The following is a 144179-nucleotide window of genomic DNA, read 5'->3' as shown; positions in this document are numbered from 1 at the left end:
AAACTGGACGCAATACTCCAGATTTGGCCTCACCAGTGCCGAATAGAGGGGAATAATCACTTCCCTCACTCTCCTGTCAATGCTCATACTAATACAGCCCAATATGCTGTTAGCCTTCTTGGCAACAAGGGCACACTGCTGACCCACATCCAGCTTCTCATCCACTGTAATTCCCAGGTCCTTTTCTGCAGAACTCCTGCTTAGCCAGTTGGTCCCCAGCCTGTAGCAGTGCATGGGATTCTTCTGTCCTACGTGCAGGACTCTGCACTTGTCCTTGCTGAACCTCATCAGATTTCTTTTGGCCCAATCCTCCAATTTGTCTAGGTCACTCTGGACCCTATCCCTAACCTCCTGCATATCTACCTCTCCCCCCACCTTAGTGTCAGCTGTGAACTTGCTGAGGGTGCAATCCATCCCTTCATCCATATCATTAAAGAAAATGTTGAACAAAACCAGCCGCGGGACCGACCCCAGGGCTACTCTTCTTGATACTGGCTGTCAACTAGACATCAAGCCATTTAGTACTTCAGCTTTTTCCACATCATCTGTCACTAGGTTGCCTCCCCCATTCATTAAGGGCCCCACACTTTCCCTGACTTTTTTCTTGTGGTTAACATACTTGTAGAAACCCTTCTTTTACCCTTCACATCCCTTGCTAGTGCTACTCCAGTTGTGTTTTGGCCTTCCTGATTACACCCCAGCATGCTTGAGCAATATTTTTGTACTCCTCCCTAGTCATCTGAACAAGTTTCCATTTCTTGTAAGCTTCCTTTTTGTGTTTAAGCTCACCGAAGATTTCACTGTTAAGCCAAGCTGGTCGCCTGCCATATTTGTTATTCTTTCTCCACATCAGGATGATTTGTTCCTGTGCCTCCAATAAGGCTTCTGAAGAATGTTTCTGAAGAAACATACCTAAAAGTGTAATCTAGGCTAAATCTTGGTCTTCCAATGTGACCCAGATAACTTCCCGTTCAGACTGCAGAGCGGCAGTGGAGCTCTTCATAGGGCTGAAGTAATCCCTGTGACTGCTGAGCCCTGCCCCAACGGGACAGTGGGGTAAATGGCTGGTTAGTCTATTAAGTTACAGATTCACTGAGCCCATCTCTGCTCCTCTTTCCTTCCTCCAACTTCCCATGCACAGTTATGTTGTTCAGGGGCTTCCACACCTAACTTGTACATTGCCTCCACCTATCAGCAGCTTCTGTGAGTGGTTCCGGCAACCAGAAATAGTTGAGATGTAGGAAAACCCTGGGCATTATCCTCTCCTCTGTGAACATCCTTGGAATGCTCCTTACACCAGGGACTGCTGCATGGGATGGTATAGGACTGTCAGCATTGGCCTTATGCCTGCCAGGGACTCTCCCTATATTAGGGTTATTCCCAGAGCAGCACCTATTGATATTTTACAGCTCCCTTATGCTGGCAGAGCTGGTGTAAAGAAGCAATGGGGCACACTTGAATCAGGTCCTTTGTGCCTAATAAGTTTCTCTCTTTATGGTCAATCTTTACCCTATTGTTGATATGGGTCCTTCACACAGCAACAGAACATGCTTGTTTTTAAAATAGGAAAATATGATTATCAAACCACAAATATGGACAAGGAACTTAGTAGTGCTTTAAATTTATAACTAATTTTAAGAAATGACTAGAAATTTTTGGGATTCAGTTTAAGATCATGATCATAGATCATTTTAATTAAAATTACATGTATTTACAAGGTTTAGCTAATTGCATTCTACAACTGTGTCATTATTCAAGTATAGTATGTGTATATTTCTGCAATACAAAAGTGACTCAGACAGTCAAAGTTCATGCTAGTTTAGCTATACAGGTCATAGAATATTAGGGTTGGAAGGGACCTCAAGAAATCATCTAGTCCAACCCCCTGCTCAAAGCAGGACCAATCCCCAAATGGCCCCCTCAAGGATTGAACTCACAACCCTGGGTTTAGCAGGCCAATGCTCAAACCACTGAGCTATCCCTCCCCCCTCAGCTACTTTTGAAAATTCAAAAACATTAAATAGGATGCAAGGAATATCAATACACTAAGTCTAACACAATGGAATTGACTGTAATGCACATCTGTATGTTTGTAAAATTCCATTCACAGATTCACACAAGTGTGTGTGTCTTTTATTGCATATAGTGGGTTATTTTCCTTTGCCCTTATCACTTTTCCCTATGAAATCTCATGTTAATCTGAGGGAGTTGTACTTGCTTCCCAAATCTCTAACATTGGCCACAATATAATCTTTGAGTGGCAAATTCATATTTTACTTTCCTTTTGGTGCCACGCCTAATTTTTGGCTGATTTCCAGCAGCTTCTCGTCTGGACTGCTATGGCATTTGCTTTTGGGAAACGGTGAAAAACAATGAATACAGCTACAACTGACCAGAGAATCAGAAACATTTGGAGTAATAAAAAGATTTGTGACAGAGTTTTGCAGTTGCAAACCAGCCTAACAGCTAACTGGCTTCATTCTCATCAACAGGTATCGCTAGCTTCCTTTGGAATAGAGAGTGGGCATTTAGGAACACTGATATTATTGTCCTCCCTTCTCAGACAAAGTATAAACAGAAACTGGAAAACAAATGAACATTTTAAAGTCTGATAGAATTGAACATATTATGAAATCTACATTTATGGTGACTCAGAGATCATCTGATAAACATTTAACAAGAGGAACTCTCTTTCCTTTCCAACCTAATTTCTTTATGTAATTCTTTTTCAAAGAGATAGGCACACTCTTTGTGTCCCTTCATTCTGAGCCTTGTCCTGAGAGAGAAGCCTGGTCTACACTAGGCGTTTAAACCGGTTTTAGGAGCGCAAAACCGATTTAATGCCACAACCGTCCACACTAGGAGGCACCATATATCGATTTTAATGGCTCTTTAAACCGGTTTCTGTACTCCTCCCTAACGAGAGGAGTAACGCTAGTATCGGTATTAAAATATCGGATTAGGGTTAGTGTGGACGCTGATCGACGGCATTGGCCTCCGGGAGCTATCCCACAGTGCACCAGTGACCGCTCTGGACAGCATTCTGAACTCGGATGCACTGGCCAGGTAGACAGGAAAAGCCCCGCGAACTTTTGAAATTCATTTCCTGCTTCCCCAGCGTGGAGATCTCATCTCATCAGCACAGGTGACCACGCACAGCTCATCAGCACAGTTAACAATGCAGTCTCCTGAGAATCGTAAAAGAGCCCCAGCATGGACTGCACGGGAGGTACTGGATCTGATCGCTATCTGGGGAGAGGATTCAGTGCTAACAGAACTGCGTTCCAAAAGACGAAATGAAAAAGTATTTGAAAGAATTTCTAAGGCTATGACGGATAAAGGCCACAGCCGGGACTCAGTGCAGTGCAGAGTGAAAGTTAAGGAGCTCAGACAAGCCTACCAGAAAACCAAAGAAGCAAACGGAAGGTCCGGGGCAGGTCGAAAAACATGCCGCTTCTATGCTGAGCTGCATGCAATTTTAGGGGGCTGCGCCACAAGTACCCCACCCCTGATCGTGGATTCCGAGGTGGGGGTTGTAATCTCTTCCATGGCTGAGGATTATGCAGACGGGGAAGATGAAGATGAAGAAGAGGAGGAAGACCTAGCAGAGAGCACACAGCACTCCGTGAGCCCCAGCAGCCAGGAGCTTTTTATCACCCTGACGGAATTACCGTCCTCCCAGCCCTCACAAGCCACTATCCCAGACAATGACGCCATGGAAGGGAGCTCTGGTGAGTGTACCTTTGCAAATAGCAAACATTTTCTTTTAAGCAAGCCTTTTTTAATGATTGATTTGCCCTGAGGACTTGGGATGCATTCGCAGACAGTATAGTTACTTAGAAAAGTTTGTTAACATGTCCGGGGATTGAGAGGAAATCCTCCAGGGACATCTCGATGAAGCGCTCCTGTAGGTACTCCAGAAGCCTTTGCAGAAGGTTTCTGGGCAAGGCAGCCTTGTTCCGCCCACCGTGGTAGGACACTTTACCACGCCATGCATGTAGCAAGTAATCAGGTATCATTGCGTGGCAAAGCATAGCAGCGTATGGTCCCGGTGACTGCTGGCATTCAAGAAGCATCCGTTCTTTATCTTGTTCTGTTATCCTCAGCAAAGTGATATCGTTCAGGATAACCTGGTTAAAAATCAGGAATTTAAGTAAGGGGGGTGGCCATTTTTCTACTGGGTTCCTGGACTGCATCAGCTTAAAAAAAAAACTTTCCTGCACGTAGCGAAGCGGGGGGAGAGGAGGAGTGAAATGCCGATGATCTTTTCTGTGTTTGGTCACCGGCGATCTTCCCCAAGCTACCAGCCACGCAGTGGGTGGGGGGTGGTGAGGTTGTTGATTAGCAGGGAGCTAGCGTGGTATTAGCCATGCGTTGGGGGGGAGGGGTAAATCAATACAGAAGCCGAAAGACAGTGGCTTACCATGGCCGCATGCAAGCTGAATTCTGATGCCTGGACCTGTGTCTGTGAGATCTGTAATCCCAGAGCTGCAGGCACTCACTATTAAGATGAAAAATGCGACCTTGTAGGGAAATCACATGTGCTAGGTGAATACTGCTTTTCACTGTGAAAGAGTATAACCATTGTTCTGTAAAATGTATCTTTCTAAATATTTATCTCCCTCATGCAGCTGCAAATTTTTCAACCATCCCTCCTCCATCCCAAAGGCTAGCACAGATAAGGCGGAGGAAAAAGAAGACGCGAGATGAGATGTTCTCGGATATTATGGAAGTTACGCGCAATGAAAGAGCTCATCTGAATGAGTGGAAGGACGTGGTTTCAAATTACAGGAAAGAGGCCAGTGAACGTGAGGACAGGAGGGATGAACGTGAGGACAGGAGGGACAACCGAGATGAGAGGTGGCGGCAGGAAGACCGGCAGGAAAATCAGCGGTGGCGGCAGGAAGATCAGCGGTGGCGGGATGCAACTCTGGGGCTGCTGCGTGATCAAACTGACATGCTCCGGCGTCTTGTGGAGCTTCAGGAACGGCAGCAGGATCACAGAGTGCCGCTGCAGCCCCTGTATAACCACCCTCAACCCTCACCATGTTCCACATCCTCCTCACCCAGACGTGTAAGAACGAGTGGGGGGAGGCTCCGTGCACCCGCCCACTCCACCCCCGTGGACAGCCCAACCAGAAGGATGTCGTTACTGTGAATTTTTTTTTAATGGCCTTCTCCATCCCTCCTATCCTCCTCCCAAACCACACCCTTACTTCTCTCCCTCTTTTTATAATGAATCAATAAAGAATTCATGCTTTTTAAATGAGAGTGACTTTATTTGCATAAGTAAGCTGTACTCGAAGGGGGTGGGGGAGTTGCTTACAGGGACTGAGTCAATCAAGGGGGTTGGGTGTTCATCAACAAACACAGCAGTCACACTGTACCCTGGCCATTGATGAAGCTCGTTTTCAAAGCTTCTCTGATGCGCACCGCTTCCTGGTGTGCTCTTCTAATCTCCCTGGTGTCTGGCTGCGCGTAATCAGTGGCCAGGTGATTTGCCTCAGCCTCCCACCCCGCCATAAAGGTCTCCCCCTTACTCTCACAGAGATTGTGGAGAATACAGCAAGCAGTAATAACATAGGGGACATTGGTTTGGCTGAGGTCTGAGCGAGTCAGTAATGTCCGCCAGCGCGCCTTTAAACGGCCAAATGCACATTCCACCACCATTCTGCACTTGCTCAGCCTGTAATTGAACAGCTCCTGACCACTGTCCAGGCTGCCTGTGTATGGCTTCATGAGCCATGGCATCAAGGGGTAGGCTGGGTCCCCCAGGATAACGACAGGCATTTCAACATCCCCAACTGTTATTTTCTGGTCTGGGAAGTAATTCCCTTGCTGCAGCCGTTTAAACAGAGTAGTGCTTCTGAAGACGCGAGCGTCATGAACCCTCCCTGGCCATCCCACGTGGATGTTTGTGAAACGTCCCTTGTGATCTACCAGTGCTTGCAGCACCATTGAAAAGTACCCCTTGCGGTTTACGTACTGGGTGCCCTGGCGCTGCGGTGCCAAGATAGGGATATGGGTTCCATCTATCGCCCCCCCACAGTTAGGGAATCCCATTGCAGCAAAGCCATCCACTATGGCCTGCACGTTTCCCAGAGTCACAACCTTTCGTAGCAGCAGCTTAGTGATTGCTTTGGCTACTTGCATCACAGCAGCCCCCCCAGTAGATTTTCCAACTCCAAATTGATTCCCGACTGACCGGTAGCTGTCTGGCGTTGCAAGCTTCCACAGGGCTATCGCCACTCGCTTCTCTACTGTGAGGGCTGCTCTCATCTTGGTATTATGGCGTGTCAGGGCAGGGGCAAGCAAGTCACAAAGTTCCATGAAAGTGCCCTTACGCATGCGAAAGTTTCGCAGCCACTGGGAATCGTCCCACACCTGCAACACAATGCGGTCCCACCAGTCAGTGCTTGTTTCCCGGGCCCAAAATCGGCGTTCAATGGATAGAATCTGCCCCATTACCATCAGGATCTCCAAAGCGCAGGGGCCCGCGGTTTGAGAGAATTCTGTGTCTACGTCCTCATCACTGTCATCGCCGCGCTGCCGTATCCGCCTCCTCCTCGCCTCGGATTGAAGGTCCTGGTTCACCATAGACTGCACGAGAGTGCGCGAGGTATTTAAAACATTCACGATTGCGGTATGGAGCTGAGCAGGGTCCATGCTTGCTGTGCTATGGCGTCTGCACAGTTCACCAAGCAAAAAAAGGCGCGAAACGGTTGTCTGCTGCTCAGGGAGGGAGGGGTGAGGCTGTACCCAGAACCACCCGCGACAATGATTTTTGCCCCATCAGGCACTGGGATCTCAACCCGGAAATGCCAAGGGGCGGGGGAGGCTGCGGGAACTATGGGATAGCTACGGGATAGCTACCCACAGTGCAACGCTTCAGAAATCGACGCTAGCCTCGGACCATGGACGCACACCACCGATTTAATGTGTTTAGTGTGGCCGCGCGCACTCGATTTTATAAAATCTGTTTTACAAAAGCAAATTTTATGCAAATTCGGAATAGTCCCGTAGTGTAGACGTACCCAGAGTGACTGGTGATAAATCTAAGTCTCTTTTTCTCCATTCTTCTTTTCTGAGCTGGTCAGCTTTTTTCAAGTTAGCTGATAATCCTTTTCAATCATTTGATTGCTGGATACTGAAAAATTAAACGGAAATGTTTCTGATATATTTAACAAAATATCACCCCACAGACAAAATAAATTACCAACTAAAGATCTCCACATATGTAGGTCACCATGCTGAGGTAAGGTTGCAAATCCCATTCACATGAGGTAATATTGTTCATTTGCTTTAAGTTTACCAACCTCTTGAACTAATGTGTTTCAAGGTAAACACATTTCAGATGCACAGCCAATAAATAGCTCTGCAAGATCTGAAGGTTACAACATACTCAATTATCAGAGGGGTAGACTAACACCTACAAGATCTTCACCAAGCATTCTCAAAACTACGATACCCGCATGATGAAATAAGGAAACAAATCAACAGAGCCAGAAGCCTGTACCCAGAAGCCTCCTGCTGCAAGACAAGCCCAAGAAACAAACCAACAGAACTCCACTGGCCATCACCTACAGTCCTCAGCTTAAACCTTTCCAATGCATCATCAGTGATCTACAGCCCATCTTGGACAATGATCCCTCACTTTCACAGACCTTGGGAGGCAGGCCAGTCCTCGCCCACAGACAACCCGCCAACCTTAAGCATATTCTCACCAGCAACCACACAACGCACCATAACAACTCTAACTCGGGAACCAATCTATGCAACAAACCTCGATGCCAACTCTGCCCACATATCTACACCAGCGACACCATCACAGGACCTAACCAGATCAGCCACACCATCACCGGTTCATTCACCTGCACGTCCACCCATGTAATATATGCCATCATATGCCAGCAATGCACCTCTGCTATGTACATCGGCCAAACTGGACAGTCTCTAAGGAAAAGGATAAATGGACACAAATCAGATATTAGGAATGGCAATATACAAAAACCTGTAGGAGAACACTTCAACCTCCCTGGCCACACAACAGCAGATCTTAAAGTGGCCATCCTGCAGCAAAAAAATATCAGGACCAGACTTCAAAGAGAAACTGCTGAGCTTCAGTTCATTTGCAAACTTGACACCATCAGCTCAGGATTAAACAAAGACTGTGAATGGCTAGCCAATTACAAAAGTAGTTTCTCCTCCCCTGGTGTTCACACCTCAACTGCTAGAAGAGGGCCTCACCCTCCCTGATTGAACTAACCTCGTTATCTCCAGACTGATTCTTGCCTGCATATTTATACCTGCCTCTGAAAATTTCCATTACATGCATCTGACGAATTGGGTATTCACCCACAAAAGCTTATGCTCCAATACATCTGTTAGTTTATAAGGTGCCACAGGACTCTTTGTTGCTTGCAACATACTTAATGAATTTCAGCAGCATGTGTTTTCTTGGATCTTGCCATTCCTCAAACAAACTAGCAATTTTCTCAGAACCATGCGGCTTTAATCTGGTAACATATGTATATCACCTTCAAGAAGAATAGCCAGAGAAAGATTGTACTCATGTAGTAAGTACTTTGGAGCACTGGCTATCTTTTTGTTAGATGTGTGTTCAGTGAATAACAATCTTGATTGGAGCCTCCAGGTGCTACCACAATACAAATTGTTATTAATATTAGTGATCTCACAGGGTAGATGCATCAAGACTTTGAATGGTGCATAGACAGGAGTGCATTATTTCCATCATCTCCAGGAAGTGTAGTTATTTGCTCCCATTACTTCACTCACAAGCCTTTCATCCCTTATTCCTCAAATCAGAGGGCTTTGTGGCCATGCCCTCTGCCTTCTTGCAATGTGGGTGTTACATGTAGATCTCGGATTCTCGGCATGATTTGCATCAGCTGTCTAAATGGCTCTCTGGCAGGTTATTTGGTTTGGCTTCCTTTGCAATGACTTGCATGAAAGGGAACTCATGGCTCTAAATACAGGAATATATCAACATCCAACAATAATGAGTTTTAATTGTATTTGAAAGATATTTTTCTAAATTGATATATAAATTCATTACTGTTTAATTGCAAGTCGTATTTTAAAGTAATTTAACTAATACAGTATTGTTAGTCATTGCTGGTCGTTGTACTCATTTTAATTACAGTGTTTATAAATAAAGATCTACCCAACAGCCTGTCTAAATGCTTTCATAATAATTGGACTGAGAAGAATGTGCAGTTAATAGTTATACAACATAATGTTAGGGCAGGATCCCCAAATCATCTAACAAATCCGTGGGCAAGGCCCTGAATCCAAGCTTTGCTTAGGGAAAGGAAAAATAAAATAAAAGCAAGGACCATATCTCCACCTCATTTAATTTGGCAGAGCTTCCTTGACTCCAAAAGAGTGATATTGGTTTACATTGGTTGAGGATTTGGCTCTAAGTTTCTACTCCAAATATGAATTGGACATAAAGCCATTACGGGGGACTGGAAGGGGGGGGAACATAGGTGGCAGGTTCGTATAATTTTTGGTGGTGCCCAAAATGGTGGTACCCCCCCGCCCCCGCTCCCGCCCTGTAAGCCAATATAAAATGAAGCTACAACGCGTCAGCACCACAAGATTACAAGAGTCAATTAAAAACGGAAAGTCAGAAGCAGCACTTGCCTGCTTCAATATACGGTATTATATTTTGTTGCACCTGTTGTGACAAAGTGGGAATGTTCTTAATGTTTTCTCTGAATATTGTGTGGGTGCCTCAGTTTCCCCTGCAAGGTGCCAATTGAAGGTGTTGGGGACAAAGAGATCAGGTGGCCTCCTTGTCCAGAAGAGACACAAAGGCTAGAGGAAGGAGTGTCAGTTTGGCGCTGGCTGGGGAAATGGGGAGAGGCCCAGAACTTGGGTCTAGGCTCCCCACCCTCCAAGATGGACCTGACTGAGGGGGTCCTGTTTTCTGTACCTACAAGCTCTGTTTTAGACTGTGATCCTGTTGTCTAATAAACCTTCTGTTTTACCAGCTGTCTGAGAGTCACGTCTGACTGCAGAGTTGGGGGACAGGGACCTCTGCTTGCCCCAGGACCTGCCTGGGCACACTGACTGTGGAAAGTGCACAGTGTGGAAGGGCAAGCTGAATGCTCCGAGGACAGACCCAGGAAGGTGTAAGCTTCTTGCCCTGCAGACAGTATGCTCCAAGAGAGGAGGCTCCCCCAGAGTCCTGACTGGCTTTGTATGGAGTAGTTCCAAAGCATCCCAGCATCCCCTTCCACACCATGTGCTTCCCGGAAGTCCGCACAGGCATTGACACTCTCTCCTCTGGCCTTTGTCTCTTTTCCAAGCATTAGGAGGCCACCTGATCTCTTTGTTCTCCAACACCTTCAGTTGGCACCTTGCAGGACAGTGGCCCAGGCCATCAGTTGCCTGGAGACAGGGTTTCGGCCATTCTCTGTGCAGACAGCATCACACTGGCACTCTAGGGCTCTACAACAGTCACACACCCTTATCCCACCATCTAGATCCTTGAGAAATGCATAGGGGAAACTGAGGCACCCACACTGTATTCAGAGAAAACATTAAGAACATTCCCACTTTGTAACACCTGTATACTTTAAAGGGTGTAAAATAATCAAGTATTGTGCTAAACACAATGATACTCCAAACTGACCACCAAATTTAAGTTGCACATTTTCCCCCTCAAGTGAGGGCTCTGGGGTGGGGCTGGGGATGAGGGGTTCACAGTGCAGGAGGGTGCTCAGGGTTGGGATGCTGGGGGCGCAGGCTCTGGGGTGGGGCAGGGATGGGGATAAGGAACTTGGGATGCAGACAGGCTTCACCAGGGCTAGGGTCAGAGAGGACTCCCCCTCCTTACTGGCAGCAGCAAGCTCCAGGGGAAGGACCCCTCTTCTCCTCCCCCTTCTCCCTGCAGCACACTCACTTTGAACCACGGTCACTGCACATGCTCCTAGGGACTCTCTCAGGTCCAGAAAGCCCATTCGCCTCCCCTATGGTGGGTACCGGGGGGGGAGGGGTTGCCATCACGTGTGGCCTCCCCTGCTGCTGCCCCTCACCATAGCCTCACTGGGGATGGGGGATGGGACTGCCCCTTGCCCAGCATGGGGTAGGAGTGGGGACTGCAGGGTGGTGGCTGGGGTGGGGGGGTAGGGTGTCACAAAATTCACCCAAGCTCCAGCTGCTCAGGTCTAGGAAGCTCCCCTCCTCCATCTCCCCTGTGGTGGGTGGGTGCTGGGGAGCGGGGGGGGGGGGCGGTGAAACTGCCAGCACATGTGGCTTCCTTCCTCCCCTGCTGCAGCCTGCTGCCCCTCACCCTTGTCTCACTGGGGATGGGGCTGCCCCTTGCCCAGCATTGGGCAGGAGTGGGGGCTGCAGGGGGAGGGGGTGGATCACAGGGTCAAACCTCACCGAAGCCCCAGCAGCTGCTCAGGTAAGTGAGGTCCACTCCAGATGTCCATCTCCTGGCCGGAAGTCCCCTTGGCATCTCCTCCATGTGGGTGCAGGGGGGAGAGAGCTCCCAAGCATGTGTGTGCCTCCCCTACCCCCTTCCTCTCTCCCTCTTCCCCTCCCCCGGTGCTCCAAGAGGCTGCCGGCCGCTGATCTCTATAGCCTTAGGCAGAAGCAGCACAAGCAAGGGAGAGAGGCACCGTCTGTTTTCTTTCAGGCAGGGAAGCTCCAAGGCGGGGGAGGGCCCGCTCCAGGCAGGGCCAGGGGAAAAACCCAGCTCCAAATATTGGTGGAGCACAGCCCTCAGCCTTGAATATTCCTGGTGCTCGAGCACCTTGAGCCCATATAACCTGCCGCCCCTGGGGAGGAGGTGGAGAGATACTGTGTTGCTTATATTAATCATGATCTAGCTCTTCACTAAACAGCTCACTAAAAAAATTACCTGAAACTTCCACAGCTTTTCAAATCTGATGTACCAAGCATCTCAGGGCCTGTCTACACTATGGCGACTATATGAGCATAGTTACTTCCACCGTAATCTACCCCTCAAATACTCCTTTTGAGTAAGTGTCACTTTGTTTGCCTGGTTTCCACCTAAAACCTTGAACTGGAAACAACATCCCCATATGTAATAGACAGCCATTTCCCCCCAAACCTATAGAACTCTCTGTCCCTTGTAAGCCTCTTGGGCTTTTTTTTTTTTTAGGGTCCACTTACAGCTGAAAACATCTTCAGTCGAAAGTCATCTGCTATCCATGCTTAGATACCATGGTGATAGGTACCGTAGAAAAAAATAAAATAAATTGATTTGGCTCCCTGCCTAGGTCTGCATGGATGAGCTTTCTACACCAGACTTCTGTCTTCTGAGGGCTTCCAAGTGAAAGCATATTCCTCCACTAAGTATCATCATCAGCAGGTTCCTTAAAGGCTCTACCATGTCCTTCTGCTGCTGTTACTGTACAATGGCCACTTTACCTCAATCTAAGAATGTAAACATCTCAGACTTCAGCTCCTGAGTGGCAGTGTTGCTTAAGGGTTATATTGACAGATTGGGAATCAGGACTCCTTCTCATTCTGCCAGTGACTCAATGCGGAATTTTAGATGAGTTACTTATGGCCTTATTTTCAGAAGCGACAAGCACCCACACTTCCCATTGTAATTACTTCTCAATCTTTCTCTGATTCAGTTTACAATGGGTATAATAAGATGATGACCAACTATCTCAAAGGGGTATTGTAAATCTTAAATATTCACCAAGCACTATGAAACAGTTGGATTAAAAGTAGTCTAAAGATACTATGGGCTGGATCCAAAGCCCAGTGAAGTCATTGGCAGTCTTTCAGTTGACTTCACTGGTCTGTGGCTCACACCCTATGTTTTTAACAACTTTAAAGCATCAAGTTATATTTGGTATATACAGAATCAAATATTGTTTCCATTCAGTATAGCAACGAACCTTTTGAAATGCAATAAAAGTATTATTTAAAAAGAACCCTAATTCCATTTAAACCAAAGAATGTGTCTGTTTTTCCAGATCAGAAAATTAACTACAACCATCAGCTTTCAAGTGGCTCAAAATTTTTAAAGACAAACATAAAATGAAGCAGCAATGAAATAATTTTAAGTGCTGTGGAATATACTAATATAAGAAATTAAAGAATGATTGCTTAAAAAAACAAATACTCTGCTTACAATAACAAAGAAAATCACTGTAATGCAAAATGAAAAGAACAGAAAGCAAGTAGAACATGCCATTAATGGAGTCCTTCATTATCTAGGATAGTCTTTAATAGAGGAACTTGCATGTGCCATTGCTGTTATCTTACCATAAGCAGTATTCACACACTGTAAAAATCGGTGTCTTCATTTTCTGCTTGAAAAGATCATTGTAAACAAAAAACGTGCCAGGGAGTGTCATGCTGATTTATTGGCAATTAAATCTGCAGGATTTCTGCACTCCCTTCCAAACAAAGTATCTCTGGGTAATTCAGCCTGGTAGATTACAGAGTGAGCTATCTGCTAGACTACACGAGTCTTTCTGTTTGTGCCAACAGAAACAATTGACTGGGTTTTATTTAGAAAATAACTGCCATTTTCTTTTAGCATACTTGTATCTTCCACAGTTTTAAGGAGATGAGAAAGTTTTTTCTTTATTCAGTGTAACAATACAAATTCTTACCAAATAGTAAAATTGTATTTTTACTCACTCCATTGTTCAGGGTGGAATCTCTGCAGATAAACTTCCTTTGGACTAAGTGTACATAGACAACAGTGCTAAGCATGAAGACCAGATACATTTCTAAAGCAGATATTGTATGCTTCAGTCCCTTTTACATTTATCCATTCCTGATAAATATTTTGGTGAGACACTACCAAACTAGGATTCTTAGGCCTGGGGAACACTTAATAGCTTTGCTGGAGTAGCAGGGGCAGCTCTAGCTTTTTTGCCGCCCCAAGCATGGCAGCCAGGCTGCCTTCAGCGGCTTGCCTGCGGGAGGTTCCCGGTCCCGTGGATTCAGCGGCACGCCTGCGGGAGGTCCCCGGTCCCGCGGCTTCGGTGTACCTGCCGCCGAATTGCCTCCAAATCCACAGGACCGGCGGACCTCCCAAAGGCAAGCCGCCGAAGGCAGCCTGACTGCCTCCCCTGCAGGGACTGACAGGCCTCCTCCCACAGCTTGCCGCCCCAGCTTGGAGCGCTGGTGCCTGGAGCCGCCATTGTGGAGTAGGTACATTGGGTAGGAGCATAGGCGGCAGGTTCGTATAATTTTTGGTGGGGCCCAAAATGGTGGTTCCCCCCCCCCCCCGCTCTCACCCTGTAAGCTGATATAAAATGAAGCTACAATGCGTCAGCACCACAAGATTACAAGGGTCAATTAAAAGTGGAAAGTCAGAAGCAGCACTTGCCTATTAATACCTAATATACGGTATTAAATTTTGTTGCACCTGTTGTGACAAAGTGGGAATGTTCTTAATGTTTTCTCTGAATACTGTGTGGGTGCCTCAGTTTCCCCTGCAAAGTGCCAACTGACGGTGTTGGGGACAAAGAGATCAGGTGGCCTCCTTGTCCGGAAGAGACACAAAGGCCAGATGAGGAAGTGTCAGTTTGGAGCTGGCTGGGCAAATCAGGAGAGGCCCAGAACTTGGGTCTGGGCTCCCCACCCACCAAGATGGACCTGACTGAGGGGTCCTGTTTTCTGTACTTACAAGCTCTGTTTTAGACTGTATCCCTGTCATCTAATAAACCTTCTGTTTTACTGTCTGGCTGAGAGTTACATCTGACTGCGGAGTTGGGGTGCAGGGACCTCTGGTTGCCCCAGGACCTGCCTGGGCAGACTCGCTGCGGAAAGTGCACAGTGTGGAAGGGCATGCTGAATGCTCCGAGGTCAGACCCAGGAAGGTGTAAGCTTCTTGCCCTGGAGACAGTATGCTCAGAGAGGAGGCTCCCCCAGAGTCCTGACTGGCTTTGTATGGAGTTGTTCCAAAGCATCCCAGCATCCCCTTCCACACCATGCACTTCCCGGAAGTCTGCACAGGCACTGACACTCCCTCCTCTGGCCTTTGTCTCTTTTCCAAGCATTAGGAGGCCACCTGATCTCCTTGTTCTCCAAAACCTTCAGTTGGCACCTTGCAGGAGAGTGGCCCAGGCCATCAGTTGCCTGGAGGCAGGGTTGCAGCCATTCTCTGTGCAGATGGCATCACACTGGCCCTCTAGGGCTTTACAACAATCACACCCCCTTATCCCACCATCTAGAGCCTTAAGAAATGCATTGGGGAAACTGAGGCACACAGACAGTATTTAGAGAAAACACCTGTATACGACCAGTTACATACTTTGAAGGGTGTAAAATAATCAAATATTGTGCTAAATACAATGATACTCCAAACACCTTCAGTTGGCACCTTGCAGGAGAGTGGCCCAGGCCATCAGTTGCCTGGAGACAGGGTGTCAGCCATTCTCTGTGCAGACAGCATCACACTGGCCCTCTAGGGCTTTACAACAATCACACCCCCTTATCCCACCATCTAGAGCCTTAAGAAATGCATTGGGGAAACTGAGGCACACAGACAGTATTTAGAGAAAACACCTGCATACGACCAGTTACATACTTTGAAGGGTGTAAAATAATCAAATATTGTGCTAAATACAATGATACTCTAAACTGACCACCAAATTTAAGTTGCATGTTTTTCCCCTCAGGTGAGGGTTCTGGGGTGGGGCTGGGGATGAGGGCTTCACAGTGCAGGAGCGTGCTCGGTGCTGGGGGTGCAGGCTTTGGGGTGAGGCAGGGCTGAGGATGAGGAACTTGGGGTGCAGACAGGCTGCCCCAGGGCTAGGGCCAGAGAGGACTCCCCATCACCACCACTGGCAGCAGCAAGCTCCAGGGGAGGGACCCCTCCTGCCCCCCACGGCACACACACTCTGCACATGCTCCTAGAGCCCCTCTCAGGTCCAGAAAGCTCACTCCCCTCCCCTATGATGGGTACTGGGGGGGGGCACAGGTGGCCTTCCATGTTGCTGCCCCTCACCATAACTTCACTGTGGATGGGGGATGGGGCTGCCCCTTGCCCAGCATGGGGCAGAAGTGGGGTAGGCAGGGTGGTGGCTGGCTATGGGACGGGGGAGCAGGGTGTCATAAAATTCACCCAAGCCCCAGCTGCTCAGGTCTAGGAAGCCTCCCTCTCCCATCCCTCCTGTAGCGGGTGGGTTGGTGGGTGCTGGGGGAGGGGGCATTACCTTCACATGTGGCTTTCTGCCTCCCCTGTGCAGCCTGCTGTGCCTCACTGGGGGTAGGAGTAGGGGCTGGGACTGGGGCTGGGGCAGGGGGGGAATCATAGGGTCAAACACTCAAACATAATAAAAAATCATAGGTCAAACACTCACGGAAGCCCCAGCAGCTCCTAAGGTGAATGATGTCTATCTCCTGGCCCGTTTGTGTCTCCTCCAGGTAGGGGCAGGAGAGGGGAGGCCCCCTTCACTCCTCTCCCCTCCCCTCCCCTCCCCCTCCTGAGTGCTTCAGAAGTAGTTAGCAATGCATTCCTCTTATGCTAATGTTGCAGCCCTTAGAGAGAGAGACGCGCTGTGCGCTCTCTTTACATTCAGGCAGGGAATCTCCGGGGAGGGGGAAAAATCTAGCTCCAAATATTGGTGGAGCAGAGCCCCTGATTATGAATATTCCTGGGGCTTTAGCTCCAAGAGCCCATATAAGTTGGCGCCCATGGGTAGGAGTATGAAAAAAAAATCACACTGACATAACTCTGTCAGCAAAAGTATAGTGTAGACATAGTTATACAAACAAAATAGTCTTTTTGGGTACATCTTATTATGTTCATGGAATTGGTATATAAACTATACCAGCAAAAGCTCTTTTTGCTAGGATAGCTGCATGTCTGCTAAAGCTGTTTTCCGATACTGGTGGCACGTCTACACTGGCAGAGTTACAGCGCCTGCAATTACAGCGCCGCTCAGAGAGCGTTGAAGGGAAACTGCTGTTGTATGTTCATACTGTCAGCTGCCTGCACAATAGCATGTTCACACTTGCGGCACTTGCAGTGTATTTGGAGTGGTGCATTCTGGGCAGCCATTTCACAGAGCATCTCTTTCTCTTCTGCCTTGTGGGAAGGCAGAGGGGGTCGCGGGGCATCCTGGGTCCTGTCCCAATGACCCGTGATGGATTGCTTCGTATTCCGGAAATCCCTGTGCTTCCATCTGCATTTGGCACCACCTTTCAACGGTTTGTGTACTGTGTGCTCTGCCTCTTCGGTTTGCAGGAATGGATCCCGCACTGTTGACCAATATGCTGCTCGCTCTGACTAACACATCACGGGTGTCAGTGGAGTTATTCCTTAAACTATAAAGGTAAGAGGAGAGTGACATTGATCTCACCATGCATAGTAGCTACAACACGAGATTGCTTGTGGCATTCACGGACGTGCTGACCACAGTGGAATGCCACTTTTGGGCTTGGAAAACAAGCACTGAGTGGTGGGATCACATGCACATCTGGGATGACGGGCAGTGGCTGCAGAACTTTCGGATGAGGAAAGCCACATTCATGGAACAGTGTGATGAGCTCGCCCCAGCACTGAATGAGAGCTGCCCTGTTGTTGGAGAAGCGCGTGGTCATTGTACGATGGAAGCAGGGCCGGCTCTAGACCCCAGCGCGCCAAGCAGGCGCGTGGGGCAGCATTTTCCCAGGAGGGCGGCAGGCAGGTCCAGCGGACCTTCCGCAGTCATACCCGCGGGAGGTCCACCGGAGCCGCCGGACCAGCGGACCTCCCGCAGGCATGACTGCGGACGGTTCCCTGGTCCCATGGCTCGGGTGGACCTCCCGCAGGCATGCCTGTGGAAGCTCCACTGGAGCCACGGGACCGGCGCCCGGCAGCGCGCCCCTTGTGGCATGCCGCCCTGCTTGGGGCGGCCGGATTACTAGAGCCGCCCCTGGGTGGAAGCTGGCTACTCCAGACTGCTACCAATCGGTCACTAACCAGTTCGGAGTGGGAAAGTCGACCATTGGACTTATGTTGATGGAAGTGTGCAGGACCATTAATTGCATCCTGCTCTGAAAGACTGTGGGTCTGGGCAACATGCAAGACATTGTGGATGGCTTTGCACAAATGGCCTTTCTTAATTGTGGAGGGGCGATAGATGGCACATATATTCCAATTCTGGCACCAGACCACCTAGCCACCAAGTACATTAATCGCAAGGGGTATTTCTCAATGGTTCTCCAGGTGCTTGTGTATCACTGTGGGCGTTTCACAGACATTAACGCAGGCTGGTCCGGAAAGGTGCAGGATGCATGCATCTTTCGGAACACTGGCTTGTTCAGGAAGCTGCAAGCTGGGACTTACCAGACTAGAAGATCACCGCAAGGGAAGTTGAAATGCCCATTGTGATCCTGGGAGACCCCACCTACCCCTTAATGCTGTGGCTTATGAAGTCATACACAGGGCAACTTGACAGCAGCAAGGAGCTATTCAACAAAAGGCTGAGCAATGCAGAATGACTGTTGAGTGTGCTTTTGGCCATTTAAAAGCTCACTGGTGATGCCTCTGTGGGAAGCTGGACCTGGCTGATGACAATATTCCTATGCTGTACACTCCATAATATTTGTGAAGGGGAGGGTGAAAGCTTCACTCAGGGCTGGACCACAGAGGCTCAGCGCCTGGAGGCTGAGTTTGAACAACCAGAGACCAGGGCTATTAGAGAGGCACAGCGTGGGGCCATAAGGATCAGGGATGCCTTGAGGCAGCAATCTGAAGCTGAAAGCCACTAATGTTTCTTGCTATGCTTGGGATTTCAGTGATTGTAATGCTAGGAGGTGATTGGTGCACATGATGCAAGAAGGGGCCTTAACATTATTGTATGTTGCTTTGCATTGCTCATTTTGCTTTCAATTAATAGAATAAAAATTGCTTTCAAACCAACACAATTATTTTATTAAAAGACAACAACTGGAGGAGGGAGTCAAATAAAAAAATACATCAGCAGGGGGGAAGGGAAGGTCCCAGGAGAAGGAGGTGAGGTCCCAGGACAGCTAAAGATTTGTGTATGTCCAGGGATCATATCCAACCTTCTCCTTTGGAGTACAATGCAGCAGGTACTGTACTTCAGCAAGGCCAAACTTCAGAGGGATGGATGTTGAGTGCAGTGGGTAGTGGGAGTCCACAGTGCTGGACTGTGAGGAGGGAAGAGTGGAATGCTGCAGCAGATACTGGAGCCAGGAGGTTGATAGGAGTGTGTTGATGGTGTCTGGGGGGCTCATGGGAAAGAGTTTTGTGACAGCAGCCGCAGGGGAGGGTGAGCGTGGAGCTGCTCAGTTTGAAGAGTTAGTATCCCCTGGAGCGTGTCCACTTGGTGCTCCATAATGTTTAAGAGCCGCGCCGTGGCTTCATTCTGGTATGCTGCATTCTCCTTTCGGTCCCTCTTCTTGCTGTCCTGCCACTCCTTCAATTCCTGTTTCTCAGCGGTGGAGTGCATTGTAACCTCATGCAGAAAGTCCTCCTTAGTTCTTCTTGGCGCTTTCTAATTCTGCGCAGCTGTTCCGCTGCCGATAACAAAAAGGGAGGCTGGGCTTCCAAGGTCATCTCTATGAAGTTTAAACACAACATTTTACAGAAGCAGTATTGTTTGCAACACAGATAACACTGATTCAATGCTTTAAAACACAGCCAATACTCACACACCTGTCACTAACTGGCTGACCCCAGGCAAGCGCACATGAGCCACAAGACCCCCAAAATGGTGAGTAGTCGCAGGGGCAGGGTAAATCACTCTTCCTGGACCCTGCTGTACACTGGGCATGTGGCTCCTGGGGACAACCAGCACTGTCCCCACACTTTCCACAGGATGCCAGGGCTGGTGCAAGGATATTTTGCACCCTAGGCAAAACTTCCACCTTGCGCCCTCCTTTCCCTGCCCCTCCCCCCGGAGCATTGCTTATTATAAACTTTCAAAAATGAATACAGTGGAGTCACATCTTACGCGGGGGTTAGGTTCTAAGGTCAGTGTGTAAGAGGAAAATCGCATATAGTGAAAATTACCATAAAGTACAGCACACACAGTATACACTAGAACAGGGGTCAACCTACGGCACGCGTGCCAAAGGTGGCACACAAGCCAATTTTTTTTTAATGGCAGGCTGTGGGTCCCAGCCACCACTGAGTCCGCTGCTGGTCTGGGGTTCTGTCTGCCAGTTCCTGCCAGCCGGGGTCCCGGCCGCCGGCCCCTCTTAGCCCACTCAGCCCACTGCCAGCCAGGGTCCCAGCCGCCGGCCCCGCTCAGCCTACTCAGAACGTCTACCCTGGCCGTTGGAAGGCTGAGTGGAGCCGCCGGCTGGGACCCCGGCTGGCAGCAGGATGAGCGGGCTTAGTGAACAGAACCCCAGGCCAGCAGTGGGCTCAGCAGCGGCCAGGACCCGCAGCCTGCCATTAAAAAAAAATTGGCTCGTGTGCCACCTTTGGCACATGTGCTGTAGGTTGAGGATCCCTGTTCTGTGTGTACTGTACTTTATGGTAATTTTCACTGTACACGATTTTCCTCTTACGCACTGACCTTAGAACCTAACTCCCACATAAGGTGTAAAACCACTGTAGTAAAAAAAAAATTGGGGCACCGCTTTTTGGTGTCCCCAAATCTTGGCACCCTAGGCGGCCGCCTAGTTCACCTAGTGGTTACACTGGCCCTGGATGTGATCATTATGAGGGTGAGCAGGGAATCAAGGGATGGTCTTCTCCAAGCCTGAGGCTTCCGCCCTGGCCCCTATGCTGCTCGCCTATGGTCGTTCCCCCCCACCCTCGCCCTGTGATGGCGCAGTGGCACCATTAATGGGGAAAGAAACAAAGCCGCTCTGCCGAAAAACTTGTGGAAGCGGATTGCCCAGTATCTCCACAAGAGTTTCTTGGAGATCTCTGAGGGAGATTCCTGTGAAGTGAGGGAGTCAATCAACAGCCTATTCCACTGCTCAGACTAGGTATACAGTGAGAGGTAAGCCTGGTTTTTCAACCCTCCTGCCCTCTTACCCCCAACAACAGCGATTCCCAAAAACAGCCTCCTCTCCTGTTTGCACCTCACCAATCTCTGACAGTTGTGACTGGCTAGGCTCCTCCGGGGTAGAAAAGAGCTCCTGGCTGCATGCATCTCTGGCCTCCAAGTCATCCTCTGCCTCTGGGTCCCTTTCCCCCTCCACATCCTCGTCCAAGATTGCCTCATAGACTCATAGACTTTAAGGTCAGAAGGGACCATTATGATCATCTAGTCTGACCTCCTGCACAATGCAGCCCACAGAATCTCACTCACCCACTCCTGTAACAAACCCCTAACCTATGTCTGAGTTATTGAAGTCCTTAAATTGTGGTTTAAAGACCTCAATGTGCAGAGAATCCTCCAGCAAGTGACCCATACCCCATGTTGCAGAGGAAGGCAAAAAACCTCCAGGGCCTTCCTGATTCCAAATATGGTGATCAGTTAAACCCTGAGCATGTGGGCAAAACTCACCAGCCAGCACCCAGGAAAGAATTCTCTGTAGTAACTCAGATCCCACCCTATCTAACATCACATCATAGACCACTGGGCATATTTACCTGCTAATAATCAATATTAAATCATCAGTCTCCTCCTGGATTGTTCCACTCTCGACTGGCATGTGAGCCAATGAAGTATCCACAGGAGCCTTCGCAGTGGAGGTGGAGTCACCACCGAGTATAGTGTCCAGCTCTTTGTAGAACTGGCAGCTTGTGGGTGCAGGTTGTCTCACGCACAGCTCCTTCACTTTGACCCTGCACTGCAATGTGCCTGGGTCATGGCCCCTTTCTGTCATGCATTGTGAAATCTGACCATAGGTATCATAATTCCTACTGCTAGAGCGCAGCTGGGACTGGACAGCCTCCTCTCCCCAAATGCTGATGAGGTCCAGCAGCTTGGCATTGCCCCAAGCAGGGGATTGCCTGGTGCATGGAGCAGGCATGGCCATCTGGAAAGATGCGCGGAGACCACTGCATGCATCATCAAGCAAACAGGAAGGGGACTTTCAAATTTCCAAAGGAATTTATGGGGTGGGGATGACAGTTGGTCACCTGAGGGCAGGGCAGTAGAGTTCAAACCAATGACCAGAGAGGTGAGAACAGGCATTGTGGGGCACCTCCCAGAGGCCAATCGCAGCATTGTAATTGCCATGGTGTCTACACTGGCACCGCAGCTCTGTAGCCCCGGTGCAGAAAGCTGTACACTGCTCGTTGGGGTGGTTTTTTTAAAGCGCTACAACTGCACAGTTTCTGTGCACTAAGTGGCTAGGCAGTGTGTACACCTCGGGAGTTACAGTGCAGAAAGCTGTTTTACTGCGCAGAAACTTGCCAGCGTAGATAGGGCCTGGCAAACTCTTTCTAAAAGCTATCTACACACTTCTAAATGTCTTTTAGTGTAGCGACCTAAAATTAGCATAGTACTTTATTATGTGTTTTAGATCACAGATATCTAATACGTGGTGACAATGAGAGCTACAGGCAACTAAACAACACAGGACAGTTTCCCATTCAGTGTAGTGAGTTCAGTTCTATGTTTGAGAGGAACCCAAGATTTTAATGTAATTGATAACACTGCTCTGCTACCTATCCGAGCTCCCTAGTAGTGTGGCCAGGATGACCCTGTCTGACCCGGATCAACCCTTAAGGCATATTCCATGGAATGACTGGAGCATCTTGAAAAGGTAATGTAGCCTAAGGCATAGGAGTTGTGCTGGGGTCAAGGCTGAGTGTGGGAGGGAGCAAGTTGTGGGCAGAAGGGAAGTCTCCATAGAGATGAGAGCGTCAGATTCTGTGCTGCACCTCTCGTGAGGAGCAGCGTGAAATCTGCCAACAGAGGATTTAGGTGAAAACTGCCCTGGGAACAGCATTCAAAGAGTTGAATGCAAAGCTTAGTGCATGCTTCTCTCAGATGAATGGAGAAGTTGTAACAAAGTGGCATTTGGCGGGACACTACTGAGAGTATCATTTCAGGACAAATTGCTTAGAGCAGGGCAGTTACAGCCCTAGGCTGGGGTTCCTTCACTACTGAGGCACACCAAACCAGCCAAACAGAGAGGACTTTGGTTTTACCCCACTGGCTAACCAGAAGTCATACAAGCAATTCCTTCAGACACTCCAGTTTCACAGTATCACCACCAGCGCCACTCCTTATGGGGATGAAGGGTTATGACAACCAATACCTCAGTAAAAGAAAAAAAGGTTCTCCTGATCCCAAAGGACCAAGCCCCAGACCAGATCAACCCACAACCCAGTTAGATCTTACCCACAAATCACGCTGTTGCCAGTCCTTTAGAATCTAAAATCTAAAGGTTTATTCATAAAAAGAAAGAAATATAGATGTAATGATGCTGGTTCTGGCAGGACCCAACCGAGAGTGCCAATTCAGGACAAATTGCTTAAAACAGGGCAGTCACAGCCCAAGGCTGGGGTTTTTCCACCTCTAAGGCAAACCAAACCAGCCAGACAAAGAGGACTTTGGTCTCACTCCACTGGCTAACCACAAGTCACACAAGTAATTCCCTTAGACACACCAGTTTCCCAGTATCACCATCAGTGCCACTCGTTATGGGGACAAATGGTTATGAAAACCAATACCCCAGTAAAAGAAAAAAAAGGTTCTCTCGATCCCAAAGAACCAAGCCCCAGACCCAGGTCAATATGCAGATCAGATCTTACCCACAAATCACGCTATTGCCAATCCTTTAGAATCTAAAATCTAAAGGTTTGTTCATAAAAGGAAAAAGATATAGATGAGAGCTAGAATTGGTTAAATGGAATCAATTACATACAGTAATGGCAAAGTCTTGGTTCAGGCTTGTAGCAGTGATAGAATAAACTGCAGGTTCAAATCAAGTCTCTGGAGTACAGTACATCCACAGCTGAGATGGGTCATTCAGTCCTTTGTGTAGAGCTTCCTTGTAGCAAAGTCCCTCCAGAGGTAAGAAGAAGGATTGAAGACAAGATGGAGATGAGGCATCAGCTTTTTATAGTCTTTTCCAGGTGTAAGAACATCTCTTTGTTCTTACTGTGGAAAATTACTGCAAAATGGAGTCTGGAGTCACATGGGCAAATTCCTGCATACTTTGCTGAGTTACAAGGTGTATCTGCCTTCTCTCAATGGGTCAACTGTATAGCTGATGGTCCTTAATGGGCCATCAAGCAGGCTAGGCAGAGCTAACACCAACTTGTCTGGGATGTCACCCAGAAGCAGAGCATAAGTTTGAAATACAGACAGTATAGAGCCAATATTCATAACTTCAACTACAAAAATGTTACACACATATAAATACCATAATTATAACCAGCAAACCATAACCGTGTCTTACATACCTTATTTGACACCCTTTATACGAGATTTGGTGCCACTACAGGATTTTGGTTGCAACCATATTCTATATGGTCCCAGATTATGTCAATAATGTCACAATAGATGAGAGCTAAAATTGGTTAAATGGAATCAATTACATACAGTAATGGCAAAGTTCTTGGTTTGGGCTTGTAGCAGTCATGGAATAAACTGCAGGTTCAAATCAAGTCTCTGGAGTACATCCACAGCTTGCATGGGTCATTCAGTCCTTTGTTCAGAGCTTCAGTTGGTAGCAAAGTTCCTCCAGAGGTAAGAAGCAGGACTGAAGACAAAATGGAAAAGATGCAGCTGCCTTTTATAGTCTCTTGCCATGCAGCCTGTGCTTCCTTTGTTCCAAACACAAGATGCCCAGAACATGGCTTCAAAGCCTTAGAGTCCTCTATGTAGGCATGCCCCTGCACCATGCTAAGGTGTATCTACCCTCTCTCAATGGGTCAGTTGTATAGCTGATGGTCTTTAATGGGCCATCAAGCAGGCCAGGCAGTGCTGATGCCAAACTGTCTGGGGTGTCACCCAGAAGCATAGCCCAAGTTTGAAATACAGACAGAATAGAACCAATATTTATAACTTTAAATACAAAAATGATACATGCATACATAGCATAGTCATAACCAGCAAATCATAACCTTTTCATAGATACCTTACTTGACCTCCTTTGTACAAGATTTGGTGCCCCTATAGGACCCTGGTTGCAACAATGATTTATACAGTTACAGTTCATGTCAATAACATCACAGAAGTGTAAATTGAATATTTATTGTGGGGCATGGTCACAAAAATGCAGGTATTGTACAGAAAATTCTGAGTAAAAATATAAATTGTAAGTGTACAGGAGGAAGGACGTAAGCATAGATATGAGGATGAGCACAGGAATGGAGATTATCAGGCAAGAAACTTTTCAGGGCAAAGACGGTATATCAGTATGTGTTTGGACAGCACCTAGCAGCACAATGGGGACCTGATCTCTCAGCTGCAGACTCTGTGCACAGAAGGGGCAAAGGCATGTATATCAATGTATGTATTGGTGCACCAGATATAGATAGGAACTAGCACAGAAAGTGCATGTATATCATTACTGGAGATGGGACAGAGCAAATTAAGCAGCAGGATAATTGCAGCAGAAAATTAGTCCCAGAAGAGATACACTGCAAGCTCTTCCTTTTGGCTTTATCTGTGGTAATGAAAAAGATCACACACATGCCACGTACATAGCAGTAGAGAGCAAACCAGTAGATGTACAGAGACACAAATTGCAAGCAGAGCATTACCTTTGACAACTAGATACGCAGACACATTAACTTGGAGAACGAGTTCACTTTGAAGTTGTCACTTTTCAAAGCATTTAGCAATGAACAGAATTACAAATCTAAGGTGCCACTTGCAGTAAAGAGCCTAAGAAAGCAGGTGTCCAAACACCTAGTGGTTGGTGGATAAGCATTTTTCTGAGTATAAATAGGGATGCCCAGCACTGCCTTTCCTCTCCTTGACACAAGAGTGAAGGTTGAGCACAATCCTCAGAATATGCAATGGGCATACCAATTTGTTTATAGCCTGCTTATTGGTGCCGTGGGATTGCAAGGGTCTGTGTAACCAAACTGTTTCTGAGTAGCAGCCGTGTTAGTCTCACCCCCACTTGGAGCTGTTGGGTTCCAATGTGGGGACCTGCCTTGGTTTCCCTCTAAACTAAAATCCTAGTTTAGATCTAGTAAAAGCTGCCACCACCCAATCAGGAACGTGGATTGGGACACAGTCCTTCCCCAAAATCCTTGGGGATCCCAAGAGCCCCAAATCCATGGAGTTCTTATACCTAGGAGAAATAAACCATTCCCCCCTGCTTCCTCCCCCCTCCCTTTTCCTAGGAGAGATACCGGGATTTAACTACAGAGGGATACCTCCCCCTCCCCTTTCCCTGGGAATCCACCCAAGGAAAGACCAACCAAGTCCTTAATAGAAAAGAATTTATTAAAGAATAAAAAGAAAGTCACTGTCTCTGTAACCAAGATGGAACAATACAGGGTCTAAACTATAAACCTGGAGAGCATTCCCCCTCCCCCTTTCTTTCTCAGTAAAAGCAAAGTAACAGCAAACAGGAATAAAGAATTTCCTTTAGCAAACACACAATTGCAAATGTAGAAATCAAATTATAAGACTAATCCGCCTTTCTAATTAATACTCACTATTGAATAGTAGAAACTACTCCAGGAGAACTTGGAGACATGACTGGCCTCTCTTAGATCCAAAAAGAGAACGAACACTTACACAAAGAACACAGACAAAGGCTTCCCTCCACAGAGATTTGAAATTATCTTGTTTCTGATTGGTCCTCTGGTCAGGTGGTCATCAGGTACTGCATGTTAACCCTTTACAGGTAAAAGAGACCTGAACCCTTAACTATCTGTTTATGACACGCCCCCCAAATCGCAGACAGTGGGGGACCCACACTGGCGGTGATTTCCTTCTAGAACTTTAAAATAAACAGATTAACAAAACACATGCATTATTACATATACTACTAAGTATGTAAACAACAAGGTATTTGACATTGAAGAACACTTTTTATGCATTTGACCGGACATACATGGCAACGTCCTTGCCCATCCCCTCCCAGTGGAAGGACTTTTCCAACCTGTCCTTGGTTCTGTTCACCCCAGAATGACCACTAGGATGTCATGGCCCAATCTTAAGAGCTTGTACCGGTACTTAGTGGGAACTACCAACTGTTTTTGAGGATGCTGGCCTTTCTGGTGTCCACCAGAAAGAATCTTGTTATATAAAAGTTCTTGTTTTACAACAAACTGGGATCGGGTAGAAGAGCTGAGAGGCGGTGGGTTGCTCCGTGCCGCCCCCCAAGCTGTCTTAAGGCTGTTATTGGCTTCCTGTTCAGTCTGGAACTGTTCCCTTGAGGCTGGAGACACCAGTTCCTCCGTAGACTGTGGACTTGGGCTGGGTCCCTCTGGAAGCGATGTAGGTGATGAGGTTGTTTCGGTTGACTGTGAACCGCTCTCCGCTGGTGCACAAGGTGATATTTCTGTGTGTCTTAACCTGAATTATTTACTTTTCTTAAACATTTTCAGATGGTATAGTTATGACAAGGGTGTGAAGAGAGGTATTATTGTGATGAAAACCTGATTATGATACAAAGTAGAAAGATTAAATATTAAAATCAGTACAGGGTATTCTCCCAGGTCCTTTCTAATTTCACCCTTCTGCCATCAAATTATCCCCATATTGCTACAAGTGATTCAGTTCTTGCAATGGTAGCAATAGCATAGACAGTGCACTCATCACTGGTGGTTTTACCACCAAGGAGTGATTAAAAACACAGGCACCACAGGACAACACCAGTGTTCCCATCATTGGTATTAGTAATGGAGCTGAATTACTGGTAGCACTGAAGTGGAATTTTGGGTCAAAAAGGCAAATGTGGACAGAACCTCAGTGATTAAGAGTAGAGCTGGTTAGAAAAAAGTAAGAATATTTTGTGACAATTTTCAAAAGAAATTAAAATGTTTTATTTCAATTGAAATTTTCTGTAATTTTTTTGTTTCAGTTACAAATTTAAAAATGTAATGGAATTTGTATTTAAATTGCTTTGGTGGGGGGAAAACACTTTAAAAAAACTTTCTTCTATCTTTTTCCAGTGGGAAAAAAGTAGAATGTGAAAGAAGTTTTTTTCCTTCTGAAATCAAATATTTATTAAAAAGGTTTAAATGGAAAATTTGTGAATGGCTAAAGTTAAAAGGTCAGAACTGAAATGTATTCAAGCAACAAGTAGGTGAGTACTGTTCAGATAGTTGGTGGTCCAGACTGGAGCCCTAACTGAAACTGAATTCAAATGGATATTGAATTTGTAATTGAATTCAAATGGGTTTCCTTTAGTGTTGCAGAGTGGCTGACAAAAGGGTGGTCAACACATCCTGATTCAAATAGCCAAACAATACTCAGTATTGAGAACAAAAGACCATATGTGATAGGGAAGCAGGGGTGGCTCTAGCTTTTTTTCTGCCCCAAGCACAGCAGTCAGGCAGCTTTCAGCGGCTTGCCTGTGAGAGGTCCCTGGTCCCGCGGCTTCGGCGTACCAGCCGCCGAAGGCTGCCTGACTGCTGCCCTCGCAGGGATCGGCAGGGCGCCCCCCTGCGGCTTGCTGCCCCAGGCACGTGCTTGGAGCGCTGGTACCTGGAGTCGCCACTATAGGGAAGGTGTGGCTTTGGGCTGATTGGAAGACCTTTTATCACAACATAGTCATGTGTCAAACATGTTTATGCACCACCATGCCTTCCTCTATGCTATGAAGCTCTGAGCAGCCATCCCATAGTGCCTTGGCAGGGGGAGAGTGCCTGGAGGACATTCACACAGAACGGCATTAGCATGATGTGGGAATTTTCCTAATGCTCTCTATATTGCCACAGTTGTTACCAGCAGAAGTGCTCAAGCTTTAGCTCCTTGACCTAACGGCAAGGGCAACAGAGTGTTTTTTGAGGGAGTTCTCAGCTTTGGAACTACTCCTCCCTTGATCTGATATAATCCAGGTTTGTTGGCATGCTTGGGTTAAAGCCTATTTACTTGAGCCTTGGGGGACGGCAGGGCGTGATGGTTACCAATGTTTGTGGGAAGGGGAATGGCAAAGTGGTTGTTGCATTTGCCAGTGAGTTAGCTGCTAGTTTTAGTTTTGGTTAATTGTTTTTGGTGTCAAAGGTGACGACAGTGTTAGTTATTTTTAATAAAATATTAATTAATTAATAAATAATAAATAATTATAATTAAATGTAAGTGCATTTCCCTTACCTACCTGGGGGAGGAGAAGCCACGGAAAAGTTGACTGAAGCAGCAAACCAGGGAAAAACGAATCATAATGTATTTAGCAAGTGATAATCAGGGCCAACTCTAGGCATGAGGAAAACAGGATACTGGAAGTCTGGACCTTCAGTTTGGTGCAAACTCTGCAGCTCACAAGTCAACTCTATTTATGAATCTGGTTCTGTTCCATGAGTGTGGGGAAGAAATCTCTGTGTGTTGCTGCCAGGTGGACAAAGACCTCAGTGCTGCTAGATCTGACCTCTCTTCCCAGAAGGGATGTTCTGTGGATCATTAAGACTGGCCAAACCACAGAAAAAAATACATACAATAGAACCTCAGGAATGGAGGTTATTTGTAACTTTGAAATGTTTGTAACTCTGAACAAAACATTATGGCTGTTCTTTCAAAAGTTTACAACTGAACATTGACTTAATACAGTTTTGAAACTTTACTATGCAGAAGAAAGATGCTGCTTTCCCTTTATTTTTTTAGTAGTTTATGTTTAACACAGTACTATACTGTATTTGCTTTTTTTTTTTTTTTGGTCTCTGCTGCTGCCTGATTGCATACTTCTGGTTCCAAATGACATGTGTGATTGACTGATCAGTTCGTAACTCTGAGGTTCTACTGTAGAGGAACTATTTCCTGACTAGTAAATTATTTAACATTAAAAATAGAAACAGCTAATGAGGAATGAGAGAATTTCCTGGTATTCTCTCCTACAACTACATTACTGTCCTTCGCTCAGATAAGTGACTGCAATGCATCAGAGGCCAAGTGTCCCTCCGCAATAAGGGAAACCTTAGGGAGGGGATGGGACACTTTCCTACCGAGGAATGGCGGGGATTGGAAATGCAAAATCTCTCCCTGTTCCTCACAACTAGTTTCCCAGATCCTATTATGATGTTGTAAAACTGCAAGTGTACACAGCACTGTAAACCATGTTAAACAAATAACAAAGTTCCTGCCCTAAAGAGCTTAAAGCTAAAGGCATGAGTGAACACAAAGCAGTACAACACAAAACAAACACAGTGGCCTGTGGTCTTTACAGCTGGAAACCTTATTATCTCTCAAGACGGATAAAAAATAAGTAAAACAGATTTCGTCTCTTTGGAAATGGAGCATTCACTCTGCCAAAAATATGTACTTCACAAAACAAAACAAACCACAAGTAACTAAGTTGCTAGCCTATAGTTGGGTGCCTGGGGAACGTAAGACTGCTGAAGGGTTGGGGGACAGGGGAGAAGCAAGACTTAAAGTGGGTGTAATTTTCTGGATTTGCTGCTGTCCTACTCCTTTACAGGAAAATCCTATAATTCTTTATATAAAATTATATATTTTCTGTGTATTTTCCAGACCATATTAAGAATAAAGATTTATATCACTATTATAGAATTTTATAGGATGGCCCAGAAAGCCTAAGAGAAATGGTGTATTCTACCAGCTTTTGAGAGTAACTTCTATAGGCCCCTATTACATTTTTATAAGAACACTGTTGGTTTCATCCCTTTTAAATTCTACAGGACTTTTCCAGAAAGGGATATCTCTGTGATTGTCCCTGTTTGGTCAGGGCCACACATGTGCAGAAGGATGGCTGGCTGTGTGTTCCCCAAATCAGTTCCAGGGCCCACACTAGTTTCACACTGTAGGGCAACCTTTCAACACAAGGTCATGGTGCTGCCACACCATCTTTCAATGGATGGGTTTGAGTGACTTTGGTACAAAGGCAGTCTCAGTTCAATATAAATGGAGGGAGGGAGATGGGGGATCACAGTCCTCATGACCATAGTCTAAGCCTCAGGCAGAAGGTCAGGAGCTGCAGAAATGTCTGTAGTGACTGACCGCAGGAGCCTCCTTCCTCCCCCATAGAACAACGGAACCCCCAGTCAGAGACACACACAATGAACTTGGCAGGGAAGGGAAGTCACCCCCTTCCCCTTTGCAATGAACTACTCACAAGCTATTCTCCACCCCCCCCCCCCTCCACAGCAATGGACTCGTCTCCTGTATATGACAGCAGGAGGGGAGGGGGCCAGCCCACTTGGACAGGGGGAGGAGAAGGCTGTGTGGTAAGTATAGGAAGGGGAGGAGGGGTTAGTGGCTTGGGTGCCGTGTTGCTATGGGGAGACCGAAAGACTAGAGGGTGGTGTTGCTGCTGCGCAGGGAGAGAGGGAGCAGCAGCTGCTGCTGATCCCTGACACATCCCCCTACGGGCCTGCTGCCATATTGTGTCCACTTTCCACTAGCCGCACAGCTTCATGACTCCTGTGAGTATGGACCCCATTATTAACTGTGGTGGTGGGGGGAGATTTTTCCTCCAACCCCCCCAGCAGAGAGATTCCCAGCTTATTCCCAGCGTGTGTTTTATTTTAGAATATCTGAATCTACAAAGAACATACATGTGGTTAAAGGATGAGCGTTTCCTGCTCTGAGAGGTGGCAGCACTGGGGGGAGGGGGATCACTGCCGCCTCTCAGAGGTGGGATGTATAAAGGGGGTTTGTTAATTGGGGCTGGAATGAAATTGTGATTCAAAATAACAAACGTGGGCTGGGGGAGGAGGTTTAACAGGGGCAGGTGGGTTGTGGATTGGGGTTTGTCCCGCTCACCCTGCCGCACAGGGGACAGCCTGGCTCTGGTTAAAAGTGCTTTAATAAATATGGAGGGTGAGGAAGCAGTTTGCTCAGGGGGCTGGTGCCTCTGGAGAGCTCGGGTGTGACTCGTGAGGGGAAGGAGCCTTGTTTTGTTTTCGCAGTCAGGTCTGGGAAGAGGCTGGGGGGCCGCGTGTGTGTGATGAGAGGGAGAAGGGCTGCTCGGCGGCGGGCGTGAGTGAGCACACATGGATAACGCGCAGAGAGGGAGAGGATAAATGATGGAAGAGGCGAGGAAGCTTATGCTGACGACTTGGGGCTGCCTGGGTCGGTGTTCCGCATGGGTCGCTTCCAGAGAGGCTGTATAAGGTCCGGAACCCCCAAGCCCGCCCTAAGACAAAGCATGTGCCGAGATCGCCCTCCGCGTTTGCCATGAGAGGGGGCCGCTCTGGCAGCCCCCCCCCCCCTCCCAGCACTGAGGACGCTAGCCAGGAGTGCAGATCTGAAGTCGGCGCTGAGTGACTCCTGCGCAGCCCCCACAGTACAATTATCCCTCCAGAGAAGGGAGACTTGCCGTAAACTGACCCCCCCCCCCAAGAGGGGATGCTCTCCTCCCTGTTGGAGAGTGAGGTTGACAGCTGGGCTGAGTCCTGCAACTCTCTTACTGCTGTTGGACTGGCTCTTCCTTCCCAATATGCCCCTGTTTTCCTGTGGGAGGAGGGGGGAGGCTCTCTAAGGAGCATGTGGCCGGGAGACGGTGGTGCGCCTAGAACAGCACCCACCGCAGTTCCTTGTAAGTTCCTTTCCTGCCTGAGCCAGCCCGGTGAGGAGAGGAGGTGTTAGTCCTCTTGCCCTTAAAAACATAACCATTCCCAGACCCCAACTGCAGGAAGGGCCTCTGGCGACCCCACTCCACTCCGCGCGGCTCCATTACCAAAGGCAGCAGCTGATGCGTGCAAAGTGAGTTTCACACACCACCACCCCCCCGGATCATGTGCGTTTAGTTCATTGATCTCCCCCATTTTGGTTGGGATTGTGACAGCCACGTGGCCAGCAGAGCTGAGCCCAGCCCAGCAAGTCATAGGCATTTCTGGGCGTGTGTGTGTCTGTAACAACCGCGACAAAGAGCCAGCCCATGAGCTCCAGAGAAAGGGAGATCGCCTCCCAGTCTGCTGCTGCCGCCGCTGCCCAGCTGCTGCTGCACGGCAGTTTAGCCGTTGTTCTCGGTGTCTTCTTTCTCTTGTGCTCTTGGGTGAAGTACTTGGCTCACTGTTGAGATCTTTGCAGTGGGCTTCCTTCTGCCCAATCCCCCTTTTCCACTAGGATTTTTTTTTCCTGGATGTGATGTTCTCAAACTTTTGAGATACCTAAAAACGGATTTCTTTTTGTCAGGGTTTTCAGATGTTTCTCTTAATCTGTGTTTAGGTATATAAAGGGGCTTTAAAAGCAGTATTGTGTATGTGTATATATATGTACACAAATTGTGTGCATGCATTTGTATGTGTTTATGGTAATACTATTTGCATTGGTTGTTGTAATGAAAATGTTAGCCACCGTTTCTTAAATTAACCCAGAAAACTGACTGGCAGTTGATCAGCTTGACATGTTCTTCTGTGTTTTGTACCCCATTGGATATGCTTTGAGGCACATTATGAATCATACAGTAGTAGTAAGATGGATTTCAGTTTTTCTTAATCCTCAGCTTTTCAACAGAGATAAATTAACACTGTTTATATTAAATTAAGGGTTTTACTAAAAACAAAATGAAAAAAATATACCCCCATTTTACTGCACTGTGATGTATCCTGCTTTTTGGTGAGCATGGGAAAATCCTCTAGCAGAAGTGGGTTGGTTAAGGCAATGGTGCAGCTATGTTTAAAAAAATATATAGAGAGGAGAGGGAACCAGGAAAAAGAATTAACTAGTCCTGTACTGAGGAAGACATAGATAGGAGAGAGCAAAAATAAATTAATAAATTGGTGAGTGAGGAGAACATGCCCTCAGCATCCCATCTGAGCCATAACATTGGGGGTTGTAGACTGTGAGTCAGAGATTTTACACTGAATGATTTTGATGGTGTAGGAAAAAAATTAACATTGCAATTGTGATCTTTGTTCTGGTTCAAATTATATGATGATGGAAAGTTCTGCTTTGCTCCTAAAACTATATATGCAAACTTAAGAGAGTATGGATTTTTTTTATAGCCAGTAGTGAGTAGGAAACTTTTCCTTGGTGTCTGGTTGTAAGTTACTTACAAATTTCTGCAAAACTGAAATCTAATTAACAGCTAGCAGTGCTAAATTATATTTTATTTTATGGCTGTGAAGACAACCTGATTATGAACTGGTACAGTGCTGTGTAATTGAATCAGCAGACAGAATGGCTTGAGAGGTGTGAACTTCCCCTGTTCTTCTCAGGGGTAGTTAACTTGCATTCTCTGGGCCTGAATATATACTCTACCCTGATTCTGCAACCTGCTGGGGATACTAGTTGGTGGCTCCTCCATGGAGCTGAAAGCATGGGTGTTTGCCTGGTGCAGTTAACAATTTCCCCCAACACCTGTCCCTTTTGGGGCACGAGAGAGACCTTGGCACACATCTGTGTAGGGTTCATCAGATTGTAGCCCCTCCTTTTCATCATCTAGTACCTGTGGGAGGGATAGCTTAGTGGTTTGAGCATTGGCCTACTAAACCCATGTTGTGAGTTCAATCCTTGAGGGGGCCACTTAGGGATCTGGGGCAAAAAAATCTAGTACTTGGTCTTGTTAGTGAAGGTAGGGGGCTGGACTCAATGACCTTTTAAGGTCCCTTCCAGTTCTAGGAGATAGGTATATCTCCAATTATTATTATCTTACTGAAGTTCTGGCTGCAATTTTCCCCGTACCTCCTGATCTGCGCACACTCTATCTGTAGCCTCCACAATCATGGGACATCCTCGTCAACTTTCTCTTGGCACTGGCCAAGGTGGCTATCCATCGCTCCAGATGTAGGAAGCTAGGTGGTGTGCTCTGTGACTTTGGGGCCTATTCCTGGTCCCTTATCTGAGCATACTTCTGGCAGAATTCCTCTGGGCAGTGTCCACTGACTTCCTAGACACCTTTGAGTAGTGGGAACTGTTGGGGGATTCTCTGCTTGGTGTCCCCCCTCTGGATCCCTGATTTTCAACCTCACTCCCGCTCCCATTTTTTTTTCATCTGTTGTCGCCAGCAATCAGTTGTAGCCTGGGCTTAACTGATGGTGTGGGCTTTTAATTATGGGCTGGCATAGAACTGCCTGTCCCAGTAATTCAAATAGTACTGCAGCTCCCACTGGTGCTACTACTTGTGCAACCCTAGTGGTAGCACTAGGGGGAAATTCCTTACCTCCCTGCTCCCTGCAAAAAACAAAAACCTTAGTGCAAGCACAGTTATTGTACCCCTCCACACTAGTAATGCAGTTGTATTAGGGGACTTGGTTACAAAACAGCTATCCCAAATGTAGCTAAAGCATGGTTTGGTCTAAACCAAACCATGCTTTGATGTGTCAGAGGATAGATATACAGTAGTTGAGCCCCCCAGCATATTTTCACTGTACCCCATAGCTACTCCTCAAAAATGCTGTGTATTTGAAATTTCTGGGACATGTCAACCATTCCCTGCACTCACTTTGAATGCTGGCAGTGAGCTTATCTTCTGGCCAGTGTCTGACTGGGTGACTTTTCAAGAGTTGACCATGGGCCTGTGATAGCTTAAAAACATTGAGAGCAAGTTTTATAGGACTTTCAAAAACTCCCTTTCCTACTTTCAAGAAAGAAGCATGATTTATTAAACTCCTATTGCTTCAGAGTATCAGCCACTGTTAACACATCTGAAGGTCTACAAGTGAAAGTAGACAAATGAGAGCCATTGCACTGAGCTCTGCTTCTCAGTGAAATAGTGTTCCAAACAAACAAAAAAAAGAAACCTAGGAGTTCAGAGAAAGTGGGTGATACACAAGTAGTCAGCTGGGGAAGAGCAATGTCATGCATGAAATGATTACAAGTAGATAGACTTTAAATCATTTTCCCTTGTGGGACCCAATTATCTGCAATTGGAGATGCTTTTATCCTGCAGGTGAGAATGGAGCCCTTAATAATTATCAGTAAGTCCCAAAAGAAGCTTGCCGAAATAGATACATACACAAAGTATTTAATTTATTTTAAACAGTTTCTCTTTACCCCAGACCCAAAAGGAAAGAGACAGAGATAGTCTGAGGTTTCATTGCACACAGATGAGAGAGGAAAAAATGTTGGAAAAGCTTTCAGAATTGTTCTTCCCACTTTCTCTTGACTTGTACTCTCTCTCTCTGTCTCCCCAGGGATTGTAAGTTCCTTCCACACAGTGGGCCTGATTCTCCACTGCCTTGCATCAGGGTGGATTTGATTTAAATCATGATTTAAATCACTAGTCAGGAAGACTCGATTTAATCATGGATTAAAAGTGCATCCTTGTTGGTTTTTATAACCTTAATACTTATTCTTCACAACTCAGGCCTGGTCTACACAGGGGGTTGGGGGTGGGGGAATTGATCTAAGTTACGCAACTTCAGATACGTTGTAGCGAGGCAGCCTGGCTCCTAGCCGCACCTGAGAGAGTCGAGCCAGAACAGATGCCGAAGTGGGCGGAGCCACTGCCACCTGTTCCCGCCCCCCAGAAGTCAAGGGGCGGGACAGGAAGTATAAAAGCCCAGCCACAGCACTCAGTTGACTGCTGGCTGCTGGAGAAGCCAGACGCTGGTGCCCGAGCTCCCGCTGGGCCGAGCCTGCCCCGTGCTCGCTACCCTGAGGAGGGCTGGCCGAGCCTGCCCCGTGCTCGCCACCCCGAGGAGGACTGGCTGGGCCTTCCCCACGCCCGGTACCCAGAGGAGCTGCCTGAGCTTCCCCGCGCCCGGTACCCTGAGGAGCCCATGGTGTGGGACACTGCGGAAGATGCTGGGGATGCACAGGTACCAATGGAGGGGGAGATTGGAAGTGGTACGGGGGTAGCCGACCCTAGTCTGGCTGCAGCAGACCCCGAGCCAATGTCAGTGTGTTGCGGCCAGGATCCCCACTGACACAGCAGCAGACTGACTGCCGCTGTTAGGGCCCCGGGCTGGGACGCAGTGGAGTGGGTGGGCCTGCGTCCCCCCCTGCCACCCCACTCACGGGTGGCAGGCGCCCCCTCATCCCCAACGCTCAGGCATAGGAGCCTGGACTTACCTTAGTGTCTGCTCAGCCCCTGCCTAAGGGCCTGAGCCCTGAACTGCTTGCTGCCCCGCCCTGCCCAAGGGCCTGGGCTTATGTACTGAACTGTTTGTCTGCTCAGCCCCTGCCTAAGGGCCTGAGCCCTGAACTGCTTGCTGCCCCGCCCTGCCCAAGGGCCTGGGCCTATATATTAACTGTTTGCTCAGCCCCTGCCTGAGAACTGGAACTCTGCCTGAAAGTAGTTTTTCTTCCCGCCCGGACTGAGGGCCTGGGGTTAGATACTGGACTGATTATTTGCTCAGCCCCTACCTGAAGGTCTGAGCCTGGAACTGTAGGGCTGTCGCCCGCCCTGAGTTAGGGCCCGGGCTAATTAGATTGTTTGTTCACTCGGCCCCGGCCTGCGGGCCGGAGCCCTACCTTACCGTTGGTGCCCCGCCCGGAGCTAGGGCCCGGGCTAAAGAGACTGATTTCTGGCTCAGCCCACCTGAGGTCCTGAGCCCCCCTGACTGTTCTTTGCCCTCTCAGACTACACCGCCGATAGCAGACTCGTGTAGCGAGGCGGCCTGGCTCCCAGCCACGCCTGAGAGGGTCGAGCCCCACCACCGGACGCTTACATACGTGAATAACGTAGCTGAAGTCAACGTACTTAGATCGACTTACCGCGCGGTGAGTTGACTGCTGCCACTCCCCCGTCGACTCTGCCTGCACCTCTCGTGGCAGTCGAGATGGGAGAGTGCTTGGGGATCTATTTATTGCGATAAATCGACCTCTGCTGGATCAATAGCTGCCCGCCGATCCGGCGGGTAGGGTAGACACACCCTCAGAGATAGATGTAGGTTTCATTTTTAGAAGGTACACACTATACATTTTGTAAGTGATTTATTTTGAGAACTTTTCAGTTTAGTTTTACAGCTATATCAGAAAATGAATGATTGGTTATTTCATTTACCAAAGGTAATTGAAGCAGATAGTTCACCCCACAATGACTTCATAAATATCTCCAGTTCAACAGGTTAATCATAAACATTTGGAGGATTTTCTTGCCATGCTGTATTAGGAGGAGAACATCACCAGACAGACATTTAAATTGTTTTATTTAACTAAAACAACAGCGTTCTGAATTCTGGATTTTTTTCTTCACAGCAAACATAATATTTTAACAAAACAAGCATATGAATTTTTTATTTTAGTTAAATATTCAAGTTTTTCAAAATCAGGTTTGTTTTTGTTAATATTGTTTTTAACTAAAATAGTTTAATTAAATTTAAAAACAAAAACAAAAATTAAATCGACTATATCAGCCAGGTCAACATGAGAAACTTAAAATATTGTCTTCTTTCTACATTGTCAGAAGAAGCTACTGCTGTTAATAGTGAGATTATCAATTCAACAGTCTCTGAATCCAAGTGCTTAAGTCACTTCCACCAGTTCACTGGTGTGACTTTCTTTAAAACATCATCAACAAACATATATTTATTGAATGGTTCTTATTTCCAAACTGGGTCTTTTTTATGGCCTCCTGCCATTATAGATTTTCCCTTCTAGTGACAGAATGGTATGGTAGATCTCAAATCAATGAAGGCTACACTCAGAAAGACCTCAAGACTTCTGGAATATGCTGCTCAAACAGTTTCATTTTTGTTTCTGCTGCCTGTCCCTCCCTTCTCACCTTTATTTCTAGGCTTCTTCTCCTTGTCCAGATCAATTCCGCCCCCAACAACAGTCTATTCCTGGAACTTTTTGAAACTTTTCACTTTTAGAGAGAGGTAAGGGATTGACTCTGTGTACACAAATTTGCAGAAGGACAATAGGTTTGAAGTCTGTTATTTCTCACCTCTATATATTATTTATTTAAAAACATTTTTGCTGTTAACAAAAAAGCATGTTATCTCTGGAGACACAAATCCACAGTTTGAGAACAGCAGAACTAAGCATCTCTGATGGTATCTTCTAGACTGAGCACTGAGTCCCATTGGGTAGATAGAAAGATTAACCTAAATGATCTATACAGAAGCCCCTGGAACACCACAAAATTGGGTCCCTAATCCATGAACTATTGAAACTCATTTACAAAACTGTTCTTAAACATTACATGGATATATTGTCTTATACTATAGAATTAGAATGTATAATCCCTATTCTATGAGGAGATATCTTTGAGCTATAATGTATCGTAATTAAAACTATCTTTAGATAGGTTTTTCCCCTCAAAATGCATTTTATCAAAAAATCAGCTTTAAATAAAAAAAATCATTGATTTTTATCCACCCTGCCTTGCATCCTATCTAATCATTTTACACATGTGAAGAATGGATGTTTAAATGCTATTGAATCAGAATGACAGGGCTTGATTCTCCACTTAAGCAGGTGCAAATCAAGAATAATGCCATTGGAGTTACACTGTGATGTAATGATATGATATCAGTGATATGTAAGATACATATGATATTAACATTTCTGGTTTTGTTTAGTAGCTTAATCTGATTTAAAAACCACACTTAGACATAAAGAGGAAACTCCTTTGTGCCTGAACTAGTTTATAATACTGTTTGGCCAATACGGATAGGGACAAATGTTGTTTTTTAAAGTATCAGAGGGGTAGCTGTGTTAGTCTGGTTCTGTAAAAGCAGCAAAGAATCCTGTGGCACCTTATAGACTAACAGACGTTTTGCAGCATGAGCTTTCGTGGGTGAATACCCACTTCTTCAGATGCAAGACATCTGAAGAAGTGGGTATTCACTTGCATCTGAAGAAGTGGGTATTCACCCACGAAAGCTCATGCTGCAAAACGTCTGTTAGTCTATAAGGTGCCACAGGATTCTTTGCTGCTTTTTAAAGTGTTCAAGACTAAGCCCTGTTGACTTGCATCTTATCAAGTATGCTAGTACAAAAAGAGTGTAAAATGCTACCATTAGAATAATTGCATTTTATACTCATGTAGTCATTTACAGCAGTGCAAAGTAAGGTGCAGGGCAACAAAGAATTGGGCCATGGTCTCTGGCTTTGGTAGGGAACTGCAGTGGTATTGACAATACAGAGCACTAGTGTAGAAGAGATTTCTGCAGCTGCAACTGTTTTTAATGTGGTAATGTTTAGACTTACCCATGGGCAACTGTGCCAGACTAGGGTGCTCAGACCTAGTCTATATTAGAAAAGTTGCACTGGTTTAACTAATTTTTTTTAAACTGTAGGGTTGGAAGGGACCTCAGAAGGTCATCTAGTCCAGCTCCTTGCTCAAAGCAGGACTAATCCCCAGACAGATTTTTACCCTAGTTCTCCAAATGGCCCTTTCAAGGATTGAACTCACAGGCCTGGGTTTAGCAGGCCAATGCTCAAACCACTGAGCTATCCCTCCCCCAATTTTAAATCAACCTAGCTCAACCAGTGCAAATCCCTAATAATACAGAGGCAGTGAAATTAAACTGATTTAAGCAAGGGTTAGCTTGCAATTTACAGGCACAAGATAAACTGATTTAAACCATTTTAACTTCGACTTATGTGTATCTACATCTGGGGTTTACACCAGTCTAACTAGATCAATATATTTACACTGGGTGCAGCTTTTCTAATGTAGAAATGCTCATTGTCTTGCTACTACTGGTCGAGCAAGGAGGGGAATTTTCACAAAAAATCCGTGGTGTACTAGTCTCTGTTCTTTCATGACCCAGCTTTAATATTTAAAAACATTGACATATATTTGCTTGGCTGAACATGCACAGGTGTACTAGCAGGGATTATTCTATTGCTTTGATTGCTCATCTCTAGTGAGAGCATTTAGAAATCTCTGATAAGACTTGTGGATGGTTTGTGCATGTGATAGGTGAAAGAAGGACAAGAGACTACTTTCTTGCTGCACAGCGTACTTGGAGTGTGGGAGTTCTGAGTATCCTCTAGCTTTTCCCACTCTTACACAAATGAGAGGCTTTTGTTTTTTTGCTTTTTATTTTATATTACATTTGAGCTTCCTAGAAACGTCTCAATTTTCCCCCGCTTTTTAATACAATTCTAAACTTAGCCCTAAAATTACACCTCACAGTTTCCAAACACTTTATAAACACAGAGCCTGATTCATGGTAGGTGCTGAGCATCCTTAGCTCCCACTGGAACTATTGGGAGTGAAGGATACTGAGCACAGTTGACTTATTGGCAAGGCTGTAAGAATGTTTTTTGATTTGTTTTTTGGTTCAAAAGTTGCAACAACTGTTTGCTGAGATTGTGGTTTTGGTGCGGTCGGTTCAACCTGGATTATGGGGTTGTAACACAACTCAAATTTGGCCGGACTGTGCCTCCATCATGATAGGCAGGTGTATGTAGAGGTGCCCTCAAAGCAGAAGTGTAGTATAGTTGTAGGGTGGGGAGCCCCTCAGGACAGAGGGATGAGGGGTGCAGGTGTGTGTGGGGAGGTGCAGGACCTAAACTCTTGTTTTGAAAATCCAAGAGAGGCAGCCCTCTCATGTGTTGTGGTATACAGGCCTTTCGTCCCCCAGAAATAAAGATTATCAGCTTTATGGGTACAGCAGTGTGTATTCCTTGCTTACATAATTTATATTAGCTTTTAGCATTAGTGTAAGTTTCATCCATTTTATTTCATTTGCTGTACAGGTCTGGGACAGTTGTTAATCCATGTGGTAGTGTGTATATGTTAGTATAAAATGATATTGTAATTAACTGTCTTGTGTTTCCATTTTTGAGTTAGTGCTTGGTGAGCATATTAACATAGATCTGCTTTGTGTGCTCCCTGCTTGACAGTTAATAAAATGGTGTTGTGTAACCAGGGCCGGCTCTAGCTTTTCTGCCGCCCCAGGCAGAAAAGAAGAGCGCAGCCCCCCCCTCCCCGAGCGGCGCCGACCGCAGCCCGAGCCTCCGCCCCCCGAGCAGCGCAGCGCCGCCCTAGCCCCACCCCCCAGGGAGGCGGCCCGCAGCTGGCTACCGGTTGGTCTGGAGGGTGGGGGGTGGCCGCTGCCCGCAGGAGAGCAGCGCGAACAAGCTGAGGAGCGGCCCCTCCTCTGCAGCTGGGGCAGGGCCGCGCTACCAGCTCCGCCTGGGGGAGGGGGGGGAGGGGGTTTGCTTACCTTGGAAAGGCAGGAGCCGGTAGCGCAGCCCTTCCCCGGCTGCAGAGGAGGGGCCGCTTCTCGGAGAGCACCGGCGGGGACACGGGGAGGAGAAGCGGCCCCTCCTCTGCAGCCCGGGCAGGGCTGCGCTACCGGCTCCCGCCTTTCCGCGGTAAGCAACCCCCCCCGGCGGAGCCGGTAGCGCGGCCCGGCCCGGGCTGCAGAGGAGGGGCCGCTTCTCCTCCGCTTGTCCCCGCCGGTGCACTCCGAGAAGCGGCCCCTCCTCTGCAGCCGGGGCAGGGCCGCGCTACCAGCTCCGCCTGGGGGGGAGGGGAGGGGGGTTGCTTACCTTGGAAAGGCAGGAGCCGGTAGCGCAGCCCTTCCCCGGCTGCAGAGGAGGGGCCGCTTCTTGGTGTGCACCCGCGGGGACAAGCCGAGGAGCGGCCTCTCCTCTGCAGCCGGGGAAGAGCTCCCGCCGCTCTTCCGGTAAGTGGGCACATACACGCCCGTCATTTCGCCGCCCCCTAAATTTCGCCGCCCTAGGCACCTGCTTGTTTAGCTGGTGCCTAGAGCCGCCCCTGTGTGTAACTTCCTGTGCAGAAATTGTATTGTGCTTTTTTCACTTAGTGAATCATATAGCATATCTGCCAGTCTTTACAGTTTGTACGGAAGTATGCACTTGTATAAATTCTGTCCATAGCCAGGCTTCACAAATTATGAATTTTTATTTTTGAATGGTCACACAAAGCTTCCCTGTATCAAGAGAGAGATCCACAAGGAAAGCAAGAAGCATCTAAGTGACTTTTTTCATTTAGAAGTGGACATTTACATATTATTTATATCCCTATATTACAATGCATCCACTTCCCATCATATTTTCAATTTTGCATTGTGGATGTGATCATACTGTCTAACACAGTACAATATATGTCAGGGGTTCTCAACCTTTTTCTTTCTGAGGCCCACCCAACATGGTATAAAAACTCTATGGCCCACCTGTGCCAGAACAATTGTTTTTCTCCATATAAAAGCCAGGGCCGGCATTAAGGGGTAGCAAGCAGGGCAGTTGCCCAGGGGACCACACCACGCAAACTAAGTTGCTCAGGCTTCAGCCGTTGGGGTTCGGGGCCGCGGGCTGCAGTCTTGCGCAGCGGGGCTTTGACTTTCTGCCCTAGGCTCTAGTGAGTTTAATGCTGGCCATGCTCGGCGGATCCCGTGAAACCTGCTCGTGGCCCCTCAGGGGGCCCTGGATCCCTGGTTGAGAACCACTGATAAATCAGACACTTCTCATCACATACGTCTTTATCACATTAGGTAAAAGTGTATAGTGGTATTCCAGGGTATGGACAAAGTATAATTTAAGTCAAGTGAGATTTCCATGTGGTAGGGTAGCAGATTACTCACTACAAAAAAAATTGCTGCCTGGTGTCCAATGGTGTCCTTATAACTTTTGGAAAAAACAAGGAGGAGTACTTGTGACACCTTAGAGACTAACAAATTTATTTGGGCATAAGCTTTCGTGGGCTTCATCAGATGTGGAAAATACAGAAGTGGAAAATACAATAGGTAGGTAGATAGATAGATATATACACACACACAGAGTACATGAAAAGATGGGGTTTGTCTTACCAATTCTAATGAGACAATTCAATTAAAGTGGGCTGTTATCAGCAGAAGGAAAAATAATTTTTGTAGTGGTAATCAGGGTGGCCCATTTCAAACACTTGACAAGAAGGTGTGAGTAACAGTAGGGGAAAATTAGTTTTTAGTTGGGGAATGACCCATCCATTCCCAGTCTTTATTCAGGCCTAATTTGATGGTGTCCAGTTTGTAAATTAATTCTAGTTCTGCAGTTTCTTGTTGGAGTCTGTTTTTGAAGTTTTTGTTGTTGTTGCCACTTTTAAGTCTGTAATTGGGTGTCCAGGGAGGTTGAAGTGTTCTCCGACTGATTTTTTAATGTTATAATTCTTGACGTCTGATTTGTGTCCATTTATTCTTTTTTTCCTCTATGCAAAAGAATAAACGGACATCAAGTTATTTTTTGTCAAGGTCCAAATTTCTTGGTCAAGATATAGTCAAGGTCCAGACTTCAGAGAAAATAATACTAAAACCAATAATGATGATAATAAGTAAATAAAAAGATTTCAGGGTCTATTCAAAACTGTCAGTCCAGATTTGGCCCGCGGTCCGCCTATTGACTTATTAGCTGAAGTGTCTTTAACATGATTTTAATTTGGGTCCATGAGGGGCCTAAGGATTCTTAATTCCTATGATTAGCCTTTTCAGCAGGCTTTGACAATTGTTATCCTGCTTTAAGTGGTGTTGAACTTGGTTTGCCCACATTAGCGGGACAGGTCAACACAGTTCAAAATGCCTTTCAGCAGCATCATTGACTATGCTTTGATTTTAAATTGGAAATACTGTTTAATCCATTAACAGTGTTGCCTCTGGTTATATCAAGAGTTGCTTCTTGATCCTTGTACTGTCAGATATCTATGCTCACACATTACTTTCTGTGATTCCACCGTTGCATTTGATGCTGCCTTGCTACTATGTTCTTGCTGTGGTGGACCCTAAAGTGTATAACTTGATCTGTCCTCCCAAAAAACATAATCTTTTGTACCTTCCCACTGTAGCACCTCTAAGCTTTGTTTTATCAAAATTATTTTTAGTGCATTCCTCATATTTACTACCTAACTTTAGTTGCCTATTTAAAATGTGGGGCCTTCATTTGTTGTTGTGATTGCAGTTTAGCAGGATGGTATTTTATTATGTTGTTTGTTTTGAATGCTATTATACAGCAGCCAAAGTGATTTTAGGATACTTTCTAAAGAAAATTCAGTGATTTAAAACCCATACCTAGTGAGATTAGAGTGCAGCAGCAGCTGGTGAGGGCAAGCAAGCCTGTTGCCAAACAGCATTGATAGCCTCTACCACAGACACAATCTCTGGGTCAGTTTGGCCAAAAATAGTCAGAATGGTTATAGGCAGCTTTTCATTACACCTCTACCCCGATATAATGCGGTCCGATATAACAGGAATTTGGATATAACACGGTAAAATAGCACTCCGAGGGACGGGGCTGCTTTACCTCATTATATCCGAATTTGTGTTACTGCAAGCGGTTCCTCAGCACCCTCCTGTTACTTGTTGCAGCCCTCCCCGGGGCCCCCCCACCCCACCCCAGCTTACCTCCGCTCCGCCTCCTCCTACGAGCACGCTGCAGCTCCGCTTCTCCTCCCTCCCAGGCTTGCTGCACCAATCAGCTGTTTGGCGCGGCAAGCCTGGGAGGGAGGAGAAGCAGAGCTGCAGCGTGCTCGTGAGAGGAGGTGGAGGCGGAGTGGAGATGAGCTGGGGCAAGGGGGCTGCAGCAAGTAAGGGGGAGGGGCTCAGAGGAACCTGGGCAAGCCTGGGAGGGAGGGAGAGTGGAGAAGCAGAGCTGCGGCGCACTCATGGAAGGAGGTGGAGCGGAGGTGAGTTGGGGCGGTGGGGAGTCCTGGGGAGGGATGCAGGAAATAACGGGTGGGTGCAGAGGAACCGCTCCCTGCTCCAGATCATCTCCGCCTCCTTACCTGAGCACGCTGCCACCGCTCTGCTTCTCCCCACCCCCCACCCTCTTCCAGGCTTGCAGGGCCAAACAGCTGATTGGCATGGCAAGCCTGGAAGGGAGGGAGAAGCGGAGCGGTCGTGGTGCGCTTAGGGAGGAGGTAGAGGCAGAGCGGAGGTGAGCTGGGGAGGGGAGCGGTTCCTCTCCCTACTCCAATATAGCACAGTCTCACCTATAACGCGGTGAGATTTTTTGGCTCCTGAGGACCACGTTATATTGGGGTAGAGGTGTATTTTTAGAGTTTTTTAATCCAAATACAAACTATATTCTTCCTTTCTGCTTTGGTATCTTTTTACCATGTTGTATGAGAAGTATTGGATATCATTTTGTATTTACATAGTTTAGCTTGATTAATGCAAATGCTTTTCTCTTTGCTTTGAGAATACTGTATTTACTATATCTAACTTTCATTCTAAGTCGAGATAGAGTAACTATGTAAGGCTTCATCTCCCATTTTACCCAGAATGTAGTGGCACTGGTGGAACTGTTTCCTCTAATAAATAAATTGGTTTATTATTTTACTAAGTTTTGACTGGCATAGCTATTCTGGAGTAGTTTTCCCCATGTGGAGACACTGTTCTGGAATAATTACTCCACTCCCAAAGTGGAGTAATTATTCTGGAATTAAATCACTTTTATTTTGGAATAGATGTCCACATGGAGGAGTTATTCCAGAATAGCTATTCTGGTGAACTTCTTGCATGTAGGCAAGGCCTAAGCAAAATTACAATCTGAAATCAAGAAAACTTAAACTATTAGCTGCATGAACATTCTATTGGTGCCAAGCAAAACAAAACAAAAAAAGGTGATTTTTTCTCTAACATCAGCACCATTTCACTTTAATCATGGTTTTCTAGGTCTGTTGACCTACATTAATATATTTCTGATGTATACTTTGTTATGTTGTATGCATGTGACACAGAGGTCCATTGGTGATTCAGTACTGTCAGCAACTCTTGTGAGGCTTGACTTATTCATCACATCTAAATACTATTGCCATAATCTGTATCTAAAAGGTGTGATGTAAGATATTATTAGAAAACTAATTAATCAATATTCTTCTGTAATGTATGTATGGGGTGTGTACAATGCTATGCATATGTGCTAAAATTACGTTCTCAAAATGTGTTTGGCAAGCAATGTATGAGCACAGTCTGCCTTTGACAAAGCAATGTGTATTTGTTTGGCTGACCAATCTGGTAGTTAGGCAGTGGCAATGAAGGCACATTTACAAGGTAAGCAAAGCTGTCAGCCTAGCAAGTAGGGGAGGTTGCGTCTTAGCTATAAAAAAGGGAGTCTGAACCTCAAATAATTAACTGATTGTACACAGTATTACTGTATTATAAAAGTACATCAAGTAAGGTCTTTTATGAAAGCTGATGACACACTGGTGATCAACATCATTGTAAAATGCATGTGTAAACACTATGTGAGGAATTATGAATATTCAGTGATAGGCATTAAAGCAAAGGTTGTCAATTATTTTTTTGTCAAAGTCCAAATTTTCTCATCAAGGTATACTCAAGGTCCAGACTCCAGAGAAAATAATAGAGCAATTAACAATAATAAGTAAATAAAAAGATTTTGGGTCCATTCAAAAGCATCTGCCAGTCTGGATTTGGCCTGTGGTCCACCTATTGACTACTCTGCCTTAAAGTCTGTGAATGAAGGGTATTTAAATCAGGCACATTAGAGGGAGTTAGTAAACAGGTTTTCTCCCAGACAGGAGGGAAGGTAGTTGTCTACCTGTCTCCAATGAAATTAAGCAAGGAGTGACCTGAAACAATGGAATTTCTATTTACATATGAATCAGCAGGGAGATGGGATGTCCAGGGGGAAAGAAAGAACAGCTTGAGATTATCTTGAGTCTGGGGACAAGTTTTGGAAGAAAGAGAGAAGATGCTATCTTGGCATCCATCACTTGAGGGAGTGAAGAGGCCAGAGCTCTTGAGATGAATTCTTCAGCGAAGGTGGTTGAAATCTCTGGAAATTGATTATAGATGAGACATGAGAAACGTGCTTAGGCAGAGATAGTAACTGTCTGAAATTAAGTTTTAGTCTTAGAAGTGTATTCCTTCTTTTGTTTGTTCGTAACAAGGGACATACTGGTTAGCTGGCTGGCTGTTGGTGTCCAGGCTGAGAGCCACAACAACAGAGCATTCGAGGCACCCGAGGTTACAGAGCAGGCAGTGACACAATGATTTACTGGTCTAGATTGCACCCCCAGAACATGACAATGGCTACATTACCATTGTGTGCCATAGAAATCAGTCTGTGGTAGAGCAAAGTTTTAGACAGATAAACAGTGTTCTTGACACTTACATTGGTAGTAATACTGTGTGCTAGGAAAAATACTAGCTTGAATCAAAATATGTCTAAGGATGTATCAATACTAGTGATATAAGCGCTGTTGTCTGTTTTTAGCTGTTTTCTATTTATGCAACTTTCAAAGTGCAGTCTGAAACTGAATGAAGTATAAAATTTAGTTCAAAGAATTTGTAAAAGAGAAATCCAAACATATATCCTGTCTTGGCACTAGAGGTGTTTGGAATGCTGTGATAAAAATGTAACTACAGGAAGACCACAAAGGATAGGAAGAAAAATTATCCATGAGTAGCAGTAATTTGAAAATGGAAATCTGTACAAGCTTTGTGACTTCAGTAAGCTATATTTGTAATACCGTAGTTTTTTCTGATATTGTTAAAGTGCTACTTAAAAAAATTACTCTCACTGCAAGGTCATTTCAGATAAAATTAGAGCTTCATGTTTTCAGATAAGGTTCAAGTGGAGTTCTGGTATCTTTATGTTTAAAAAGGCTTACAAGCTGTAAGCAAAAGAGATAGTATTACATTTTGTAACATTAGGCAACTGTTATTGCTACAGTTCAGCTGAAATATCAACAAAAGAATGTTTAGTATTTTGAGGCTATCCTGGAGAACAATGTATGACAGGGATATCTTGGAAATGAAATTAACACTATTTTTTTTTCAGTGCAATGCACTCAGGTGGCACAGTTACATAACTATATCTGACTCCCATATTTTAGTTTTTATTCATTTACCGTGGGACATGTGTAATTTAATAAAAAGTGACTATTGTATCTTTTCAAATGTCTTTTTCTATGTTACAAAAGTCTCAAAATTATTTGTTTTTATAGTAATTTAGTTTTAATTGCTTGCTGTTTATGGTGTTTGCTTACTCTGCCTTTTTAGTTTCACTGTTCAATCTGATAGTCCATGTCACTTTTCATTCCAATCAGTTACATTTTCAGGTTCTAATGCACATGGAGCCTGATCCAAAACTAACTGAAGTGTGTGGGAAAACTCCTGTTGACTTCAGTAGGTTTTGAATAAGGCTAGGGGCAGTTTTAAAATAAATGGCCCTGATCCTGCAATTCGTGTGCTGCTTCACTATGATGCTTACCCGCACATAAAAAATTACAGGATTGGGCCAATGTTTGCAGCTGAAATGTTGTCAGGGAATGTTTATTTAAAATACCAGTTTCATGGACATTATTGTTTTGTCTTTTAAATCATGAAAACATTTATATTTTGTTTTGATTTTGTAAAAATAAACTTACAAAACCTAAATCTTGGGCTAAATTTGAGCTGCCCGTGTCCCTGTAAGGTCTCTCTTCTTTCTGATGCAGAATTTTGTAATCATTTCATGCATCCCTCCTGATACTGGTTCTCTTTCAATTTTGTGCTCAGTTTCAATTTTACATCAAGGAGTGGAAAAAGACTGGGAAGAGACATTAAAAATGATAGAAATTTGAAAATATTTTAGTGAATAACTGAAAACCTTTATTTTATATAACACCCAGTAAAATATGGGAAGAAAGAGTTCCTCCCCATATACGTGAGTCAGAAATTAATATTGCAGAGGTTTAGCTCAATAATAGGGAGACATTCAAGGCCCCTCACCTTGTCTGACTTCTAAAACATATTACAAACTGATTTTAATAAATTGTATCTCCATCTTCAAAGTATCTGGTATGCCTTTTTATTTAAAAAGAAAATATCAGTTTTGTTTCTGTATGCTGTTCAATTAGAACAATTATTTGGACCTTTTGTTTTTTGTAATGTGTTTTGCTGAAGAGTGCAGCTGCATACATTTTTCATTTGGAGACAACGGATCAGTCACATGCCTGGGGTGCCTAAATCTATTACCAAGAGGTAGTTTTATCCCTAGGAGACCATAATGCCTTAGTTTTCTTGGATACATGACATCATATAGCACTGTAATCAAATATAGGCCTTCTGCAGTGCATTTGGGATTTAAATCTGAGCTCAGTCTGAACAGCAGCTCTTGTGAGATGCACAATACATTGTGTAGACAAAGGAAAAGGGGAGGGGAGAAGGAAATCAAATTAATTAAATAAATAACACCACCACCCCAGTGTCAGGCTCTTGAAATACATTGGTCAGATGAATGCATTGTTTTAACTTTTCCAGCTTTTAAAAATAATGTTTTACATAGCTAGGCAGAGAGATTTTTTTTTGACAATATCTTCCTTCATTACAAATAGATAGTTCTAATTGAGTTTGTCCTCTGCTATTTGCATGTATTTCCAAGTATAGGGCTTGTGAGTAGTTTCACTTATTCCTACAAGGGCTGGTCTACACACAGTTTTTCTACTGCTTTAAGGATAGCTATTTGAAACCAGGATAGTTAAAGCAGTTACAACCTTTTGTGTGGACAAGTTATACCAATAAATTTAGGGGAATAAGCAATAATAGTATAAAGATGTCTTACACTGGTGTAATTGCTTCTGTGCTAAGGGTTATACTGATTTATCTTGCATCCGATGAAGTGGGTATTCACCCACGAAAGCTCATGCTCCAATACGTCTGTTAGTCTATAAGGTGCCACAGGACTCTTTGCTGCTTTTACTGATGTATCTATTAAGGTAAAAACATAAAATAAAAAATCACACCCCCTCACCAAAAAACTGCATAGACCATGCCTAGGAATAGTTGTATAAGTTAGGCTTCATGCACTCTTCAGCTATAAATGAGTCCAGGGCATGGTTAAAACGCTGCTGTCCTCTGACACAGTTACAACATAGTTGAAATTCTAGCCTATATGGGACTGAACTATATCCTCATTAGGCTAAAGCCTTGGATGATATACATTAGAATTTTTAACTTTCAGGGGACAGCTGTATTGTAACCAAGTCTCTTGACTCATTTATATTAGTAGTATACATGGGGCCTTACTCGCATCAGTAGTTCCATGGGAACAAGTGGGTATATTCACATGAGTAAAGGTTTCCCTGCCCTTGGGTGTAAATATTCTTTTTTATATTAAAAAGGATAGCAAAGAGTACAAGCGTTATCAGACACCTTGAACGCTGGGATAGCTGCCCATAATGCACCACTCCCAACACCGCTGCAAATGTGGCCACACGGCAGCGCTGGTAGCTGTCAATGTGGCCACACTCCAGCGCTTTACCTACACAGCTGTACGAAGACAGCTGTAACTCCCAGCGCTGTACACCTGCAAGTGTAACCAAGCCCTGAACCTTTTCTAGTGCCAGTATATCTTTTTTGAGATGAGGAGACCACATCTGTACTCAGTATTCGAGATGTGGGCGTACCATCGATTTATATAAGGGCAATAATGTATTCTCAGTCTTATTCTCTATCACCTTTTTAATGATTCCTAACATCCTGTTTGCTTTTTTGACCACCTCTGCACACTGCGTGGACATCTTCAGAGAATTATCCACGATGACTGCAAGATCTTTTTCCTGACTTGTTGTAGCTAAATTAGCCCCCATCATATTGTATGTATAGTTGGGGTTATTTTTTCAATGTGCATTACTTTACATTTATCCACATTAAATTTCATTTGCCATTTTGTTGCCCAGTCACATAGTTTTGTGAGATCTTTTTGAAGTTCGTCAGAGTCTGCTTTGGTCTTAACTATCTTGAGCAGTTTAGTATCATCTGCAAACTTTGCCACCTCACTGTTTACCCCTTTCTCCAGATCATTTATGAATAAGTTGAATAGGATTGGTCCGAGGACTGACCCTTGGGGAACACCACTAGTTACCCCTCTCCATTCTGAGAATTTGCCATTAATTCCTACCCTTTGTTCCCTGTCTTTTAACTAGTTCTCAATCCATGAAAGGACCTTCCCTTTTATCCCATGACAGCTTAATTTACGTAAGAGCCTTTGGTGAGGGACCTTGTCAAAGGCTTTCTGGAAATCTAAGTACACTATGTCCACCGGATCCCCCTTGTCCACATGTTTGTTGACCCCTTCAAAGAACTCTAATAGATTAGTAAGACATGATTTCCCTTTACAGAAACCATGTTGACTATTGCTCAACAGTTTGTTTTTCTGTGTGTCTGACAATTTTATTCTTAACTATTGTTTCGACTAATTTGCCCGGTACCGACATTAGACTTGCTGGTCTGTAATTGCTGGGATCACCTCTAGAGCCCTTTTTAAATATTGGTGTTACATTAGCTAACTTCCAGTCATTGGGTACAGAAGCCGATTTAAAGGACGGGTTACAAACCTTAGTTAATAGTTCCACAACTTCACATTTGAGTTCTTTCAGAACTCTTGGGTGAATGCCATCTGGTCCCTGTGATTTGTTACTGTTAAGTTTATCAATTTAATTCCAAAACCTCCTCTAGTGACACTTCAGTCTGTGACAGTTCCTTAGATTTGTCACCTACAAAAGCCGGCTCAGGTTTGGGAATCTCCCTAACATCTTCAGCCGTGAAGACTGAAGCAAAGAATCCATTTACTTTCTCTGCAATGACTTTATCGTCTTTAAGCGCTCCTTTTGTATCTCGATCATCAAGGGGCCTCACTGGTTGTTTAGCAGGCATCCTGCTTCTGATGTACTTAAAAAACATTTTGTTATTACCTTTGGAGTTTTTGGCTAGCCATTCTTCAAACTCCTCTTTGGCTTTTCTTATTACATTCTTGCACTTAATTTGCTTCACCAGGATTTGACTTTCACTTTTTAAAGGAAGTCTTTTTATCTCTCACTGCTTCTTTTACATGGTTGTTAAGCCACGGTGGCTCTTTTTTGGTTCTTTTACTGTGTTTTTTAATTTGGGGCATACATTGAAGTTGGGCCTCTATTATGGTGTCTTTAAAAGCGCCCATGCAGCTTGCAGGGATTTACTTTAGTCACTGTACTTTTTAACTTCTGTTTAACTAACCCCCTCATTTTTGCATAGTTCCCCCTTTTGTAATTAAATGCCACAGTGTTGGGCTGTTGAGATGTTCTTCCCACCACAGGGATGTTGAATGCTATTGTATTATGGTCACTATTTCCAATTGGTCCTGTTATAGTTACCTCTTCGACCAGCTCCTGCGCTCCACTCAGGACTAAATCTAGAGTTGCTTCTCCCCTTGTGGGTTCCCGTACCAGCTGCTCCATGAAGCAGTCATTTAAAGTATCAATAAATTTTGTCTCTGCATTTTGTCCTGAAGTGAAATGTTCCCAGTCAATATGGGGATAGTTGAAATCCCCCACTATTATTGAGTTCTTAATTTTGATAGCCTCTCTAATTTCCCTTAGCATTTCATCATCACTATCACTGTCCTGGTCAGGTGGTCGATAATAGATCCCTAATGTTATATTCTTATTAGAGCATGAAATTACTATCCATAGAGATTCTATGGAACATGTGGATTCACTTAAGATTTTTACTTCATTTGATTCTACATTTTCTTTCACATATAGTGCCACCCCACCCCCCACGACCTGTTCTGTCCTTCCAATATATTTTGTACCCCGGAATGATTGTGTCCCATTGATTGCTCTCAGTCCACCAGGTTTCTGTGATGCCTATTATATCAATATCCTCCTTTATCACAAGGCACTCTAGTTCACCCATCTTATTATTTAGACTTCTAGCATTTGTGTACAAGCACTTTAAAAACTTGTCACTGTTTGTCTGCCTTTTTCTGATGTGTCAATCTTTTTTATGTGAATGTTTATCGTCTGATCTGGCCCTTACATTATCCTCTTCCATCCTCTGCTCCTGACTATAACCTGGAGATTCTCTATCATCAGACTCTCCCCTAAGAGAAGTCTCTGTCCGATCCACATGCTCCTCTGCAGCGTCGGCTTTCCCCCATCTCCTAGTTTAAAAACTGCTGTACAACCTTTTTAATGTTTAGTGCCAGCAGTCTGGTTCCACTTTGGTTTAGGTGGAACCCATCTCTCCTGTGTAGGCTTCCCCATCCCAAAAGTTTCCCCAGTTCCTAATGAATGTAAACCCCTCCTCTCTACACCATCATCTCACCCACGCATTGAGACTCTGGAGCTCTGCCTGCCTACCTGGCCCTGCATGTGGAACTGGGAGCATTTCTGAGAATGCCACCATAGAGGTCCTGGATTTCAGTCTCTTCCCTAGCAGCCTAAATTTGGCCTCCAGGACATCTCTCCTACCCTTCCCTATGTCATTGGTACCTACATGTACCACGACCACCGGCTCCTCCCCAGCACTACATATAAGTCTGTCTAGATGCCTCGAGAGATCCGCAACCTTCGCACCAGGCAGGCAAGTCACCATACGGTTCTCTTGGTCATCACAAACCCAGCTATCTACGTTTCTAATGATCAAATTTCCCATTACTAACACCTGCCTTTTCCTAGAAACTGGAGTTCCCTCCCCTGGAGAGGTAACCTCAGTGCGAGAGGCAACCCCCGCACCATCTGGAAGGAGGGTCACAACTATGGGAAGGTTTCCCTTTGCCCCCGTTGACTGCTCTGCTTCTCTGGGCATTTCATCCTCCTCAACAGCACAGGGGCTGTCTGATCGGAGGTGGGACAATTCTATGGTGTCCTGGAAAGCCTCATCAACATACCTCTTTGCCTCCCTTAGCTCCTCCAGTTCCGCCACCCTGGCCTCCAAAGTCCGTACGTGGTCTCTGAGGGCCAGGAGCTCTTTGCACCAAATGCACACATATACCACCCGCCCACAGGGCAGGTAATCATACATGCTGTACTCAGTGCAATAAACTGGATAGCTCCCACTCTGCAGCCATTTGTCTGTCCCCACAATAGCTTGTGCTTTAACATGAGATATTTTGGGTGGGATTTTCAAAGGCCCAAATCCTATTGAATTTCAGTGGGATTTGTGTGCCTAATGTCTTTAGACTTTATTCACAATTGTTAAAATATAAAAACTGTACTAAAAGAGGAAACATGGTATGGCATGACTGACAGCATCCATGTGGCAGGACCAATACAGAGGAGTCAGTGTGAGCTGTTGAGTTAACAGGGGGTCTAGGGATGCACAGCTGATCAGATGTGTTGTGGAGTTTTTTTTGTTTGTTTAGAAGAAGGCAGATTGAATTGGTGCTGCTTTCAGGTCTGGAATTATCACCGTGGGAATTGTAGTAAATTTCTGGGCTTCAAAATGCCAAGCAGAGAGGTCAGATAAGTGGCTGCCATCTGTCATCTTCCTCCTTTGGTAAGAGGGGAAGAAGAGGGATGGCAGCAGGAAGGAGAAATGGAGTGTGTCTCATCAGTTGAGCAGGTGCATACTACTTTAATAGGGTTGCCAACTTTATACTCACACAAAACTGAACACCTTTGCTCCATCCCTCCTCCGAGGCCCCGCCTCCCGCTCACTCCATCCTCCCTCTGTCGCTCCCCCCACCCTCACTCACTTGCTAATTTTCATCAGGCTAGCTTAGCAGGTTGGGCTGTGGGAGGGGGCTCCGGGCTGGGGCTGAGGGGTTCGGAATGTGGGAGGGGGCTCTGGGCTGGGGCTGGAGTGTGAGGGTGTGTGAGGGCTCTGGATGGGGGTGCAGGATCTGGGATGAGGCTGGGGATGAAGGGTTCAGGGTGTATGAGGATGGTCCGGGCTGGGACAGAGGGGGTTCGGAGAGCGGGAGGGGGATCAGGTTTGGGGCAGGATGTTCGGTTGTGGGGTGAGAACTCCAGCTAGGGATATGGGCTCTGGGGTGGGACTGGGGGGTGCAGGCTCCAGGCAATGCTTGCCTAAGGCAGCTTCCGGAAGCAGCTGCATGCCCCCTCTCCAGTTCCTACATGGAGGCACGGCCATGTCCGCAAATGCCACCCCTGCAGTGCCCATTGGCGGGGGACGCTTGGGGCAGGGGTAGTGTGCCCCTATGTCTAGGAGCCGGAGGGGGGACATGCTGCTGCTTCCAGGAGCTGCGTGGAGCCATGCAGGCAGGGAGCCTGTCTTAGCCACGCTATACTGTCAACCGCACTTTTAACGGCCTGGTGAGCAGTGCTGACCAGAGCCTCCAGGGTCCCTTTTTGACCGGGTTTTTGCACAGAATTAATGTTCACCACAGAATTGTATTTTTTCCTGCAGAATTTGTGATCCCCCCCCCCCCCCAGCACTCCCGCCCACTGTAAGCCCCGGCCAGCTGAGGCTCCTGCCAACAGTTGTCCTGTTCACTTTAGTGACCCGTTTAGCCACCAAAACCTTAGAGAGTATGACACTGGTGCTTCAGAGCATAAACCACATCTGTAGCCGTTACAGTCTTTCGCTTGGCATGTTCAGTGTAAGTGACAGCATTGCTGATCACGTTCTCCAAGAACACCTTCAGCACTCCACAGGTTAGTTTGTAGATCAACCCCGAAATACGCTTCACCCACCTACGTCGAGCCAAGCAACGAATAGCTGGCTTGGTTATACCCTGGATGTTATCTGGAAGCACTTTACAATGGCGCTTGGCACCTCCCTTTCTCAAGCCTTCACCACCCTTACCGCAACCAGACATGGTGAAATCACACAAACAGTTGTCAGCGGGAGCCCCAGCCACCCAGGGCTGTCAGCAGGAGTGTGATTTATATTGAGTTATTTTGAAAAATAAAATATGCAGAATTTTGCAGGATTTTAAAATATTGTGTGCAGAATTCCCCCAGGAGTAGTAATTATAACTTTGTCTAAAACAGGATGCTTTTCCTAAACATTTTCTACTGTTGCTATGACCAATTCAGCTCTGATGGAAGCATTAGTGTGAACAAAATATTGTTGACCACCTGTTAAGCTGTCTACACTAGCCCCTCCACTAGTGGAGCTGAAGCACTGATGGCAACAGTTTAGCAAAAAATCCTAATGCAGAAACGGCTACAGTGTGTGTAAAACCTGTCTTGTAGTGATGTTCCAACTAGCAGTATTCTACCATTTGCAATTATTTTCTCTTCTTGAACTGTCATTTCCTTTAGTGCAGCATTCCTAGTAAGAAAACACTCCTCTTCCCCCACCCCCCGACAAAAAACAACTTCATTAACTTACATCTGAGATTGCTGTAAGTCATGTATACAAAATACATTAGAGCAGAAACATATTTTAAGTGTTAAAAATCTTGGAAATGACCAATTAGGGTAGTTTACTAAATATTCTGTTACATTCCAGTTTATATGTTCAGTTACTAGCTGAGTGGTGCCCATATTGAAAGAGTTAATAAGTATGTCTTGTGGTTGTTGGAGAGTGTATGGTGGATGACTTGTCAGCATGTCATTAACTGAATGTATGAACAGTAAGAGTTGTAGAACGATGATGTAAATTAATTTGATTGGTCACTTCTGTTCTTTCAAATTGTCACATGATATGCACACCCCATCCTCCTTTGGGGGGGGGTTGGGGTTGTGATATAACTGTAGTTAGTCTGGGGGAGAGGGATAGCTCAGTAGTTTGAGCATTGGCCTGCTAAACCCAGGGTTGTGAGTTCAATCCTTGAGGGGACCACTTAGGGATCTGGGGCAAAAATTGGTCCTGCTAGTGAAGGCAGGGGGCTGGACTCAATGACCTTTCAAGGTCCCTTCCAGTTCTAGGAGATTGGTATATCTCCAATTATTACCTTATTACCTACCAGCCTGTCCTCAGGCTGAAAGCAGCATGGCCCAGGGGTCAAAGTCAATATGGCAGCTCTCGGGTACAGGGCTGCGCAGCCTAATGGCCAGAGTCAACACAGCTGCCCTTATGTTCAGGGCTGCATGGCCTAGTGGCTGGATTCAGGGAAGTGGGCTGTCACCTAGGGGTGGGTAGTGGCTGGGGTAGGGGGACCAGGACTCTCCCTCTCCATGGGGTCCCAGCCCAGGGCCCTCTTGGAGACAGATGTGGTCGCCACCCAGTCAGCAGCGAATCCTACCGTAACACGCTGACCTTGCTCGGGTGGGAGATACCACTTTCTCTGCCCCGCCTCCCTGGGCCACTTCCTAACGTGTTTCCTGAGGTAGCAGTCCATACATTGTCAGTGTCCCTGGGTTCCCTAGTGGGGATAGCACCCTGGAAGTCTGACTCCCAGCAGTTGACTGAAGGTAGCAGGTCTCCAGTCTGGTCCCAGGGTTCTCTGGCTCCCACAGTCAGTGGCTGTAACAGCTCCTCCACCAAGCATCTTCTCTCCTGGGTGGTCAGGCTAGAATGAGCTGGGCTGCTCCCTTTTATTATGAGGCAGCATATGGAGCATTCCCAGGATGGTCTGAGGGGCGGGAATTCTGCCACCCATAGTGTGGGGTTAACCCTCTCTTGCCCAGTGCAGGGTATGCACACCCAGTCACACAGATGCATACCATAGATCGTGTCAGGCGCTATCCAGCCCCTAGCTTGGTCTGTACAACAGGGGTGAAGATGGTGTCATGTCAGCTGTACAGCAGCAGTAATTCCCACAGGTTATATGGCCTTCTGTGTTTTGGGGGATGAAGAGCAAAAAAGGGGAGACAGGAAAGTTCATTTTAATGAGCTTTCCTTCCTTGAGTATCCTCACAATTCATCACAGCTAATCTCTGTTTAGAGAAATGGTGGGCTTTGTGGGATTGCAAGCCTTTCCTATAGAAAGGAAGTATCAGCTGCCTTTCTAGGCTTTTGCTACAGCAGCCCATAATGTGCTGAATTAAGCCCTAGAATATTCTGTTTTGTGGAGAAGAAAAATAATTACAAACCATTGTTACTTAAAGAACGTCAGTTATTTGGAGTTGAGAATAGAACTCCAGGAACACCAATTATCTACAGGAAATCACCAAACCTCTCAGCTAAAGAAACCTGTCCTTTCTGTCTTAGGTGTCATTTTAATCCTGTCTACCTTACATTAGTGTGCTCAGAGTTATTACAGTGGAGTTTAAATATAATTATATTTAAAATAACTTTTTATATACCATGCTTCTTATAATTTACCAAGTATTTAAATAATACTTGATACAGAATTTAATTAAAGCCCTTGTAGAGTACAGCCTCGAAAGTTATAGGTCTGTGACTTTATTGGGCCATAATAGGTGAGTTTACAAGTATTCTTCACAGTTCCTGAAAAATAAGAATGTTTGAAGTTATATTTTATTTTAAATGTTTAGGATAGTTCCTTATACATTTTAATGACATTTGGCGAACGCTTAATAACACATAAACCAATAAGTCTTTAACACCACAATGCTTACTTGATTGTAAGAGCCAGTTTAGCTAAATTAACATTTTCCTTCAATTCCTGCCTTTGAAAAGGCTGCATGAGAGTCCATGCTAAATTCGCACTAGTAAACTGAGATCACTGATTCACTTTCTCTAAAATGGATAATCGCAACCTAAATTTGAATGTTACTTTTTTGTCTCCTGTTTAAATGGGTTGACCAGTAAGTGACCATAATACATAGCTGAGCAGTGTGAACTAGAGCAGTGCTTCTCAAGCTATCTGATGTGGGGGACCGGCAATTTTTTTTTTCCAGTGTGCCAGGAACTGGTGCCATATTATTATCCTATTGGATGCTCTTATGAGGAAACTCGCTGTGGACTGGCAGCCGATGGCTTGTGGATCAGCACTGGTCCGCGGACCATCACTTTGAAAAGCACTGAACTAGAGCACAATTGGGTGGAAAGGAATGGAACAAGGAAATGAAAATTGCTTATCATGAGGAAAATTGTAAAACCCACATTGTATTAGTTTGTGTTTTTTTAGTTTTTAAAGAACTAGTTTAGAATTAATAGTGTTCTAGTTTTAAGAAAGCATGGAAAAATTGAATAATAGATCTATAAGTTTTTATTTTTCTCAGGTATGTTTAAATCGGTCCTCAGCAATGCACTGATTATTAACATAAATCTGCCATGAGATTTGCGGGCTTTTTGATTGGGAAGAATTATTTAGTTTTTCAGTAAAGTTGTTTTTGACCAGCTATACCAAGTAAGGTTGCATGATTTTTGAATGACTGAGTTAGTTAACAATCCCAGTCACTGCACATACAGAGAAAATGAAAAACTGGTTTCCAGCTGTAGCAATGGTAACTTTAGATGTGTTTTTTTGTTGTTGTTTTTAATCCTGAGGTCAGATTAATTTATTTTTGCTACTATGCACACTCCTAAAAGGTTTGTGCACATTTTAAAGATTCCACTACATTTAAAGATTCCACCACTTTCTAGGTCCTGAACAGTAAGCTCTTGAATGTACAGTGTTCGGCAAAAATTAGTCAGTAGCTCTGATCATGTTCTTAAATGGCAGTAGTTAAAGTGCGGCATTTCTGTCTGAAATGCTACTTCTCCTTCCTTATATTTTACTTTATGAATATTTAACTGGTTTACAGTCAAACTGTCAGGCTAGTTCAACAGGAGGAGCAGGCAAACTTTTTGGCCTGAGGGCCACATTGGGTTTTGTAAATTGTATGGCGGGCAGGTTAGGGGAGGGGGTCGTGGCCTGGCCCCCACCTCCTATCTGCCGCCCCTGGGACTCCTGCCCTATCCAACCCCCCCTGTTCCCTGACGGCTCCTCTGGGACCCCTGACCAATCCACACACCCTCGCTCCCTGGACCCCCGCCGCCCCACCCAACCCCTCCTCTCTTTCCTGATGGCCCCCCCAGGACCCCTGCCCCATCCAACCACTCCTTCTGCCCCCAGAACCCCTGCCCTTGACTGCTTCCCACCCCCCCATCCAACCCTCTTCTCCTTCCTGACTGCCCTCCCCGGGACCCCTGCCCCCATTCAACCCCCTGTTCCTCCCCCACCCCCTGACCACATTTTTCCTTTGCTGTAGCAAATCTAACCCCTTGAAGTGGCCTCTAGGTTGATGGAATAATTCTTCTGTTGATCTAATGGTATCTATACTGAGGGTCAGGTCAGTTTAGCTATGTTTATCAGGGGTGTGAATTTTTCACAACCCAGAGTGACATAGCTAGGGGCATGTCTACACTACATAGCTAGGGGCATGTCTACACTACAAAATTAGGTCGAAATTATTTAAGCCGACATTTAGCCTCCAATTTTACAAAGTCAATGCTGCCTGTCCCCACTATGCACATTCTGTTGGCGGCGCACATCCTCACTACCATGGCTAGCATCGACTCAGCTATCCCACAGTTCCTGCTGCCAGTTGGAATTCTGAGTAGGCTCCCAATGCCTGATGGTGCAAGAACATTTTTGTAGGTTGTTTTGGGTACATATCATCAGCATCCCATGATGCACTTGCCTCCTCCCTCCTTCTGGCCCTGAAAGCAACGGCAAACAATCATTTTCGCGCCTAGGCCGGGGTTACTCATGCAGACGCCACAGCACAGCAAGCATGGACCCCGCTCAGCTGTACACTGTTGTGAGCGTCGCATACACCTTGCACATCATCCTGCAGTATTTGCAGAGTCTAGCCAGGAGCTGTGCGGAAGAATGTGATGCCACACTAATAGCCGTGCTGGAAGCCATGGAATGGAGCAATTTGCACATGCTGGCAGCGGCAGCTGGGCTTGATGACACAGTGGAACGCCACTTCTGGGCCCGGGAAACAAGCACAGAATGGTGGGACCGCATAGTTATGCAGGTATGGGATGAGGAGCAGTGGCTGCATAACGTTCGAATGCGTAAGGCCACTTCCGTGGAACTTTGCAAATTGCTTTCCTGAGCGCTGAAGCACAAAAATACCAAAACGAGACCCGCTCTGACAGTTGAGAAGCGAGTGGCAATAGCCCTGTGGAAGCTTGCAACTCCAGATCAGTTGGGAATCAGTTTGGAGTGTGTAAATCTACCGTGGGGGCTGCTGTAATCCAAGTAGCCAGGGTAATCAATTCACTTCTGCTAAGAAGGGTAGTGGCTCTGGGAAATGTGCAGGACATAGTGGATGGCTTTGCTGCGATGGGGTTCCCTAACTGTGGTGGGGCGATAGACATAACGCACATCCCTATCTTGGCATCAGACCACCTTGCCAAAGAGTACATAAACTGCAAGGGGTACTTCTCAATGGTGTTGCAAGCGCTATTGGATCACAAGAGCCATTTCACCGACATCAACATGGGATGATCAGGAAAGGTACTTGTTATGTGCATCTTTAGGAATTCCAGTCTCTTCAGCAAGCTGCAAGAAGGAACTTTCTTCCCAGACCAGAAAATTACCGTTGGTGATGTTGAAATGCCAATAGTTATCCTTGCTCTCGTGGCTCATGAAGCCGTACACAGGCAGCCTGGATAGCAGTAAGGAGCAGTTCAACCATAGGCTGAGCAAGTGCAGAATGGTGGTAGAATGTGCCTTTGGATGTTTAAAGGGGCAGTGGTGCAGTTTACTCACTAGGTTAGACCTCAGCAAAAGCAATATTCCTATTGTTGCTGCTGCTTGCTGTGTGCTCCATAGTATCTGTGAAAGTAAGGGGGAAAAGTTTCTGGTGGGGTGGCGGGTGGAGGCAGATTGCCTGGCAGCCCATTTTGAGCAGCCAGACACCAGGGCAATAAGAGCAGCACATTGAGGCACATTGCATCTCCGAGAGGCTTTGAAAACCAGTTTCATGAATGATCTAACGCTGATGTGACAGTTCCGTGTGGTGTTCCTTACCAAGCTACCCCCTTTTTTTTGCATGTACTGCCCTGTAAACTAAACCCCCACCAACCACAGTGTGCAGTGAATAAAGAGCCTTTTGTCCTCAATTCATGCATTTTTATTTTGCTAACAAACACTGAACAGAGACAGCAATGAATAGCAAAGATAACCCACGTCTAAGGGCCTGATACCACAGGGGAGGAGGGGTAAGGACATGTAGCTTACTACAATTGCACTGTCTAGCAGTCAAAGCTGTGGGAATGAGAGCTTTCTGCTCCATGAACCATCCCCTGGAATTGAGTTCAAGGGATAATGGAGTTTTCCCCCCTGCATTCTAGGATGTCTGGGGAAGAAGGAAATGGAACTTGGTGAGGAGGGCAGCTGGGTCATCATTGGGTGCAGCGGGACTCTAATGTCTAGCTGCCTTTCCTGCGCCTCAACATGTCTGTTTGCTCCCCCATAAGCTGCAGCATCTCCTCTTGCATGTTACGCTCTTGTCCCCTGCATGCTTTCCTGCTCTCTTGGTCGGTGTGCATGCTCTCCAACAGTGTAAGCCTCCATGAATTCATCTGGGCTCTGTCAGTCTCGGAGGAATGCATCAAATCACAGGAGATGTCTTCCCATGTCCGCTTTTCTGCCTTCTAATGTGGGACAGCCTTTGTGCTGGTGTGGACGAAGCACCCACAGACAATGTTGCAGCTGCAAGGAAAAACATACATTGTTGAAAACACTAGGTTAACTCTTGCAATGAATGAAACACCTCCCAGCAGTAAATACATTCCCTGAGGCACATGGCCACATTTTGTCTTCTAAAAGAAGCACCTACCAGTAAGGTACAACACACGGCAGAGCCCTGGGCAGCAGATTTCGGTTTGCAGGCAGGCATGGTAAGCACACAAGAAAGGATAGGTGCTGTGTGGGCACACCCAGGGACATTTTTTGTTGGGGAAACTCTTGGCACATAAACAGGCTTTTCTGGGGAGCACTCTTTGCATGGTTGGACTGGCTGCCACTGTATCCCAATTGTTTAGCTCCAATTAAACATTAACCACAATTGCATTTAACCCCTGTAGTGTGATTACAAGTGTGCACTCAGCAGAGGTGCCTTCCCTGCCATCATAGTCCCGCAACAGTAGGTCCTGGGAGGGGATTGGCTCCAGAGTTAGGAAAAGTCCTGACTGTCGGGGAGAATGGATCCTCCACTTGCCTGCTGTGCATTCTCTTCCTCCTCCTCTTCCTCATCAACAATGTCCTCCTCGTTGTTGCCTGTGGCCGCCCGGGTCCTCTCGGAGGTATCCATGGAGAGTGTTGAGGTACTGGTGGGGTCCTCGCCTAGAATCACATGCAGCGGCTCATAGAAGCGGCATGTATGTGGCTCAGAACCAGATCGACTGTTCGCCTCCCTTGTCTTCTGGTGCGCTTGTCTGAGCGCTTTTATTTTCACACGGCACTGCTGTGTGTCCGTGATGTAGCCTTTGTCCCCCCATGCCCTGTGGATTTTGGCATAGATGTCAGTGTTTCTTCTGCTGGTTCGGAGCTCTGCCTGCACAGACTCTTCTCCCCACACAGCAATCAGATCCAGTGTTTCCTGTATACTCCATGCTGGAGCGCGTTTGCAGCCCTGGGTGGGCATGGTCAGCTGTGGTGGTTGAGCTCTCCACGCTGATCAAACAGGAAATGAAATTCAAAAGTTTCTGAGGCTTTTCCTGTGTACCTGGCTGAAGTGCAGTGGAGCTGAAAGCACTGTCCAGAGCGGTCACATTGGAGCACTCCTGGAGGCCAAACCCATCAAATTACACAGTGTTGTATCTACACTACCCCTAATTCAACCCTGGAAGCTCGACTCTAGCGCTACTCCTCTTGCCAAGGTAGAGTACAGGCATCGATTTTACAAGCCCTTTAGGGCTCGGTAGTGTAGAAATGCACATTACAAATTCAAGCTAACGCAGGAAATGTTGATCTAATGCTGTAGTGTAGCCCAGGCCTAGGTCAGCTAAGTTTTAGGTATAGACCAGGCCTATGTTTGAGTCAGTCTCTTGTACCTTGTGCTGGAAGCGTTGCAGCAGGAAGTAGATTTAGTCTGTAGAAAAGTCTGTGTGTGAGACTAACAGTGGAGACTGAACCAGTGGGGTAAAGCCATTTTGGTTACCAGTGTTGCAGTGTGTCCATACTGTAAGGATGTTTTAGTTGCAGTTTTGGCCCATGCCCATACTTACACTGTACTACTGCCCTTTGAGTACCTATGACACAGCAAAACCAGCATAGCTTCCTGAAGCAGTGACTTCTGGGAGATCTTGAAAGCCTTCTTTAGACCTTTTCTCCCACAATTGCCCTGAGTTCTAACTCCCAGAATTCTCTCAGTACTGGTGCCTTTTCATAGATTCATATACTCTAGGACTGGAAGGGACCTCGAGAGGTCATCGAGTCCAGTCCCCTGCCCTCATGGCAGGACCAAATACTGTCTAGACCATCGCTGATAGACATTTATCTAACCTACTCTTAAATATCTCCAGAGATGGAGATTCCACAACCTCCCTAGGCAATTTATTCCAGTGTTTAACTACCCTGACAGTTAGGAACTTTTTCCTAATGTCCAACCTAAATCTCCCTTGCTGCAGTTTAAGCCCATTGCTTCTTGTTCTATCATTAGAGGCTAAGGTGAACAAGTTTTTCTCCCTCCTCCTGATGACACCCTTTTAGATACCCGAAAACTGCTATCATGTCCCCTCTCAGTCTTGTCTTTTCCAAACTAAATAAACCCAATTCTTTCAGCCTTCCTTCATAGGTCATGTTCTCAAGACCTTTAATCATTCTTGTTGCTCTTCTGTGGACCCTCTCCAATTTCTCCACATCTTTCTTGAAATGCGGTGCCCAGAACTGGACACAATACTCCAGTTGGGGCCTAACCAGCGCAGAGTAGAGCGGAAGAATGACTTCTCATGTCTTGCTCACAACACACCTGTTAATACATCCCAGAATCATGTTTGCTTTTTTTGCAACAGTATCACACTGTTGACTCATATTTAGCTTGTGGTCCACTATGACCCCTAGATCCCTTTCTGCCATACTCCTTCCTAGACAGTCTCTTCCCATTCTGTATGTGTGAAACTGATTGTTCCTTCCTAAGTGGAGCACTTTGCATTTGTCTTTATTAAACTTCATCCGGTTTACCTCAGACCATTTCTCCAATTTGTCCAGATCATTTTGAATTATGAACCTGTCCTCCAAAGCAGTTGCAATCCCTCCCAGTTTGGTATCGTCTGCAAACTTAATAAGCGTACTTTCTATTTCCTAGCCCTCGTCTCAAAGTAGAAGCTGGGGTGAATTCACTGTTCTTGCCCTTTAGGGAGAGGGTTTCTGTTGAAACTTTTGGAAAGCTGTTACAAACCTACTTAAGAAAAAAATCTCAAATTTCTAGAATTTACTATGAAACCATTTTAAAAGTTTCTAGTTTCCAGTACTTTCAAAAGGGAAATCTGACTCTCTGTCCTAATTTGAGTTGTATTGGATCTCTGCTGGGAAGTATTTTTACAATGCAAAGAGAGCTTCAGTTGCTGAGTGGAGATCCTGAAATAGTGACAGCTATTTCTTAAACTCCTTTGAAAATTCCTTTTTCATTTCACATAATTTTGAATTGGGAATCCTGGGAACTTGATCCATTTTCCAGCTCAGTCACAGTAAGTCCCCTAAAGGGGTGCCCTTGCGGTTCATAAGTGTACAGAGAATTGCAAAGAAAAAATATATTTTGTGTAACTTGTCCTGTAAGTTCCAAATACCATGTTCCAGCCTTTGAGTTTGTCAGCAAGAAGAGTTCTCCAGTGATATTATAAAATAGTTCAGTCAGCGTTCCCAGTTATTTACAATTCATAGCAAGCCTTCTGCTTTTCCTCTAAATGTCTAACTTACAATTGAATCACTTTGTAAACTAAGTAAAATAGCATCCTAACTGAAGTAAAACCAGAGAAACTAAATATCTTTGTATTCAATTCAATAGTACTTGTTGGCATGACAAGCTATGCAAGCATTGCAATGTATAGAAACCTTGGATCCATCAAAAGTATTAGTGATACACTAAGGATAGTCTGTTCCTTATTTGGTGGCAGGTTGCTATATAATGTAATGGGTATATCTACTTTATTTTTCTTTTCTGTTAGGGTCTGTAACGGGTCGGACTCACCCCTGCAGCGCCTCCTGCTGGTGACTCCGGGGAATTAGCTTGGTTTCCAGCACGGAGCACCCTGTGCAGGCCAGTGATCTGCCTGTTCTCTGGCCCCGAGTCCCTCCCTGGACCCTGGTGCCCTTTTACATGGGGTGCTGCCCCCCCAGCAGTAACCCCTTTCTCTCAGGGTCTCCCCTCCTCAGGGAACCCCCACCCTCTATCCCCACCTTGCCTCAGCGTATGGCTACTGCCAATCATTGTCTAGCCCCACGTCCTGGTATCAGCCCAGTCATCACTGGCAAGGAGGGTTTGGACCTGCTGCTTTGGCCTACCCCTGGGCTGCCTCTGCAACCCCCAGTACCTGTTAGCCCTCTGCTAGGTGGCAGCCTGGGGCTTTCCAGGCTGGAGCTCCCCAGCTCCTCTGCCTTTCCCCAGCCCTGCTCCACTCAGGTACCCAGTGTAGCTCCCTGCAGCCAGGCCCATCTCCCTCTGAATGCAGAGAGAGACTGTCTGCTTAGGCTTCTGGCTCACAGCCTCTTATAGGGGCCAGCTGGGCCTGATTGGAGCATGGCCCAGCTACAGCCACTTCCCAAGGAGTATAAAAGTATTGCTCAGGCATGCAGGAGTGAAATTAGGAAGGCCAAATCACACTTGGAGTTGCAGCTAGCTGGAGATGTTAGGAGTAACAAGAAGGGTTTCTTCAGGTATGTTAGCAACAAGAAGAAAGTCAAGGAAAGTGTGGGCCCCTTGCTGAATGAGGGAGGGAACCTAGTGACAGAGGATGTGGAGAAAGCTAGTGTACTCAATGCTTTTTTTGCCTCTGTCTTCACAGACAAGGTCAACTCCCAGACAGCTGCACTCTGCAGCACGGTATGGGGAGGAGGTGACCAGCTCTCTGTGGGGAAAGAAGTAGTTTGGGACTATTTAGAAAAGCTGGACGAGCACAAGTCCATGGGGCCGGATGCACTGCATCCGAGGGTGCTAAAGTTGTTGGCCGATGAGATTGCAGAGCCATTGGCCATTATCTTCGAAAAATCATGGCGATCGGGGGAGGTCCCGGATGACTGGAAAAAGGCTAATGTAGTGCCCATCTTTAAAAAAGGGAAGAAGGAAGATCCAGGGAACTACAGGCCAGTCAGTCTCACCTCAGTCCCTGGAAAAATCATGGAACAGGTCCTCAAGGAATCAATTCTGAACCACTTAAAGGAGGGGAAAGTGATCAGGAACAGTCAGCATGGATTCACCAAGGGCAAGTCATGCCTGACTAATCTAATTGCCTTCTATAATGAGATAACCGGCTCTGTGGATGAGGGGAAAGCAGTGGATGTGCTATTTCTGGACTTTAGCAAAGCTTTTGATACAGTCTCCCACAGTATTCTTGCCAGCAAGTTAAATAAGTATGGGCTGGATGAATGGACGGTAAGGTGGATAGAAAACTGGCTGGATGGTCGGGCTCAACAGGTAGTGATCAATGGTTCCATGTCTAGTTGGCAGCCAGTATCAAGTGGAGTGCCCCAAGGGTCGGTGCTGGGGCCAGTTTTATTCAATATTTTCATTAATGATCTGGAGGATGGTGTGGACTGCACCCTTAGCAAGTTTGCAGATGACACTAAACTGGGAGGAGTGGTTGATACGCTGGAGGGTAGGGATAGGATACAGAGGGACCTAGACAAATTAGAGAATTGGGCCAAAAGAAATATGACGAGGTTCAACAAGGACAAGTGCAGACTCCTGCACTTAGGACGGAAGAATCCCATGCACTGCTACAGACTAGGGACCGAATGGCTGGGCAGCAGTTCTGCAGAAAAGGACCTAGGGGTTACGGTGGACGAAAAGCTGAATATGAGTCAACAGTGTGCCCTTGTTGCCAAGAAGGCTAATGGCATTTTGGGTTGTATAAGTAGGGGCATTTCCAGCAGATCGAGGGATGTGATCATTCCCCTCTACTCAGCACTGGTGAGGCCTCATTTGGAGTACTATGTCCAGTTTTGGGCCCCACACTACAAGAAGGATGTGGATAAATTGGAGAGAGTCCAGCGGAGGGCAACAAAAATGATTAGGGGGCTGGAGCACATGACTTATGAAGAAAGGCTGAGGGAACTGGGATTGTTTAGTCTGCAGAAGAGAAGAATGAGGGGGGATTTGATAGCTGCTTTCAACTACCTGAAAGGGGGTTCTAAAGAGGATGGATCTAGACTGTTCTCAGTGGTAGAAGATGACAGAACAAGGAGTAATGGTCTCAAGTTGCAGTGGGGGAGGTTTAGGTTGGATATTAGGAAAAACTTTTTCACTAGTAGGGTGGTGAAGCACTGGAATGGGTTACCTAGGGAGGTGGTGGAATCTCCTTCCTTAGAGGTTTTTAAGGTCAGGCTTGACAAAGCCCTGGCTGGGATGATTTAGTTGGGTTTGATCCTGCTTTGAGCAGGGGGTTGGACTAGATGACCTCCTGAGGTCCCTTCCAACCCTGAGATTCTATGATTCTATGACTCAGCCCAGCTTAAAAGCTGCTTTCTCCAGCCACATCCCCCTCCCAGGGCTGTTTTTAACCCTTCAGGGCAGGAGCAGGGGTCCACCCTGCTACAGGGTCACACACAATTTTTCTTCACTTTTTTTTTAATGGAGAATCTTTTATAATTTCTGATAATTGGAGAAAATGACTTTCTTAAACTCTCCAATATTTTGGACATTGGAAGAGAAAATATGTCCTCTTCAGTTTCTCCTGTGTTGCATTGGGTACACAGACCTTCATTTCTTTTCACGCTTCATTTTGTCTTCCATTTTCAATCTCTAGTGGAATAATTATATATTTGGTAAAAGTCTGCCTTAGTTTTTCACATTTAACTGTTGAGATTGGGTTGTGTAGCATTCTGTTCTGTTTTCAGTAGGGCTGCCAAGCGATTAAAAAAAATTAATTGTGCTGTTAATAATAGAATACCATTTATTTAAATATTTTTGGATGTTTTCTACACTTTCAAATATATTGATTTCAATTACAACACAGAATACAAAGTGTACTGTGCTCACTTTATATTTTTCATTACAAATATTTGCATTGTAAAAAAGAAACAAAAGAAATGGTATTTCAGTTCAGCTAATACAAGTACTGTAGTGCAATCTCTTTATCATGAAAGTTGAACTTACAAATGTAGAATTATGTACCAAAAAACCTGCATTCAAAAATAAAACAATGTAAAACTTTAGAGCCTACAAATCCACTCAGTCCTACTTCTTGTTCAGCCAAGTGCTTAGACAAACAAGTTTGTTTACATTTGCAGAAGATAATGCCCCTTTCTCACTTTCAGGTGACATTGTAAACAAGAACAGGTGTTCGCATGGCACTGTTGTAGCCAGCTGTGACATTACGCTCCATATTCTTTATGGAAATATACTTATGATATGGATATAACATAACTGAGATGTACTTTATGCAAGATGAATCATGTAAGGTATCATTGGAAAGCTTATGATTTACTGATTGTGTTTATCCAATTTGTATGCATGTATCATTTTTGTATCTAAGCTGGGAATATTGACCATGTCTGTATTTCAAATGTGCTATGTTGGATGAGGCTTATTGAAGAAATGCACGCAAGCATAAGGATTACCCCAGGAACTGTGTGCAATAGAAACCTCTTAGAGATAGCTCTACACAATGGGAACTGTTTGACCCAGGTCACAGCAAAAAAACTTTCCAGCAAGTGGGGGGAAGATATAAAAGAGGGACAATGACACCATGAAGGACCTCACTCTCCCTAAAACAACATACCTGAAAACACCTGAGGGAAAAAAACGGAACTGTGGGAAGTGATGGTCCCAGGCTGGAAGGATTTTTAGCCTATGTAAGAAAACCTGGGGAAAGCCAAGGCAACTTGTGTCTTAAGAATCTGCCAGCCTGTTTATCACTCAGGGTGAGAATTTGCTAATTTGTATCCTACATATCTAGTGTGTTAAGATCAGTTTGTGGCTTTTGTTTATTTACCAAGATAATCTGCTTTGTTCTGTTTGCTATCTCTTTAACCACTTAAAATCTACCTTTTGTTGTTAATAAACTTATTTTGTTCATTATTAAACCCAGTTTATGTAATTTCTAACTGGGAGGGGGCAAGAAGTCATGCACATCTCTCTTCACATTGAGGAAGAGGGTGGATTTTTACGACCTTGCGCTGTGCAGATTTTCTATATGGTGCAAGACAATATTATTTTGGGGTTATCTCCCCAAAGGGGTGTGCATATGAGTGCTGGGAGAGTCCTCTCACATAGAGCTAGCTGATTTTAGTCTGTGTCTGCAGCAGTGTGTGGCTCTACCTACATTTGTAGGTTGCAAGAGGCCAGAGAGCCTAATTCAGCAAAGAAGGGAGCGGGAACCCAGGCTGCTTGAGCAGAAGAGGCTCAATGAAATCCCAGTATATCAGGTGGCATCCCAGAAGGGGGTCCAACCCGTCACACCTGTGCCGCAAGATATTTACTTGCCAGATGCGCTAAAGATTTGTATGTCCCTTCATGCTTCAGCCACCATTCCAGAGGACATGCGTCCATGCTTATGAAGGGTCTGATTGATAATGATCCAAAACAGTGCAGACTGACACATATTCATTTTCATCATCTGAGTCAGATGCCACCAGGAGAAGGTTGATTTTCCTTTTTGGTGGTTCGGGTTCTGTAGTTTCCACATCAGAGTGTTGCTCTTCTAAGACTTCTCAAAGCATGCTCCACACCTCATCCTACTCAGATTTTGGCAGGCACTTCAAATTCTTAAACCTTGGATGGAGTGCTGTCTGTATCTTTAGAAATCTCACATTGGTACCTTCTTTGCATTTTGCCAAATCTGCAGTGAAAGTGTTCTTAAAATGAACAACATGTGCTGGGTCATCTTCGAGACTGCTATAACATGAAATACATGACAGAATATGGGTAAACCAGAGCGGGAGACATACAGTTTTCCCTCAAGGAGTTCAGTTGAAATTTAATTAACACATTATTTTGTAATGAGCGTCATCATCATGGAAGCATGTCCTCTGGAATGGTGGCCGAAGCATGAAGAGGCATATGAATGTTTAGCATACGAATGTTCAGCATATCTGGCGCGTACTACCTTGCAATGCTGGCTACAAAAGTGCCATGCGAATGCCTGGTCTCACTTTCAGGTGACATCATATATAAGAAGCGAGCAGCATTATCTCCTGTAAATGTTAGTTTTAGCGATTGGCTGAACAAGAAGTAGGACTGAGTGGACTTGTGGGTGCTAAATTTTTACATTTGTTTTATTTTTGAGTGCAGTTATGTAGCAAAAAAAAAATCTACATTTGTAAGTTGCGCATTCACGATAGAGATTGCACTATAGTACTTCTATGAGGTGAATTGAAAATTACAATTTCTTTTGTTAATCATTTTGACAGTGCAAAAATTGTAATAAAAGTAATATAAAGTGAGCACTGTACACTGTATTCTGTGTTGTAATTGAAATGAATATATTTGAAAATGTAGAAAAACATAAAAAATAATTAAATTTCAATTGGTATTCTGTTGTTTAACAGTGCAATTAAAGCTGTGATTAATCACGATTAATTTTTTTTTGAGTTAATCACATGAGTTAACTGTGACTAATCGATAGCATGTTCTTGCATGTAACTTGTACTTTCATGCAGTAGATCTTTTAGGTCTAGTGGCTTGAGCATCATTCAGTTTTGAATAAGGTTGTCGGTCAAGTTAGTGTTGATGCCTGGGAGTAATGGCATATAGGAGTAGATGCACTTTTCATTTGGATTTAAGTTTTGTTCCTCTAATGCTTTGCAGTGAAAGAAGTGCATGCTAATTTAATTGAGATGCTACCAAAAGTTTAATATTATCTCTACTTCAGTTAGAAGAGGGTGTGAGAAGTTCCCCCCCGAGGTGCCACCTGGAACTGGGGTACCACTGAGTCCCCCCTGACCTCCCAGCCTAGGCTCCCTTTACACTGTACTGCTATGACCATCCTGCACTTTCATCAGCACACATACAGGTAGGGACACACCCAGCTGCAGTTTCATGCAGATGCTGTAACCAGCCCTGCATGGGAAGGCTCTAGCTAGAAAACTTCCCAGTTACTCAGGCACACACCCCCTCTGGAGTGTAAACCCCAAATTATACGGTCTTGCACTGCAAAGGGAACTGTACGGCATAAGCTCATAAAATTCACCCCCTCCCTCTATGTGGAGAGGAATACACAACAGCTTTCTGCCCCGAGTTATGACTCTCACACACTAGTTTTAGACAAAGCAAAAACAAGTTTATTAACTACAAAAGTTAGATATTAAGTAAGTATAAGGGATAGCAAATAGATCAAAGCAGATTACCTATTAAATAAACAAATACTACATAGATTGGATATGAATAGCAAATTCTCACCCTAAGTGATGGCACAAGCAGGCTGTAGATTCTTAAGGGACAAGCTGCACTTGCTTACAGCTTAGAAATCCCAGGTGTTCCATTCACAGGCTAAAAATCTCTTTAGCTTGGGTCCAGCACTTCCCCCATTTCAGTCTTTGGTCCTCAGGTGTTTCCAGGACTCTCTTTGGGTGGGGAGTCAGTGAAGAACCAAGATGATGTCACTCCCTTGCGTTATACACGGCCGCCCAGAGTGGGGGGCAACTGGGGCAATTTGCCCCAGGTCCCGGACCCCGCAAAGGCCCCGCGAGCCCTGGCCTGGCGGCAGTCTGGGTCTTTGGCGGCGGGGGGCCCTTCAGTGCTGCTGAAGATGTGGAGCGACTCAAGGGCCCCCCGCAGCTGAAATGCCGCCGAAGACCCAGACAGCTGCTGGGTGAGTACAAGCACCGCAGCTCCCCCGCTTTGCCCTAGGCCCCCTGGATCCTCTGGGCGGCCCTGGTCTTATATAGCTTTTGTTTCAAAGCTTGGTTCCCACACCAGCCAGTGGAAAAATACTGATATCTAAAGGTGGAGTCCGGCACCAGGTGACCTGGTCACATGTCTCTGTAGTATCACAGCTGCCATCACTCTGAGGCTGTTTGTAGTGTCCTTAGGGAGGGCCCCTCCCCCCCAGGAGATAAGCTTCTTCTACAGGCTATTGTTTTCTCCTAATGGCTCATTAACCTGATTGGGCCGTTCCCAGCCAGCCATCTAGACCAAGAGCCTTTTGCTTTGTGGGCATTTTCCAAGTGTAAACACATTTGAAATGATACATAGTCAATATTTCTAACTTCAGATACAAAAATGATACATGCATACAAATAGGATAATCATATTCAGTAAATCATAACCTTTTCAATGATATCTCACAAGCTATCTTGCATAAAATACATCATAATATGCCATAATCGTATCATAATAATATCTCTATGAGGAATATGGGGTGTAGTGTCACAGAAGGGAATTTTCTTGTTAGTTTTCCTCCGTAGTTTGTGCTTCTGAAATTCCTATTGCATGCAGTATAATTGGAGCATGGAAAGTATAGGGCTTTCCTTGGGGTTTTACCCCAATTGAGGTATCTGGTTATTATGGTTGGGCTCTAGAGTTGGCACTCATAGAGTATGCTGGACCTATGTACTTCCACTCAAAATACTGCAGGTTTTCTCCACAGATAGTCATGCATGGCTATGTAACATAAACATTTCCACCCTGCTTCTCTAAAATAAGGGCAGTCAAGTGGCTACGCTTGTCCTTGAGGCAACATGCTAATTTCTTTGTTGATACGACTTCGCATGTCTCATCACTAAGGTTAAGTTTTTATCACAGATCTTTTTAGTAAAAGTCATGGACAGGTCACAGGCAATAATAAAAAATTCACGGAAGTGTGACCTGTCCGTAACTTTTACTAAAAATACCCAAGACAAAATGGGTAGGCTGGGCAGCTGCGGTGGTGGGGATCTGCCACCAGCAGGGAGTGGTGGGGGTTCCTCTTGCCGCCCGCGGTGGCTGGGAGCTCCGTGGATCCCCCCCTGCCGCCCGCAGTGCATGGGGCGGCCATGAGCAGCGGGTATTCCCCCTGCAGTGGGGAGCACTGCAGCCCGTGAGCAGTGGGGATTCCCCTGCTGCGGGGTTCCCTTTGCTGCCTGCAGCGGCCAGGAGCGGTGGATCCCCCCTGCTGCCCATGTTGCCGGGAGCGGCGGGGGAGCTCCCCACTCCAACCGCAGTGGCCAGGAGTTGCGGGGGGTTCCTTGCAGCTTTCTGCCTCCGTAGGCAGCTCCCAGCCAGCCAGCGCTGGCTGAAGTCATGGCGGTCCCTTGCTGCCTGCGGAGGCAGAAAGAATATGGAGCGTAATGTCACAGCTGGCTACAACATGACCTCCGTGACTAAATCGCAGCCTTTCTCATCACAGTTTGTACAAGGGCATCCTACCAGTTTCTACCTATCCTCTGATTAACCAAACAATATGTGAGATTCTGATATGAGTATTCCTTGGTTGACATTTATGTCAGTTTCCTAGGATCACGTCTATCTTTTATGATCCTGCATCTGCTTGTGAAATATTGATGAGTACAATAATCTTTCTGACAGAGTCTGGAAAACGTCATGTGGAAGCGTGGGTTCACGGTGTGATGACATTTTGACACAATCAGTTGTTGATGCAATATGAATCACGCTGAATTTGTCTCATTGCACAAACTGTAAGAAATGGCTGTGCTAGGAGTGAATTTTAATCTCCATAACGATTAAGTCCATGGCATCTTTGAGATTTTCAATAAAGCTATATTGGTATGCTCAATGCCAAATATTCACAGAATAGAAAGATTTGAGGTTGTAGAACACAGTGGTGTTATGTAGGGGGCAGAGAACAACCAAATAGGCTCTGCACTATTGGTGCAATCTGGATTAGTACAAAATTTCCAGAACTCTGTGTGCTATGTGGTTCAGAATGATCTTGAAAATCATCTACAATCCTATCGCCTGGTTCTAGCATCTGAGGCGATATGGGATAGCTGACCAAATTTTCCTAAAATACACTGTTGCAAACACTTTGTGCATCTTGGTCACGTGGACAGGCAAACACCACTGGAGTATGGTTGTGCTAAAGTGTATTAACTGAAACCATGTCTGATGGGTGCATCAAAACACTGATTCACTGGACATGATCCCATCTGTAGTGTAGAGTGGCCCTAAGATCACAACTTCACCTGCAGCTTAAGTCCTAAAGGGGGAAATAAAAACATGTATAAGGAGGGTTAATTTGTAATATAATAATGTAATTAAACAGTTAATGGGAGAACTGAACATATTAGAGACCACTTATTCAGTGCTTCTCTCATTTTGTTCATAGAATCATAGAATCTCAGGGTTGGAAGGGACCTCAGGGAGGTCATCTAGTCCAACCCCCTGCTCAAAGCAGGACCAAACCCAACTAAATCATCCCAGCCAGGGCTTTGTCAAGCCTGACCTTAAAAACCTCTAAGGAAGGAGATTCCACTACCTCCCTAGGTAACCCATTCCAGTTCTTCACCACCCTACTAGTGAAAAAGTTTTTCCTAATATCCAGCCTAAACCTCCCCCTCTGCAACTTGAGACCATTACTCCTTGTTCTATCATCTTCTACCACTGAGAACAGTCTAGATCCATCCTCTTTGGAACCCCCTTTCAGATAGTTGAAAGCAGCTATCAAATCCCCCCTCATTCTTCTCTTCTGCAGGGTAAACAATCCCAGTTCCCTCAGCCTCTCCTCATAAGTCATGTGCTCCAGCCCCCTAATCATTTTTGTTGCCCTCCGCTGGACTCTCTCCAATTTATCCACATCCTTCTTGTAGTGTGGGGCCCAAAACTGGACACAGTACTCCAAATGAGGCCTCACCAGTGCTGAGTAGAGGGGAATGATCACATCCCTCGATCTGCTGGAAATGCCCCTACTTATACAACCCAAAATGCCATTAGCCTTCTTGGCAACAAGGGCACACTGTTGACTCATATTCAGCTTTTCGTCCACCGTAACCCCTAGGTCCTTTTCTGCAGAACTGCTGCCCTTCCATTCGGTCCCTAGTCTGTAGCAGTGCATGGGATTCTTCCGTCCTAAGTGCAGGACTCTGCACTTGTCCTTGTTGACAAGTGCAGACCCACTTTACAGACCCTTGTTGTGCAGACCCACTTTACAGAAGGTGATCTCAATATAGCCACTCCTGTTGTATCTTGTAAGGTATAGCAATTTCCAAATAGTTAGCATAAGTTCAGTAATGAGGACCCAGTCACAAACCAATGGAAGTTTAACACCTGGTTGAGACAATTTCACAAAGGTTCAGACAGGGCTGCCCAGAGGATTCAGGGGGCCCAGGGCAAAGCAATTTCGGGGGGCCCTTCCATTAAAAAAAGTTGCAATACTATAGAATATTATATTCTCATGGGGGACCCTAGGGGCCTGGGGCAAATTGCCCCACTTGCCCCCCCCCACACACCGGCGGCCCTGGGTTCAGATGGTCCCAGGCTTTTGATAGCTATACCCCAACACATTTATAAATGTATTAGAGTTAAGGCTGTGTGTCTGTCATGGAGGTCATGACTTCTGCAGCTGCCGGTGTGGCTGGCTCTGGGGCTGCCCGAGCAGATCAGGCAGCTCCTGGGCCAGCCGCACCAGCTGCTGCTGGGGCAGTTTGGGGGTAGAAGGGGGATCAGGGCTGGGGCAGGGGGTTAGGGTGTGGGGTGACGCTTACCATGGGGGAAGACGGGGAGAGACTCCTCGGAAGCGGCTGGCATGTCCCTTCAGCTCCTAGGTGGAGGGGCCAGGGGCCTCTGTGCACTGCCTCCGCCAAGAGGTGCCACCCCCCGCAGCTTTCATTGGCTACAGTTCCCTGCCAATGGGAGCTACGGAGCTGGAGATTGTGGCAGGGGCAGCTGTAGGGACACAGCGGAGCCGCTGTGTCGTGTCCTGCCCCCCACACCAGTGGGGGTCCTGGTCTGTACGTCACTGCCCGTGGCACCCCCCAAACCACCCCTCCAGAGCACCTGCACCCCTCCCAGCCCAAGTTTTAGTTACAGATCTATAGTACAAGTCATGGACAGGTCACGGACTGTAAGGTGGATAAAAAGCTGGCTAGATCATCGGGCTCAACGAGTAGTGATCAATGGCTCCATGTCTAGTTGACAGCCGGTATCAAGTGGAGTGCCCCAAGGGTTGGGCCTGGAGCTGGTTTTGTTGAATATCTTCATTAATGATCTGGAGGATGGCATGGACTGCACTCTCAGCAAGTTTGCAGATGACACTAAACTGGGAGAAGTGGTAGATACGCTGGAGGGTAGGGACAGGATACAGAGGGACCTAGACAAATTAGAGGACTGGGCCAAAAGAAACCTGATGAGTTTCAACAAGGACAAGTGCAGACTCCTGCACTTAGGACGGAAAAATACCATGCACTGCTACAGACTAGGGACCGAATGGCTATGCAGCAGTTCTGCAGAAAAGGACCCAGGGGTTACAGTGGACGAGAAATTGGATATGAGTCACCAGTGTGCCCTTGTTGCCAAGAAGGCTAACGGCATTTTGGGCTGTATAAGTAGGAGCATTGTCAGCAGATCGAGGGACGTGATCATTCCCCTCTATTTGACATTGGTGAGGCCTCATCTGGAGTACTGAGTCCAGTTTTGAGCCCCACATTACAAGAAGGATATGGAAAAATTGGAAAGAGTCCAGTGGAGGGCATCAAAAATGATTAGGGGGCTGGAACACAGAACATACGAGGAGAGGCTGAGGGAACTGGGATTTTTTAGTCTGCAGAAGAGAAGAATGAGGGGGGATTTGATAGCTGCTTTCAGCTACCTGAAAGGGGGTTCCAGAGAGGATGGATCTAGACCAGTGTTTCCCAAACTGGGGTTTGTGAACCTCTGAGGGTTCACGAAATGTTACAGGGGGTTCTCGGGGAAAAATTCCCTAATGGCGGACAGAGTTGTCCCTAGGGACCCAGGGACCATGGGACCAGCAGCCTGGAGCCCCTAGGTTTCCAAGAGCTAAGCAGATCAAAGCAAGCAGATCTATCACACTGAGGAGACTTAACCTTCAAGACTCCTTGTAAGAAATGGAAAGGGAGGTGGATATTTTTTGCTGTTTTTAAAATTAACTAGGCAGCTAGTATTGTTGTAAAAATTATTATGAAGAACAAGTTAAAGCTTTGTTGTAATGTGTGTTGTTTGCCTGGAGTGCTCAAGACCTGAATGCTTGTGTAGGAGGAACTCTTTGAGTTGGCTTCTTTAATACCTTCATGCTGTTTCACATCTGATACTCCTTGATGAAACACAGGAGCCTTGTCTTATAACAGGTTTATGCAAAGTGATACAAGCTATGAAAGTGAGATCTTGGAAAAGTGTTGCTGTTTTCATAATGCAATAAAAATACTGTAATGATAATTAATATAATACATAGTGTGTAATAAGTATGTCACAAAAACAAATTTTATATTTCCAAGATCACTGCTTTTATAATTTGTATTCAGGTAAAGGAGAAAATCCCTGGAAATATTCATTTTTAAGAGGGGGTTCACGAGACTTGACATTTTAGTGAAAGGGGTTCACAGGTTGTTAAAGTTTGGGAACCACTGATCTAGACTGTTCTCAGTGGTACCAGATGACAGAACAAGGAGTAATGGTCTCGAGTTGCAGTGGGGAAGGTTTAGGTTGGATATTAGGAAAAACTTTTTTCACTAGGAGGGTGGTGAAGCACTGGAATGGGTTACCTAGGGAGGTGGTGGAATCTCCTTCCTTAGAGGTCAGGCTTGACAAAGCCCTGGCTGGGATGATTTAGTTGGGAATTGGTCCTGCTTTGAGCAGGGGGTTAGACTAGATGACCTCCTGAGATCCCTTGCAACCCTGATATTCTATGATTCTATGGGCTGCCAATTTTTGTTTACTGGCTGTGACCTGTCCATGATTTTTACTAAAAATACCCATGACTAAAACGATCCCTTAATTATAGTGACTGAGCAGGATAGAGGAAATACAATACTGAATTTCTTTGATTTTGTTGGCTTAGTGGCTGCAGTTGGATAAGATTTTTAAGACTTACATTGATTTATAATTGTTTTCTTTGTTATAGACAAGTAAAATTAAATGGGTCCAGTAACTGGAATGACTCCAGATAAGAAAGCTGAAGCACCCGGAGCAGAAAAGGCTGCAGGATTAAGACAGATTTACAGAATGGGAAGCTTGCCTGAAGCAGTTGATGCTGCTAGGCCGAAGGCCACATTAGTGGACAGCGAATCAGCAGATGATGATCTCACAAATTTGAACTGGCTTCATGAAAGTACTAATCTTCTAACATACTTCAGTCTTGGAAGTGAGGGTCTTCCAATTGTTAGTCCTATATATGACATTGAGGGTGATAACGTGCCATCTTTCTCACCATCCTGCTACCAGAATCTGGAAAAAAAATCAGCCACTTCCAAACCTCCTTATTCCTTTAGCCTTCTCATTTACATGGCTATTGAACATTCTCCTAATAAAAGTTTGCCAGTCAAAGAAATCTACAGCTGGATTCTGGAACGCTTCCCATACTTTGCCACAGCACCCACAGGGTGGAAGAACTCTGTTCGACACAATCTTTCCTTGAATAAATGTTTCCAAAAGGTGGAGAGAAGCCATGGCAAGGTGAGATGTATGGGAAAAATGTTTTTAACAAATATAAAGTATATTGGGAAATGAAAAAGGCTGTTGTGTTTGTTTTTAAGAAATTTTTTTGGGGGGGTGTATTGGACTAATATTAGATATACTGGTATATTGAAATATTTTACATTTATAGCATTTTTTTTGGCAACTCCAAATGCAACTTGGAAATGCCACTTGTGATAAGGTGCATGTATTTTATTTCATACAGTATTTTTATTTAGCAATGTCATAAGCAGAGCTGGCAGTGACAGCTGTAGTTAAAGTTGCCTAGCACTTTCCTTAGAAGGCCCTGTGTTCAGTTGCCTATAACTTTGCCTAACAAGTTTGGGCTGAAATTTCAGGCTCAGGGTGTTCGTTTGTTTGTTTTCAATTTCAACAAAAATAGCTCAGCTGTTTCTGAAAACTAGGTTTGGGGAAAAAAAATGCTTTGCCTATGTCAAAAAATTCTTGAAATTCTCATGCTTCCAGGCTTTGGAATCTTTAAACTGGCGAGGGGGCTCCCTTGGTGCTGGAGAGATGTGTTTTGCTGTCCTTGTGAAAATCTACCCAGACATAGCTGAGGTATAAGCCCCTGAAAAAAAATCACTTGTTTGCATGTGCTTAGTTGGGGATTATTAGAGTATGACAGCTAAAATCTATAAAGATTCTGTTTACAGTGAGTATGTGCCATTCTAGGAGCTAGGCAGGAGTTTCCTGCAATTGATGTTCTCAGGAATGAGGGACTACTGTGGTAACAGGCACCAGTACTGAGAGCAGGAATATTGTTTCTTTTATCTTCTCCATGCTCTTCCTGCTGACATTCCAACAGCATGGAGGAAACTGAGGAAGCAGCCTATCTGACATAGAGGGGTGAGGAGCAGAGAGAGGAACCAGAGGCAGGCTGGGAAAAGAGGACAGAGCCTGGCAGGAGGAATAACAGTGGAAAGTTAGCAGGCACAAGAGCCAAGGGTTTAGGAGCAAAGCCTACAGGAATAGAATGGGACAGGACACAAGAGTCTGTGACTACTAGACTGCATGTCCTCCGGAACCTGGAAATAGAACCTAGGATTCCTTATTCTCAACATTCTTCTGCTATCTAGCAAATAGCTGTGAACCTCAAGGTAATGTGTGTACAGGCAAGTCGCATCTTAGGCGCATTTAACATGCGTGAATTCAGCTTTGCACGGTCAGCAAAAACAGGAAAAAAAAAAAGAAAAATAACAATATAAAAACTGCATCTGTAGTGCGGGCGATTCCGCCCACCATTCAACTCAATGAGTGTTTCACTATATGTGGTTTTCGCTTTACGTGCTAACTGCGGAATGGAACCCCCGCATAAGATGAGACTTGCCAGTATTACATCCTTGTCTATGGCTATCATTCTACTCCATTAGTATGGCTTCACATGATGGAATTTCTGGAGTCAGAGGTCCTGTGGGGAAAAAAGGGAGCTAAATTAAGGTTTCCCAGTCAACCTTAATTCTGGCATTTCTTAATTTGTCAGTGCTTGACTTTACAACCTTATCATTATTTTAACATAGCTTTCTTTGTATGTAATCATATGATTTACTAACATTCATTTTCAGATAAAACATCTCTGCTCAAGTTAGTTTGCCTGTGTTCTTTGTTCTATGCTTTTATTTCTCTTAAGTTTCATTTATTTCAATATCTGCATCATTTTCCCCTTGTTCAAGTGGAACACTAAGAAATATTTCAGGTTGCTTTAGGAAAAGTGCTTTATCTTCTCTTGAAAAAGAAGTATAGGCACTCGGAGTCCCTGCACTCAGTTTCAGTGCAGTCTTAAATCACAAAGTGAAAATTAGTAAAGATTCAATATTTTCTTACTGTTAATACTAATAGAAACCCTCCCCCGTAATTGAAGATGCTGTCATTTTACTAAAAAAATTAAAAATCCCTAAATGAACACATTTTCTTTATAGAAGGCAAATCAAAACATAATTGCCATTTACACTATGTGACAAAGTTCCTCCTCTACCTTGGTGGGTCCTGTGCTTATTGGCAGATTTGCTCACCTCAGTGATCTTCCCCAAGTCTGGGTCAGCTCCTCCTGTGTCTGATCAGGAGTTGGGAGGTTTGGGGGGAACCCGGGCCCGCCCTCTACTCCGGGTTCCAGCGCAGGCCCCTGTGGATTGCAGCTGTCTATAGTGCCTCCTGTAACAGCTGCATGACAGCTACAATTCCCTGGGCTACTTCCCCATGGCCTCCTCCAAATACCTTCTTTATTCTCACCACAGGACCTTCCTCCTGGTGTCTGATAACGCTTGTACTCTTTAGTCCTCCAGTAGCACTCACTCTCAGCTCCTTGCACCCCTTGCTCCAATTCCTCTCCTCTGGCTCCCCCTAGCCTGAGTGGAGTGAGCTCCTTTTAAAACCCAGGTGCCCTGATTAGCCTTCCTTGATTGGCTGCAGGTGTTCTAATTAGCCTGTCTGCCTTAATTGGTTCTAGTAGGTTCCCAATTACTCTAGTGCAGCCCCTGCTCTGGTCACTTAGGGAACAGAAAACTACTCATCCAGTGACCAGAATATTTGCCCTCTACCAGACTCCTGTGCCCCACTGGTTTGGGTCTGTCACAACTAGGAATAGTGTCAAATAATCTAATGCACAGTACAGTAAGTAAAGGTCCACTTTTCTTTATTTTTTGAAGAAAGGCAGTAGGAGAGAAGGCATTATTCAGAAAAATGTCTGTCCTGAGCCATGTGACCAGTGGTTTTGTTCCACAGGGAGCCAGCTCTTGAGTAGAGAATTATCCTCTATTTACTAGACCACCCTGGGTTCTCAAACTTCATTGCACCCCGACCCCCTTCTGATAACAACAATTACTACATGACCCCAGGAGGGGAGACCAAAGCCTGAGCCTGCCTGAGCCCTGCTGTCCCAGGTTGGGGGGGCCAAAGCCTGAGCACAGCACCCTGGGGGCGGGGGGAGCAAAGCTGAAGCCAAGGGCCTCAGCAGGGGACCTGTAATCTGAGCTCTGCTGCCCAGGGCTGAAGCCCTCAGGCTTCAGCTTTGGCCTCGGGCGGTTGAGGCTCGTGCTTTGGCTTTGGCCCTGGGCCCCAGCAAGTCTAAGCCAGTCCTGGTGACCCCATTAAAACGGGGTCGCAACCCACTTTGGGGTCCCAACCCACAGTTTGAGAACTGCTGTACTAGACAACAGTAGTCTGTCACAGAATTCACAATGTTGAAATCCACATTGTGACAAACTATCTGGCATGATTGACAATCTCTGCTTGGAAAAGGCCTGTATTTGAATAAGTAGTGATGCTTCAGACAAGTACTGGAGTATGTTGAAGGAGCTGTATTGCATGAAGAAGCTAGAACATCATCTGCTCCCACTATGCCTGACTTTATTTAAAGTAGTCCTTCACTTTCACAAGCACCAAATTTGCATTTAAAAGACAGAATTAAAAAATTCATTGATTCATTCCTACCATGCTGTGCTGTGATATTACAATCATGACCGAGTGCTACGAGAGAGCTTAGACTTGGACTGTATGTATGGAGTCAGGTTAGTGTCAAACTGTACACAAGTGTTTGTATTTACTACTGTAGACTGTACCTAGCTGAATGTTATATACCTACATGCACCCACAGCCTCCAGGCTCCCATAATTCAGTAGTGACTGTGATGTCACCAAATGGCACATGAAGGGAGATTGCAGAGAAGGATGTCATGCATTTCAAAAGAAGAAAAAATAATCAAGTCAATCTATTGTTTGTGTCTTAGGCTAGTCATTGGAAGCATTAAGAACATACGTTTAGGATTATTGTCCTGTTTTATTTTGAACACGTACATGTCAATTTTAATCAGAGCAATCAAACATGGAAGGGGAAGCTTGTGTCTAATCTCTCTTCAGGGGATCTAAGATGAAGGCCTACAGGTCATGCTAACTAAATGTTGACATATTACAAATGGAACTAGAGGTGACTGACAAAATAGTAAGATACTTGGGATTCTGGATTCTTCTTCTTTCTTCTTTGATTTCTGTCCATCAGCTCAGCAAAGTTGATGGGGCTAAATTAAATCCTCCTACCACTTTCTGTCTTGTACCAGCTTCATGGCTTCATTCACCTTTAAACCTTTTTCTGTGTCATTCTTCACCATTTCTATCCAGTGCATCCTCGCTCTTCCTCTATTTCTAGTTCCTTGTACTTTGGTATGTATTGCCATACCATGATATCCTTTCCAGGACTGTTCCTGACACATGTCCAAACCATCTCAGTAATCTTTCTTGAATCTTCTGTAACAGCGTTATTTCTTGCCCTATCCATTTCCTTATCACTTTGTTTTTTATTTTGTGCTGTCTTGAAACTCACAGTATTCCCCTCAGCTAGAGCATTTGTGCAATTCATCAGCTTACATTCATCAGCTTACCTCGTATTTCAACATTCTGACCCATATGGCAGTATCAACATGACAGTTGTCTCATAGACACTTATCTTCATCTTTATCAAAATGTCTTTAGTCTTCTAGATCTTACAGAATTTTCTAAACACAGGAGCAGCCAGTCTGATTCTTCTTTTAATATCCTTGTCATAATTCTGATTCTTTGATACTAGTCCTCTAAGGCACAGTTTTTTTCTGCTTGTTCTAGTTCTTTGTCTCTGACTTCGATTTTTACCTCTTACTCTTGTCTTCCAGTTGCCATAGTTTTTGTCTTCTCTGTTGATCTTCAGTCCAGATTTTCTGCTATCCCTGTCTACTTTGTCAGTTATTCTCTGTACCTACTACTTGGTCAGTGCTATCAGTTCTATATCATCTGCAAATCTAAGATTGACCTTCCACATACCATGACTCCTCTTATTTCATCTCTCAGTGATGCCATTGCTGCTTCCAGTACCATGTTGAACAAATCTGGTGATAGTGTTCATCCTTGTCTCACTCCTGTGGTCAACCTGAACCATTCCATTAGCTTTCTGTTTACTTTCATCACACTCATTGACTTTCTCTAGATATTTTTTATCAGCTTGATCATTTTCTCAAGGATGTCCTACATTCTCAAGACTTAGCATGTGTAGAAAAGGGTTATGGCATCAAAAGCCTTTTTACAGCAACTCTGGCATCTATAATATGTTTAGTTGTGTTCGGTATACTACTGTGATATCTGTCTTCACCTTGGTCTAAATACAGCCTGTTCCTCTGCAAGCGCAGCATACAAATACCTCTTAGAGTATCTCTACACTGCAATGTAAGCCCATGCTTGAGTCCGGGCTCAAAGCTAACCTCCCTTGCATCTACACTGCAATTGTGCTAACCCAAGGCTCGGACCCAGGTTCCCAGGACCCTACAGGGCTGGAGAGTCCAAGCCATGTTTCTTTGCAGTGTAGACACAGCTCTGCTTGATTCAGATCTCAGGAGTCATCTGGAAGTATCCCGCAATTCCATGAGACAACTTCCTTCATCCTCTCTATCCCAACAATCTGCAGTCCACACTATTGAAAATGGAAGCCACACCCCCTTTGCAAATGGCAGCACTTCAGGTCAACATTAACCCATTCTGTTCTGATCACCAATCTGCAAGCACACGATCAGAGATCATCTTGGGTTTGCAATGGAGAGAGAAACGATCAAGTCCTTTGCAAAGCGATCTGCTTCTTGGTAATGTGCAGGGCGGGTAGTAAAGTTTTCCCACAGTGCACCACGGTCCTAGTGCTAGAGTGGCCACATTTTGGGGAGTGGCTCTAGGGAAACGGATATGGTTACTTTGACTCAGGTCTGAGCATTGCAGTTTGGGTGCCAGAGCCCTACGTTCAAGCCTGGGTCAGAAAATTCTTAACCTAGAAGTACAATGTAGATGCTCAAGCCCGTATTTCCCTACCATGGGTGAGCTGACTACAGTCTCATTAACCTTGGGCTTACATTGCAGTGTCGACATACCCTTATTCTCCTCTGCAGTGTCTTGGTGAATGCTTTTCCTGGAACTCTCAATAAATTGATTCCTTACTAGTTTTTGGACTCTCTCATTATCACCTTTTTAATAGATTGATACTATTATCATTTTCCCCATGTTTGGCACTTGTGCTTGTTTGTAAATCTTGTTGAATAGCTTGTGCATTGCCCTTATCGTGTATTCCTCACCTGCTTGCAACAGCTCTGCATTATGTTGTCACTTCCCAGCACCTTTTCCTTTTTCAAACTTCCTGTCGAGATCTTTACTACTACTAAGAATTCCAGTATCTGCTCTTCCTCATTTATAGTGGGAAGCTTTTCCAGGACAGTTTCATCTACAGTTTTATGTACGTTGCACAGCTCTTCAAAGTATTCTTTGCATCATTTATTCTGTTCTTGTTCATCCTCAATTTTTTGCCCCGCTTATCTTTCACTGCTGACATCTTCCACTTGTGTCCCACTCAGTTCTCTTATCTTGCAATATGACTGCAGTGTCATGTTTCTCTTTACATATTCTTCTGCTTCTTAGCATTGTTCAATTATCTAGTAATTTCTCTCTCAGCTTTCTGTTTTATCTTGGGTCTTCCTTTTTATTTTCCTTCAGCTTCCTGTGCTTGTCACTCCTCTGCAACTCAACTCCATTCATTATACACCTTGTTTTCATCATTTAGGCCTTATAGCCCAACACTTGTTGAACTGCTCTCTTTTACTCTATTCCACGTCTCTTCAAGGTTCATTTTCCGCATTGCTGCTTTGTATTTTTTCCCTCATATTTGGCTCTTTCAGATCTTAGTTCTTAGCACTTTTTCAGTTACTCTCAGCCTCAGCCTCATTGATGCCAACAACATATGATCTGATCTGATAACAGCAGCAAATGATCTGTACAACACACTCAATTTCCATCTGTGATTCACATGTGCAATATCTGTCATGTTCTTTGTTTGCCCATCAGGTGATATCCAAGTCCACTTTCTCTGCAGCTTTCTTGTTGAAAAAGTGTGTTTATCATCACCAGGTTGTTACTTTGGCTACTAAATTTCTGCCTTTCTTCACTTTCATTTTCTTGACCAAGTCAAAATCTGCCTATCATTCAGAAATTCCAGTTTGATCCTACTTTCTCATTAAAATCTCCCATAACCAACAACATGTTTTGTCTTGAAACCTGTTGTATTGTTTTCTGTAGCTGTAAAATTAGTCAGTTTCTTTCTTGCGTGCTGCTGAGGTCAGTGTATATACTTGTAGTATTATGACTGCACTGGATTTGATTCTGAATATTGCCTTCAGCATATGGAGAATTTGCAGGTTAAATGCCATAAGATCCTGGCTTTCTTTGGCTTTAGCACAATGCAGTTCCATCCTATGTCTACCATCTTCTTTTCCTGAAGTCAATATCCTGTGTTTATCATGATAGAATTCTCTTTTGCCTTCCCATCTCGTTTTGCAATCACTGATGATTTCCCACTCCTATCTTTTCAACTCGTGCATCATTACAATAAATACTCCAGCTTTGTATAATGTTCTTACGTTCCATATTCCAATAAAGGCTAAGAGCCTTTGAGTTCATCGCGTAATTCCATACTCTGTGTACTGTTTTTGGTTTTTTTATTGCACTCTTTACCTCTGCTTTGGTTTCTGCAGTGAATGCAGACTTGGTTTGTCTGAATGATTACTGAGCTGGCATGCTTTTGTTTTCTTTTCCATTCTTCATTCAGTTTCTATGGTCCAGTATTCACTAGGTGTTTGATCACGACTCCTTGTTTTTTTGTGGTTGACCAATGTATTATATAATCTGTCTTCAACGCTGCTCTAAAGCTATTCACTAGCATGCTCCAGCACCGTTTCTGCCAATGTTATATTTTGGAAGTTATATTACCATCTTTGTTGTAGGAGACAACATGCATTTGGAAGGCCATATACACCCTTTCACTAGTGATCACCACTAGCTGATATCACTAGGTTTAGTATGCCAGTGGAGGTAAGATTCTGGGGTGTGGTACTGCAGGGCACATAAGAACATAAGAATAGCCACACTGGGTCAGACCAAAGGTCCATCTAGCCCAGTATCCTGTCTTCTAACAGTGGCCAATGCCATGTACCCCTGAGGGAATGAGCAGAACAAGTAATTATCATCCCCTGTCGCCCATTCCCAGCTTCTGGCAAACAAAGGCTAGGGACACCATCCCTGCCCATCCTGGCTAATAGCCAGCTAATAGCCTCCATGAATTTATCTAGGTTTTTTTTTAACCCTGTTATAGTCTTGGCCTTCACAACATCGTCTGGCAAGGAGTTCCACAGGTTGACTGTGCGTTGGATGAAAAAACATTTCCTTTTGTTTGTTTTAAACCTGCTGCCTATTAATTTCATTTGGTGACGCCTAGTTCTTGTGTTATGAGAAGGAGTAAATAACACTTCCTCATTTACTTTCTCCACATTAGTCATGGTTTTATAGACCTCTGTCATATCCCCCCTTAGTCATCTTTTTTCCAAGCTGAAAAGTCCCAGTCTTATTAATCTCTCCTCATATGGCAGATGCTCCATACCCCTAATAATTTTTGTTGCCCTTTTCTGAACCTTTTCCAATTCCAATATCTCTTTTTTGAGATGGGGTGACCATATCTACATACAGTATTCAAGATGTGGGCATGGATTTATATAGAGGCAATATGATATTTTCTGTCTTATTATCTATCCCTTTCATAATGATTCCCAACATTCTGTTCACTTTTTTGTCTGCCGCTGCACATTGAGTTGAGTCATTTTGGATAGTTCTCTGAAAACATCCGAGATCTCTTTCTTGAGTGCTAACAGCTAATTTAGACCCCATCATTTTATACGTATAGTTGGGATTATGTTTTCCAGTGTGCATTACTTTGCATTTATCAATACTGAATTTCACCTGCCATTTTGTTGCCCAGTCACCCAATTTTGTGAGATCCTTTTGTAGCTCTTTGCAGACTGCTTTGGACTTAACTGTCTTGAATAGTTTTGTATCATCTGCAAATTTTGCCACCTGACTGTTTACCGCTTTTTCCAGATCATTTATGAATATGTTGAATAGAACTGGGCCCAGTACAGACCCCTGGGGGACACCACTATTTACCTCTCTCCGTTCTGAAAACTGACCATTTATTCCTACACTTTCTTTCCTCTTTTAACCAGTTACCAATCCATGAGACGACCTTCCCTCTTATCCCATGACTACTTACTTTACTTATTAGCCTTTGGTGAGGGACTTTGTTGAAGGCTTTCTGAAAATCTAAATACACTGTATCCACTGTATTCCCCCTTGTCCACATGCTCAAAGAATTCTAGTAAATTGGTGAGGCATGATTTCCCTTTACAAAAACCATGTTGACTATTCTCCCAACAAATTATGTTTATCTATGCGTCTGACAATTTTATTCTTTACTATAGTTTCAACCAATTTGCCCGGTACTGAAGTCAGGCTTACCAGCTTGTAATTGCCAGGATCACCTCTTGAACCCTTTTTAAAAATTGGCGTCACATTAACTATCCTCCATCCATCCTCCAGTCATTTGGTACAGATGCTGATTTAAATGATAGGTTGCAAACTACAGTTAGTAGTCCTGCAATTTCACATTTCAGTTCCTTCAGAACTCTTGTGTGAATACCATCTGGTCCTGGTGACTATTACTATTTAGTTTATCAATTTGTTCCAAAACCTCCTCTAATGACACCTGAGCATTTCATAGTCACTGACACCATCCTGGTCAGGTGGTCGGTAATCTATCCCTACTGCTATGTTATTATTAGAGCATGGAATTACTATCCAGAGAGATTCTCTGGTACAGTTTGGTTCATTTTAAGATTTTTACTTCATTTGATTATATGTTTTCTTTCACATATAGTGCCACTCCCCCACCAGCATGACCTGTTCTGATCTTCCGATATATTTTGTACCCTGGTATTACTGTGTCCCATTGATTATCCTCATTCACCAAGTTTCTGTGATGCTTGTTATATCAATATCCTCATTTAATGCAAGGCACTCTAGTTCACCCATCTTATTATTTAGACTTCTAGCACTGGTATAGAAGCACTTTCAAAACTTGTCACTTTCTAGCTGTCTGCCACTACATGCTGTAATTGAATGAGACTTTTTTTCATTTGACTGTTTCTCATCAGATCCTCCCTGTATTTTATCATCTTCTAGCCTCTCCTCCTTACTAGGACATAGACAATCTCATTTAGTAGATCCTTCCCTAAGGGATGGCTCTGTCTGAATCACATGCTCCTCTGCACCTGTTGGCTTTCCCCCAGCCCTTAGTTTAAGAACTGCTTTACAACCTTTTTAATTTTTAGGTGCCAGCTATCTGGTTCCATTTTGGTTTAGGTGGAGCCCGTCCTTCCCGTATAGGCTCCTCTTTTCCCAAAAGTTTCCCCAGTTCCTAATAAATCTAAGCCCCTCCTCCCTACACCATCGTCTCATCCACGCATTGAGACCGTGCAATTCTGCCTGTCTAACTGGTCCTGTGCATGGAACTGGAAGCATTTCAGAGAATGCTACCATGGTGGTCCTGGTCTTCTATCTCTTACCTAGCAGCTTAAACTTGGCCTCCAGGACCTGTTTCCTATCCCCCGCTATGTCATTGGTACCTATATGTACCATGACCACTGGTTCCTCCCCAGCACTACACATAAGTCTATCTAGATGTCTTGAGAGATCCACAACCTTTGCACCAGGCAGGCAAGTCACCATGCAGTTCTCCTGGTCATCTCAAACCTAGCTATCTGTGTTTCTAATGATCGAATCGCCCATTACTAATACCTGTCTCTTCCTAATAACTGGAGTTCCCTCCCCTGAAGAGGTATCCTCAGTGCGAGAGGATACCACAACGTCATCTGGAAGGAGAGTCCCAACTATGGGATTGTTTCCTTCTGCTCCAATTGGATGTTCTCCTTCCCTGAGCCTTTCTTCCTCCTCAGCAGCACAGAGGCTGTCAGACAGGGAGGTGGGACCATTCTACTGTGTCCCGGAAAGTCTCATCTATGTACCTCTCTGTCTCCCTTATCTCCTCCAGCTCAGCCACCCTAAGGTAATAATTGGAGATATACCAATCTCCTAGAACTGGAAGGGACCTTGAAAGGTCATCTAGTCCAGTCCCTGCCTTCACTAGCAGGACCAATTTTTTCCCCAGATCCCTAAGTGGCCTCCTCAAGGATTGAATTCACAACCCTGGGTTTAGCAGGCCAATGCTCAAACCACTGAGCTATCCTTCCCCCCCTGTTCTCCAAAGCCCATACATGGTCTCTGAGGGCCAGGAACTCCTTGCACTGAATGCACACATAAGCCACCTGCTCATAGGGCAGGTAATCATACATGCTGCATTGGGTTCAATAAACTGGATAGCCTCCACTCTGTTGCTGGACTTCTGCCTGCATTCTCTTTTCACTCCTGAAGTTAGTTCCTTTGTTGAGGTTTTGTTTTTATCAGGGTTTTTTGTGTGGCTTAAGTTTAAGGAATGTAATGTGTATCTAGCCTCCCAATCCCCCTGTAAACTCCCTCACAAAACTCCTCTGTTTGCTAGCTCCTCTGGTGGCTTAGGAACGGGCTTTTTAAAGCCCTGGTTTTCCTGAGTAGCCCCAGACCCTGGTTAAGGGCTTAGGTATCAAAGCCTCATTAAGAAGCTCTCAGTCTTGCTTAGCAGGCTGTTAGGCTCAGCACTCACATGGTCAGCACATGGTCCCCCAGACAAACAGACCACAGGGTATATTTCAGTGCAGCAGCAAGCACCCCCCACTCCCCCCCAGATAGACAGACAGAGACAGACGACAAACTTACCCAAAGGGTCATGTAATTGCTCCTCCTTCACCTGGAGAAGTCCCTCGCAAAACTCCCGTTAGCCGCAGCTACTTGAAGCCACTAATGAGAGTTGAGAGAGTCACCGTAACCAACTGCAAGCAAACCATCACTTGATGGTATGGTTGTCTAATATGCAGAGGTACTATGTTTTGAACTCACCCGATACATCCCTTGTGTCCCTTGTGTCTAGTGTGTGGTTTTTCTCCTTTAAACAAAGATGTTGCCAATCTGGAAAATCTCTCACTTCAGTAATCACCAATCACACCTTGAATATCTTACATATTGGCAGCAGGAACTACAGATGGTCTGATTCTTTTCTCTCGCTAGTGCAAATCAGGAGTAACTCCATTGAGTCAATGGAGTTATACTTGTGGAAAACTGATGTGAGACGAGAATCAGAATTGTTATTACTAGCTGTGACCCGTCTAGTTGGAAAGAGGAGATAAAATTCAGAAAAGATCTTATCATTCCCCAACAGAGAGAGCATACAAATGTATTTTACAGGAACATTTTCCCCAAGTTCCTATGAATTCTGTAGTTTAGTAGTCTCCAGAGTAGTGAAAACATTTAAAAGAACAGAACAGGATTTTCAAAAGCATTCACTTTCCAACAGTTATTCAACGGTAAGCATTAAAACTACAGCTGAGACGGGAAATAATTTTTCCGTCCCACAAATATTGAGACATCAAAAATCTTTCCCATCCCAAATCAGGACAAAAGTCAATCTTGAATTTTTTCACAAACTACTGATGAAAAAAAATTCCTGATCAGGCCAAGCAATATGTTTTATTTCCATAATTTCAAAATGTTTTGTTTTCAGTCATTTTAAGTCTTTCTGAGTATAAATTAAGTAACATTTTGAAATGAAAAGTCATGGTACCTCCCCAAAATGAAACATTTCGTTTTGAAAATGTCAAAACAGGGCATTTTGACAATCTCAAAACTTTTTTGATTGGGAGAGTTTATGAAACCGGCTGTTCCTGCAAACAGTTTCAGTTTTGACAAAATGACATTGACGGGTGGAAAAAATGTTTTGAGTGGGAAAGTTCCTGACCAGCTCTAATTAAAACTCTTATTTTCTGTCAGCTTTATGCTGGGGTCATACTGTGAGGAGATGGGGGAGAAACTATGGTGGTACTCTTCCAAGCTCCTCCTACCAAATAAGCTCCACCAATGAGAATCAGTATACTCTGCGGATGTTCAAAATATGATCATGCACACTGGGCTCCTCCAGCTCATTGTTCTTTTCATAGGCTACTTAGGCTTGGCTTTCCCCAGGGGACATTTCATACCAGGCTATCCCATGGTAAAGCCACTGAGTACTACTTGAGCTTGGCTCCATTTGAGAGACATCACATGTCTTGTGGATTCTGCTAGGCACTTTGGGCGTGGCTCCTTCTTGACTGGTGGGGTGGTGAAAAGTGGTATCTCCTAAGCCCACTCACTGGTGGTGCCAAAATGAGATGTCACACACAGTATATTGTGCAGATCTTCAGAATAGAATCCTCCCTCTCCTTTCGTATGTGCTTTGATGACCAGTGAAATAGTTAATACTGTAAATGTTAACGTTATTATCACTGGGTCTCTGAGTTAGGACCCCCAGAGATGTTTCAGATACTGCAAATGCAAGCAGCTATCACGGCATCAGTTACACTCAGTTCATGTTTTCAAGGCTATTTCAGCAACCAGAATAGTTAGAGACTCTTTTTTTTAAAAAGTGGAAGGCTTACATTCTGCAGAATAAGAAGGTAGCATGAAAGAGGTGCTGGTATGCCATACCAGTGTGTACGCTCAAAATTTGAACCCTGCTTTTATGTCCCAAAATCTTCACAGTGGGTTCTTCCTCTTGTATATGCTTGGAGACAGACCGGACTTATAACACTGTACTCAGCTATATGATCATCAATGGAACCCTACCATTATTCTTTCCAACAAGGTTCTAATTGCAGTGCTGTGATTTTTACAGAATTTATGTTCTTCTAAAGGAGCAAGAAGCTGCTTTTTCTTGATTTGTTGTCTGACACCTTTCATTTCCTGCCTCTCACTCTTCACAAAATGTTGCACTTCCACAAACTCCCTGCAGCCCAGTATAGAGAACAAAGTCTGTATTATCTGCTGAGATCCTTAGCAGGCTCATGAGACCTCTGGCACATGGAGGAAGGCACAAAATTGCCCAAAATTGGTTAATGGAGCATCTGAATTAGACATCTGGCTTCTATTGGGGTTCTCTCAGCAGTGGTTCAAAGAGCAGTGGCCCTACTGTTATCATTTACTCACCCAGGAGTGAAGAGAAAGCAGCACACCAGTTTCTCTCTAGGTGCAAGTGATTTATCAGGACTCAAGGGTTCCTGTATTCCTTCCCAACTAGCTAGAAGGAATTTCTCTTCCTCCTTCTGCCTCAAACATCATGTGGTGTATATATTTGTTTTTCTAGTTACAAACTGGAAATATGCCTTCATTCATGTTTTCTAATTTAGGTGTGACTATCCCAGCAGCCTGTTCAAATAGTTCTTCATCACCGAAAGCCTCCTGGAATTTTAACAGAGTTCCTCCCTCCTTCACTCCCCAACACCCTCTCCCTCAGCCCCCAGTAACAGTAGGGAGCATTTCTTTAAAGAGGGGGAAGACTCTCCTTCCACCTCTAAACCCAAACGGAATGAGCCTAAATCTGTTTCTAAAAGGTGTTCCTCTAAAAGAAAACACTTTCTTTGGAGTCCTCTTTCTCAACATGCAAAAAGTCCAGTAAGGATCTCTGGACAAAGAAGGAAAAGCTAATCCTGAGCTCAGATTCTGCATTTCACTCACATGGAGCTTCTGGGTGAACATTCTGAACCTTCAAAAGAATAATCCCAGATCTTGATATCTGTTCTTCCCAGATTCATTGTCTGATCACCTACCATATAAACACAGGTACCCAAGATATCCAAAGGCACAGAAAGAACAGATAATCTTCGTTTATCTTCATCCCAGGAGGAAGGTGAGCTGTGCCTATCAGAACCAGGGGAAGAGGAAGAAGAGATGGAAAACAAGTTATTTTCTCCACATCTGTGTGGAATTGTTGTCAAAGGCATTCTCCTCTGTCTAGAGTGATGATTTCTCTGTCAAGAATCTTTCAAACATACAGGATTAATTGTGTGAATTGGTTTGCCATAGTAATTTGTTTTAATTCCTTCTCTTCAGTTCCACTTATTCCCAAACCCTAAAAGTTTAATTAAAAAACCATACCAAACCACCCACAAGCTTAAGGAATGGTGGGGGTAATCATAACTTCCCTGCATGGAAAAGCTACTTTACACAACTAAACCAGATATTGATATCCACACCAATCAAGCTCCCAGCCTTCTCTGCCGGGGCCTGGTCTGGAACATTTGGATTCTCTTGCATTTGTGGGGACAACAAAGCACCCTGCCCCTCTGGCTTCCAAGCAGAAATGATGGTCACTAACTTTTTAAGAAAATAAACAAAAATCAACTGACTCAAAAGAGAAATGTGATTCATAAGGATAATGTCAGATAACTTCTGACGTCACCTGCAACCTGCTAAATTCTGCATTTTGCACCAAGGATTTGGAATACAGCCTGAATGTGGTGTATGTAGAGCAGAGGTGGGCAAACTACGGCCCGCGGCCACATCCGGCCCACAGGACCCTTCTGCCTGGCCCCTGAGCTCCTGGCCTGGGAAGCTAGCCCCCGGCCCCTCCCCTGCTGTTCCCTCTCCCCCACAGCCTCAGTGCGCTGCGCCACTGGCACAATGCTATGGGCGGCCGGGCAGCGCAGCTGCAAAGCTGCAGCCTGACCCAGTGCTCTGTGCCATGCGGTGGCATGGCTGGCTCCAGCCACAGCCGTGCCGCCGGCCACCTGTGCTCCAGGCAGCGCGGTAAGGAGGCAGGGAGCAGGGGGTTGGATAGAGGTCAGGGGAGTTTGGAGTGGTGGTCAGGGGGTGGGGGTGTGTATGGTGTCGGGGCATTCAGAGGGTGGGGAATGGGGGGTTGAATGGGTGCAGGGATTCCAGGGGGGCAGTCAGGAAGGAGAGGGGGTTCTGTGGGTGATCAGGGGACAGGGAGCAGGCGGGGTGGATGGGGCAGGGGTTCGGGGGGGGGCATCAGGGAACATGGGGATTGGATGGCGCAGGAGTCCTGGGGGAGCCGTCAGAGAGCAAGAAGCAGGGAGGGGATGGGGGCGGGGCCAGGCCATGCCTGGCTGTTTGGGGAGGCACAGCCTCCCCTAACCAGCCCTCCATACAATTTCCAAAACCCGATGTGGCCCTCAGGCCAAAAAGTTTGCCCGCCCCTGTTGTATAGGAAGGTTGTTCCCTATATTGATTAATTGCACAATAAAATATCTATTGTTACATTTGTTAAATATTTTTGGATGTTTTTCTGTTTTCAAATATATTGATTTCAATTACAACACAAAATACAAAATGTACAGTGCTCACTTTATATTTATTTTTTATTACAAATATTTGCACTGTAAAAAAGCCAAAATAGTATTTTTCACTTCATCTCATACAAGTACTGTAGCGCAGTCTCTTTATCGTGAAAGTGCAACTTACAAATGTAGATTTTTTTTTGTTACATAACTTCACTCAAAAACAAAACAATGTAATACTTTAGAGCCTACAAGTCCACTCTGTTCAACTTCTCATTCAGCCAATCAAGTTTGTTTATATTTGCAGGAGATAATTCTGCTAGTTTCTTATTTACAGTGTCGCCTGAAAGTGAGAACAGGCGTTTGCCTGGCGTTGTAACTGGCGTCACAAGATATTTACATGCCAGATGCGCTAAAGATTCATATGTCCCTTCATGCTTCAACCACCGTTCGAGAGGACATGCATCCATACTGATGGCTAGTTCTGCTTGATAATGATCCAAAGCAGCGTGGACTGATGGATGTTCATTTTCATCATCTGAGTCAGATGCCACCAGCAGAAGTTTGATTTTCTTTTTTGATGCTGTAGTTTCTGCATTGGAGTGTTGCTCTTCTAAAACTTCTGAAAACATGCTCCATAACTCATCCGTCTTAGATTTTGTAAGGCACTTCAGATTCTTAAACCTTGGGTCAAGTGCTGTAGCTATCTTTAGAAATCTGATATTGGAACCTTCTTTGTGTTTTGTCAAATCTGCAGTGAAAGTGTTCTTAAATCAAACAACATATGCTGGGTCATCATCCGAGACTACCATAACACAAATATATGGCAGAACATGGCTAAAACCGTGGAGCAGGAGACACACAACTCTCCTCCAAGGACTTCAGTCACAAATTTAATTAATGCATTTTTTTTAAACGAGCATCATCAGCATGGAAGCATGTCCTCTGAAATAGTGGTAAAAGCATGAAGCATATGAATGTTTAGCATATCTGGCACATTTATAGCCGGCATTGCAAGGTATTTAAGTGCCATGCGAATGCCTGTTCTCACTTTCAGGTGACATTGTAAATAAGAAGTGGGCAGCATTATCTCCCGTAAATGTAAACAAACTTGTTTGTCTTAGCGATTGGCTGAACAAGAAGTCAGACTGAGTGGACTTGTAGGCGCTAAAGTTTTATATTGTTTCATTTTTGAATGCAGTTATTTTTTGTATTCAATTCTACATTTGTAAGTTCAACTTTCATGACAAAGAGATTGCACTGCAGTACTTGTATTAGGTGAAGTGAAAAATACTGTTTCTTTTGTTTTTTTACAGTGCAAATGTTTGTAATAAAAAATAAATATAAAGTGAGTACTGTACATTTTGTATTTTGTGTTGTAATTGAAATCAATATATTTGAAAATATAGAAAACATCCAAAAATATTTAAATAAATTGTGTTCTATTATTGTTTAATAGCGCGATTAATCGTGATTAATTTTTTTAATTGCTTGACAACCCTTAGTGTGGAATAAGAGTGTCCACATGGGGAACTTAGTGCAGCTGTTAAGCAGTAGTGAATCCTCATTAGCTATTCTGGGATTTTTCCCTGTTTAGACAAGCCCTAATTTAGGAGGCTCAGGTGAGGAGAGTTTTAAAGCCTTTAAATAAGTCTGGCTCACATGTTGGAGGAATATAAATGTAAGAAAGGATTCTGTGTCCTATTCAGATTAGGTCACTGGGTAGACTAGCATTCTAATGTTCAACTAGATACTACCACTTCTCAGCAATGGAAACATTTTCTGGGATTTGATAGTAAAATCTAGTGGAGTTATAGTGTGCCTTTTCTGTGGCTGATAGTTGATGCTGTGGGGATAGGTTAGCAGTCCTATTGCATCTGATTTGGTGACTCAAAAATATATGTATGTACGTGAATAAACAGAAGAAGTTGGGTAGATATTTCTGCTTCTCTTTGCTCATGTTTTGCCCTGGTAGCCATCCAGATCACTCCTTCAGAAACATTGCCTGCTCTAGGATAGCACTGTAACGGGGGCGGCTCTAGCTTTTTTGCCATCCCAAGAATGGCAGGCAGGCTGCCTTTGGCAGCTTGCCTGCGGGATGTTCCTGGTCCCATGGATTCGGTGGCTTGCCTGCGGGAGGTCCGCCGGTCCCGCAGCTTCGTCATACCCACCACCTAATTGCCGCCAAATCCGCGGGACCGGCAGACCTCCCACAGGCAAGCCACCGAAGGCAGGGACCAGCTTGGAGCGCTGGTGCCTGGATCTGCCGCTGGACTGCAAAATATAATGTGGGATGGTTGTAATTGTTTTGACGTCTAAAAATTGTATGTTATGCTTTTCTCAATCTTTGAAATTGGAAGAATTGATATTGAAAGTTGTGCAGCTAGGGGACAGTTAAGTGTCTGGTTTCAAATAACCCTGGTTTTTGTTGCCATGGCAGCATTTCCTTTCACTTGGTGTGCTCATGAGCTGTTAGTAAAGTGAGACAAGGCTATTTTCTTGCTGATCTGGAGGAGTGTGTGCATTCTGATGTCTGCAAAGAAAAACCATCTCCTTCCTCTGCCTTTATTAACTCACCACTGAAATCTTGTGTGTTTTAGTGCGTTTATGGTGATATAATCTAAATTAGTTGAAGTTTATTGGAATGAAACTAACTACTTTTGAGTTGTTTTTATAAACCAGATTTTCAGTGTTAAGAGGAATGACTCAAGGCTGTGGAAAGAGGATGTACGTATTTCAAATATGCTCTACTAAAATATATTAAACTTTTTTGTTTGGGTTTATTCTGATGATTTTACGTAAGAAGTTGTCCAAGTTGAGCCGCGCGGATGGATTTCTGAGCTGAAATATATTTGGCTTAATTTGATTACAGTTGATAGTCTTTTTTCAGTTTGCAGTTGTGGCTGTGCACTTGATGCTCCTCTCATGCCAGTGGGGGAAGCTAAAACTGGCAAAGAATGGAGAGGGTGCTGTAACGGATCATTGGGCAAAGGATTCCTCCACACCTGTCAGGCAGCAGGCCTGAGAGGGAGACTTTTACATAGAAGCCTCAGTAGGGGAGAGCTGTGAAAGCCTTGAAGGAGGCCAGAAGACAAGGGTGACACAGGGTAGCTGAGAGGTGTGTGTGATGGGTTGGATCACAGAACCTCCCTTGGGAGCTGCCACCCGATGTCCCAAGACTACCTCTGCTCCTGTTTTCCCTGCCAGCTCAGGACCCCAGCACCCTGTCTTGCTGAGCCAGACACACCTGTCTGCTCCAACAAAGACCCAGGGTCTGAATTACTTGCCCCAAAGCTGCAGCCTTCACTGAAAGCAGCTAACAGAAGTGTTCTTGTCTTTAACACCCAGATGCCCAACTCCCAGTGGGGTCTAAACCCAAATAAATCTGTTTTACCCTGTATAAAGCTTATGCAGGGTAAACTCATAAATTGTTCACCCTCTATAACACTGATAGAGAGAGATGCACAGCTGTTTGCTCCCCCAGGCATTAATACATACTCTGAGTTAATTAATAAGTAAAAAGTGATTTTATTAAATACAGAAAGTAGGATATAAGTGGTTCCAAGTAGTAACAGACAAAACAAAGTAAGTTACCAAGAAAAATAAAATAAAATGTGCAAATCTATGTCTAATCAAACTGAATACAGATAAGATCCTCACCAGTTCTAGAATGCTCCCTTTTACAGACTAATCTCCTTTTAGCCTGGGTCCAGCAATCACTCACACCCTTTGCACACTGTCCTTTGTTCCAGTTTCTTTCAAGTATCTGGGGTGGGGGGGGTGGAGAGGCTCTCTCTTTAGCCAGCTGAAGATCAAATGAAGGGGTCTCCCAGGGGTTTAAATAGAGTTTCTCTTGTGGGTGGAGACCCCCTCCTCACTCCTATGCAAAGTCCAGCTCCAAGATGGAGTTTAGGAGTCACCTGGGCAAGTCACATGTCCATGTATGACTCAGTTTTTACAGGTAGCATCCATTGTTTACATGCTACCTTGAACATCCTCAAGTAGACTTCTTATGTGGATTGGAGCATTCCAGGATCCAATTGTCCTTTAAGTGTTTCTTGTTTAGGTACTTAATTTCAACATTCCTTTCTCCAGGAACTGACCAAATGCTCTATTAAGGTTCTTTAGAAATCAAGCCAGTACACAGGCATCATTCATAACATTCATAACTTTGAATACAAAAATGATACATGCATACAAATAGGGTTAATACATTCAGTAGATCATAACCTTTACGGAGATATGTTACATGGCATATGTAGCATAAAACACATTCTAAGCATATTTCCATAAAGCCTTTTGGGAGGTACCATTACAGTGTGGTTCCCAGCCTGAGTAGACTTGAGCTAGCATGCTAAAAATACCAGTGTGGATGTTACGGTACTAGTAGCAGCTTAGGATAGCCACAGGAGTACAAGCCTTCTTGTCTTCTGTGAGTCTGAGCCTCGGGAGTTAGCCCCAGCCAGTGCTGTAGCATCTATACTGCTACCTTGGCTGGGAATCACACCTCCCAGCTGCAGTGCAAACATACCTTATGGCAGGGGTTCTCACAACAAAAATTTTGGTGGCCTCAGAGTGCAGTGATCAACTCTCATGGGTGGTCACACTGACACTTCTTTCCTAAAATACTTAATTAACTTTAGGAAAAACAAATATCCACAGATTCACATCCAAATAATTGTAATTTATATTTGTAGAGTTTTTTAGGCAGACTAATGCTGCCTCCCTATTTGCCCCCCATCTAGGTCTTAATGGGTCCTGGGGCTTGCTGTGAAAAGTGATATTTATATATTTGTTAATATCACAGTACACTTAGTAGCTACCTGGAAGGCTATAAAAAGTGATAAGTGATATTAGCAAACATACAAATATCACTTTTCATCAAGAGCTAGTAAGTCTTCTGTGAAAAATGATACCTGCATGTTTGTTAATATCACTTTTCTCAGCAAGCCCCAGGACCCATTAAGCCCTGGATGGTGGGGCCAAAGGGGATCAGAGGCGATGGTGGGATGGATGTGGGGCTGAGGGAGGAAGCAGGGCCCTGGAGCAGTGGGGGAGGGATGGATACAGGGCTGTGGGAGGCAGCGGGGGCTGGGTGAATGGGGGGGTGATGAGCCCCAATGTCACATGGCCGGAGCCTGGGCCTGGTGTCTGTTGCCATGCGGCCAGGGGTGGGGCTCAATGCCTGGAGCTAGGGACAGGAATTGCATGGCCGGAGCCATGGAGCGGAGCCAGAGCTGTGGCTCAGCACCCGGGGCCAGTGCCTGCCACTGCATGGCTAGAGCCCAGAGCTGGGTGCCAGAGCCCAGGGGTGTATGGCTGGAGCCAGGAGTCAATGCCTGGGGCCAGCTCCCACCACTGCATGGCCGAAGTCCGGGAACAGAGCTGTGGGTTGGTGCCTGCTGCCGTGCAGCTGGGGCAGGGGATCAGCACCAGGGGCTAGAGTCGCGTAGCTGGAGAACCGGATCCAGCGCCCACCACCTCATGGCTAGAACTGGGGGTAAGAGGCCTACTGAAGCTCCAGAGCCAGGGGTTGGCACCCAAAGCCCTATGTTTGGAGCCCACTGCTGTGTGGCTAGCCTGTGGCCAGCGCCTGCCGCTGTGTGGCCGGAGCCAGTGCTTGCTGCCATACAGTTGGAACCAGCGGCCTGAGGCTGCAGCCCCGCAGTTGGAGGCCAGGGCTGCGTGGCCAGAGCTGGGGGTGTTAGTAGCCACTGCCCTGAAGTCCCGCAGCTGGAGCCTGCCACCCAACCCCCCACCCACCAATGTAGGTCAAGAACTCACCTTGCTCCTGCAGTTGTGCCCCACCTCTCTCCAGTGGCAGTGCAGGGCAGCGCATCTAGGAGCAACACCGCCCATGAGGCTGTCGTGGCCACACGGAAAGCCCATGGTGGCCACATTTGAGAAATGTTGCCTTAGGGCCAGTGAGACTGATGGGTGCATTGGTTTGAATTATTGTTAAATAAAAAGTCTCAGAAGAGGACTGGAACTGCGCAATCATTTGGAGCATGATTTCACAACCAGATTGCAATTGTGCTTCAGCCACAGAAGACAAAAAGCAGTGGTATCTTACAGCTGTGAATTCACAGGAGAAAAGGCCCTTTTGATGAGACATTCTCTTCTAACGTCTTGTCTATATGGGAAGTTATTCCAGAATAGTTATTTCTGATTAATTCCACATGTGGACACTCTTATTCGGGAATAAGAGCATCCACACATGGAGTTAATCAGAAATAGTTAATCAATTTAAAATTTACACCCTGCTATATCCCAGATTAATTTGTATGTGTAGACAAGCCATAAGAAACATTGTTTTATCAATGAGGTGCTTTGGACAAGAAAAGGTACCCCCTGCTGTGATATTGCCACCAACCCAAGGCATCTCAATACTGTCCTGAAATATGCAGACTGGCCTGGAAGATTTTTGCTATTATAAAAAATCCAAACATTGGGAATTTAAAAAGCCTTCCATTTAGTTTGCTTTACTCTGCTACTATGGCGAGTTGAATTATAAAAGTTACAAATGTCACTGTTTTTAAAAAAAATTTTGCACACATGCATTTTCTTTTTCAGACTGCCCATCCTTATTTACCCCAGATCTTAAAATGAATCAGCAATTCATTTGTTTGTTTACACTGACAATAACATTTTCCATTTTGGTAGATGTGAAATAAAAGTTATGATCACATTTCAATAAGCATAGCTATAGTCGCAGCAGAGGTGGAAAATCACACAGATCCTCCTCCCACAGTGGAGTGTGATCATCATAGCCTAATTAAGACCAAAGACCTTTTAAGGTTTATCTTGACTAGGAAAAGTGTTCAAGTTTAGATAGGATTTAGGTAACACCACATGCTAGCTAAATCTGACTTAAAACTTAAGCTAAAGGTGTAACTTTATATATCTATACTAGGAAAAAGGATGAGTTTATCTAGTTTGTATTGTAGCCTAGGCAGGAGGAAATAACTGTAGATGTATCTTGGTGGTATTGGTTAATGCTGAATGCTACTATGTACAGTCCTCGGGTTTTACAGAAGTTTTCTTTTGCACTGTGAAGTTAATGTGTGTGTCTTTAGAAGGCCAAGATCTGATTTCCTTGACCTGCGTTCTAAAAGCTGGAGTGGATTAAGTGATCAGTAAAGTAAGGATCAACGTCCTTCTTATTGGTGACATTGTATACAGTTCTTTCAACTGGGTCTTTCACATCTGTACCCCAAAGAGGCAGTGCCAGATTGAAATTCACATCGATTCCCACTAAGTTTTTACTGAGTGGTGAATCTGAGCACAGTAGTTACTTATTGCTTCACAGGCAGTGCCATAAAGAAGCTGATTTATGCCTGTGTTTAGCACAATGGAAGTGCGGTAAAATTGTATCCTATTCAGAATAGGAATACCGTATGTAGCAATTGAATGATAGATAAGATGAGTTTTTCGTGCTCCATGAGGGAAGGAGTGAGAGCCCTCAAGGAAGAAAGAGGAAGCCAAGCGGGTGGGTCCTTTGAGGAGTAGCCTAGAATGGAATGAGCCCGCAAACCAACCCAGGAGCAATTCTCAAGAGATGAGCCCCAGAAGAAAGCTGAGAAAAAGAAGAGGCTCTCACCAGCAGCTATCACAGTTGTTGCACAAAGCCAATTTTCAAATAAAATAATGGCGCAATATCAGGGTGGATTTGATTTAAATTAAATTGATTTAAATCATGATTTAAGTCACTAGTCAGAAAGACTTGATTTAATCATGGATTTCTACATAAAAGTGCATTCTTGTTGGCTGTTATAACCTTAATACATATTCTTTACAGCTCAGAGATAGATGTAGGTTTCATTTTTAGAAGGTACACACTATACATTTTTAAGTGATTTATTTTGAAAAATTTTCAGATTAGTTTTACAGCTATATCAGAAAATTGGGAGGTGAACTATCTCCAATTCAAAAGGTTAATCATTAACATTTGGAGGATTTTCTTGTCATGCTGTATTAGGAGGAGAACATCACCAGACAGACATTTAAATTGTTTTATTTAACTAAAACAACAATCTGTATTCTGGATTTTTTTCTTCAACAGGAAACATACACTATTTTAACAAAACAAGCATATGAATTTTTGAATTTAGTTAAACATTCAAGTTTTTTAAAATCAGGTTTGTTTTTGTTAAAATTGTTTTTAACTAAAATGGTTAAATTAAATATTTAAAAAAAAATTAAATTGACTATGTGAGCCAGGTCAACATGAGAAACCTAAAATATTGGCTTCTGCAGCTAATTCAGTTGTCTTCACGTTCATTTTCCTGTTTGCTCATAATCTGGAAAAGAAAAACAATCTTTCCTGCTTTTTCAGGTCCCAAACGATTTCTCAATTTGGAATGAATTAGTCCAAAGGAAGAAAATATTCTTTCTACACCGACAGAAGAAGCTACTGCTATTAAAAGTGAGATTATCATTTCAACAGTCTCTAAATCCAAGTGCTTAAGTGACTTCCACCAGTTCACTGGTGTGCCTTTCTTTAAAATATCATCAGCAAACATATGGTATATTTCTTGAATGGTTCACCCTTAGCTCTGAAGTTTATTATAGTTGGCATTATGGAGGGATGATGGCTATCCAGCAAACTCCTCTTCACCAGTTAAGGTTTGACCCTGGTATTGAGACTATTTGCAAGAAAATGAGCTGGAGATAGTGCTTGTCCCATTCGTTTTTTTAATGCTTGTAATTTAACTCTGTCATTGCATATTTCTCATTTTAAGACCTCACTCAGTTCTTTCCAAATTTCAACAATAAAACAGCTATTTCCCTGCATTTTGTTCAAGGCTACAGAAATAGGCTTCAGGGTACTCAGCATGTGTTCAACATTTCTCTTAAGCCCAATGTTGAGAACTTTGGCTGTGACAGTGCCATCTATTTTTTCACAATTTTGTTCACAAACTGTCATCAGATTAGGCCAGTTCTTGATATAGTGCTCAAAACAGTCCACTACTGAGTTCCATCGCATGTCTTGTGGGAGAGTTAGCTTGGTTCCTCCCACTTTTTTCAGAGCAGCTGCTGCAAAGTGGTTGTTAGGGAAGCATTTTGCAATTTCAACAACTTTAGCCTTTATTTCTGGAACACTGAAGTCTTCGGCTAGGAGGTGCATTGAATGAGCACTATATGCACCATATGTTATTAGCTTGGGACTCTCTTCACTCTCTTCTACACAATTTTTTCTCATCTTGGATACATTTGCAGCATTGTCTGTGACCAAGCTGCGTACTAGACATTTGAATTTTTTTTCACAGTTTGTTATAGCTTTTACTGCTACTTCTTGTAAGTATTCTGCTATGTGCACATTTACTGATGTATCAATTGTTTCTGTAAGGAAGACATTCCCTTCTGTTGTCACACAAGCACATACAACAGGATCATTGTGGACATTGCTCCACCCATCAAGACTCAGGTTAACTATTTTACCCTCTAGACCAGGGGTGGGCAAACTACGGCCCGCGGGCCACATCCGGCCCGCGGGACTGTCCTGCCCGGCCCCCGAGCTCCTGACCCAGCCCGCCCGCGCTGCACGGAGACACGGGAAATCGCAGCGCCTGTCCCGGGCGCAGCGGCCCCGATCGGGACCTGGGCAGCTCGCAGGGCTCGCGAGAAGCAGGACACCCCCCCGCCGCCGCTGGCTGGACCCCCCGGCTCTGCAATCAGAGATGCAGCGCTCGGCTGCTCCTCTGCCCTAAAATCCAGCTTCCCTCCCGGCACGGGCTTGTCCCTCCTCCGCACACAAAGGCTGGTGCGGGAGGCAAAGTCTCGGGAAAGGGTGGGGCCGGAGAGGCCGCAGGAGCAGGGGGCAGCGAGCTCCCACCCGGGGCCGGGAGAGCCCCGCAAAGGAGGCACAGACACCCGCCCCCCCCTGCAGCTGCCATAAGCACCAGTGAACAAACCGGAGCGCTCCCCCCTTGGTGTGGGACACACTCACTGCCGGCCCGAGCCGCTTCCTCCTTCCTCCGCTGCACTCAGGGGCGGGAGGTTTCGGGTTACAGCGCCCCGGACCCACCACAGCTGCCGCCAAGCGAGAGGCCCGGAGCAACTGCCCGACCCTCCTCCCTCCATCCCTCCTCCTAACCTTCTCCTTCTAGCCCCCTTTCCATATCTCCTCCTAATCTCCACCATCCATTTCCCTTTCACATTTTTTCCATCCAGCCTCCTTTTCACATCCTACTTTTTCCACCACCTCTATCCATCTCTTTCCATCCCCTTCCTCTTCTATCCCCCTTCCCAGATCTTCTCCTCAACATCCTGTTTTCCACACCCTCCTTCCTTCATTCCTTTTGCTTCCCTCCCTTCTCTTTCCCACCTTCCCTTCTCTCCTCTATCAGTTTCCAATTCTCTTCCCATGTTTCTCCAATCAGCCATCCCCCTTTTCACTTTCTTTCCTGACAGGTATCTTTTCTTTCCACCTCCCCATCTGCCACAACCCCTTTCCTCCTATTCCTTTGACCCTCTGTCTACCCTCTCACCTTCTCTGCGATTCTTTTCTCCCTGCCCCACTTCATACTCACAGGTCCAAATTCAGAGATGATATGTAACTTAGATTCCAGTACCCCAATTTAGACTCCTGTAGACATTGGTATATGTAACTTTAAGTGTGTGTGTGGGGGGAGGGGGTATCTATATGAGCACAAAGGAGTCATGCTGTATGAAAGAGATTGCCAGTACAAAAAGTTTGAGAACTACTGAATTACAGCAACCCCGCAGGCTGCTCTTACAGCAGAGGTGGGCAAACTACGGCGGCCCGCAGGACCGTCCTGCCCGGCCCCTGAGCTCCCGGCTGGGGAGGCTAGCCTCCGGCCCCTCCTCCGCTATCCCCCTCCCCTGCAGCCACGCTCCCACATGGGCAGCGCTCTGGATGGCAGGGTTGCACGCTCCTGCAGAGCAGTATGGCAGCGTGTCTGGCTCTGGCTGGGTGATGTGGCTGCCAGACATGCTGCTCTGAGCAGCATGGTAAGGGGGCCAGGGCCGTGGGGTTGGATAAGGGGCAGAGGTTCGGTGGGGCTGTCAGGGGATGGGGAACTGGGGGGGGGTTGGATAAGCATGGGAGTCCCAGGTGGCCTGTCAGGGGGCGGGGGTGTGGATAAGGGTTGGGGGGTAGTCAGGGGACTAGGAGAAGGGGGGTTGAATAGGGGGTGGGGTTTTGGGGGGCAGTTAGGGGTGGGGGTCCTGGGAGGGAGCGGTTAGGGGACAAGGAGCAGCGGGGGTTGGATGGGTCAGGGGTCCTGAGGGGGCAGTCAGGAGGCGGGAAGTGAGAGGGGGTGGATGGGGGCAGGGGTCAAGCTGTTTGGGGAGGCACAGCCTTTGCTACCCGGCCCTCCATACAGTTTTGCAACCCCAATGTGGCCCTCAGGTCAAAAAGTTTGCCCACCCCTGCTCTAGACCTTTTGCACACTGTGTTATACCAATATAATAAAAACCAGCAGGATCTTATTAAGAGGGATAAGGCAAAGATGCCACATTTATTGTAAATATAATAATAAGGCAAAAGATAAAAGCAACGTTGTTTTACTACTTATTCCTATCACTACTTATTCCTTATACACACATATTCATTCACACAATCATTCATTCAGGTTCTTATAGGTGTTATAGTTACCAGCCTAGAAGTTGCTCATGCCAAGTTACTGGCCAGGTATCTTGGTCATGAGGATGGAGCCGAGTCTGTGTCAGATGCATCTGATGCTCCTGGAGGTTGGCAGCAGAACCAGGGACTCAAAGTCCTCAGTTTTTAGAGTCCATTTTTATAGGAATTAATTCCTATGTTAGTCTATGGGAACCGTTTCATCCTGCTGTTGTTGGCTCAATTAGCAGATGGCACATTCCTGGTGGCTCCACACTGTTTAAAGTGGCACATTCCTTCCAGGTGTTTGGGGTGGATCCCAGTTTACCCTCCGGGGGTTGTCTGGTGGTCCACTTGACACATTCTTCGGCCGATGGATCCTTTCTAGGTTGGCACCTCCCTAACCATTCACATACATCAAACATTCATCAACATACATTCCATATCTTAACCATATTTTAATTTACTGTCTCCACCACTTTTGGGGAGTGAGTTAATTCCTATGAGATTCCTGGCCCTGTAATCACAGAGGGTGGGAGTCTGTTTGTTTACATTGTATCAATTACAGCTTAAGGCTAGCATAGTGTTTACTTCAAGAACAAAGTTAATTAACTTGTTTGTAAGTTTTACATAGTAATAGAGTATCTTTCACAGGACAGATACTTTCAGTGTTTTCTGCAGACAGGAGCCCACAAGCCCCAATAGAAGAACTAAAAGACTTCTGCACTTGGTGAAACTGGGGGGGGTCAGTGTCACTTGGGGGAATCACTGTTAGTACCCTCTTTAATATCCCTACAACTGCTCAATTTCTCTTTCATACACTTTATCCAGCAATTTGCCTGTAACATCTCCTCTGTTGGGTTGACTGTATCCTGGTCTTAATGACTGAACCATGTTAATGAAGTGTGGGTTCTCAATCATACGAAAGGAGAGTTCGTTGCATAAACAACCTGGGCAATTTTTCCATGATTACCTCTTTTTGTAATTTGCTGGTTCTTATCACAAACTTATCTGTGGTTGTTTCTGGATGATGGAGATTTTCTTTTCTTTTTGCTACAGGTGATCTACTGTGGCTATGTGACATACACAGGGCCGGTGCAACCATTTAGGTGACCTAGGCAGTCGCCTAGGGCACTAGGATTTGGGGGGTGCCAATTTCTTAAGCAGTGACCGCGGTGGCAGGATCTTCGGCCGTCCCGGTCGCCGCCAGCATTTAGGTGGAGGGAGCTGGGGCAGGGGAGCGCAGGGAGGGCCACCTGCAGCAAGTGGGGGGGCCGGCACGCAGGGGAACTCCCCGCCCCAGCTCACCCCTGCCCTGCCTCCTCCCCAAGCATGCCGTGGCTGCTTCACTTCTCCCGCCTCCCAGGCTTGCGGCGCCTAAGCTGATTGGCGCCGCAAGCCTGGGAGGCAGGAGAAGTGAAGCAGCGACGGCATGTTCGGGGTGGAGACGGAGCAGGGGTGGGGAGCTGCCGCAAGGGGGGCGCCTCAGGGCGGAGGGTGGGGAGCTGCTGCAAGGGGGGCGCCTCAGGGTGGGGGCGCAGGGGGGAGAAGGGCGCAAGGTGGAAGTTTCGCCTAGGGCGCGAAACATCCTTGCACCGGCCCTGGACATACATGATGTGACTGAAGCACTATCATTGGCAGATAACTCTAAAACTATAAATGTGTGCTGTGTATTTATACCTGCCTCTGTATTTTACACTCCATGCATCTGATGAAGTGGGTTTTAGCCCATGAAAGCTTATGCCCAAATAAACTTGTTGGTCTCAAAGGTGCCACAAGGACTCCTTGTTGTTTTTTCTGAAACTATAGAAAATGCTGGTGATTGTGAAGGTGGATAGTCTTCAGAATCCTGTATGTTGAGGATGGATTTTCCTAAACAAAATAAGTTAATGCAGTTATTTAATTATTATTACCATACTGCTCATTTAGTATTACATTCACTGACACTCCGTACTACTTTAAAGGTGAAATTGTAAAAGGAAGATCTACCTATTTCAGCTGTTTATTTCTATTTATTTTTTATCACAACTGCATCTAAAATGATAGTACCATAGAGTAACAACTATATTTTTTGCTCAAACATGAGAATTCAAGAATTGTCCAGAAGGAAGACAGGCAGTCCTTAAGAAAGAAGTATGAAATAAAAAAGTTTACCAACCTGAAGATCCTGCATGTTCAGACATGTTCCTTTCATCAACGCAGGTTCCTCCTGAGAAAGAGCACTTCTCATGATGTTTTTTCATTCAGGCAACCAGGCCTTGCATTTCTTTGTTGCACTGTTTGCATTTTGGACGCATGCCTGTCTTACCCACAGGTAGAGGAACTTCATTAAAATATTCCCAAACTGGGTCTCTTTTACGGCATGCTGCCATTATAGGTTTTCCCTTCTAGTGAGAGAATGGTACCTGTGATGGGGCAAGGCCAGATGGCTATAGGAAAGTAGTGGGAAACAGGTATGTTAGCCCCAGGCTAAACAAATTCCTGTTTCCATGGTAACCAAATGTCAGTTGCTCCAGATTAATCAAGTCACCTGGTGCCAATTAAGATCCTTCCAGAAAGCAGTGGAGACAGCTAGGTTGATTGGGACACCTGAAGCCAATCAGGGGCTGGCTGAAACTAGTTAAAAGCCTCCCAGTTAGTCAGAGAGGCACGCATGTCAGGAGCTATGGGAGGAAGTTGTTGGAGAGACTGAGCAGTACACAGGAGGGACTGTGCCCCTGATTAATCACTGAGACTGAGAGACAACAGAGACTGTGCAAGGGAGGATAGCTTCTCCTCACCTCCCTCTCTGGCTTATGATGAAAATAGCTCAGTAGGCTGTGACCCCTGCCTCTAGGAGGGCTATGTGGAGGGTCACAGTGAACCTCTGAGGCTAGTGAAATCCGCTAGGAAATGTGGGACCCATGGAGACAAGGACAGAGCTTTGTTACAACTGGTGTTAGCCGTGGGATCATTGTTTACAGCGTGTGGAAGAAAGAGGTTTAAAAAAAAATAAGTGCACTGGGGTTTTGGATTTTTTTGTTTTGGTTTGTTTGTTTGCTTTGTACCACAATGGAGGAGGTACTAAGAGCTCTGGAACAAGCCACGGCAGCCTGGCAGGAGGCCACCCGGGCTCAAGCAATGGCACAACAGGAGTCTACACGGCTACAGCAGGAAACCAATCAATTATTGATGGGCCAGGCAACCCAACATCGTGCCCACTTGCAAGAGGTAGTGGACCAGCTGAAGAGCCTCACCATCCAGGCCCGGGGGTCCGACAGGACGTGAACTCTGAGGGCCACTGGTTGTCTGCCAAAGATGACATCGGAAGATGACGTAGAGGCATATCTCCTCTCATTCTAGAGGACTGCCCAGCATGAGGCATGGCCCCAGGAGCAGTGGGCCAGCATTCTCACCCCTTTTTTGTGCAGCCTGGACAAGATTTTGGAGACCCTATGGTGATGGACCATTACATGTGGGGACTGCCACCAGATCTCCGCAAATGGGTAGGCCAGCATGATCCGTTCACCTACGATGAGATGATCACGCTGGTAGAAAGATGGATGACAGCCAGGGAATTGACCCGACTACCCAAAGAAAGCACCTTTTGGAGCAAGCACCCGAACCCAACCCTGGAAGATTGGGTGACCAAACCCCCAGGGAGTCCTAGGTGGAAGGCGGGGGTGTGTGAAAACCAGCGGGGACCCCAGAAGAAAGGGATTGGCCTGAATGGGGGGGACCCTGGGACTAAACCCCCTAACTCCCATGATAGGGGAGTGATTAGAAGCAATTATAGATGTTATGCATGTGCGGAGTGGGGACACATAGCAGCACAGTGTCCCAGCACCGAGGAGCCTATGCAATGTAACTTGGGGGATTCTGAGGTCCCATGCTCCCTTATCCACCTTGCAGGCATCGCATTAGCCCCGCATAACTACACCAGGCCGGTGATGATAAATGGAGCAGAGACTACAGCGCTTGTGGACTCTGGGAGTGCTATCACCCTCATATCGGGTAAGCTGGTAAATAGTAGCCAGCTGCCACAAGCCAAACATGTAGCAGTGACGCGTGTGCATGGGGCCGTGAGCCATTACCCTACCATCCCGGTGGAAGTAGAGGTTCCTGGGAACCCCATGGAGGTGACAGTGGCCGTAGTTCCTAAACTACCATATCCTGTAGTCATTGGGAGGGACTATCCAGGGTTTGATAATTTACTCCCCCCCGAGAGGCTGGAGGGAGGTGGGGACCTTGAGGGCAGCAACTTATCTCCAGGGGAATGCCAACCCCTGATGTTCGCTGAGATTTCTCAGGATCTGTTCTCAGCCCCCTGAAGGACCCGGAAGACGAAAAAAGAGAGGAAGGCCACAAAAGCCGTGGGAATCCGGATCCTGACCCAGAGCCAGAAGACCACCCTAGTAGGCAGATGAACACGAGCAGCCAACAGACAAACTACCACCACAGAAGGTGAACCGGAGGCCGGCTCAGCCATGACGGTGGCGAGCCATTGGAAAAAGCAGAAGCGGGTCCCTGGGAGCTCATGCAGGTTAGTCCTGGGAGAGAGACTTTTGGGTGGGACCAGGCGGAGGACTCCAGATATGATAAAGCCAGGAAAGATAGATGGGATACCCGTGGATGGGTCCAGGACCTTACTTTATAGTAAAGAAAGATCTCCTGTACCGGGTGATGCAAATGCAGGAGCAAGAGATACAGCAACTTCTGGTGCCACAAAAACATCAAAAAGCCATATTGAGCCTTGCCCACAGTCACCTGTTTGGAGGACACCTAGGGGTAGAGAAAACCCAGGCACGGATCCTGTGGAGGTTCTTCTGGCCAGGAGTACACAAAGATGTCAGGCGATATTGCACTTCTTGTCTGGAGTGTCAACTACATAGCCCTCGCCCGCACTTGCAGGCCCCTTTGATACCTCTTCCAATAATAGAAGTACCATTTGAACGCATAGCCATGGATCTGGTAGGGCCCATAGAGAAAACAGCTCGAGGCCACCAACATGTGCTTGTTGTACTGGACTATGCAACCTGCTACCCAGAAGCTGTCCCCCTACGCAACACGGCTACCAAGACAATAGCTAAGGAGCTAGTACAGATCTTTGCCCGGGTTGGGCTACCCAGGGAGATATTGATGGATCAAGAGACACCTTTTGTGTCCAAGTTAATGAAAGATCTCTGTTCATTGCTCCACGTCCAAGCCCTACAGACCGCTGTATAAGACCCGCAAACAGATGGCCTTGTGGAAAGGTTCAGTAGGACTCTCAAAGCCATGATCAGGAAAGTGGTGAGCCGGGATGGGAAAGATTGGGATACCCTATTGCCGTACCTTATGTTCGCCATCCAGGAGGTCCCGCAAGCCTCCATGGGTTTCTTTCTGTTCAGACTACTATATGGGCACCACCCCCGGGGCATATTTGCTATAGCCAGAGAAGCCTGGGAAGAGGAGCCTGTAGACGGGTCGGACTCACCCCTGCGGCGCCTCCTGCTGGTGACTCCGGGAATTAGCTCGTTCCAGCGCTGGAGCGCCCTCTGCAGGCTGGTGATCCACCTGTTCTCAGGCCCCCGTGTCCCTCCCTGGACCCGGTGCCCTTTTACATGGGGTGCTGCCCCCAGCAGTAACCCCTTTCTCTCAGGGTTTCCCCTCCTCAGGGAACCCCCACCCTCTATCCCCACCTTGCCTCAGTGTATGGCTACTGCCAGTCATTGTCTAGCCCCACGTCCTGGGGCAGACTGCAGTATCAGCCAACTCATCACTGGCAAGGTTGGGTTGGGGTCTGCTGCCTTGGCCTACCCCTGGGCTGCTCTCTGCAACCCCCAGTACCTTTTAGCCCTCTGCTAGGCCGCAGCCTGGGGCTTTCCAGGCTGGAGCTCCCCAGCTCCTCAGCCTTTCCCCAGCCCTGCTTCACTCAGGTATCCAGTCTCAAGCTCCCTGCAGCTAGGCCCGTCTCTCTCTGGAGGCAGAGAGAGACCGATCCGTCTGGGCTCCTGGCTCACAGCCTTTTATAGGGGCCAGCTGTGGCCTGATTGGGGTGTGGCCCAGCTGCAGCCACTTCCCCAATCAGCCCAGCTTTTAGAGCCACCGCTCTCAAGCCCTGCCAGGCCGCTTTTAAACCCCTCAGGGCAGGAGCAGATGTCCACCCTGCTACAGAGCCAAATCCCGGAAGGAACATAGTCGAGCATGTACTGCAGATGAGGGATCGGATAGCCCGAGTTACGCCCATTGTACGGGAACACTTGGAGAAAGCACAGGAGACCCAACAAACCCATTATAACCACCAAGCAAAGCTTTGATGGTTCCAACCAGGGGATCTAGTGATGGTCCTGGTGCCCACAGCTGAAAGTAAACTCTTGGCCCAGTGGCAGGGACCTACGAAGTGATCGAAGCTGTGGGAGAGGTGAACTATAAGGTGCAGCAGCCAGGCCACAAGAAACCGGAGCAAATTTACCACATCAATATTCTAAAACCTTTGCACAATTGAGAGGCATGCTTAGATGCGCAGGAGACCCTTTCCCAAGAGGATAACTTACACAAGCAAGTGAGGATATCACCCAACTTGATGACGATCTGAAAGATCGAGGCAGCCGACATGATTAATCGCAACCGAGATGTGTTCTCTACAAAACCGGGGCAGACGACTGAGACCTATCGTCATATCTGCACGATCCCTGGAGCCAAGGTAACATTGAGACCCTACCGAATCCCAGCAGCCAAAAGAGAAGAAATCAAGGCCGAAGTAAAGAAAATGTTCGAATTAGGGGTTATTGAAGAATCTTATAGTCAGTGGTCAGTCCAATTGTTTTAGTGCCTAAACCTGACGGTTCCACGAGATTCTGTAATGACTTTTGCTGACTGAATGAAGTATCTCAATTTGATGCATACCCCATACCATGCATTGACGAACTGGTTGACTGACTGGGTAGTGCCTGATTCTTTTCTACACTGGATCTGACAAAAGGGTATTGGCAGATTCCCCTGACTAAAGAAGCTAAAGAAAAGACAGCGTTCTCCACCCCGGATGGGCTATTCCAGTACATTGTCCTCCCTCTTGGGTTACATGGGGCCCAGCCACATTCCAGCGCCTCATGGATAAACTGCTGTGCCCCCATACTAGTTATGCAGTCGTGTACCAAGATGATGTCATAATCCATATGCCAGACTGGGGAACCCACTTAGAGAAAGTTGAGGCAGTACTACGCACCTTAAGATGGGCTGGCCTCACCGCTAATCCCGCTAAATGCGCCATAGGTCTAGCAGACGCTAGGTACCTGGGATATATTGTAGGAAGGGGCATAGTGAAGCCCCAAATGAATAAGCTAGAGGCAATTAAAAACTAGCCACGGCCGAATTGAAAGAAGCAGGTCCACGCGTTCCTAGGCGTGGTAGGCTATTACCAATGTTTTATTCCCCTCTTCACCACTAGGGCAGTCCCTTAATGGATCTGGTAAAGGCCCGAGATCCAAACATGGTGAACTGGACCGACGCAGAAGAGGGGGCGTTCACAGACCTTCGGATGGCCCTTTGTAATGACCCCGTACTCATAGCCCCAGACTTTAACAAGGAATTTATTTTACAAACAGACGCTTCTGAGGTGGGGTTGGGGGCGGTTCTGTCGCAAATGGTGGGAGAAGAGGAACACCCTATCCTCTACCTAAGCAGAAGGCTGCTCCCAAGAGAACAGTAGTTGAGAGAGAATGCCTTGCTGTCAAATGGGCCATGGAGACACTGCGTTATTACCTCTTAGGCTGGCGATTTACTCTTGTGACGGACCATGCACCCCTCCAGTAGATGCAGCGGAATAAGGAAAAGAAGGTCACCAGGTGGTTCTTATCCCTCCAACCGTTCCAGTTCCGCATACGGCACAGGGCTGGATGCCACCACGGCAATGCTGAGGGTCTGTCACGAGCACACTGCCTGGCGTCCCAAGTTGCCGAACTCTATGGTGTTGAGCAGAGTGTGTGTGTGTGGGGGGGGATATGTGATGGGGCAAGGCCAGATGGCTATAGGAAAGTAGTGAAAAACAGGTATGTTAGCCCCAGGCTAAACAAATCCCTGTTACCATGGTAACCAAATGGCAGTTGCTCCAGGTTAATCAAGACACCTGGCACCAATTAAGATCCTTCCAGAAAGCAGTGGAGACAGCTAGGTTGATTGGGACACCTGAAGCCAATCAGGGGCTGGCTGAAACTAGTTAAAAGCCTCCCAGTTAGTCAGGGAGGTGCACATGTCAGGCGCTATGGGAAGAAGTTGCGCTGTTGGAGAGACTGAGCAGTACACACCATACCAGGCACAAGGAAGGAGGCCCTGAAGTAAGGGTGAAGTGGAGCTTGAGGAATTGGGGGCTGCTGTGGTGAAGTAGCCCAGGGAATTATACACGTCCTGTTTTTAAACGATCAGCTACCATAGCTGATACTATTAGGGTCCCTGGGCTGGAGCCCAGAGTAGAGGGTGGGCCAGGGCTCCCTCCTATGCCCCCGATTAATCACTGAGACTGAGAGACAACAGAGACTGTGCAAGGGAGGATAGCTTCTCACCTCCCTCGCTGGCTTATGATGAAAATGGCTCAGTAGGCTGTGATCCTTGCCTCTAGAGAGAGAAGGGCTATGTGGAGGGTCACAGTGAACCTCTGAGGCTAGCAAAATCCACCAGGAAACGTGGGGCCCACGGAGACAAGGACAGAGCTTTGTCACATGTGGTAGATCTCAAAACACTCAGAAAGACCTCAAGACTTCTGGAATATGCTGCTCAAACAGTTTCACTTTTGTTTCTACTGCCTGTCTCTCCCTTCTCACATTTATCTTCAGACTTCTTCTCCTTGTCCAGATCTATTCTGCCCTCAACGATCTTCTATTCATTGAACTTTTTGAAACTTTTCACTTTTAGAGAGAGGTAAGGGATTGACTCTATGTACACAAATTTACAGCAGGACAATAGGATTGAGGTCTGTTATTTCTCACCTCTATATATTTTAAAACATTTTTGCTGTTAACAAGCATGTTATCTCTGGAGACGTAAATCCAGTCTGAGAACTGCAAAGCTAAGCATCTCTGATGGTATCTTCTAGACTGAGCACTGAGTCCCATTGGGTAGATAGAAAGATTAACCTAAATAATCCGTATAGAAGCCCCTGGACCCCATAAGATTGGGTCCCTAATCCATGAACTATTGGAACTAATTTACAAAACTTTTATTAAATATTACACGAATATATTTGTCTCATACTATAGAATTAGAATTTGTAATCCCTAATCCATGATGAGATATCTTTGAGCTATAATATATCTAAAATAAAACTATCTTTAGATAGGTTTTTTTTCCTTCAAAAAGCATTTTATAAAAAAAAATCTGATTAAATTTTTTTTTTAAAAGATCATTGATTTTTATCCACCCTGTGCAATATACTCTTATTAAAAGGATGGGTTCAGCCAGTTAGAGCTGTGCTGGGGTTAACTGGTAATCAGAGCTGTGCTGGGGTTAACTGGCTAATAGTCTATTTAAATACAAATATCTAAAGAAAAAAAGTTGGTGTATTTCTTATAGTTTTCACACTAAGCTTAGTTGCAGGGTAAAGAATAGTATCCAGTAAAAAAGGAATTTTACAGAAAGCAACATTCAGAGGCATCTGTTTGTAGGGCATTTCAATAACTACTAAATAACACTCACACTTTTATTTCTGAATTTTCCCCTAATTCATAGTGCAAGCTCTTTTTATAACAAAATTTTTCATCTTATGAAAAAAGCCCAATAACTTAGATCCCTCCGTGAGTGGATGCTACACTGGTGCTGTCTAAGCCCTGACAATATTTAATTGTCAGGAAACATCAGTTCATAAAAGCATAGGAATGGATCCTCAGCTGGTGTAAGTAGTTATAGGCCCAATGAAGTCAGTAGGTATTTGACAATTTACAAATGCTGAGGCTTTATCCCATGAAGTTTGAATCTTCATTCTGAAACATTTTCCACATGTATTGACAAGATTACTTTTATTTTCTCTTCTGTCCTAAAATATAGAACTGCTCTAATGCAAATATTTAATAACCAACATGTGAGAATGGCTGTCTGGTATTATGCATTTTCTGTTCTTTTTATAAATTAATACAGAATCATTTATATTTGTCATCTTTTATTTTTTTGCTTGATCCACCTTCCATCATCCGTATACATTAGTTGCTTTTGTAAGATTCTGCCAGATTTCTCAACAGGAAAACTTGGCACTGCTACCCTCCTAGCTGTGGCATGATAGCTCACTGGGATAGGGTTGCTTTAACTCTCAGTATCTGATTTGTCTCTTCTGTATTACAAGAAGCAACTAGCCTGACTAATAGCTTTCCACTATATTCAGTGAATGGGCAAAGAAGCTTTGGGAGGAGTAGAGCATGTTCTCTTCTGCTTAGTTTTTTTATATGTCAATTTGAATAACCTGGAATGTGTAGCAAAATAGTGATAACATTGCTGGGCTTACGGGTACTGCCAAGTAGGATACACTAAATTGTCAGGATTTCAGGTTTTGGAAACATGGGACCATAATAATTCACTTAGTAGTTGATTACCAGACATGATGCTTTCTCACTAAACTATAAGCCATGGGGAGTCATTGGCCTCGCCTGGACTAGGAAGAAATGGTATTTTTTCAATCAAATTCAGTCAAGCTAGTTTAACGCAATTGAATTAACATCAGTATAGGCTCAGTGTGATGGGTTATAAAAAAAACCCTGGCAAGGAAAGGGTTAATGAGCTGCTGTGGGCTCAGTCATCCCAACCATGCTATAGGTATCGGGTTTGGAAGAAGAGGTTAAAAGGGTAGAGTCCAGCTCATTTGGGAACTAGCTGGAAGGAAGAGCAGACCTCCAGGTCTCGCTCTCTGAGAAGCCTTCTGGGGTCAGGAACTGCTTGAGATTGCTGCCAGCCAGTCTCTCTCCGAGGGAAGATAGGCCTGATGGAGGACTTTTATTTTGATTTGCTACCAGTGCCTTCCTTGTTATTGCTGGGAAAGACTGTTGTAGGTGTTGCCCCTCCCTCCCTCCCGCCCCCGAAAGGGGTGACAGCCTAATAAAACACTTTTGTCTTGTACACCTGACTGGGAACCTAGCAGTGGTTGCCCACAAGCTTAAGAGCAACTCTGTTGCACGAGGTGATTTTAGATGGTTGAGTTATAATCTAATTTGATCTGCTAAAATCTAAACTGTGTCTATATTGGTGTTAAATGGAGGGTTCATTCAAGCTAAGGTCATTTGACTGAAAAAAGTATTTTCCCCCAGTCTTAACAAAGGCCATGGACTTCAGTGTAGAACAGGGGTCGGCAGCCTTTCAGAAGTAGTGTGCCAAGTCTTCATTTATTCACTCTAATGTAAGGTTTTGCATGCCAGTAATACATTTTAACGGTTTTAGAAGGTCTCTTTCTATAAGTCTATAATATATAACTAAACTATTGTTGTGTGTAAAGTAAATAAGGTTTTTAAAATGTTTAAGAAGCTTCATTTAAAATTAAATTAAAATGCAGAGCCTCCCGATCATTGGCCAGGACCCGGACAGTGTGAGTGCCACTGAAAATCAGCTCGTGTGCCGCCTTCGGCACATGTGCCATAGGTTGCTTACCCCAGTGTAGAAGAAACTGGCTGTTCACATTTTTTATTTATTGTAAAATACCGTTCCAACCAGAAAGCAAAGATGGGGGAAGAGTATTGTCATCAGAATATTACTCAAGAGTACTAAGAGATGCAAGAGCCTTCTGAACTGAAACATTAATGCAGAAACAGTTATTCAGATAAAAAGAGGAATGGGGCCTGGGGTCAGTCTGACAGTGTTTGTGTTTCTGACTTCCTGGAATTCTTAATTTCCAGCCAGACTTGGGGGGGAGGGGGGAGAGTTGCAGTGGTTGCAGCAGCTAGTCTAACCTAACCCTTGCTGCTTTCACTTCATTTAAGGACATGTCTACACTTAAAGTTAATAGCTTCATCGGGCAGGGGTGTGAAAAACCCCACCCCTGCGAGCGACATGGCTATATCGACAAAACCCCCAGTGTGTACGCACAGCTATGTGGATGGAAGAGTATTTCTGTCAACATAGCTAACATAGTTCAAGAAGGTAGTGTTCCTAGATCAGCAGAAAAACGTTTTCTGTAGGTATCAGCTGTGTCTATACTAAGTGCTCTGAAAGCTTAGGCTATGGGACATAGACATAACCTGAAACTAAACTATTCTGATTTAAACACCTTTTATATTGGTGTAACTACAGCCCTTATAATTAGGGGATTGTACTGTTTTAACTCTGTTTCTAACCCAGTGTAGCAGTACAAAAGCTATGTGTAAACCAGCCCTTACATTCATACACACTCCTGAGATGCTGACTTCCCTTGCACCTAGTCAACCCAAAAATGATTTTGTTTTAAAGGTTAGAAGAAAACTGAAAAGTTTTTCTCAGTTATGGAGCTGTTAATTCACACATTTGTTTTTCAGAATTTGTTCTCCCTTTACTCATGTGATAAATCAAACATGACTTGTTTTTGTAACTTCCAACATGCTATGCATTTACTCCTCAGTACAGACATTTGACTTGGATGGATTTGAAAAGACTGGCTAAAATGAAAAAAGTTACAAACACTTTAAACTTCCCAGTCCTTTTCAGATGCTTATCTTGCAATTTTTGCTAATATGACTCTACTAATATGTACATTTCCTCATCTTCCTCATGCCAGGCTCAGTTGACATACTACATGGGCTCATTTCACACAACTCCCTACATTCCTAGAGTGCAGGGGAGAGAGGAGGGAATCCCAACTTTGGGACCCTATTTCTGGGGGTAGAAAAGGGGCCCATATCACTGCCCCTCAAATGGCTGAAGAGACTTTCTTCAAACTTACAAAAATATTTAACATGTACTGAAATCAAACTTTACAAGTTCTAGCTGAGAAAATGGTGAGGGAAAATGGATTTAGAATGGAAATACTATAGCCTATAGTCAGTGTTGTTGATACAATGGATGTTTAATATTAGTATTGTAACAACGGTCTCCTCTATGGCTTGTTTACTAATTTCTCCTAAATCTTCTAATTCACACTACTATGTTTCCCCCCTCCAGGTGAATGGAAAAGGTTCATTATGGTGTGTGGATCCAGAATATAAGCCAAATCTTATACAAGCACTGAAAAAGCAACCTTTTCCCTCAGCACTTGCATTTTATACCCCACCGGCATCACCACCGAGGTAGGCAAATTTTCCGTTACAAGTATAGCATTAAGTTATGGTAACCTTTCCCAAAGAACACAACAGCCTGGGCAACCTATAACCCAAAGGAAGTAGTTATTTGGGGGGAAAATGGGGTGACCAGTTATGCCTCCCAAACTCTATTGTTTCCTGACATGGGAGTGGAGAGGAATGGAGGGTTGGGAGAAAGAGACAAAATATTGCATGGAAGGGTGGTTAATAGATTGAAAATGACTGGTGGAGAGAAGGAGCTGAATGGGGCTCAGGGAGGGAAGTGGGCTGAATGGACAAGGAAGTGAGAATCTAGTGAGTCTAGATTTTCAGGCTGATACATCAGGACACCTGTCTCATGAGAAGCATTTGATATCTGTGGGGAAGGAGGAAAAGTGTATGAAGCAAGTGGGCAGGAAGGAGGGCTCCCTCTCCAGAAAAACTGGGACACCTTTGAAAAATGGAGGTGGAGAAAACAGTTTTTAACCCTGTGTATTTTGTTCTCCCCTAAACTCAACTCATAGCTATGTTTTCTAACCCATTCTTGCAAACCCAGCATCTTTTTTTGTTTTGTTTTTTGTGTGTGTCCTTTGTTAATCTCCTGGGCTTTCATTTGGGTTGGGTTGTTTGTTTTTACTGCTTGTCTTCTGCTGGTTCCTCTTCCCTTTATATGCACCCTGTTCTTTCTCTACTCTCACTTTCTCCCTGTTCTTTCTTCCCAATGTGACTCTACCAGGGACATAGCTAGGAGCAGCACAAAGAGGAGCTACTGCTATTAGCAAGTCTTTGGGCTGCCTTTCAGCTATTTTCAGGTTTGTTGGGAGCAAATATCCCTTCTTTTCTCACTAACAACTTGATGCGGGGTGAGTAGCTGTCTGAACATCTGTGGGTAGCAGTACTGCACCGGGCCCTGGGTTTTGTGTAAGTGGGACAAAATCCCAGTTTCAGTGGAACTAACCATGACTAGCCTGGAATGTCTGGGCACCTTAAACTTAAAGAAAAGGCAGTAGAAAAAAAATAGTGACTTATTGAAAACACTTATTTGCTGACATATCTACAAAGCAGGGACGGGCAAACTTTTTGGCCTGAGGTCTGCAGTGGGTTTCAGAAATTGTATGGAGGGACGGTTAGGGGAATCTGTGCCTCCCCAAACAGCCAGGTGTGGCCCGGCCCCTGCCCTCTATCAGCTCCCCCCCTGTTTCTTGCCCCCTGACAGCCCCCCCCAGACTCCTGCCCCATCCAACCCCCCCATTCCCTGACGGCCCCCCCAGACCCCTGCCCCATCCAACCACCCCTTCTCCCTGTCCCCTGACTGCCCCCAGAACCCCTGCCCCGACTGCAGGGGATGGGGAATAGCAGGGGAGGGGCCAGGGGCTAGCCTCCCAGGCCAGGAGCCCAGGGGCCGGGCAGGAGGGTCCCGCAGGCCGGATGTGGCTCGTTAGTCCATAGTTTGCCCACCTCTTCTACAAAGGAATACTCCATACTTCTTTATAGAGACTATTTCCATTCATGTTGGAGGATTTCTTTTGTATGTTCATATTATTTTAAAAAGTAAAATAATTTAAAAAGTTAAATTGGAAAAATAAAAATATATATTTAAAAGTGTGTAATCTAAGCTGAGGATGGTAGATGGTTCAACTCTAATGAATAAAGAGAAATATTTCAATAGTACTTTCTGGTAGAATTTATAATTGCTAGGTCTACCACAAAACTCAACTTGGCATTTTACTTTTAAATGAAACTGCTACACTGACCCTTGGATTTAATGCAAGCGTTTAAATACATAGTAGTGAATAAAAAGCTTTGCACAGCTTGGTGGCTTACACTTGGGTTTTGTATTCTCTTATTTACAAAAGTGGTCTCTAACCATCTAGCTGTGCTAAGCCATATGTGATCATTCTTCTGTTTGAAAGAGCCCAGCAGAAGAATTTGAAGCTATTGTAAGGCACTTGAAAAGTGTATTTGGCACTTTGGGATATATATGTTAAAAATCAATTTTAAAATCTATTTTAAAATGTCTAACTGCAGTGCACTTTTTTATAATATATAGCTGCATTTATTTAGAAAGAAATCACTATTGGAATAAAAACATTAATAAAAATCATTGCAGAAAATTTGAGTACTATTAAATATTCAAAACTAAAAGTGTCATAATATGGTTTGTGGCCTTTTCAGGCTTCTTGTTGTCAAAACAATGGCAACTGAAACAACAGTCATTAGATTCTAGAAGGTGATGTGTTTTACAAGAGCTAGTATTTTTGCATAATGGGCATGAGCTTCTCTGAAGATAAAATTTGAAGTGAAGGCTCTGTCCTAAAAACCTTTGTTCATGAGTTTGTTTGTTTTTTGTCTTGTTTGCAGAGTCAAACCCTAAATTCATAAGGACCTGATCCTGCAGACACTGAAGTAGGAGTAACTTCATTCATATGAATAGTCCTCATTGACAACAGCGGGGACCACATAAGTGAGAAACTTTACTCCAAATGCATAAGTATTTGCAGGATCAGGTCCTACATTTGTAGCACTTTTGTTTGTAGTTTTTCTTTTTCATTGAAGCCAGGCAACAGTCTCACACTAATTATGTTAGTTATTGCACATAATGTGAAATACTGGCCCTATTGAAATCAATGGCAAAACTTCCATTGACTTCAATAGGTCCAGGATTTCACCTCAGGTTTTATTATTGCGTATCTTTTTTTTTTCTTTTCTATTAACTAAATGTTTGATATATTTCCTTATGGCTTTTAAAGTTTTTTCTTTTTAAATTCCCCCTTTAAAAAAATTACATTTCTAGGCCTCTGACCTGTGCAGGAAAGGGATACATTCATCTTTCTCTTTTTTCTTAGCCTAAGTTTTGGCTATGTCTAAATTACAAATTTAAGTCGACTTAAGTTATGTCAACCTACTGCCACTGCTGTAATTAAACCACCTTGCATGTCCTCACTACGCTCCATGTGTTGGCAAAGCAAATCCTCAGTAGCAACTCTTGCATCAACACAGAAAGCTGTGCACTGTGAGTAATTAGCCCTCTGTGCAACTGGCGCAGGATGTTTTGGGAAGGGTTTGTAATGCCTCATGGGGGCAGGTTTAGTGTCACATGATGCAGGTTTCTCAGTCCCATCATTCGATGGGTATCCTACTAAATTGCCAGCTGCTTTTCAAATGCCCTGCTAACCTGCAAGCCAACCATATCTGTTAGAAAGCATGGATCCTGCATCACTCTTCAATATTGTGCTGTGTGTTATGAACATAAGGCTATAAGAAGAGCTCAATGGGGCGCTATTTCGCTAGGGGAGGCTGTGAAGGAACATTTTAACACTGAGCCAGAGTAATATGTGTTTCTGTAGTGTGCTGAGCCTGGCATTGTTTGTTTGCACCACGCTATAAACTTTGTATGATTGCTGGGTGTGCCCAACTCTTATAATGCACGTGCACCTATTGCTATTGTCTTGAATGTTAGCACCAGCCACCATGTGATGGAGAATAATAAAGATAAATTCAGTTTCCAAAAGTAGATTTTTATTCCACACCCATGCAAACATACCTATGTAATACTGAGGTAAACTACATACATGCAGGGGAAAGTATCTTTAAAGGGGATGGAAGAGGGAATTCATAAGCACATACACCTGGCTGTGAGAGCCTCCTTGAGGTATGTGCAGCTGTCGTGTTTAATCTCCCATGGGGTGGAGTGCCTTGGGTATTGCTGTGGCCCCAGAAGATACATGGAATTGGTGGGTAGGGATGGGGGGAAGGGGAGTGTAGGGAGGTCCTTGTGATTCTCTCTCCCAGCCTCCCTACAGTGATTTCTCCGCCCAGACCCAGGAAATCCACCACCTTCTGTGTACTCCAGGCAGCATCATGTGTGTTGCATGGAGCTGACATGCTCATCTGGGCAGTCGCCCTGCAAATCTGTGGATATCTGTTTTATATCATTTTTGTGGATCACGGATGGGATGTGGATACAAATTTTGTATCTGAGCAGGGCTCTAGCTATGTGAGCTCTCCACACTGAGCAAACAGGAAGAGCAATTTCAAAACTCTATGGAGCTTTAAAAGGGGAGGAGCACATATCTGTGTACCTGGCTGCAGAGCAGTGGAGTTCAAACAGTGATCAGAGCAGTCACGGTGGGCATTGTGGGATACCTCCTGGAGGCCACTTTGGGTGACGTAAGCAATGTAGTATCTATACTGATGCTGCATCATTCTAACCAGGTTGCCCTAAGTTCTCATCAGCATAGCAGGAAAGTTAAAGCAGCGGGAGGAGTATTGCAGTGTGTACACCTCCATAGTTAGGTCAATGTAAGCTGCCTAATGTCGGCTTAACTTTGTAGTGTAGAGAAGCCCTTAAATCTTAATCCAATAGTTCTTAGAGAGCTGTGGTTTAAGGCATAAGTAAATATTACTCTAAAGTTTTATTGTGAACAGAGTAATTCAGACATTTAGCTTCAGCTGTTATTTCAGCAGTAGTGCTGCAAGGAAGCAGTTTCTAAATAATAACAATAATTAATAAACATATATATGGTATTAGTGAGACCAGTACTAAAATAATGAGTACTGTTCTGGTGTCAGCATTTTAAAAAGGATGTGGAAAAATTGGAGAGGGTGGAAAAAATGTCTTACAGTGAGAGACTTTTAGCGTTTATAATCTATTTAGTTTATCAAAAAGAAGATTCAGAGGTGACTTGATTACAGTGTATAAGGACCTTCACATGGAGAAAATACCAGGTACTAAAGAGCTCTTTAATCTAGCAGAGAAAGAGATAACAAGAACCAGTGTCTGGAAGCAGAAACCAGACATATTCAAATAAGAAATTAGGCACAAATTTTTAATAGTGTGTGGTTAACCATTGTTGAAAACTAACAAGGGAAGTGGTGGATTCTCCATCACTCGATGTCTTAAAATCCAGATTAGATGCCTTCAGGAAGTTATGCTTTAATCAAACACAAATTGTTATTCTCAGTACAGGGGTATCTGAGTGAAATTTAATGGCCTCTGGTATCCAGCAGTTCAGACAAAAAGATCAAATCATCCCTTCTGGCCTTTATGAATCTAAATGCTACTTTTATTAGTGAACAAAATATATATCTATAATAATACCAAACAGAATGCTATAATCCCTCCACCCCCATCCCAAAAGCTTAATATATCCTTCTATGAAGAGAAAGAAAATGATGGTTACTGTGCCAGAGGAAGCCCCAGATTTCATCAAGAGGGCTTGTATTTGTAGTCAGTAATATTTTAGCATGGTCTTAGAGCTATTGTTCACTTGTTGTCCCAAAAAACATAATTGTTGCCTTTTTAAATTTTGGTCGGCTTCTGATCTACAGGACCTGTTTTTAGACATAAATCTTTGGTACAGTAAATAATTGGCATAACTGATGTACTTTGTTTCTGTGAAACCTGTTAGGCAAGTTGAGTATAGTGAGTATGGCCAGTTTCAATATGTGCATTTTGCCTTTAGGTTATGGTGATCACCTAGATCCTGATCCTGCAAACACTTAAGCATGTGCATAGCTTTCCTCATGTGATTAGTTCCACTGAAGTCAAATTATGTGTGGACATAGTGTTTGCAGGATCTGAGCCCATGTGAAAGGACAGGTTGCTATATTTCTTGCATACTTGCCACTTCATCACTTTATGTGAAGGACTGCAAATCAAACAATGTTGTGTAGATCCCTTATTTTCCTTCTGATAACAGTTGTGATTTTCCATTCTTTGAATAAATTCTCCTTGTTCATCCTCTCACAGCAACCTATCCAGACAAAAAATTGAAATAGCTGTGTTTGTTTATAGAGCTAAACTGTTATGTTTTCTTGGATGGTGAATGTGACAATTTTCAGAGCCAATGAAAATGAGATTGATATCAGTAACTATCACCAAACATAATGCAGGCTAGCAGTGTACCAGTTTTGTTACACACCTCAATTAGTGCACTTTTGTCCCTGATATGCTGCACCATTGCTAATCTAGTTATGAAACCCTCTTCAGCAGAGACTGTTAACTATGCCAAATTGAAATTATGATTATATGATGAGGATGAATCCACAGTGGGCCCGACACAGCCCCTGGTGGTGGCTCGGAGGCCAGAGCCTCGAAAAGACCTTTGGCCTCCCTCAGCCACCCACGAAGGGGTCAGTGGAGCGCTCCTCCTCGGTTCCGCGCTCAGAAGGGGACCAAGTGTTGGGACCTGCGGCTCTTGTGGGGACGCAGAGTACCACACCCCCATTTTCATCCTCCCCCAATAAGGCAATCATGGAACCTCCTCCTGTGCCTCAGGAGGACACAAAAGCCCACCAAGAACTTTTGAAAAGGGTGGCATTAAGCCTCAACAAGCTGAGCAGGTGGAGGCACCCTTGGACTCCCTCTTCGATGTCCTCTCGGCTACAGTGCCAGCCAGGGTGGCTCTCCCCCTCCACGAAGGGGTGGCAAAGATGTCCAATGCCCAGTGGAGACCGCGGCTTCCTTGCCCCCCATCTCCAAGAAGGCAGAACGAAAGTATTTTGTGCCCGCTAAGGGGCACGAGTATCTATATACCCACTCCACTCCCAACTCTCTAGTAGTTGAGGCGGTCAACCATAAGGAGCATTAGGGCCAACCCGCTCCTACCCCTAAGAATAAGGACTTGAGGAGACTAGACTTGTTTGGTAGAAAGATTTATTCTTCCTTGAGCGTCCAACTGAGGGTGGCGAACCACCAAGCCCTGCTGGGCAGATATGACTTTAACTTGTGGGGCTCAATGCCAAAGTTTGTGGACTCCTTCCAGGAGTGTGATAAGAGGGAGTTTAAGGCTCTGGTTGAGGAGGGCACAGCTGCCACCAGAGTGGCCCTTCAGGCAGCCTCAGATGCTGCGGACACGGGTGCAAGATCTATGGCCTCTGCAGTGTCCATAAGAAGAGCGCTGTTCCTCCTGTTATCTAGGTTGTCCAGCGAGGCACAGAGCTCCTTGCAGGACCTCCCATTCGACGGCAAGGCCCTGTTCACGGAACAAACAGATGGGAAGTTAAACGGTCTCAAGGACTCCCGCACAACATTAAAGACTCTTGGTCTCTATGTCCCGGCCCCGGCCAGGACCATGTTCAAGCCGCAGCTAGCCCCCAGTCAGGCCACCCACTCCAGATACGAGCCCCCTTCTAAAAAATCAAGGGACTATAAAAAGCGCTCACAGCGGCAATCTTGGCCTGCACACCAGCCTGGGACTTCCAAGGGCAAGCAGGCAGGTAAGCGCCAGTTTTGATGGGACATCTGGGGATGACTTACCAGTTTGTACCAGGGATCCACCCAACCTTCCCTTCTCCAACCGCTTATGTACTTTCCTCCCAGAGTGGTCACTGCTGACATCAGACTGATGGGTCCTCAACACAATCTCCCAGGGCTATACCCTCCAGTTTCTCTCTACCCCACCTGAAGGGCTTGGATTGCCTCTTCCCTTATGTTAAACCCCTGGTCCCTCCATTTGGACTCCGTTTGAGCCGCTTGCTAAATGCTTCTGGTCTCACCTCTCATGGAAAGTAGCCTTTTTTGTGGCAATCACATCTGTTAGGAGTGTCTCGGAGCTCTGGGCCCTGACCTCCGAACCCCCGTACCCGGTATTCCATGAGGATAAAGTCCAGCTCCACCCACACACTTCGTTCCTCCCTAAGGTGGTCTCCACCTATTGTATGGGCCAGGATATTTTCCTGCCGGTGCTCTGTCCCAAGCGTCCAGTGAGGAGCGCCACTTCCATATGCTAGATGTGAGATGAGGTCTGGCTTTTTACCTGGAACGTACAAAACCATTCAGGAAGTCTTCGCAACTGTTCATCGCCACGGCTGAACGCATGAAAGGTCGGCCGATCTCCACTCAGCGACTCTCCAACTGGATCACTTCATGTGGCACGTACTTGTTATGGCCTGGAGGGAGTTCCCCTGCCGCCGATTGTGAGGGCGCACTCGACTAGGGTGCAAGCCTCGTCGGCTGCCTTTCTGGCTCACGTCCCTATTCAGACATTTGTAGGGCTGCCGCATGGTTGTCGGTCCACATGTTCACCTCACATTATGAAATCGTCTCCCAAACTAGGGAGGACACCAGGTTCGGTAGGGCAGTGCTCCGTGAACTCCTACCCACCTCCAACAGGTATAGCTTGGAGTCACCTATTGTGAAATGCACATGAGCAATCACTCGAAGAAGAAAAGACAGTTACCTTTTCCGTAACTGGTGTTCTTCGAGATGTGTTACTCATGTCCATTCCACATCCCGCCCTCCTTACCCTCTCTTGGAGTTGTCTGGCAAGAAGAAACTGAGGATGGAGGGAGCGCGCAGCGCCCCTTATACCGCACCATAGCGGTGCCACTCCAGGGGTTGCTAGGGGCGCTCCCATATGGGTACTCCTAAAGGAAAAACTTACGGCACCAGTGCATGTGGCGAGCACGCACACCTGCTGTGGAATGGACATGAGCAACACATCTCTGTAACAACAGTTATGGAAAAGGTAATTGTCTTTTGCTAACTATGGATTTAGAAGTACTTCTGAAAATAAGGTTGCCTAACTTTTTAGGCACCCAGGTTTTTTAATCTTTAATCATGGGCCATGCTCACTGCAAAGCTCTGATTATACACTGAGCTTGAAAAATCTATCATTGCCTACTAACCTGAGGTCAAATCCTTCTACGATGGTAAGAAAGACCTATGTTCCATGCAATTTGAAGGAATAAAACAGTTGTGCACTGTTTGTTGTATATGGTATTTAATTGCAACATATTGCTAATCAAATTTCTTTTGTATACATTTTAAATGAAATTTAACATACTATAAGGGCTGGTTGAGTATCAAAAATATTTTCTGAATATACTACTTGATTAATTTCACTTGTTTGTATTGAATAATGTATTCACAGAGTAGTATATGGCCAGCTTTGAGATGGTCAGATAATACAAAAAAGTATCTGTCAAATAATTTTATTTGACAAATACTTGTGAAATTTGTCGATTAATGTATGAGTCAAGTCCTGCTTAAGTAGTCCTGCTTACTATATATCTTTATTTTATTTTTTTCTGTTCCTCCTTTTCTTCCTTGTTTTTTCTCTCATTTTTGTCTTTTCTGTAATATTACGGTGTTTCGCTTCCTGCATTGTCTTCAGTGTCTCAGAGACCAATATAAAAGATAGGGGTGGAGGAGCGCACAATCTCCAAAGGCAACATCTAGGAGACAAGCCAACTTCCCCTCACCTGTCCATGGACCCTGTTTGGGGGCTTAAGTGTCTGATTACATTTGAAGGCCCTCTCCTCTGCTCCCCATTTCCTTTGGAAAAAGAAGTCTCTCTGTTCCTTCCTTCCACTGTAGTCTTCTGGCTATGAGTGTGTCTGGGAGTCCTTTACTTTGCCCCACTTCCAAGCCTCCTGGCTGCTGTGAAGGGAAGAGGCACATATATGTGTTGCTTTACTGCTCCCTTAGCCTCAGGTTTTGAATCCTCCTCACCGGTAAAAAGTTCCATTGCCTGCTTCTACTTCTGTTCAGAGCTTTCTCTAGCAACTGTAGAGTGAGATTGACTTAATTTGTCATTGACCACTACATTTTGATTAGCAGCAATGAAACTGACAGGACTCTTGACATTCTTCATTTAGCTGCAGCCAGGCAAAATTCTTAGCAACAGTAGAGGCACCTGAGTTCTGGACATCACTTCACTGATTTACACTTAGGTCATATTTAGAAAGTTTCTTCATAACCATAAAGGCTAGAGCTTTTACAAAAATTTTAATAAACACTTAGAATCTGCAGAAGTTGATGGCTGGCCAAGCAAAGTTTCCTAATCACCCCAAAGCGAATGGGCTTTTTTGAGTCCTGAATATAAATCTATATAGTACTATAATCAGACTGGCTTGCTTACTATCTAGCTACCAAAAGTAGTAGAAATTATGGGGCTTCCTTGGCTTACCTCTCCTATTTTAATGACTTTTTTCTTTTAACTTTTTGTGGTATAGAAATTTCTTCACTTCATCTATTCACAGTATATTAAATTTAGTACTATTTATGGTTTTAGTAAAAAAATTTTTCTTTTCAGTAGGTCATCCTGTCCTCATTACTTAACCTCAGTACTTAAGCAGAATCATGGCCGGTCTCTCAAAGGTAATTATGGCATTAATATTCTGTATGTTTTGCCCTCCCACAATGTTATTCATATTCAGAATAAATTGTAGTCTGAAATGTGCAGATGGACCTTTGTCAAAGTGTACAAAGACTCTTTCTGAAAAGTCAGTTAATAGAGTGCTCCTTAGTTGTCCTAGTGTGTCTTTGCTTTAAACTGATTTTGTTCTTTTAGTAAATCCATCACAACAGCTACTTTAAAAAAAAAGTTTACACTTTGTACTTTGGTGTAATTACACCAATGTATGCAATGTCATAGAGTGATACGGGCATATGCTGTACCTTTATGAAACAAGGATGTCATGGTGTAAGTAAATCCAGAGTAGCCTGGTTAACACTGCCATTCCACCTCATAAATGCTCTGTGCAGGACATCCTGTTTTATGGCTAGTCTTATGGCCATGTCCTGCAAAGCTTTGTGTATTAAAATCCGCTTGTCTGTTCTCTTTGTTTTCTATTCTCTATGACAGTGGGAGAAAAATTCTTCTCTGATATAGCTCTGAGTCTGGTTATTTATGTTGTAAGGTACAGGAGTATCTGAAGATTTATGCCTAAAGTCACGATGATTAATGTGATAGCCAGAAGAGCCCTATGATTGCACCATGGGCCAGCACATCTCTCTGCAATGTCAAAAAATGTTAGCTTTACCTTTCAGAGGAGAAAAACTGCATTTGGATAAACCACAAGGCAGAGGTGCAGGATTACAATTTCCTATGGTCTATTCATGAGATCCATAAAATACTATGGGATCCAGATGTGAGTCTCGCAGTTATGCAAAGGACGAAATATAGCATGTCTATCTTTCGCCATCCTGGTGCTGAGAAGGGGTTCCACTCTTCAAGAAGCCAATCCTCCTTCTTGGCCTTCTGTGTTCCAACAGCCAGTAAGGGCAGAGGATGGTTTATAATAAAAACATGTGATGGTCCCCCTGGCAGTCTGAAGAGTACAGAGCTCTGTTAATGACATGACAGATGATAAAGATTCCCTTCCCTATGTATCCGAGACGCACCATTTCCTCTGCACCACTCCTTAACACGGGCTGTCCTTCTTTCAAAGGTCCCTTCCCTTCTCCTTTATTTTATTTTCAAGGGAAATTTCATTTGCCTTCAAATGAAGCAAATTCTAACAAGAAGCTGATTTTTCTGTCTGCCTTCACTGTGCAATATCTGGGGGGGGGGTTGTCCGGCCCCCCCCCCCCCCCCGTTTTAAAGGGAGGACTGTGCATCAGTCTTCATTGACAAGTAGGTGTCAACCATTGTGAACACATGTGACACTTACTACATTTTCAAGCCAGCCTCAAGGGCGTAGGAGGATTACCATCCCTTTTATTCAAGAAAAAGTTTACTCCACTGTCTTGTTCTTTGTTTCCATTGGTACCATAGAACCTGTCACCAAATCAAATAGGTTTTGATGTATTTATTGGCTCTAGATAGAGCTGTTGACATCTTAATATGTAACTCTCTCCCATATTCAGGTTATAGCTCTGTTTTCCCAACCGAATTAGTAATAAAATAGATCACATAACCTTCCTTCTTATAATATAGATACACCTTTAAATCATCCCCCAAAAACGGTAATGGAGAGAGATTGGAAGGGCCTGAATCAGCACACTGTTAAGGATTAACAATATGTTTAGCTGATGTTAGGGCTCAACAGTGTAATACAATTTTTTTCGTTTCCCATGAGGACATAAAAAATGTTGCCTCACAATCCCTATTTAAGCATAGTTATTTTTGTAGAGCAGGTAGCACCTATAAGACACTTCAAAATGTAGTCATCCTTCTGTGTGATTTATGGCTGTTGTGAGAACTTCACTCACTAGTGGCTCGAAGGCTGAAAAGATCTAAGCTGTACTGCTACTGAAAGATAATGGAAATTCATTTTAAGTTGTGTGTATTTGGATCTGAAAATTCTCTGTTCAAGTCCTAGCAGAGTCCCGAATCTTCCTGTTCATATACTCAATTACTGATCTGAACCACACTGGCTTGACTCTAATACACCTTAATGTGTGTCCACCCGACACAGTATATACGCCAAGTATACAGTGTACTTCAATAGCCCTGTCATTTATAGGGCTCTCTTTGATGCTGAAGTGAAGTATTTTATCAAACTCTAAAATACATTATGATTTGTTCTGCTGTGGTAGCTCCAATAAAGAAACACTCTCATCCTCAGTATATAATGTGTTAATTTTTGGTCATACAACAGTCATGTATGTTTGGGATTCTTTACCACATGGACAAAAAAGAAATGTTAGTTAACTATAAGTGCATATTATGCCTTTCTGGTAGCCATTTCCTCATCCCAGACAGTTCTGTCTAATCTGTCCATCTAGGTTTTGATGAGTGCAGTATAACAGGGGTTTGGGATCTTGCAGTAGCCCTATCCTGTAGACTTTCAGGAAAAAATTAGCCATTGGGGCAATCCAGCTTTCACATTCAAAGGTAGTGTTATTGTTAAATATAAATGGTACATCTTTCACCGTAGTTTATCTCCATCTAAGGCCAAGCATAATTTTGGAACTTCATTTCTCCCTAAATAGGAAAAGCGGCCTCTGATTTCAAAACATCGTGTTCTGTACAGTGGTTCCAGAAATATACTAAAACCACCATATACCTAGTACCCGAACTAAGATTCTTACAGAGCCTGTTGTATATGACTGAATTCAGGGCTTGCCTGATCAATAATAAGGCATATTCCACCAGAGGTTTAGTGTCCTGAGCAAGTAGGAAATGTGTCTGTAGAGGATCTCTGCTGATAGCAGTTTTGGAGACGGGAGAGGTGTCAAGTGACTTATCCTGGATCTTGAACTGGCTGGCTGACAAGAAAATATATTGGTTCTATTATTTTTTTTTAAGCCATATAAGAATAACCTTACGCACGCTTCTCAAATTCCAGTATGAGGCACAACTGACTTAATAGAACCTAAGCAGGAATTTAGTGATGTAGCAGAAAGGCAGATTAAATAATCAATTTCTTCAGCTGTATGTTGGGCTTTAGGCAAATGAAATGGGAGGTTAGTTTTAATTTTCAGCCACAGACCACCAGAAAAGTTAGTCAGGACTTTTGAGGATAGATCAGCTAGCTGTTTGTTCAGCCGGAAGCATTAAACTTCATTCATCCAAACCAGGTTTTTGGTTGTCCCATGATGCTGGACTAAGGATGTTTCCTGGCCTGTCTGCTGAACAGCTATTGAGCCTTTTCTGCACACTTTCCCTAGGGAATAAAGGATAGACATGTTTGTTCTAAGTATCCCAAGGGCTTACTGTAGAATAGAATTCTGTATCTCACTCTTTTTTAAATGACTGTGCTGATGTGGCCCATACAAGTTTGGGATTGCTAGTAAGAGACAATGAGTAACTGTTGATGGGAAGAGGATGTATTTTGGGCTGGGGGTGGGGCATGTGACCCCGCGTGCTCCCCCCCCCCCATGCATCACCTTTGATTTTAGTCAGTCCAATTGATACACTAAGGGCATCAAGAATTCGTATCAGTTCTAATTGAATTTCTGCATATCATACAACAGTTCAGAAAATCCTCTCTGTTAGAGGCAAGCCATTAGTGTTCCCTGGGTCTTAGGAGGCAGCTGTTGTTGAGACTGAAGACTTCTTTTAGCGTGATCTTTAGCCATGGTGCTGGGGAAGCATAAATTTGGGAAAGTACATTCCAGCAAGAGGGAGCAAGCCAAAATACATTAGTGGTGACCTGAAGAGCTGCTTACAAGGCGAAAGAAAGAACTGCAACTTATGAGTTCTGTGTTGGGGTAGTGAGACGCAGAAACAATGCTTGCAGGTAGTTCTGTCTTGAATTAATGTTTATAACTCCTTGACATTTAACAAAGTGGTGTTTATATACCAACATCATATGCTAAAAGAAAATGTCTGTGGCAGCAAGTGATAATTCTGAACATTTCACTTCCTGATCAAGATAATGGTTCACAACTTTTTTTTTGTCAGTTGGTTACATAAGAGCTGTAAATTCAATGGTGGTGTTGCTGCTAACATCGTTTTGGAAAGGAAAAGAATAAAAATCTCACGAGCTGTAGGGCAGACTGTAAAGGATTTTGTTTTAGCATTCTCCCATTTTAACAGTGAAAAATGTATATATTCTATAGTTAGCACTGAAAACAGAAGCTCAGTCCCCCCCCCTTCCTGAAATAGTATCAAGCTGGCTTTTCATGGCCTTCTGTGAAGTGAATTCTAAGAAAAGCTTTGTAAATGCATAGACATTCTAGTAATTATCCAAATTGCTATACATGATCCCAAATGTGACTTTGTTTTTCCTAAAAATTAAGCTGAATTCATCACTGGTCAAGGAGAAATTTGACCCAATGTGATTGTTTATTTTCCTCTTGAAATATAAATATATAGCTCCCGTGTCTAAGGATGATAGCTATTCATTTAATAATAATAATTAGTAATAGTATTGCCATCAGGAAAAACAAAGAGCCATATGAGCTGCTGTGTACCACCAGTTTAAACTTCAACAGATGCTTAACAGGGGAAAACTCTGAATAGCCAGCTTCTCTTCTCTTCCCCCACCCTGTTCAGCAGGATTGCAGGGTGCTGGTAGCCTGTTCTCCCCCATAAAGGTTCCTTTCCCAGGCATTGCCCCCGATTCATTTCACAGTCCACCACTCCCCATACATGCTTACTCCCATTATATGTTTTCCCTCTGTGAGACAACCACGATACTTCATAGGGGGTTCCCACCTTTGAAACACCTTGTTCCCTCATACCATAAACAGCTGCTCTCCTTTTGTCTGACCCGTGCACCATACGTGAGAAATGTGTGTCTGATTCTGTTATGTTGCTGAAAAAAGATCAGGGAGAGAATGTCTGTAAGGCCCATTTATTGCTTTCCTCTGCTTAAAATACATTTAAGATGCCCTGAAATCACATAGAATAGGACAGACAGACAGAAACCTTTTCCACTAAATATTTGCAAGGCATATTTTTGGAAAGCGTGGTGTAAATAAAGAGCAAGTTGAGAAAATAGACATAATTTAGTTTGATTTTGATTTTTAGATGGAGTAGTCCTGAGTAGGTGGATCACCGTCAGGAAAAGGTGTGCTTAGTAGCTCTAATGAGAACATAACAGCTCTTTTGTTGTGAGCAGAGAGCTAATTGCTAACCCAGCTGATTCTGATTCCAGTTAGTAACTTTAGTTGTTTTACAGTACTGTCCATTGTTGTTGTTGGGCTCTTCAAGAAACTGATGATTTCATCCTGCTGTATAGAATTTCTACAGCTACGTGTGTAATTTTAAGTAAAAGCAATGCTGTTTATCTAATTATTTTTAGGTCGTCAGTTGCCCATTTATTATTTATACTTTCATGCTCCCCTAGACTGAAGAGTTCTATAAATGTTTTTCCTTTTGTTTCCCTGCTTGGCTGTTGTTCCATTTGACATGTGGGTAATGTGATGGATATTGCAAGGAAAGCTCTTTGTATAGCACTAATATAAAGATGCTACTCATCCATGTTGAATCTCAGTGCTGTATTTAACTAATGCACCAAGTTCTAAGGCTGCTTAAGGCAGATCTCTGTTGTGGCAGATGGCTAATCTTTTTCTTTGTATTGTTATGAATAGCAAATATTCATAGATAAATATAACATTGCAGCCTGATCATACATATACAAAACTGCCTAATGTGAGGCTACTCTTCCTTGACTTCAGCTCTGGTAATGTACATTAGAACTGTACATTATAATGTTCATATCGCCACTAAAATACACTGTGATTTGTTCTGCAGTGGTAGTTCTAATCAAGTCACATTCACACATGCTCATAAGCTAATTTTTAAGCATACAGCGGTCATGCCTGTTTGGGATTCTTTGACACATGATTCCAATTCCTTGTGTGTCCAACTATTAAATGCATATTATTGTTGCTGTTGTTACTTTTTAGCAGGATTCCTTGTTCTCCACCCCACCCCAAAATGAAACCTAACTTTTTGCTTCCTCTCTTTTACAGAATCTGATATTGATGCTGCTACTGCAATGATGCTGCTAAATACTTCCATTGAACAAGGGATTTTAGACTGTAAGCATAAACAGTTTTATGCATTGTTTTTTCCTTCACTGAAAGCTAAAAAAATTATAGCTGAAAATTTCAGAAGTGAGGTATGCTCTAGCTCAGTGTTTCTCAACCTTTTTAATAGCAGTGACTGGCTTGCTGCCTTCCTACACTGTGTCAGGGAGATCTCGGGGACTGGCGCCGGTCCACAGACCCGTTGTTGAGAAACTCTGTGGCTAGTTTATAAATGGTAGGGAGGCAGTAGGGTGGCCATCCTGCATATTCAGCCCCTTCTGCCAACATTTCCCAGTTTTACAGGGACCCCATTTCTGCTTTCTTTTGTTAGTTTGGTTGCCTTCTGCCACTCCATAGTTGGAGATACTATACTTCTAGCCCACATCTCTTCCACTACTATTCGTATTCAGGATTTGCTGAATATCAAGATCTTCTAGTATTCAGTGTTCATTAAATGATGGATCCATCACATCTTATGTAAACTAAATACTCAGTTTAAAAATCTTACCTTTGCACATCAGTCTGACAGACTGGGATGGCAGATTTTAGTCTGAGCTATTTTGCTGACTTATACATCTTTGCTTTCAATAGGTGAGAAGGCCAAACCTCTCAAGATGCCCAAGAAGAGAAGTTATGGCAGTGCATTTAATCATCACAGTTCCATAAACCTGCAAGAAAATCATTCTGCAGCCACTAATATTGATCCAAAGGAGGATCACAATTACAGTGCTAGCAGCATGGCTTCACAGTGTTGTGCATCTAGGTCCAGCATGTCTTCCTTGTCCTCTGTTGATGAGGTGTATGAATTTATCTCCAAGACCAGCCATGCAGGAAGCGATGGCAGTGAAGGATTTCATAGTGAAGTGGATACGGACATTGACTATGAAGACGACCCTCTTGGAGACAGTGGCTATGCAGCACAACCGTGTGTAGATACCTCTGACAAAAGTCAGCCTAGCAAGAAAGCTCTCAAGGAGTTATGTCAAGAAATTGATGAGGAGCTGAAAGAGGCAGCTGGGTCTCTGCTCCACCTGGCTGGAATCAGCACATGTTTGGGTTCCCTAATAAGTACTGCAAAGACCCAAAGTCAAAAGCAGAGGAAAAAATAGTAATGCTTGTTAGTGTGAATATATACATATATATTTTTAAGTGTGGCAATACTCTTCTACTTTTACCCTTCACAAGGAAGATCAAAGCCATAAGAGGACTTTTTTTTTATTTTTTGATGCTAATTATAGTTTGGCCTTTTATTTTCAAATCATTGCTTAGAAAATGTTTTATTTAATCTTTACAGATTAGGAGAGATGCATGACATGTGAAAACCTAACTGTATACTTTTTGATGACCAGTGATTGAATAGTTGACCATTTACAGAGCGATGCATAGGTTCAGATGCATGTTATGGGTGAAATTTACCCCTGTGCAGGCCTACTCCACATAGGAGTGAATTTCGCCCTATGTGAGGGGACACAATTTCCCCATCTCCCTCCCCAAGACACAAATAACTTTCACTGGTGTAGCAAACAGTGAGAAGCTGCCACTGCACATGTGCCACTTACCATTTTCCCCAACTATTGAATACACAGTAGCTGTTAGCTAAAAGTTTTTGCTGTTTTTGTTTTGTTTTTCATGTGTAAAAAATATTTGTTAAAAACACAAAGTTCATGCTGTCTCAATCCACAAATGAAGTGGAGATTCTAGATGGCTAAATTGCAAATGACTGCTGGAAAGAACTTTGGGTCATGTTTAAGAAAAGCATAATATAATAATTTCCTTTAAGATTAGGAAAACTGAGTTAATTACATTAATTTCTAAATACACTTTGTGCATTTTAATATCGGCTACCATAACTTTGGTCTAAGTCTACTGATTACTGTGCTTCTGCTTCATGCTGTATGTACCATTTTAGCTTCCTTTGAACTACAGTGTATGTCCAGTAGCATGGCATTCTTAGGACATACACTGTTACTCATGGTGGTCTCTTCATATTTGCGGGTGAAGCTCTTTAAAATTCATCACCTTTGCAATAATAATCTTTATAACCCAAACATCTTGCGGACAAGAATGTTATAGTAATTGAGTGTAATGGATTTTTTTACTGCTTAACTCTTAATGTAGATGGTGGCAATTTTTTTAGTATTTTGTGCAAAAGAAATGGGTACGCAGACATGTTAGAATAAGTTTAACAGTACTGTAAGTATAAGAATGCCTTAAGTATGTTTCAGCATAGTGTAAAACTTAAGAGGTCATTTTGCCTGTGTTTGAGAGGCAGTGTGATGTGCCATTAATCTGTTTAGCTCATACATTAAGCTGCTGCTTTCAATAAGTGTTGGGCAAGATGGCTTAGAATTAGACTAAAATACTGTATACCCATATATGAAACCGTGTCCAGTGTTTGGTTGTTCAGAACAATGCTGGATTCAACAAAAAGAAATTAAGCTAAACTGTTACTAATGGGATAATGTTTTTCTGGCCACTTTGATACAAGGCTCTTAGAGTTCGGTGTTTTCTTATTTGTCAGTTTCTCCATGGATCCTGCCCATATAATTATCCCTTCCAGTTTAAGTATTCATACAGCCATGCTGCTGAAGGCCTACTGTTCTCAGGTTCTGCTCTAGTGCTTGTTGAAGATAATGGTGATACTCCCATTGACTTAATGGACTTTGGATCAGGCCCCAAGATATTCAAGCACCTACATAGCATTTCTTTGGTATTTAAATCCAGTGGCTTTAAGAGGGCTCCACTTTTAGTTTTAAGCATAAAAGTAAAAAGAAAAAAAAAGAAATCTGTCTCTCTGGCACTGTGACTGTGCATACACCCACCCATCCACCTATACTGAAGAAAAAATGGTATACAAATGTGCTCCATTTTGCATCATATTTGCATCTCTCTTAGATATCTCGAGCAGTGAATTAGCTGACCTGTTTTTGAACAGATAATGGGTGAAATTAATTTTCTCACAATTGAAAAACAAACAAATGAAAAACCCCATTAATTTTAATTACAAACATGGGATTTCTTAACACTGAGATGTACATGACATTTCTTTCACTAGTGTTTGCCAATATACTTTTTAATAGAGTTTGATACAAAACATGTTCAGTATAGCAATGTAAAAGTAATTATTATTATAGCAATATAAAAATAATGATTCAACTATGGAGAAGCATCATTAATATCCCTTTGAAATTCATTTAAGTTTTGTATATCTCAATTTTTTTAAATTCAGCACTATGGAATAAGTGTTGTATTAAGCTCCAGATAAAGTCAATCACAGCCTTTCTGTTAACCTTAAAGGAAGGTGGATCACTCCCTAAATATTCAAATACTGGAAATTGTATTCATACTAATTTTCTTGCAGTTTGCCTTGGTAAGAATGTTAACCTGTTCAAATCGTATCTTTCATTTCCCAACAGAATCAATGTTTTCAAAATAAAGATTCCATACTAAATAGGGGCCTGATTGTACTACTGGAATCAGTTGTGCTACTCAGCATGAGTGAGGCTGTCAGAATTGGGAGATAGATTTATAATGCATTTTAGTCTCCATATGCAAAGACAGAGCAATAAAATCATTCTGTAATTAACAAAAAGTTAAGGGTGCAATTTGCACCTTTCACATAAAACCTAAATGAATGAACTGGAAGATATGGGGGATTGGAATCCTCCCTTCTGAGCAAGCGGTAGTAGGGCACAGGACAATTATACAACTGCTTTGCACCCATTGCTACAGTCAGTGCTGCACTCCCCACCAAGTGTAAAGGCAGTTGGATCTTTACTTTACTCACCCACTGACCACATTCCTGCATGTCTCTGTATTAATCTCAGTGCTCTGTTCCAGCAGACAGAAGGGCTATTGTGTCCTCCTGCAATCTCTTGCTTCTCAGATCTCAACACCTCCCGCTGCAGAGGACGTGAATGTCACCCTAACTGTTCTATTGTGGATTACCCTTCTTTTATATTCACCTCAGATAGTTTCATATCCTTTCATTTATACACCTTGAGGTCTGAGTTAGACCATGGTGTATATAGTATAAATTGAAGGGTGTTTTAACTGCTTTTTCAGTGACATTCAAAGAGTTCATACCAAATGGTCAGTTTAACTATATTTTAGCAGCTGTTAAAAGGGTAGGGAAAGTGTTAATGTCACTTGCAATTCTTAATTAAAATGAAGAAGTGTGTGAGACCTGTTTACCAGGGAGGCTATCCTATTAAATACTGATGTGAATACTGTAAAAAGCTGAATCAGTCTTTCAAATTCCAGTACTAAATTATTGCTTCTGTGAAAATCACAGCAAATGTTTTAAAATCCAACTTTAAAAATGGAAGTTGCAAGTCATTCAACTTCTTTGTTAGGCTAAAAAGTGAAAGCTTTGGTTAAAGCAAAGCATTCATACATGTTAATAATGGTGTAGTCAAAATATTTATTGAAAGAAAAAGTAGAGTATTTTAAATGTTGCACCTGCCATTATCTTAAAGCACATTATTCACATCTGCCAGTGCCATTATCAAGACTGTTTTATAAATGTACATTTCTTCAAACTAAGTGCATAATTTAAAGTATTATGTTGCCATCATATAGTGATATAAGACATTTTATAATTGCCAATTCATTTGTAACTATTATTTATTTAAAAGTGAAATTGTAAGAATGCTTTCTGATCAAAGCAACTGGAGTTGTTTTAAAATACTCCCTTTAGCTTAATGTAGCATACGAAATGTCTTGGGTTTATTTAGAATAACTCTGCCAGTAGATGACCAATCCTAACCTACCCCCACACCCTAGTTCAGTCCTTTACCCATTTTAAAGACAATTTACAGAAGTTTAGTTTTTTGTATTCTAACCTCTGTTAATTAAAATGTTTATAAAGTTTATTTTTACCAAAGAGATGCAATTCAATATAAAACATTGCAGAATAAACTTTGTTTTATAACATTTGTGACTGTTCATTTCTGCACATTTTTCATGCATGTGATTGAAGGGGCTTATATACAAATAAACAGCATTAAGAATGGGAAGCAGCCCAGTATTATCTATTTTTCCACCGAGATACAGGGCCTGTTCTCGTGAGGGGCTGCGTGCCCTTGACTCCTATTCAAGTCACTGCCTCACAGGATTGGCCCATTTAAAAAAAATCTTTGTAATTCAGTCTAGGTCTCTGTTTAGTTATGAAAGTCACTCTCATATGGAAATAAGTTGTACCACAAGTGAACTCTGTCAACACATCAAAACATCCACTGTCTGTCTAACTCTTTCTTGATAATTGGACCAATTCTGAACTATAGATGAAAATGACATGACTTATCGGCAACATCTTGAGCCCCACCCCCTCTATTTTTTTCTAAGTTCATAAAATGGAAGAATCCACTCCTGGGGAGAAATCCTGGCCCCACTGAAGATTATGAGAATATTGCTATTTGACTTTGAGACCAGAATTTCACCCCTAAATTCAGGAATTTAAGACTATTTTGAGGTCACTGGTCACTGCAATGTCTGAGTATCACTTCATCCCTTTCCCTTCTCTACTGCTATGCCTTGCTCATGAGGTGTATTTTTTGCTTTTATACACAAGGTATTTGTTTCAAATATTTACTTAATTTTAAAAATATTTGCAGATAGTAGTAATCAGATGATCCGCACAATTATGAAATAATGCAATATCCCCAATCGGCTAAACTAGTTACCCACAGAGCTGCCATTGAGTGCTTGGAAGATACATTATTGCTTAATAAAACAATGCAGTTTCTCCAAGGGTCATTGAATTATATCTCTCTCTGGGTTTGTGATTTTTGTTTTGTTTGGTACTTTTCCAGTTTTATCTAATTTTTCTTTCAATATGATGATGTTCAAACTCTGGCATGCCCTACTTTTCATGGGGCCTTGTGCAAAGCAATATGCAGTAGCTCACTCCTTTTTCTCCTTCCTGCTGCCCCAAACCACTTACTCCTTTGGGCTCTGACTCCTTACTAAAATTAAAAATGGACTCTTATTCTGCCTGACAGCAGGGGTGTGTTTTGTGAATAGGGTGGGGTGCAGGGTGGGGCCCAAAGAGCTGCCTGCACTCATAACCAAGCTTCTCAACTATGCATTCAACCCTGTTGATCCATGCCCTGAATTCTGAAATGTGTTGTTCCCTCTCCCTAATTGAATGTCTTACTGCATGTTCCATCTTTATCCTAAGACAGTGCTTCATACCACAAGATGAAATCAAAGTTGCTAATGTACTAACATAAATTACTCCATTGTAATATTCCCCCCTTTAATCTACAAGAGACTAGCTTGCTTTTTTATTAGAATTGTTTTATTTTGAACTGTGCTAATTAATGTGAAATTTTCATTAAGCAAATCAACTAGAAATTTGGGTTACATCATGTAAAAAATTGTTCTTAGAAACTGTAGTAGGATAGGATCTGAGCTTAAAAGTGAAGTGCTTCAGCACCATCATGGAAGTCTTGATGGTGCATTTTGTCTACACTTACCTCCGAAGCAATTGATCCAGTGGGGGTCGATTTATTGCATCTAGTGAAGGCGCACCAAGCACTCTCCCGTCGACTTCAGTAGGCCACCGGAGTAAGAAGCGTAAGCAGAGTTAACGGAGAGCATCAGCAGTCGACCCTACTGCAGTGAAGACACCGCGGTAAGTAGCTCTAAGTACATTGACTTCAGCTATGCTATTTTCGTAGCTGAAGTTGCGTAACTTAGACCAACTTAGCTCGCCCCCCCCAGTGTAGACTAGGCATCAATGTTATAATTAAAAGCCTAATGAGACACTCTGAGTTATGAGTGTCTGGTCCCATCATAGATTCCATCGACATCCTAAACCTCAGGAGCGCCAGAACTTAATGATGGATTTTTTTTCCTGTTGTTTATCTTATTTTTTCCAGTGGTTTATCTGTTTTCTATTTTTCCCCCTGTATGTAATTTATTAAATCTCACAAATGAAATTAAAGCTCTACTGTCTTAGAAATGTTTTATTCTGATATTTTAAACGCATGATTTGCAATAAATGTGAGTCTTAATTTAGTAAACCAAGAGAGATGTTCAGACTCTAAATCACAAATTACACAATATCCCAGTGCCAATAATGCTTGTTGAGCTGTCGTGTTAGTTGTTATCTGATAGCTGACAAGAGTACTGCTTATA

General features: G+C 44.5%; 1 protein-coding gene across 2 annotated transcripts; it reads left to right on the top strand.

The window, feature by feature from the left end:
• Positions 1–31276: 31276 nt before the first annotated feature.
• FOXN2 (forkhead box N2) lies at positions 31277–141971 on the top strand. 2 transcript variants are annotated; one of them, XM_045010675.1, is made up of 6 exons: positions 31277–31408; positions 79472–80022; positions 120768–120892; positions 130924–130988; positions 136980–137048; positions 137628–141971. In XM_045010675.1, the coding sequence occupies exons 2-6, from the start codon at positions 79486–79488 to the stop codon at positions 138143–138145; spliced, it is 1314 nt and encodes a 437-aa protein (XP_044866610.1). In that variant the 5' UTR covers positions 31277–31408; positions 79472–79485; the 3' UTR covers positions 138146–141971. The 2 variants fall into 2 exon arrangements, with proteins under 2 accessions (XP_044866610.1, XP_044866611.1); XM_045010676.1 differs by lacking the exons at positions 130924–130988; positions 136980–137048; positions 137628–141971 and adding an exon at positions 123245–123269.
• The last annotated feature ends 2208 nt before the right edge of the window (positions 141972–144179 follow it).

The sequence above is a fragment of the Mauremys mutica genome, chromosome 3 (assembly GCF_020497125.1).
Source record: "Mauremys mutica isolate MM-2020 ecotype Southern chromosome 3, ASM2049712v1, whole genome shotgun sequence".
NCBI lineage: Eukaryota > Metazoa > Chordata > Testudines > Geoemydidae > Mauremys > Mauremys mutica.
The sequence above is the reverse complement of the archived record's forward strand: the minus strand, read 5'-3'. Positions and strand labels throughout refer to the sequence as shown.

Bases quoted from the DNA above. Each gene is read 5' to 3' on its own strand.
- FOXN2 (XM_045010675.1), top strand. From the start codon at position 79,486: ATGGGTCCAGTAACTGGAATGACTCCAGATAAGAAAGCTGAAGCACCC. The intron at 130,989-136,979 runs GTAATTATGGCA...TCTCTTTTACAG, and splicing joins TCATGGCCGGTCTCTCAAAG to AATCTGATATTGATGCTGCT. The intron at 137,049-137,627 runs GTAAGCATAAAC...TGCTTTCAATAG, and splicing joins TGAACAAGGGATTTTAGACT to GTGAGAAGGCCAAACCTCTC.